This window comes from Odocoileus virginianus, chromosome 10 (genome assembly GCF_023699985.2).
Source record: "Odocoileus virginianus isolate 20LAN1187 ecotype Illinois chromosome 10, Ovbor_1.2, whole genome shotgun sequence".
In the NCBI taxonomy this organism is placed as follows: Eukaryota; Metazoa; Chordata; class Mammalia; order Artiodactyla; family Cervidae; genus Odocoileus; species Odocoileus virginianus.
Window position 1 is genome coordinate 16553541 of NC_069683.1, and position 144179 is coordinate 16697719.

General features: G+C 40.1%; 1 protein-coding gene across 2 annotated transcripts; it reads right to left on the bottom strand.

Annotated features, from left to right (window-relative positions):
* Positions 1-48749: 48749 nt before the first annotated feature.
* On the bottom strand, positions 48750-50288 carry LOC139037095 (pleckstrin homology domain-containing family A member 1-like). Of its 2 annotated transcripts, none has more exons than XM_070473148.1 (2): positions 49313-50288; positions 48750-49280 (listed from the first exon to the last, which is right to left on the bottom strand). In XM_070473148.1, the coding sequence occupies exons 1-2, from the start codon at positions 50219-50221 to the stop codon at positions 48966-48968; spliced, it is 1224 nt and encodes a 407-aa protein (XP_070329249.1). In that variant the 5' UTR covers positions 50222-50288; the 3' UTR covers positions 48750-48965. The 2 variants fall into 2 exon arrangements, with proteins under 2 accessions (XP_070329249.1, XP_070329250.1); XM_070473149.1 differs by having other exon boundaries at positions 49267-49413; positions 49478-50282.
* Between the last annotated feature and the right edge of the window lie 93891 nt (positions 50289-144179).

A 144179-nucleotide genomic window follows, 5' to 3' on the forward strand; every position in this document is an offset into this window, starting at 1 on the left:
TGTTAAGCTCCTATGGCCATGCCTCAGTTCTGAGAGGACTTCTGTGCTTTCCTCTTTATTACCTTTGTCCTAGGCCCTAGACAATCGTTCCAACTCCCCTGCTGCTCACTGTCTCATTAGTCTTCTCTTCTGCGAGCCTGCCTCTGATAGACTTACGTCACTGGGCCCCCAAAGTTAATCACACAAGCTCTTTCCCTTAAATGTTTTACCTCTGATCCTTGGAAGAAGGCAAGAGAAATACACATGACCAAGTAACATGGATTTAGGGATATCACAGAGTAGTACATAGATTCTTGACTTCTGGTTGATAGTCTCTGAATTCCTTCTTTTGTTGCCCAAATACCTTTCTGATTTGTTGTTTTATTCCTGCTTCTGGAATTTAGCCAATTAGATCTCTTGATGCTGAGGCCTGGAGATGTAATGGAGGCAGCCATCTATGTGAATTGATATGTTTTCTACCTATGCCTGGCGGGCCATACGCATTTCTGAGACCTGGGTGATACGCAGTAATGGGTGATTCTTAAGTTCCTCACCCTCCAGGTCATGCTGAAATGCTCACTTAGGTTTTTGCTATTTCCCCATTTGGGGAACTTCTTTTCATTTTTCCTTTCTGCAATTTGGAGGCAAAGCTTTCTTCAGTGTTCAAGCAAATACACCTATATCATAATGCTGGTCATGAGTTTATTTCAGCCTCCAGGTAAATATGACATACATCAGGCAGTATGCCTACCCTGATCACCCCTTTTACCACACCCCAGCCAAATTTCAGCTTCAGAATCCTTTAAGATTTAGCATTTGTCCATAATGGTTAATTTTTTTAGCAGTGAATAATTACATTGTTTAGTAGAGTACGTTTTCTTAAACTCTTTCATATCTATGAGTCTATTTTATCCCCTTAGTAACCTTATCAAACAGGGAAGTTATTTTTATTCTTATTTGATATATAAAGAAACCAATCCCAAAGGAATGTGCGTGTGTTTATGTATTTGTAGGGAGCTAGTAAATGACTTGGGTAAGATTCCATAGCTAGTCTGTGGTTTAGCTGGGACTAGAAGATTTCTTTTCTTCAAATCTGTGCTGTACCTATGAAATCATTCTACCTTCTTATACATATTGTGCCCTTTATGTTTTCATCTATGAATATTATTAGTTTCAAATTCCAGCCCCCCTCCCCCCCACACACCGGCAGGTAAGAGCTCTTATCAGTGATCTTTTAATTTGCAGTATAATTAATATAAGAAGTTTTATGTTTAACTAATGAAAAATAGGCTCAACATTAAATTGGTAGTGTCAGGACTGTGCATGCCTGATTATAGACAGTAAATAAATGTAAGATTCGTCATTGCACTCACGAAACACCAACTTTTCTGAAGCAGACAGAACTTATTGGAGCTGCGGTGGCGGTTCTTGTTATCTTGCCAGTTGATTAGAGACTGCAAATCAGGACAAACTGGCTGAAGCATTCTGAGGGTATGGGAGCTGCATCTGCACAAATTTTGAGATAAAACATGGAAATTTTTGCTGAAATACAGTGTTTCAGTGTGGGAGAGTGAAGAATTAAGAGTGCTAGAACCACAGGGTGAGACTAAGAACATCAGCCTGACGGAAGACCTGGCGTTTCCTCCCTCTGTGAGAGCTTAGCTGTCTATGCTGCTCAGACAGCAGTGCTGGGTGCATGCACTGTAAGGGCAGATTAAGGATTCTCCCTGTTAAATTGTGGTGAATATTTTGCAGTGTACACATATATCAAATCAAGTTGTTTATCTTAATATGTACTCATCTTTGGCTGTCAATTATAACTCAACAAGGCTGGGGGAATGAAAAGGAAAACAGTTCTCCCTTTTTGAGAAGAGGGAGGAGACTCACTCCCCCTCCCACTCCTTCCGTTTCCTTGAGGAAGTCTCTAAGTGAACATTCTTGTCCTGTCTCTTTGAAACATATGTAAACCTTTTTTAAAGTTAAATAAGTCTCTTGTTATCTTCTCAGCCCAGGAATGTCTTTCTCAAGGACCTGGGATCCATCTCTTTGAAATGGAAGCATCAAGAAGATAGGGCGCCCACCTCCCGGTTTCTGCAGGTGTGTGCCTGTGCACGCTCAGTCCTGTCTTTCTCTTTGCCACCCCATGGACTTTAGCCCTCCAGCTTCCTCTGACTGTGGGATTTTTCCCGGCTAGAATACTGGTGTTTCTGCAGGAGGGTACAAATCTAACTTGTGCAGGTACCTTGATGCAAGCTGCAAAACTGCACTTGTCGTAAACATATGGGAAGTGTATATTTCCTTTGGATAAAGCCAGTTAGGTAACACAGATGGTCACCTCAATTTCCAAGTGAATTCATGATAAACTACCTGTGCCAAATGGCACTGTTAAGTTCTCTTACATGAGATCTAGTTAAGGAGCCTGGCGGGCTACAGTCCATGGGGTCACAAAGATTTGGACATGACTGAGCAACTGAGCATGCGCACACACACACGTTTATCTTGAGAGCATGTATGTTATGGATTGTATCTGCATAGCTATATAAAAGAGTGACATTTCTTCCTATTTTTGCAAACTCTTAGTGAATTTCCTGTGATAACATTCTCATTTAAGCTTATTCAATAATAACATTGTTTTCTTCTTAGAAAGATGTAACAAATATCTTTTCCAATAATGTATACACCTTACATGAGCAAGAACTTGTGAGGAAATGATTTGCATTGCATGTCTCCAAACAAATGTTAGTTCCTTAAGAGCTGTGTCTTCTGGCTGTGTTTTCCTGTCACAAAGCACTGAAAGTATCATGATCTGGGATCCTTAGTTAAATCTTGCACGGTTACCTCTGTGGTGTGAGCAACTGAAGTAACCATCTGGATAAATATTTCATCTAATTTGTTATATGGGCAACTTTCTGTGTTACAATATTATATTAAAAGAATTTTGTTTAGTAGTGAATAGAAGCTAGTTGCTTCTATTGCTAGTATTCTTTTGGAGAAGGAAATGGCTTGCCACTCCAATATTCTTGCCTGGAGAATCCAATGGACAGAGGAGCCTGGTGGGCTACAGTCCATGGGGTCACACAGAGTTGTTTGGACATGACTGCAGCGACTTAGCACACACACACTAGAATGCTCGTGAGGACTGAAAAATAGAGGCATGAGGTTCCAGCCTCACCATTTCAACTTGAATTCATACAACTTGAAGATTATCTGGGTTCAATAATCCTCAGTGTTTTGAGACCTGTTCTGTAATCTCTGACATATCATCAGTTATACACTGAGTCTGGTTATACACTGAATCTGTATGCATATACATATCAGTTGTATTTTCTCTCAAGGGAAGTGGATAAACCAACCAACCAATTCCAGTTTTCTTTTTTCTGCTGTTGCCTTGTCATCATCTCCCATACACAAACATCACTGCTTCTTCTGTGGATATTTTTCTTGGCAGAGTGGCATCTTTGGTCTTCCTTAAGGCTTTAACTCATTAGTGAATCCACTCATCCATCTTCCATCATTTAATACAAAAGATGGTAGCAGGGAAAACTTAGGCCATGCATCCTTTTGAATTGTTGGCTGATTGTCTAGCAGGTATCAGAAAAACCTATCTGGGCAAGGCTATAACCACATCCAGACGTGAGAGTCAAGGCTAAAGCCCAGAAGCTCTGCTCTTAAGGATGTAGGACTTGCCTGAACTAGAGAAATGAGTCCTCTGCGGCATGGGAAGGATGAAGAAGATTGTCAACTGTGATTTCTCTGACTTAGCGTAAATAGTGTTAATAAACTAGGGGCTTTGAAAATGCCTTATATATTTACTCCATAATTTCTTCAGGCCATAAATGGTGGGTTCAGTAGAATTTCATAGCCAAGGAAGAAAAGGAAATCAGGCATATTAGAACACATTCAGGTCAGCACATTGCCTTCAGGACAACTGGGCTAATAGAGGGTCAAGTGTATTTGCACATGAGATGGCCCTGGAGAAATTTGGGCACAATAACACCCTGATTCGTGGGCACAGCTGCTGAGGATTCAGAATCACCCTGTGTCCGTCTCCATTTCAAACTTGCCATTGCCTTCTGAACATCTGGTGTCTCATCCCTGTGCTCCTCAGTCCTGCTACACATAGCAAGGGGGCAAATCTAACATTTATACATTCTGAAATAAGCAGCACAAAGTTTAGGATTTGTTTTGTTGTTAATGGCTCGAATATCTCATCAGTCATCTGATTATGCTCATTCGTCTTCTTATTTCTGCCTCTGCTGCTTTCTTGATGGTATCATGAGTTCCGAAATGAGTTCATAACAGGAGTAGTACCCCTCAGAAATATACAGAAGGTAGGACTATCAGAAAGTCTACTGGGCTTAGAATTAGGTCTGGCTCTAAATCCTTAATGCCTTCACAGCTGCTTGACTGTGTGAACCTAACTGAAGCTTTGCGTGCCAGTTTCCTTCCTAGTGATGCAGAGTCAATGGAGGTAATGTTCTGGCCAACAGGAATCACTGCACAACTGTTAGGCACATTTGATTCTGAAAAATGAAGTGTGGGGGATAAAAGCGAAAGTTTTCCAGATAGATTACGATTTGTATATTTCAGAGCAGTGGTCCTCAAGGGTCGAAATGCTTCCTGGAGATATATCAGAAATATAGAGAGAAGAGATACGTATTTTTCTTTAAATATCTTTACATTTTCTGTCATTAAAAAGTCAAAACATAAGGAGAAAAAGTTCCACAGCATCTTCTTAAGTATAGGAAGATACCCTGAAGATAAATTAAAAAGGCAAAGTTAGAAAGAAGGGAAAGAAGAAAAAGAACACCCATAGAAAAGGAAAACAAATAGAAAGTACAACGTAAGGTGATTGAAGTAAGTCTAAAGAGGATAATTGTAAATTGTCTGGACTTAGCAGTTACAGAGTGTGTTGCATTGAATTAAAACAAACAGTTTAAACAAATTAAAACAACAAATTAAAGCAATTCAGAAATTGCCTACTTAGAAGAGACAGACCCAAAATATTTTAAAATGGGAAAAAAAATTTGAAGTTAAAGGATGGGAAAACATATACCAAATATTAACCTAAAGAAAAAATATATTACAAAGACAAGGTTGAAAATTTTAAAAGAATTGTCAACAATAAAATAGAGCATACTGGACTTGAGAAAAATACTTAAAATTGAACCATAAATTAAGATACTGCACATCAGGTAACTAAATCAATAGAGTAGACTATCAATGATTATATAGGAGAAGAAGAAAGACTAGAAATTAATGGAATAAGTTTGCAACTCAGTATTAGAAAAACAGTAAGCTTATGGAATATAAAAGTGTAATAATATATGTAGAGGTATTAATGAATAATAAAAAGGTGCAATAGAATAACTCAAGATCAAAATCACATTTTTTGAATAGTCTAATTTTATTAGTGTTGACTGAAAAAATATGCAGAATCTAAAAGTTGAGAGTTAGGTTTTATTCAGTGGGATTGTTAGGACTTGAGCCCAGGAGACAGTCTGTCAAGAGAGCTGACTCCAAGGAGGTGGGGAGGAGCCAGGCTATATACAAGTTTGCAGCAAGGGGCAAGTGAAAGTGAAAGGTGCTCAGTCCTGTCCTACTCTTTGCAATCCCATTGACTATAGAGTCCATGGAATTCTCCAGGCCAGAATACTGGGGTGGGTAGCCTACCCCTTCTCCGGCAGACTTTCCTGACCTAGGAATCAAACTCAGGTCTCCTGCATTGCAGGCAGATTCTTTAACAACTGAGCTATCAGTTCAGTTCAGTTCAGCCACTCAGTCACGTCTGATTCTTTGTGACCCCATGGACTGCAGCATGCCAGGCTTCCTTGTCCATCACCAGCACCCAAAGCTTGCTCAAACTCATGTCCATCTAGTCAGTGATGCCATCCAAACATTTCATCCTTTCCAGCCCCCTTCCAAAGCCCAAAGGGGCAGGTAATCTGAATATTAAAAGATTGCTCTTAATTAAGAAAGAAAACTAATCTCTCACATGAAGAGATTTAGAGATCTTCTATGTATGGGAAGATGCAAGCATCCTAGCTTGCTGAAATCATTTCTTTCATATGGTAATTAGCTATCTGGGACCAATCCTACTTTGTTTATTCACATACTAATTCCTTGTTTACCATAAGAGATGGTGAATGTGGCTGATGGCTACATCTCATATTCTCCCAGGGCTTTAGTGCTTACCTGGGAGGAAGTAGCTGATGGCTTCCAAACAGCTGACTTTGTTTCACTGGGCTCAGAAATTTGCATTTGGAAAAGGCTTCTTTACTGGTGGAGATTAGAGCAGAAAATATTTCATTTCACATTACACATTTTTAAAGATATATTTTTGGTAAGATTGATCAAGAATAAAAAGGAGAAGATTCACAATGAAAATATTAGAAATTTTAAAAATGGAACATACATAAGTATAGCAGAAATTTAAAAATAATGTAATCTGTTAAGATATCTATGACAATAAATTTGAATGTAAGCAAATTGACAGAGTCCTAGAAAGCTATGCTTTATTGATATGCCAAAGAAAATAGAAAACTTGAATATATAATCTATAGAGCAAAGCTGGATTTAGAAAAGGCAGAGGAACCAGAGATCAAATTGCCAACATCAGCTGGATCATAGAAAAAGCATGAGAGTTCCAGAAAAACATCTACTTCTGCTTTATTGACTACTCCAAAGCCTTTGACTGCATGGATCACAACAAACTATGGAAAATTCTTAAAGAAATGGGAATACCAGACCAGGTGACTTGTCTCCTGAGAGATCTCTATGCAGGTCAAGAAGCAACAGTTAGAACTGGACATGGAACAACAGACTGGTTCCAAATCTGGAAAGGAGTACATCAAAGCATATATTGTCACCCTGCTTATTTAACTTCTATGCAGAGTACATCATGTTTTCACATGCTAGGCTGAATGAAGCACAAGCTGGAATCAAGATTGCTGGGAGAAATATCAATAACCTCAGATATGCAGATGACACCACCCTTATGGCAGAAAACTAAGAATAACTAAAGAGTCTCTTGATTAAAGTGAAAGAGGAGAGTGAAAAATTTGGCTTAAAAGTCAACATTCAGAAAACTAAGATCATGGCTTACAGTCCCATCACTTCAAGGCAAATAGATGGGGAAACAATAGAAACAGTGACAGACTTTATTTTTGGGGGGCCCAAAATCACTGCAGATGGTGACTGCAGCCATGAAATTCAAAGATGCTTGCACCTTGAAAGAAAAGTTATGACCAACCTAGACTGCATATTAAAAAGCAGAGACATTACTTTGCCAACAAAGGTCCATCTAGTCAATGCTATGGTTTTTCCAGCAGTCATGTATGAGTGTGAGAGTTGGACTGTAAAGAAAGCTGAGTGCAGAAGAATTGATGCTTTTGAACTGTGATGTTGGAGAAGACTCTTGAGAGTCCCTTGGACTGCAAGGAGATCCAACCAGTCCATCCTAAAGGAGATCAGTCCTGAATATTCATTGGAAGGAGTGATGCTGAAGCTGAAACTCCAATACTTTGGCCACCTGATGTGAAGAACTGACTCATTGGAAAAGACCCTGAAACTGGAAAAGACTGAAGGCAGGAGGAGAAGGGGACGACAGAGGATGAGATGGTTGGGTGGCATCACCAATCGTGATGGACAGGGAGGCCTGGTGTGCTGCAGTCCATGGAGTTGCAAAGAGTCGGACACGACTGAGCGACTGAACTGAACTGAAGGAAATTAGGGGCTTTCCATGTGGTTTAGTGGTAAAGAATCTGCCTGTCAATGCAGGACATGCAGGTTCTATCCCTGGGTTGGGAAGATCCTCTGGAGAAGGAAATGGCTACCCACTCCAGTATTCTTACCTGGCATATCCCATGGACAGAGGAGCTTGGTGGGCTATAGTCCATGGATTCACTAAGAGTCAGACATGACTGAATGACTGAGCACAAAGAGATTAAATGAGTGGTTAATATAAATCTGAAAGTTGAAAAAGTCAAAATCATATTGCCCAGATGACTTTTCATAGGCAAGTTCTAGCAAACACTAAAACAGAGCTAATTCCAAATTTATGCAAACTATACTAGAGGGCAGTAAAAGACAGTGCTTTTTAGTTCATTTTAACAGTCAAGTATAATCTGGATATTGAAATCAGAGCTGAGAAAGAAAAATTAGAGATCAATCTCACTAATAAATCAAGATTAAATAGTACTAACTTTTTTTAAAAAAAGCAAGCTGAACCCAGTTATGTTTAAGAAAAGAATACATTTTAAGCCATTTGTGTGATTTCAAGAATGTCTTAGAAAATCTATTAATGCAGTTTACCACATTAACAGCTGAAAAGAGACAAATCATGTTAAATATAGAAAAACAAACAACAATGACCCTAAGTCTCTTAGCAAGCTGGCAGTAATAACAGGAACTTCCTTAACCATGTGAAGGTACATAAGAGAAACAGAACATCTTTAATGTCCAATGGGAAAAATATCAGGAGGAGAAGGGGACGACAGAGGTTGAGATGTTTGGATGGCATCACCAACTCAATGGACATTGGTTCGGGTGGACTCCGGGAGTTGGTGATGGACAGGGAGGCCTGGCATGCTGCGGTTCATGGGGTCGCAAAGAGTTGGACACGACTGAGCAACTGAACTGAACTGAACTGAAAGACCAGGAGAAACCAAAGATGCACTTATCACGGCTTTCATTTTATATTGCATAGGATGCTCTAATGTGTTATAAGACACAAAAATATGTAAAAGGTTTAAAAATTCAAAAGAAAGAAGCAAAACTTTTGTTCCTTTCAGAGTCTACTATTGCCTACATAGAAAATCCAAGAGACCTTTTGGATGAACTAATAGAGCTGAGTTCAAAACAGTGACTGAATACAAGACCAACATATAAACATCTTTAATGCTTTTCTGTAACATCAGCCACAAATAGCAAATATAAAAAGATAATATTTAAAATATAAAAGTTAAAAATGTATAGTATTTTTATAGAGAAAATTTTAAATTTTTGTTAAAGATGTAATGGCTTTTAAAAATGTAAAGATGTGGATGGGATTATGGATGGGAAGTCTCAAATCATAAAGATCCTCATTCTCTAGAAATTAATTTTAGACTCACATCATTTGCAGTTAAAGTCCTAGTAGGATTTTCCATGGACCTTGGCAATCTCATTCTAAAGTTTATTTGGTAAAACAAGGAATCAAGAATGATTAGGGCAGTTTTGAAGAAGATCAAAAGAAGGGGACTAAACTTACAAATATCAGGAATCCTTACAATGTTTTATTCATTAAAACAATGTTCTATTAACTCAGAGATAGAAATATTGAACACAACAGGAAGCCTGTACAGAGTTTATACATAAAGAAACTTGATAAATAGCACAAATAATATTGTCGTCGGTGAGAAAGGAGAGACTATTCAAGAAATGAATCTAGGACAACTAGTTACCCTAATGAAAAAAGGGAAATAGAATGTGTTCTTTATAATGTATTCTAAAATCACTTCTGTTTGGATTAAAAATTTTCACGATAAGGAAAATTTATCAGTTTTTAGAACACAGTATTGAAAACATCAACAGAAGTATGGTATAGAGAATTTCTTTAGAAAATGGAACACAAAACTGTGAAGCCAAAGACTGATAAGATGAACTGTGGCAAACACTTAAATCTCTATATCAAAAGCTATGAAAAAACAGTGAGAAGGTATAAGGAGAGATGGAGAGATTTTTGAAACCAAAATAACATAAAGGACTATTGTGCAGCATATTTAGAGAACTCCTAGAACACAAAAAAGAGACAATTCAAGTTAATAATAGGCAAAGTCTATAAGATAGATTATCATATAAAAAAACGCAGAAGGCCAACAAATGAGAGCTGTGCGTTCTATCAGTAATGTTTAGGGAAATGCAAATTGGAACCAAAATAAAGTATCATCTAGTACCAATGAAACTGTCAAAACAGTGAACAATTTCAATTGTTATAAGAAAGTGGAACCTCAGTCATGCTCTTATACTACTGGGAAAAGTGGAAATTGATCCACTGACTTGAGAGAGCAACTAACAATACCTGGTAAAGGAGAACCAACCCTATGACCTCTGTATTAGAATGATCACTGAGGCATTGCTTGTAATGGTGAAAAAATTGGAGACAACATAAATGTCCATTAAAAGGAGAAAGGATAAATCAATTCTACTTTATTCATACAACTGAATCCTTTACGGTAGTTAAAATTAATGAAGTAGAGATAAATGTATCCGTATGAATAAATCACAAAAAAACATAATGCTAAGTGAAGAAAGCAAATTGGAAAAGAATGATGTTAGTTCAAGTGCTCTAAAATGCAGACACCAAGAGAAAATTAGACATGTGTATAATTTATTGGAGGAAACATCTGTGAGAGAGAAGGGGAAGGAGCTGGAGAAGGTAGGAATAATTTTCAGACTCTGATGCACCTCTAAGTTCTGTGGAGGAATTGTATGAACTTGGGCAACTTTCTTAAACTCTGTGTGTTTATTTTGAAAATGTAAAATCAGCATATTATTTAATTATGAAGGTAGTAAGTTAGGAAATATAAAATATTTACAACAGTCCCTGGCACATACTAAGAGCTATAAAGCATTTTTCTATTATTTCTGCCACAGTACATGACACCCTAGATTCATTACAATACCATGGGCTGGAATTTAGATGCCTAAACAATAGAATTTAGGAGCCAAAGTTGCCCATTAAAATAGGTCTGCATTTTTGCAGGGATGTATCTGATTAGTAATCCTCCTGTCCTCAGTTATTGGCTACAGTGGCATAGTTGTTGCGGCTTCCCTGGCAGCTCAGCTGGTAAAGAATCTGCCTGCAATGCAGGAGACCCTGGTCTGGCTCCTGGGTCAGGAAGATCCCCCGGAGAAGAGACAGGCTGCCCACTCCAGTATTCTTGGGCTCCCCTGGTGGCTCAGATGGTAAAAAATCTGCCCGCAATGCGCGAGACCTGGGTTCGATCTCTGGGTTGGCAAGATCCCCTGGAGCACGGCAGCCCCGTCCAGTATTCCTGCCTGGAGAATCCCCATGGACCGAGGAGCCCGGTGGGCCGCAGCCTGCAGGTTTGCAGAGTTGGACGTGACTGAACGACCAAGCACCGCACACCAGCACAGCTGTTTGGGGAAACACTGGCTGAGATCGCCCACCCTGGCCAGTCACCATGGTTACCACCTGCGTAAGTTATTTTAGGACAGGAGGTCCTAGTAAGAAACATGGAGCTAATAAGCCCTCACCCACTGCAAGAGTTGGGGGAGTGTCCAAAGGGGATGCCACCTGTCCTACCACCTCCCAGAATCCTCCTCTCTGGTGTCCATCTTGGTTGAGCAGTGCGTATGACACAGGGAAGGACCCTGAGTCAGAAGGATTGGTCAAAGACAACCAGAAAACTAATCCCATCACCATGAAACCCGAGACTGCAGGCCACAGGGGAGAGCAGTTCTCCTGGGTTCCCTTGCCCTCCTGCTTTCCACCCAGGCACCCCTTCCCAATAGTCACTTGCTGTGTTAGCCACATGTGTCTCTTCAGACCATTTGTATCCAAGTGTTAGACGAGGGTCCACTCTTGGGCCCTGGAAGGGGTCCCCCTTCCTGCAACATAGCGACTGAGTGGGCACGCACTCGTGAGCAGCAGGCAGGGGGGAACCCAGAAGGCAGCAGCTGTGGCCATCAGGAAACTGCTCTCCGCTTGAGCAAGGAGATGTGAGTGGCGCGTTGTCACCGCTACCCCATAGACATACAGCATGATTCTGATTATATAAAATTGAAATCTAGGATACAGTCCTACCTATTGTTTGTAGATACAGAGATATACAGGAATTCTGCCTTGGATTAGATTCTGAATTAGATTCTACCTTGGAACAAGGGTCAAATGCAGGGGAATGATTTACTCCAGAGACCGGGGAAAGAGGAAGATGGGAACAAGCAGAGGACTTCATTTCATAAATCTTTATTGTTAAAAATCTAGATACTGATTACACTGGTATTTACTGTATCAAACTCTCTATTGTTTTCATTATTCTAATGTGTTTTTTAATAATAATACACTAAAGCTAATTAAGAAGCAGCGTAGTGGCTGTGATTTATAAGAAGTGGCTGGGAAATCTTGTTTTGATGGAAAAGCAGAAGTCAGGGAGATATGCACAAAACTCATAAGTCTCCATTTGAGATCGCTGATGTGAATCACGTTACATGATGCAGGATAATCCCTGAATGAAGAACAATTTTACTGCAGATCAGCTTCTATTTCCATTTAGGAGCATTGCAGAGGAAGGGTTTTTTTTTTTGTTTTTGTTTTTAGCAGATAATAGAGTCACAGATTAGTCTGTATAACAATTGCAAATGCCCTAACGCAGAGAAGGGACTTTTTTTTGTCTTGAGGGGAGGGAAAGATAAAGTAATTGCTGTTATTTGTCTGTCACTGTTTTGCCATTTACATTTGGTCACTTGTGTGAGTGTTTGGGCGTCCCTGGTGGCTCAGATGGTAAAGAATCTGCCTGCAGTGTGGGAGACCCGGGTTCGATTCCCGCGTAGGGAGGTCCCCTGGAGCAGGGAATGGCTTCCCACTCCAGTATTCTTGCCTAGAGAATTCCATGGACAGAAAGGCCTGGTGGACTTCAGTTCATGGGATCTCGAAGAGTCAGACATGACTGAATGATTCACACACACACACACACACACACACACACACACACACACCATGAGTGTTTTAAGGAGATAGCTAAGGGTTTACATAGGTCCCACTGAGAATGGGAAATGAGTACTTAACTTTTAAGTCCTTTAGTGTAGGCATCTAAATTCCAGCCCATGATATCGAATGGATATAGGGTGTTAGGTGTTGTAGTGGAAACAGTAGAGCAAGTGCTTTATAGTTCTTATTATGTGCCAGGGACTGTTGTAAACATTTTACATTTCCTAACTCACTACTCCGTGAGTTCAATAATATACTGATTTTTACTGATTTTTGAAAATAAAGACACAAGACTTTAAGAAAGTTGACCACGTTTGTTCAACTAGCAGATTGCCTGCAACGGCTTCAAGGTTTTGCTCAATCCTGTTTCTCGCCTGCCGCAACCTCTTCCCCTGCACCTTCCTCCAGTATAATGCCGCATTGACATAGGTCTTTTTCAGTCACATAAACACATCAAGTTCTTTCATTCCTCAAGGCATCCACACACAGTGATTCTGACCTAGAATGTTATTTCTCCCACTGTTCCTTTGATGAAATATTTGTACAAAACTTTAGCCCAATTTTTATTTTTTCTTATTACTTGTATTACTTTTCTTATTTTTATGTTTTCTTATTACTCAGTTCTACGAATTTTTATATATTTTAGACACTAATCTTTTTCATTTTTGGAGCAGTGCCTTTTGAGGAACAATTTTTAATATCTATAAACATATGTCTGGGGCTTTCCCAGTGGCTTTTAGGTAAAGAATTCACCTGCAATGCAGGAGAAACATAGACATGGGTTCGACTCCAGGGTCAGGAAGATCCCTTGGAGGACGAAATGGCAACCTACTCCAGTATTCTTGCCTGGAAAATCCCATGGACAGAGGAGCCTAGCAGGCTACAGTTCATGGGGTCTCAAAGAGTTGGACACAACTGAATGACTAAACTTGGAAACATATCTGATGAAGGACTTGTATCTCGAATCCACCAAAGAAGATACACAGATGGCAAAAAAGTGATAAAAAAAGTTCAACATCATTAATGATTAGGGAAATGCAAACTAAAGCCCTGTGAAGACACTCCTGTGCTCCCATTAGGATGGAGAGATAAAAATTACTGCCATAGGAAATGCTGGTGAGGACTTAGAACAATTGGAACACTCATAATCTGCTGATAGGTATATAAAGTATACTTTTTTGAAATATGCTTTCCAAGTACACTGCAGAAAACAATTTGGTGGTTTCTTTAAAAAGTTAAACATACATCTACCATATGATTCAGCTGTTCTACTCCTAGATATTTATCCTATTGAAAAGAAATGAAATGTCTTAAAAAAAAATCTTACACAAATGCTCATAGCAACTTTATTTGCATTGGTCCCATACTAGGAACAACCCAAATGCTCATAAATAGGTGAACAGATTTTAAAAATTGGTGGTCTATTATATAGATGAATACATGCAGCAACATGGGTTGATCTCTGAATTTTTTTTACATTTCCCTTTTTTCCTCCAATTTTTGTGTCATTTATTTTAGTAGCTTTGATATAGAGTTCAGATAATTTTTTTATAGCTGAACATGTCATATGCAAATAATGACATTTTTACATATTTTCCAATCTGAATATTTTTACTTTCCTTGGCTTCCGTTAACTGTACTGGCCAGAATCTTCAATATGTTATTTCATAGAAGTGGTGAGGTTAACATGCTTGCCTTGTGCCTGATTTTAGTGGAAAACCACAGGAAGTTCATTTATATTCCTAGTTTACTAAGAATTTTTATTAGGAACAAGTGTTGGATTTTATTAACTCTTTTTTTCTGCATTTATTTAAATTACCATGTTTTTTCACTTTTTAGTTCATAATATAATGAATTACATTGATTGACTTTCTCATGTTAAATCAAACTGGCTGTCTTACACATTGTCCTTCTTGTGTATTGTTGTATTTGGATTTCATCAGGTGAAATTCAGTTAGGAAATTTTGCATCTATAGCAGAGGGATTTGATGTGTCATTCTCTTTGTTTTTGGTGTGAGCATATGGTAGTAGCTTTATTAGATAGGTTGGCAAGCATTCCCTCATCTTGTCTTTTTTTGGGAGAGTTTATGAGGAACTGGTATTTTTTTCTTCTTTAAATGTTTGATCAAGTTCCCCAGTGAAGTCATCTCTATCAGAGTTTTGTTTTTGAGAGATTTTTAATCGCAAGTTCAGTTTCTTTGGGGCGTGTAGCTGGTTGTTCAGGCTGTGTATTAGTCTGTTTGGGCTGCTGTAACTTTGCTGTAACAAAGTACTTTGGCCAGGTGGCTTATCAGGATTAGGGTACAAGCATAGTCAAGTTCTGGAGAGAATCCTCTTCTGGATCGCAGCTGTCCACTTCTTATTGGACCTTCACATTGCCAGACAATATACAGCCTTGAAGGACTGATGTTGAATCTGAAACTCCAATATTTTTGCCTCCTGATGCGAAGAGCTGACTCACTTGAAAAGACCCTGATGTTGGGAAAGATTGAAGGCAGGAGGAGAAGGGGATGACAGAGGACTCACCGACTCAATGGACTTGAGTTTGGGTAAACTCTTGGAGTTGGTGATGGACAGGGAGGCCTGGCCTGCTGCGGTTCATGGGGTCACAAAGAGTCGGACACAACTGAGTGACTGAACTGAACTGAACTGACATGTCAGACAGCAGGGAGGGAAAGACACTTTATTGTGACTCATATGGAACTCGCTGCATTTTTGAGGACCCTATTCTAGGACTATCTGATTCCTAATTACCTCCCAACCCATCTTCTAACACCGTCACATTTGGGATAGTGTTTCAACATGTGAAATTTTCAGGGACAAATATTTTCAATCTATACAATATTTTTTTATGAAGGAATTTGATAGTATGTATCTTTCAAGTAATTTGCATATTTCATTTCTGTTATTCAATTTATTGGCCTAAATTTTAAAAAAATATTCTATTTGGATTAAAAATTTCATGGTAAACAAAATTTAATAGTTTTGTATTTCTTTTGTTCTTATGATTATTATCAGTATAAAATATTAGTTGCTCAGTCATGTCCAGCTCTTTGCAACCCCATGGACAAATAGCTCCTCTGTCTATGGAGTTCTCCAGGCAAGAATACTAGAGTGGGTAGCCAGTCCCTTCTCCAGGGAATCTTGCTGACCCAGGGATCAAACCCGGGTCTCCACATTGCAGGCAGATTCTTTACCATCTGAGCTACCGGGAAAGTCACTTGCTTTTATTTTTCTAGTTTCCAAAGGTGGAAACTGAGGTCATTGTTTTAAAAGCTTAAAACAAATCTTCAATGTATGTTTTCAGTGGTCATGCACTTTACTTCTACTTTTTGCTATTTCCAGTGCTCTTCATATCTTTATGTTGATGCAGGTTTCTATCTGGTACCATTTTCCTTCTGCCCCAAGGACTTTTTAAAAACATTTTTGTGTAATACATGTCTGCTGGTGATGAATTCTTTCCACTTATATTTGTTTTCCTTCATTTGTGAAAGATTTCTTGCTGGGAATATAATTAACAGTTGATAGTTTTTCTCTCAATAATTTAAAAATGTTTTTCCATCTCATTATAAGTTGTATTTCCCTGCTTCTTTGTATGCCTTCTAATTTTTTTATCTGATGATAGCCATATGTAATTTTACCTTGTTAAGTACTGGATACTTTTGTATTTACATGACTGTTCTTGGCTGCAGTAACCATCTGAAGTGATTTTTTGAGCCCAAGAAGAGAAAATCTGTCACTGCTTCTTCTATCCTTTCTTCTTCTATTTACCATGAAGTGATGCCATGACTGCAGCCATGAAATTAGAAGATAATTGCTGCTTGGCAGGAAAGCTATGACAAACCTAGACAGTTAAAAAGCAAAGACATCACTTTGCTGACAAAAGTCCACAAGTCAAAGCTATGGTTTTTCCAGTAGTCATGTACAGATGTGAGCTGCTGCTGAGTTGCTTTAGTCATGTCCGACTCTGTGCGACCCCATAGACGGCAGCGCACCAGGCTCCCCCGTTCCAGGGATTTTCCAGGCAAGAACACTGGAGTGGGTTGCCATTTCCTTCTCCATTGCATGAAAGTGAAAAGTGAAAGTGAAGTTGCTCTGTTGTGTCTGACTCACAGCGACCCCAGGGACTGTGGCCTACCAGGCTCCTCCATCCGTGGGGGTTTCCAGGCAAGAGTACTGGAGTGGGTTGCCATTGCCTTCTCCAACAGATGTGAGAGTTGGGCCATAAAGAAGGCAGAGTGCCAAAGAATAGATGCTTTCAAACTGTAGTGCTGGAGAAGACTCTTGAGAGTCCCTTGGACAGCAAGGAGATCAAACCAGTTAATCTTAAAGGAAATTAACCCTGAGTATTTATTGGAAGAACTGATTTTGAAGCTGAAGCTCCAGTACTTTGGCCACCTGATGCAAAGAATCGGCTCATTGAAAAAGACCCTGATGCTGGAAAAGACTGAAGGCAGAGATTGTTGAATAGCATCGTCAGCTCAATGGAAATGACCTTGGGCAAACTCTGGGAGATGATGAAGGACAGGGAAGCCTGGCATGCTGCAGTCCATGTGGTCACAAAGAATCAGACACAACTTGGCGACTGAACAACATCAGCGACAATTATTCTTGAGTTTTGTTCTGGAGGTGTATTCAATTGATCTTAAAATAGTTTAGTCCCTTCAAAGTTTTCTGTTAAACTTCGTTAGGCACAGCCAAAACAGCCTTTATTTCCAGAACTGAATTTGTTTCATTAAAAGCCAATATCCTTTTGAATACCTTACATCATTCTGGTTGACTATGAAGTTTTTTGTTTCTGGCTTGTAGGAACAGAAATATTCCTGGTTCTCTGTGTTTTTTGAGGTTGGTTCCCTATTTCCTTTTAGGTGACTCTTTGTCTGGTGTTAAGTAGTTCCTCACCTCCATGTTCTTCTCAGGACTCAGATGAATCCTAGAGGGAAGCTTTTTACAAATCTCCAAGGTTCTCTGTCTCTCTGCAGATCCTTGTTGGCCGCTCCTAACTCCAAGGTTTCTTTCCTTATTTTGTCTTTTATGACCTAGCTTTGAGTTTGAGCAAGCTCTGGGAAATGGTGAAGGACAGGGAAGCCTGGCGTGTTGCAGTCCATAGGGTTGCAAACTGTTGGACAGGACTGAATCACTGAACAACAAAATGCATATAGAGGGGAGGGGAACATAGACTTCATTCCTCAACAGTGCTATGTCACAACACATTTTAAGAAGAACATGTGGGATAGTATATAGAGTGGTATGATCACCTTTAGAAAATGCAAACCTGCCACACCTTGTTTATATTTTTACCTTTTTCTTACTTTTATTGAATTGATAAAGTTTGCTTTGTTCTATTTTCCCTCACTACTGACTGCAAAGTTATACATCTTACTTTTGGTTTATCAGTGATGGCTTAAATTTTTTTTTGATAGGCATATGTAAACTTATATTGTTCTTAAGCTATAACTTTGACTTAACAAACTTGAAGTTAATTCATATCTAGTTCTATCAAACAAGGCAAAAAGTAGCACACGTACTCCCCTCTGCCTGCTTGTACTCTGCCATCAAACATGTTGTAATTGACTGGACTTTTATGTTTGTTATTAAAGTGCATTTAAAAAATCAGTGTTTACTTTATGTTCTGATTTCCTTTTGCTTGCTGAGAGGTGATAGAGTGAAATGCTTAGTTTCACTGAGGGATGATGCAAACTGGGCTTGTTAGAATCTTACTAGAAGTGTGACTGGGCAATTACCATCTGAGCATCAAGTATTTTGTCTTCAATATGGGAGAAGGGTCTAAAATATTACTTACCTAATAGGTAGAAAAGGCAAATGAGATGATGTACATAATGCACTTGGCACAATGCCTGACACTTAGTAAATTTTCAATATTGTTTGAAACATTTTCAAAGGTTTATAAATATTTAAATATAAAAGCTTCTTGTATTTTCCTTGGTATTAATATCTTTTACTGCTAAAGATCTTCAAACTTTTTTTAAAGTTAATCTTGTCTTCCTCCCCAGGGTTTACATGACAAGTACATTGGATACACAATTGGATTTCTTGTGCAAGCACTGGCATTGCTAAATATCCTAAATACTTGCATTACTTTTGTCAGTTAAATAAGACCATTATCAATGAAAATTGCAAGATACTTTTATAAAAATCACACGAGATTGATTCTGACATTGACAGTTTGAACCAGAATCCATCATATATCCTTGCTACAAGATTTAGAATATTTTGAATGGCATTTAGGCATGTGTCATAAATGGAATAATATATGTCAGGATGAGGGAATAGACTATAAATTGGTGATCCTTTTATTTCCCTGGAAAATTTTTTTCACCATCAGTTATTATCCAAGAACTTTGCCCCATTTTATTTCTATTTTAATCTCTTACCCTTTCTGGTATTTCTAATGACCACTCAATCTCTTACCTAGCTAAGACACCTTGGGTACAGTTGGGTAGCAATTATTAGAGGTTCAGGCTTAGAAGAATCAGAAATGCTGTAAGCTAAAGAGCTGATTCAAGGTCATCTTTGCAGCCCCATGTCCTGTAGCCTGCCAGGCCCTTCTGTCCATGGGATTCTCCAGGCAAAAATACTGGAGTGGATTGCTGTTCTCTTCTCCAGGGGATCTTCCCAACCCAGGGATCAAACCCAGCTCTCCCACCCTGCAAGCAGGTTCTTTACCATCTGAGCCACCAGGGAAGCCCATGGATAACAGCGCATGTTACCTATCAGGGATGACACTGGGAAGGCAAAAATTTGGGGGTACCGCAGTAGGTGGATGGGTATTGTGGTGGCAATTGTAGTATGGCTATACTGAGGCAAAAAGGCATCATGAGTCACCATTATATCTCTAAATCTGGAGGTTACAAAATAGCTTTGGTATTTTGTAAAATAACTTATGGGACAAGTCAAATTGCTCTGCCTAGACAGTGACTCCAGGCTAACTGGCTACCATGGGGAAGGAAGTTTGCAATCAGGAGGATAATTCCAGGAGAAATTCTGCTTGCATATAGACTTGGGATGGTTTGTACCTGTTCTGAGAAGATTGCATGGGTCATCTGGCGAGTCATCGGTCCTTTGAAGCACATGGGAAATAAGGAGCTTACTATACATCATATATATGAGCAGGCCTCTTTATTGGCACAAAACCCATTTCCTGTGACTCATGGATTCTGAAGAAATTACTGGATAAAGAGAAATCATAGAATAGGGGCCAAACAAATGAGTCCTTAAGACTGCCTTGGGGTGAAATCTAACTCTAAAACCTACTAGTTATGTTTGTGTAGGCAAGTTATTTAACTTTTCTCTGCCTCACTTTTCTCATCCATTTAATGGATTTAATATTCGTTAACTTATAAGGCTATTGTGAGCATTTAATGAGATAATACAGGCAAGATACTTATAACCGTGCTATTCACATCCTAGGCACTCAGTCAATATTACCAGTCATTCTCAACATTTCAGAGACTAAGGCTGGGGACATGGAGAGTAAGTGCAGAGTATTTGGAGTATGTTCTCATACCTGTGATGAGTTTTTAAATTTATTTGTATCTCAGACTGTCTTTAAGGATTGCTATTGGTGCACGGATTATCGGGGCTTCCCTGGTGGCTCAGAAGGGAAAGAGTCTGCCTGCAATGTGGGAGACCCAGGTTCAGTCCCTGGGTCAGGAAGATCCTCTGGAGAAAGGAATGGCTACCCACTCCAGTATTCTTGCTTGGAGAATTCCATGGACAGGGGAACCTGGTGGGCTACAGATTGGCAAAGGAGAGAGTCCAGTGCAAGTTTTAAAGAACACAGCTCAAGGCTTTTTGAGCTCTGGATATAGGCTTTGAGAAGTCACTGTAGTTTTTTATGCCTCAGTTTTTCCCTTTCTTCCTGATGAGAATATTAATCTCTGTTCTTACTACCTCACAGGCTTGTCAGAAGATGGAATGCTTTATAAATTATAAAGTGCTATAGCTGTCTCACATCCTTTTGGGGAGCAGCTGTGTATAAATTATAAATAAAAAGTACTATGCAAATATAAGGAATTATTACTGTTGTATATTCTGGATGTGCCATTCTGAGATATGCATCCATTTAACATCAGTGTGTGTGTCTGTGTTTGCTTATGTCAGAAGATTCCTATTTCTAAATAACTCTGCTTGCATGTGTGTGAATGACATGTTTATATGTTGAACAATGTAATACCTTATGACAACTTGATTGTCCTAGAAGGAAAAGGGAAAGAAAACTCTTAAGTTAAGCTAAAAAAATAAAATCATCTGACAGTCACATTCTACCAGAATGCCCAAGCACAGCTGGCTGAAAACACAGCAGCCATTCCTCACTCAGCCCTGGGAGACAGTGACCAATAGGAAGTGCAGGTTGCTTGGAAGATCAGCTCATTGAACGCAGAATGATCTTGGGAATATATTGTCAGGTTTACAGCTAATTGTCACTTAAACTAAAATGTTCTTCTCAGGCAAACAGAGGGTAGCCTTTTACGGTGCACCAAGTTTGACCCTTTGGGGACTCTGTTCTAGTTGTCTTCAGCTTTGCTTTAGGTTTAAGAGGTAAAGAAGCACTGATATATTATATTTGACTTGATCTGATGAGAGATGGTCTCATGAGGTGTCCATATTTCCTTAATGAAGTCTGTACTCTTATACTTGAAGAAAAAAGCCCGTACTGTTTGTTGCTGCTGCTGCTGCTGCTAAGTCACTTCAGTCGTGTCCGACCCTGTGCGTCCCCATAGACGGCAGCCCACCAGGCTCCCCCGTCCCTGGGATTCTCCAGGCAAGAACACTGGAGTGGGTTGCCATTTCCTTCTCCAACACATGAAAGTGAAAAGTGAAGTCGCTCAGTCGTGTCTGACTCTCTGAGACCCCATGGACTGCAGCCCACCAGGCTCCTCCGTCCATGGGGTTTTCCGGGCAAGAGCACTGGAGAGGGTGCCAGTGCCTTCTCTGCATACTGTTTGGTTCTTGCTTATTTCTCCAGTCTTACCTCTTCCTGCTCAGTGTTAGCAATTTGTACTCCAGCCTTCTGAACAATCTGGGGTTCCCTGAGCAGTGTTTTTCCTGCTTTGAACAGATTTTTCTTTTTGCCTGCAACATTCAAACCTTAAAACTTGTCTCTTCACTGTCCTCCAGCAAGTCTTCTCTAGCTCTACAAGATTAGATCATGCGTCCCTACTATATGTTCTCCCGAGGTGGCTGTTACGGTGACTGTGATCTGGACCATGATTTCTTCTTTACTTTTACCTCTCATAATAGACTGTAAGTAAGCTGAGGGTAGGTTATTGGATAAACTGAACTTCAGTTTTAGCTGCGTTATTGTCTTTGTAGCCTTCATCACGACTGCTTCTCTAAAGCTTATTTTCTTTACCTATAAAAATATTAGACTAATACCTACTCTTTTAACCTTGCAGAACATTATGAAGATGAAAAACAGACAAATGTGAAAGCAAATTGAAAGCAAAACCAACATAAATGTAAATTTTTTTTTGAAAAGTGCTATGGAATAGAGCATTTAAAATTGTTTTGTCTTTTTAATATAAAAATTAAACATTGGTGTTCTCCCTCAGAAGAAGATCTGACAGAGAGTTTGGGGGACTGGGTTACTATTGAAATAGAAGAGATTATCGATTCCTTACAGATTAGGAATAAAATCAGTTTTATGCTTCTGGATCTTGGGTTTAGCCAGCTAGAAATCAGTGCTGCTTTCATGGCAAATTGCCAAATAAATGTAGCAGACACTGAGTTACTCTGTTAACAAACTGTGAAGTCTGCTTTGGGGGAATCACTGTAATTAGGAACTTGGAAATGGTTTTGATACTGTGAGTGAGTGTGGTGATGAAGTCTTATTTATGAAAACACTGTTTTTTCACAGGTTTGAGAGGGCCCTCAAATAATAGCCCTCTTTCTATTTTAAGTATTGTATCCATCGAGAATTAAGACAAAAGAGGAAGGCAGACTAGACAGAAAAATGTCACCACTGCTATTCATAAAACTCATCATGGAAGTTGCGACTTCTAACTATATGTAAATGAGCTTATTAAGACCAAATCTGGAAAACCTGGTTTTCACTCAGTCACAGGTAGTACTGGACCCCTGTGAAACTATCAAAAGTGTAGAGGCATAGGGTGACACACACATTCTTTTAGGGAGGATTGGCACCTACTGGGATGAGAAGAAGGTGGTCTGTTATGTCCAGATACTTTTTCCCAACTCATAATCAGATGAAGCCATTTGCCTCTTCTGGAGAAGACTGAGTCAGAGCGTGGGATGAGTGCAGGAGTTTTATTCTGGTCAGACCTTCTCCTCATGTGAGCATGGCAAAACCAAACGTACCAAAAACCAAACACAGGAGTGGGAAAGAAGCAATACCTACTTAACATGAAGCTAACAGTTTGTTCCTCCTGGGGAGCACCATTTCTAAAGAGTCACTTGTTCACAGACTTCAGCTGAGTGATTGACTTGCCAGGGAGCTATTGATAGAATACCATCACCTATCTCAGACCTCACGTCTCTAAGGAAGGGGACCCTGACATAATAGGAATGAAAAGCCTCCTGCTACTATATTAGAAATCGAAGCTTTTCTATAATAGAAAACTAGGCTCACAATCATTAAAGCCATCTAATGATTCATAACTCTAAACACTGACTTTGTGCCATAAATTTTGCATCCCTCACAATGACCCAGAGATAGGTGGTATTATTGCCTTGTTTTGGATATGGGAACCAAGGCTCAGAAAGGTCACTTGCTCAAAATCATAAAGACAGCAAATGAGATTCACAATCAAGCTCGTCGAAATCTAAAGCTCATTCTGTTTCCTCTTTATTGTGAAAATGAAGCACAATATAATCAGAAAATGGAGAACTTTGGTTCTTTTTACAGCTGTTCTCTGACTTGGATGGGCATGGATGTGATTTCATATTAAAGCCAGGTCCATGTTAAAGCTTTATTTGTGGGCCCTGTATTGTTTCTCTGCCTCTTTGTTGATTTCTCCATCAGTCCGTGTGAGATGAGTAACAGTCAGGGCATTGGATGATGGTGATGGTGGGTTAGAATGGAAAAATGTTGGCAGCAAAAAGAATTTTTTTTACAGCTATAATTATGCCACGCTTGGCTGCTCAAATAATAATGAATGAAATGTGTTGTTTAGAAAGGGCTGGAGAGAACGCCAACCCAGTCACAGAGATCACTTAGGAAATGTGTCTCTGTATTCTGAAATTTCAGCGAGATTAATCAGAGTCACTGTGCAGATGTATCTCGTGTACATTTGTGTGTAAACTGTTGCTTTGTAGTTCACGCTAGGGCCCCCATATATCCTGACCCAAGTGGCATTTCCTCTCACATGATGCCTAGTATGCTGCTGCTGCTGCTAAGTCGCTTCAGTCGTGTCCAACTCTGTGCGACCCCATAGACGGCAGCCCACCAGGCTCCCCCGTCCCTGGGATTCTCCAGGCAAGAACACTGGAGTGGGTTGCCATTTCCTTCTCCAATGCGTGCAAGTGAAAAGTGAAAGTGAAGTCACTCAGTCATGTCCGACTCTTAGCGACCCCATGGACTGCAGCCTACCAGGCTCCTCCGTCCATGGGATTTTCCAGGCAAGAGTCCTGGAGTGGGGTGCCATTACCTTCTCCGGATGCTGAGTATACACAGCCATAAAAGAAAAACCTGCTGTTCTCCTCCTGTATGTTTCTCCTTTACTTTCACACTACTATCACACTTAACAGAGCTTCACTTCTGACACTTTTGTTCACCAAATATGTGGAGCTTTTCACCCACAGCAATCAGTTCTTGCTAGCACCAGCTGGGCGTCCTGCAGTTTAACTCACTTGTGACACTACTTACCTGGAAATGTTAAGCTTTGGAGAGGAGAAGTAGAATGTGGCTTTGGCGTGGATATTCTGAGTGATAAAATAATCATGACAAAAGTTGTCTCCTACTGTGCTGGATTTCTGCCTCTGTCCCTCCGGATACAGCCCTTTCCCCTTGGCACCTTGCTGTTTGTGCTGGGATCCTGACCTGTGTGAGTTACATAAACAAAGCGTCTGTAGCCCCTGGCGCCTGGTAGGGTGTAGGCAATGGGGTGAAGGAGAATGCATCTCTCTAGTTCATTTACTGTGAGGTCACCTGGGGCCGGCTGTGCTGGTGAAAGATCTTTGCTCTTCTCAGCATAGCCTGATCTTCATGTTTCTGTCCTGCTGGGTTCTTTACATAATCCCTCCTACCTTGCTCCTTTTCAGGCTTTTTGTAATCACAGTCATGATGCTGCGGGTTTCAGGTTCCTGAACTCTCTCTTGTGATTCCTAGGATCTCACACCTTTGCAATTAGTCCCTTGGTAAATCAACACCACTGGATTGTTTTAGTTTGGCTGTTCTGTTGTTTTCACTTGAGATGCCGAACAGATACACCTGTGCTGGACAATTAATTCATGAAAGGACGTGTTTGTGTTGAAACACTTTCGGCATCTCTGTCAAGTGCTTTAAAATGTATTTTCTTTTTCATTAGTTTCACAATAGCCTCATGAGGTAAGCAGGTCAGGTGCTGTTATTCCAATTTTGTACAGGAAACCAAACCTTTAATAAGACATGTCCTGGGTCACACTACAAACAAGCTACACTCGAACCTGGGTCTGCTGACTCTAATCGTTGTCTATTTATTCTCTCACACCTTGATTTATCAGAAGTAAACTGATTTGATTAAAGTGATTGCATTTTGCAATCTTTTTTTCTCTAAACCAATAGCTAGGTGTTATAGCAATAAGTGTAAGCAGATGTAGTTCTCCATTAAATAGATGCAACAGATATGTGGTAACATCTGAACAGAGAAAGAAAAATTGTATTAGTGGGCAAATAATTAATCTACATTCTGCATATGAAGAGCCACCTTAGATAGATTGCAAAAATGGGGGACAAGATGATTATAGATATGTTTGTACATCTTAAAACAACAAATGGTTCAGTATGATTTATGTAGTTGAGATAGGCTAAAACCTCACTAGTATAACAGCTGAGTCATTTGTCTTAGCAAGTATCTCGTTATTGGCAATCAATAATGCAGCCTAGATGACTGATGGCTTTGTTTTCTCGCGGTGCCTCAGCTAGTCTAAATTATTTATTTGACATATTGCCTCTTGGCAGATATAAGGAAACCACCAATAATATGTTTGTATTGCTTGGGTGTGTATATCTGAGAGGGAAAAAATGAGTCTTTTCTTCTGTCCCTGATCTTGGGGTATATTATATAGGTAGTGATGTGTTTCCTAGAATTGTCATGTCATCCACTACATGTACTGGGAAGAATGAGACCAAAGTACCATTTCTGGTTTTCTTAAAAATGGGATAAACTTCATTACTGTCAGGAACACAATTCATTGGCAGATATCTGACTTCTTCCCAGCCACGGTGAATATATATGAGCCCAGGGCTCTATGTACCATACTGCACTGTGATTTATGTGTTAAGATGTCTTTCTTTTCCAAGAGACAGGGAAGTCCTTGAGGACAAGAATTGTGTCTTATTTATCTTTATAATCCCAGTGCCTGGCACAGAGTCCGATATACAATAGTTACTCAGTAAATTGTTTGTTGATGAATGCAATTCAGGAGTGAATGAATCAGGTAAAGATTTCATAGCCTTTGCCATAGGTTTAGAAGTTATTAACCTCATTCAACAAAGTATTGCTTTGAAGAAAGGCATACATTAGAAATCAAATCTATTTTTTTTTTCTTTGAATTTCAGGGACAACAGGCAAATTATTTAACCACTTTAAGCTTCAGTCTTCTTTATGCAAAAACAAGAAGACAATATTTTCTTCATAGTATTATTATGGGAATTCAAATGTAATAATGAATTTGCAGACCTTGATAAACTCTAAATGGCCATATAAATAAGAAATTCATGTGAGAGTAGTGTTTTCCTGTTAAACTTTCTTTACCAAAATAATAGTAACAAAAAACCCAGCTCTGATTTGTAGCATTTGCCAATTTTTATGGCATAAATACTCCCACCATGGCTGATTTCAGACTAACAAAGATTTGAAAACCAGCTAACAAAATTACTGAATATTTGACAACTGGCTCTTGTGAGCTGGCATCTAGATACCAGTGGGTGAGAAGAAGGGATTTGGCTTATATGAGTAAGAAATGCGATGCCCTTAGTATTTGTTGGCATATGGAAGAGAGTTCTGTATTTTGAGAGGGGAAAAAGTGGCAGGGAATTTCTGGCAGGAATAGATGGAGACTTCAAATCTTTACTGAGTTGATTAATATGACACTGTTGTAGTGATTATCTTAGTGACAGAGTGGTATCCAGAAGTTCTTTCACCTTTAACAGAATTTGGGGGCACCAGAAATTGATTTATTTAACACATTTTATTTATCTTGATGGGCAGAGAGTTCCTGTTAGAAAAGTACTAAAATAGGGAATCAGGTGATTTGGGATCCAACCAATAGATTCACATTGGCCTTTTTCAGGTAAAGGGGGGTTTAATGTAAGGACGCCGTGGAACTTACCAGGAGACGTCAGAATCCAGGATAGTTCTACGATCTATCTCCTCTTGGTCCTCATGATTTCTCATGGAGTCCTGGTTTCTCTACTCATCCACTTCATCTCTTCCACACTTTAGTAATGTGACAGACATGCAAATGTGCTCGAGGCCACATTTTTGTCTGATGAGCTTAGCTACCCTAATCCATATTCATAGAGACATATCAAAAGTTTTTAGTGTGCCTAAATGAATGTGCAAGTCAGGAAGTGATTCTCAACTATTAGCGTGCATTAGAGTCACCTGGTCGGTAAACCTTGAGCGCTGGTGTTGGACAGGGAGGCCTGGCGTGCTGTGATTCATGGGGTCGCAAAGAGTCGGACACGACTGAGCGACTGAACTGAACTGAAAGTCACCTGGAGAGTTAGTGAAAATCAGATTTTGAGAATATAGCTAGAGTCACTATAATTCAGTCTCCTGGGGTGAGCCCAGGAAATTAAATAGTATAGATGATCTGATGCAGGTGGTTGGAAAAAGACACTTGGGGGGAAAACAAAAACAACTGCCAATTTTTAAGTACTGTACCTTTCATGGTTGGGCTTTATATTCTAGGTCAGTGGTTCTCAACTTTGGCTGCATACTGAAATCACCTGGGAGCTTTAAAAAATATACTGGCGTTTGACATTCAAAAATTTGAATTTAATTAATCTGGGATGTGGTCTAGCATCAGGATTTTTTATAAACTCCTCGAGTGACTCTGATGTGCAACCAAGTTTGAAAACCACTGTGCTATGGGGAGCTTCTGAAGGTTTTAAGCAGGTAAGGTGTTTAAAGAGTGAGGCAGTCAATTTGACATGTGAATTACTCTAACAGCCAAGTAAAGGAACTGACAGCTATAATACTGGTAGCCTCCAACAGTAATGAAAGGACAGGATGTTGTGACCAGAAAATGGGAATACTCAAATTTAAGATTTCTAAGGTAGGGAACAAATTCCAGGTGGATATAATAAGGTCTGGAGTGTGGTCATGGGCTTGAGAGGTTGTATTAGGAAACAAGAAAAGGTCACTGGTGTTAAGAAGGTCAGTGAACAGAGTTTGGTCTAGATGGTAACCATGAGAAGAGATGGAAGGGATAGAGTCTGTTTAAGAACAGCAAAGAAATATGGTTTTTACGCAAGGATGGAAGAAGAATAATCGTCTGGAGTGCGTGCCTGCTAAGTCGCTTCAGTCATTTCTGACTCTTTGCGACCCTTTGGACTGTAGCCTACCTGGCTCCTCTCTCCATGGGATTCTCCTGGCAAGAATACTGGAGTGGGTTGCCATGCCCTCCTCCAGGGACCTTCCCGACCTAGGGATCGAACCCATGTCTCCTGCAGCTCCTCCACTGCAGGCCAATTCTTTACCGCTGGTCTGGAGTAGGATATGATGAAACAAGAAGTATTCTGACCCTGTTTAGTGATTCTGGGAAGAGAAGGAGGTGACTGTGCGTGAGAGAGAAAGGAAAAAAGAAGAGGAAAGGGGTTACTGACCATGGTTATCTAAGAGAGAGACAGTAGTAGTTAAGTCATAGATAGAATATTCTAGGGTCAGGTATACCTTTTAACGATTGAAAGAGTTTTAGAGAGTGCATTAGGAATGGCAGAATGAAGACTGAGTTTGGGGTTGGGGTGGTCACTAGGGCTGCTCACAAATTTTACAGTTATCTCTCCTTCAGGGAACATGGCATAACTGTGTTACTGAGTCCAAGCTCGCTCTGCTTGCCGTACGACAGGCCAATGAATCCAAGAGACGAGGTGTTGAGGCAAGGAAAACGACTTTATTTGGAAAGCCAGCTGACCGAGTAGATGGCACGCTAGTGCCTCAAAATAACCATCTTATCTGGGTCTGGATGCCAGGTTCTTTTATAGATCAGAGATGGGAGGAGATGAGGAAGCAAAGTAAAAAGGCCTTTAATCTTGAAAATGTCGAATGGCAAACCTCAGGCAGGGGATATGTTAATTTCTTCCTTCCTGCCATCTCTACAGGGGGACAGGGTTCTGAACAGAGGCAGGTTATTTTAGCAGTCAGGCAGAGGGGCAGGGTCCTTTTCAGCAAGTCATTCTGTATGATTATAATAACAAAAAGCAACACAAAGCAAGTCAAAGAAATAGCAAAATGGAGTCAGAATTGGCTTCTCTGCACCATTGTACCTTTCGTCCTTCTGGAATTAAGGGTGCGCGCCTGATTTGCCTGCATCAGGGTGACAAGCAAACAGAAGTGATGTGCGTTACTTCTAGAGGAAAGATTTAAGAGCTCGTTCAGGGTGTACCCTGTCCATTCCCCTGTGCCTTGGCAGCTATGGACATTTAAATGCTGAAGCCACATCAGCTGGGGTTCCTGAAGACTGCTGCTGATCTACAATAGAGACAAGGCAGGAACTGGGACTGAACCCTTGAGTTTTTTCAAGACCACTGAAATTTTGAGTTTGTTGGTTATCTCAGCATAACCTAGCTTGTTCTGACTGATGTAGGAGTTAGAACCTTAAAATGGTGCTGCCATTAAAAAAATTAAATATAAATGGCATTTGCTTAGGGACTTAGTAGTAAAAAATAAGCTGCTTCAGACTAGAAAAGTGACAATCCATACTATTGTGTGCTAAAGCATTTGGTAACTGGCACTTGAGGTGACTTGGGAGGCAGATCACGTACCAATGAATGTAGGTCCATGGTAAAAGTTCAGAGAGCAAAACATTAGTATCATGTATTTGTTGTAGATGGCTATATTTAGGGGAAAGAGGGCAAATTTGCAAGCAGTTCAGTTCAGCCACTCAGTTGTGTCCTTTTCTTTGAGACCCCGTGGTCTGCAGCATGCCAGGCTTCCCTGTCCATCATCAACTCCCGGAGCTTGCTCAAACTCATGTCCATCATGTCAGTGATGCCATCCAGTCATCTCATCCTCTGTCGTCCCCTTCTCCTCCTGCCTTTAATCTTTCCAAGCATAAGAGTCTTTTCAAATGAGTCAGTTCTTTGCATCAGGTGGCCAAAGTGTTGGAGCTTCAGCTTCAGCATCAGTCCTTCCAATGAACATTCAGGACTGGTTTACTTTAGGATGGACTGGTTTGATAACCTTGCAGCCCAAGGGACTCTCAAGAGTCTTCTCTAACACCACAGTTCAAATATATTAATTCTTTGGTGCTCAACTTTCTTTATGGTCCACTTCCCACATCCATACATGACTACTGGAAAAACCATAGCTTTGACTAGATGGAGCTTTGTCGGCAAAGTAATATCTCTGCTCTTTCATATGCTCTCTAGGTTGGTCATAGCTTTTCTTCCAAGGAGCAAGCATCTTTTAATTTCATGGCTTCAGTCACCATCTGCAGTGATTTTGCGAAGGAGCAAATTTGCAAGCAGTAATGAAGGGAATTAAACTATATACTTTGGCTACCTCACGTGAAGGGTTGACTCATTGGAAAAGACCCTGATGCTGGGAGGGATTGGGGGCAGGAGGAGAAGGGGATGACAGAGGATGAGATGACTGGATGGAATCACCAAGTCAATGGACATGAGTTTGAGTAAACTCTGGGAGTTGGTGATGAACAGGGAGGCCTGGCGTGCTGCAATTCGTGGAGTCACAAAGAGTCGGACACGACTGAGTGATTGAACTGAACTGAACTAAACTGAAACTATATACACAAAAACGTACTTCACAGGAGAGTAAAAAATGAAAGTGTTAGTCACTCAATCATGTCTAACTTTTGTAATCCCTTGGACTCAAGCCCTCCAGCCTCCTCTGTTCATGGAATTCTCTAGGCAAGCATGCCCGAATGGGTAGCCATTCCCTTTTCCAGGGGATCTTCCCATCCCAGGGACTAAACCAGGGGCTCCTGCATTGCAGGCAGATTCTTCACTGTCTGAGCCGCCGGGGAAGCCCACAGAAGGGTAAACTAGTTTCCAGTTCCAAACAGAAAAAGGTATGATTGAGAGAACTTGGGAACAGAGCAAGTAAAACAGGATTAGAGCAAGCATCAAATTAAACGTATGCCTGTCACTCCCATTGTGGAATGGTTTACCTCAAAGTAAAGGTCCAACTAAGAATATCTTGTCCATTGTGGGGTATAATATGGTGCAGAGCTCTCTAACCACTGTCCTAGTTTTCTGGCAGTTTTAGTGCAAAAACGATTGTGAAAGACCAAGGCAAAATGGGAAGAGTCTGTGATGGACATTTTGCCTGAATGAGAAATAGGCGTTCGTGGTTTTAAGCTCGGGAAATTTTTGGCATGCCTTGTTCCTGCAACATAGACTAACTATTTTGACTGCTGCAGGAAGGGAGGAACCACAGTGTGGGAAGAGGTGTGGGGAGCTGACCAGAGTACTCTATTCTGACTCCTAATGATGTATGAGGAAGTGAGGCCAAGGGGATTAGCTCACCTCAGAGTTCTAAATGGAACTCTGGGTCAGAGTGCTGCCAGGTGATGCGGGAAGCATGTGAGCGCAGAAGGCAGATTTACTTTGACAACTTTTCATTTGTTTTTAAAGTGAATTCCATATGGACCCTTCGAATAATTTGATCCATCCCTTAAATTCACAGGCAAAGTTTCAGATGCACATCTATTGCCTGGTATGTGGTATTCTTATCCTGTGAATTTTGGGGGAGGTTTAGCACCTGTGGTCAGGCAGAGGTTTCTAGACCAGTTTCAACTGACTGGGGAGAGCATTTGTTGCATTTCTCTCCTCCCTTTGGAGGATAACCTTAGGCTCAGAATTATAGTGATCGAATGTGAATGAGATCTGGGACTTTTTATCTTTATTTACTTTTCTTGCTCAAATGAAATGAATATGCATTGTACTGGGAAGGCAGACAGGGCTATTACCAGGGCAGCTGAGAACAATTAGTTCCTATTTGCTTAACATCATTTCTTAATGTGCAATTGTAAAACTTTTCACAGGATGTTTTAAATGTAATCAATTTTTCTTTGCTGTTCCTAATAATTCAAAGAGCCTGACATTTGCAATCAAGCCCACTGTGGTCGATACCCATTTTCTCTTAGTTAAACAGGAATTTAACTCAGTGACACAAGTGGTGGCTTCTAGAAGGGATTCTTTGTATTTATTCTTTTCTGAGGGCTACACCAGATGCATGGGTTTGTAAGACAGACTGTCAGGATCACAGGACTTAGCGCCATCAACGCCCTCAGAGCCCACAGCCCGGCCCTCACTACGCCCAGAAGTGCGCACTTCGGTAACTAGCTTCTCTGCACCTCTGTTTCTTTCTTTCATAGAGTTGCATTGTTGGTCAGTTCTTTACTCGTGTCTAACTCTTTGTGACCCCATGGACTGAAGCACGCCAGGCTCCCCTGTCCTTCACTCTCTGTTGGAGTTTGCTCAGATTCCTGTCCAGTGAGTTGGTAACGCTATCCAACATCTCACTGTCTGTCGCTGCCTCTCTCCTTTTGCTTTCAGTTTTTCCCAGCATCGAGGTCTTTTCCAGTGAGTGGGCTGTTCGCATCAGGTGGCCAAAGGATTAGGAGTAAATCAATAATGCCCTGTTAATCAGTATCTATTGCTCACTGTTAGCTGCAAGTGACAAAAAGACAACCCAAATCAACAGAAACTAAAAGGGAATTTAGGGCCTTCAGGATATGTTATGGCCAAATGTGGCACCTCGGCATGTTGAATATTTTAAATTGACGGAATCTGAGAAACAGCACGAGCAGGAAGGACTTTCTGACATTCCCCTGAAGCAAGTCTTAAGACCCTTCTGTGAGAGGGGCCCACCCTTTACCTGGAGGAAAGAAGTGTCCTTATCTCCAAAGATGAAGGGGTACCACGAAGAACTGGAACAAACAGGCTTTGCTGAGTTTCCCCCGAGTTCACTGCTCTTAGCTCACACTTTTCGTCCCAGCACATTTTCCCATGACTTTCCACTCGTCATCAAAACGAGTATAAAACGCTCAGGTTTAATTGTTTCTTTGGCTCTTTATTTCCTTATGGAGGCTCTCGTTTTAGGTGAAACTTACAGTAAATAAATTTGCTTGTGCTTTTCCTGTCTTCTGTTTTAGGATCCAGCCGAGATGGATATAGGAAAGATATTTCCTTTCCTTCAAACTCAAAAGAAGCATATCTATAGTTTTGGTAATTTCAGTTGAATCGAGACACTCAAGCGATGCAGGGGTCCTCTTTCTGCTGTTTGTATCAATATGTGCTGGTCTCATTCTGTCCTTTTCAGATCCAGGTTCTAAATCTGGGGTACCAAACGGGTGTGAACCATGAGGAAGAAGAGTTTGGGGAGAATAAACAGAAAAAAAGTGGAAGTCAGTGGCTTTTTCAGTAGTTCTCCTGGTTTACCTTCACATTACTTCCTTAAACATCTGTTTAATGTGTTCTAAGCCAGGAATCCACAAGCTGCAGTCAGCCAGTGGAGCTGCATCTGGCCCGCTGCCTGTTTTTATAAGTGGACTGTCATCAGGATCCAGCCACACTTGCTCATCTCTGTACTGTCTATGGCTGCTTTTTACTACGATGGCATTGTCGATTAGCTGCGACAGAGACCGCATGGTAGGCAAAGCCCCAAATGTTTAGTATCTAGCTTTTTCCAGAAAAAGTTTCCTGGCTTATTTATCAGATAGTATACAAAGACACAACCCCTTGGGAAAACAGAAAAATATATTTCAGCTTGTACTTTTTCTCATTTTCTTTTTTAAAAGATATCTATTTACTTATTTTTGGCCATGTTGAGTCATTGTTGCTGCACGGGTGTTCTCTGGTTGTGGAGAGCAGAGTCTGCTCTCTAGGCGTGGTGCTCTGGTTTCTCCTTGAAGTGGCTTTTCTTGTTGCAGCGCACGGGCTCGAGGGCCCGGGGTCTTCGGCAGCTGCAGCGCGTGGGGTCGAGGGCGCGGGGTCTTCAGCAGCCGCAGCGCGCGGGCTCGAGGGCCCGGGGTCTTCGGCAGCTGCAGCGCGCGGGCTCGAGGGCCCGGGGTCTTCAGCAGCCGCAGCGCGCGGGCTCGAGGGCCCGGGGTCTTCAGCAGCCGCAGCGCGCGGGCTCGAGGGCGCGGGGTCTTCAGAAGCTGCAGCGCGCGGGCTCGAGGGCCCGGGGTCTTCAGCAGCCGCAGCGCGCGGGCTCGAGGGCCCGGGGTCTTCAGCAGCCGCAGCGCGCGGGCTCGAGGGCCCGGGGTCTTCAGCAGCCGCAGCGCGCGGGCTCGAGGGCCCGGGGTCTTCGGCAGCTGCAGCGCGTGGGGTCGAGGGCGCGGGGTCTTCAGCAGCTGCAGCGCGCGGGCTCGAGAGCGCAGGGGCTTAGTTGCCCCACGGCTTGTGGGATCTTCCCGGACCAGGGATTGAACCAGTTTCTCCTGCTTTGCGAGGTGGATTCTTAACGCCTGGACCACCAGGGAAGCCCTCATTTTCTTTTTCTTTTCAATTTCAGCTTTATTAAGGTATAACTGACATAAAATCAGGAGAGATTAAAACTTTACATTGTATTGATTTGATATATGTATATATTGTGAAGGAATCCAGTTAATCTTCATCACCTCACATGCTTATCTGTTACTATGAGAACGTTCAAAATCTTCACTTAGCAAATTTCAGTTATAAAACACAGTGTTATGAGCTATAGTCAACATTTATACATTCTATCCTCTGACCATATTCCTCTGACAGCTGAAAATTTGTGCTCTTTTAGCAATCTCTCCTCCCGACTTTCATCCTTTCATCAGTCTCTTACCCCCCGTTCATCTCCTGGCAACCACTGTTTCTAGGCATTAGATTTTTTTTTTTTAGATTCCACAGATAAATGTTACTATGAAGTATTTGTCTAACTGGCTTATTTCATTTCATATTTTGGCCTCCAGATTCATCCATGTTATTGCAAATGGCAGGATATCCTTCTTTTCTGTTGTTGAATAATATTCCATTGTATATGTATGTATATACCACACCGTTTTAATCTCATTTTCCTTCTAAAATATTTGAACAATAAACTTTTCTAATATTTACTATATATTTTGATAGTATTTAGTGAATATATATGACTAAACTATATATTTTATATAATATGTAATATTTATATGAGACTAACATTATATTAAATATATAGATATGTATATATTCATATTAAATGTAAATATATCTATAACATAATATCTAATTAAATATATAAATTATATTTATGGTATATTTGTTTAGTCACTAAGTCGTGTACAACCATTTTGTGACCTCCATGGACCTTAGTCTGCTGGTTCCTCTGTCCATGGGATTTTCCAGGCAACAATACTGGAGTGGGTTGCCATTTCCCTATGATGTATTAACTATATATAAATATATTATAAAACATATTAACAATATATAATAGTTATGTACTTTATATAAATATAAACTTATGTGTATAGTCTGTATTAGTGCATAAAGAACTCAAAATTCTGTATCACTTTAGAACCATATGCCTGTATTTAATTCTGCTTTCCTTCCCATCCCAGCTGGCTATATGTTTGTTTCCTGTATAGACCTGTGCGTCTCACCTCTGCTTGATGAGGCGGCATGCTAAATCTGATCATTTAGAGATAGATGTAAAGTTACAAAGATGTGGCAGAAGGAGGAGTGAAGGAGGCAGGCTGCGTCTCTGATTATTGAAGCCAGGCACATTGTGGAAGCATGAAAGGAATAAGCAATCAGATCTGTCTTATTTCTGAATTTTAAATGAGAATGGTATTTCTAGGCATTCTATCTGTCTTGCCTGGGATTTGAACAATTACAGGATTTCTGGCAGCAATTATTGATTTTTCAATATTTATAGAAAATGACACATGTTCTGCCAAAAGTGATATTTAGGAAGTGAGGTGAGTTCTATAAATCCAGGGGATTGGTGACTGTGCTTCCAGGACAATTTGTAAAATGTATTAAAGCTGATTAGTAAGAAATAGAAATGTCAATGAGTTTGTTAAAGTGAAAGAATAAGGGGTGGAACCAAGTGGAATACCTGAGGCCCGATTCTACAAGGACTGGCTGAACTCAGCGCATGGAAGCCTGCATCAGCCTTTCATCCTCCTCAGAAGATCTGGTCACGGGACAAAGAAACCTTGGCTGGGGGAGCAGTAGGTGTGTTCAAGGAGGGGGTCTGTTTCCCGATGTTCATTCTGTCAATCTGGCCCTCTTTTTGTAGGATTTGCTGCTTGGATCTCTTGGATTTTTTCCCCTCACTTGAAACATACATATGTGCATGAGAGAGAAAGACTATTGTCATGTGGTGAAGATTCCTTTAGATATATGGGTCCACTTGCATAAGGGGTTGGAAGAAACGATGGAGATCCTAAATCTTCATTCTAACATGTGAGGCTCCTGGAACCTCTTAAAGTGGGTGGACCAGGTTAGCTCCAGCCAATGCCAAAGCAGACACTGGCCCCAAGGCTTCTGCTATAAAATTTTCACTGCAGAGAGGACCAGGAGCCAGAAAACTGGTGCCTGCGCTGAATCTGCTGAAAGGAGCTGGGGGCTGGGGAAAGAAGAGTTAAGTTTGTGTCTTTGGCAAAATGATGGTTCAAGTCCTTCCCTATCCTTTTGCACCTCCCTATGGCAAATTTGTGTCCTGGGGGAATGGAGAGAGAAATGTGTTCCAGAGTTGGGATACTGGAAACCTGGGTCAATTTGGGGTGTCAGATTTGCCTGAGTATTACAAGTGAGGAAGCATTCTTCTCTCATAATCTGAAGAACATTTACGTTCTTGGCAAGGAGCTGTGTGAGGGAAAAGAGCTCAGCCTCCTTGCTTCAAATGAGATAGGCCGCCCGGAGCAATTTGCCAAGCAGTTTCCCATAGTTGTTGTGGGATATGTCAGTCACAAGGGGGCATCACTGGGCTGTGACTCCTGTGTTGAGACAAAGAAATTAGCTTTTTTGAGATGGGGGGTTCTGAGAGGAGCAGGGGAAAGAAGAACTATACAGGGAAAAGCTAGGTTTCTTCCTTATATGGGTAGGTGGGGGGCCTGAGTTGAAGGTATTGTTCCCACCCCGTTAGTAAGGTGGGAGGGACACTGTAGTCATACTTCAGTGTGCTGTGCTGAGCTGTGCTCGCTTTGGAGGTCTTAGGTGTGAATTAGACCTGTGATGTCTGTGATGATTGGCTCGCTCAAGTGGGCAGTGAGAACACGTGAGATGACTATGATCTTGGGGCATAATCCCCCCAAATTTCTTGGAATAGAATGTTGAAACTGATTGTTAGCAAGAGGTGAGGGACCTGGGGTTGTGTCTATGCAGAAAGCCCACTTGTGAGAAAGAACAGGAGTATCCTAAAGCAGTGTGAATCAGTGAGAGCGATTTGGTATGACCGAAATTTGGGGAGAGGGCTGGCTCCGTGGGAGACAGCACCTAGTTGGAGTTCTTACAAGGTAGAAAACCTGCAGGTCATCAGATGGAAGGCCTTGAATGTTGAGTTAAGAAGTTTGGATGTTAGACAAAAATGCCATGAAGAACCATTAAAAGATTTTGGAAAGGGGCAATATGATTGCATTTTTGTTTCATCGGGTTTATTTTGTTATGGGTCAAGATATACTGAAGGTCTGGAGGCGAGGTGATGTGGGTGAGAATTGCAGTAATCAGGATTTGTTACTAAACCTTATGCATTCCCTCTGTAGCACTCGCCATGTGATCTGGAATTTGGACAAATGATACATTTGCCTTTGCAGATAAAGTCCTGATAAAGTGTTCCCATATCAGACCAGATGATTGAGATGACTCAGGTTGCATCTACCTACCTGCTGCAGGAAATTCTCTCTACCGGGGTTTTCTGCATCTCTCCCCGCCTCTCTCCTTGCACAGGGAAGAAGGTGAGGTGGATGGTGTGAAACGTGTGCCTGCAGGGCCTCCCCACGGTGGTTCCAGTACTCTCCTCTGAGACGGATGAGCACAAGGTGCTTTCCTGTCCTGCCACACCATTTCCTGCAGGTTCTGCATCATTCAGTCCTGATCACTCAGGATGGGATTCAGTCCAGGAATCCACACATGGGTGCCCTAATAGCTTCCTCTCCATCTTAACCTCCCCTTGTTGCAAACACTGCTGAGGCTATCCTTCGCCCTGATGGAGAGACTGACGCTTCACTTTACTTTCAAGCTCAGGTTGATTATCTTTCATGAGACATCGGGGAGTCATCTCATGGCCTTCTCCAGTCTCACTGTGGTAGATCCTCAACATCTGGACTCCCTGACTTGGAGATCTGAAGTCTTATCACAAGGATGCCCTCTAACGGAGCTGCTGCAAGGACATATCTGGAAGGGCGGCCCCAGCCCGTGGCTGCAAAGGAGGCCAGGGGGCAGTAAGCAGCAGTTTTAGTCCTTCTGGTGTGGAGCCATGGTAGACAAATATCCTGGCCCAGACCTCTTCTCACGCTGTGAGGGGAGCTCAGCCTTGCTTTCGATGCTAGATTGGCCCCTGCTTTGGTGGAGATCATTTCTGAAATGAAACACTAGCCCTGGCTGCTGATGGGAACAGAAGTGTCCCCTGAGGGGACTAGAAGACCAGCGGAGCCAGAGCTGGCTCCTGGAGTTTCTCACCGCTCACTCCTCCTCCCACCCTGCACTGGGAGTCTGGGAAACTCCGCGCTAAAGGCAGAAACCCTGAGTGCAGGCATGCAGGCAGCAAAGAGAGTGAAAGCACTGGTTTGTTTAATGAGTTTTTCCTCTTCTCTTTGTGGGTTTGTTGGTTTTGTTTTCTTTTGATTTTGTCATGGGCTCCCCTTTGGGAGCATAAAGCTTTCATCTAGCCAGGAAAACCTTTGGCTTCAGTGATGTGGTTATATCATTAGCTCCGGTTCAGGGAAGTCCTCGTTGCTGCCTCTGCCCCTGCACATGTGAGCCGTTTACTCTGGACTCAGCCCTGTCCTGTGGAGGTCCAGGAACCCAGGTGAGTTCCTGATGAAAGTGAGGACTGGTGCAGATAGATATTCAGGGTAGGAATTTGGCAGCATTTAATGAAGTATATATATGTGCATGTGGCTTATGATCCAGCAAGTCATTGCCTGAATACACTTTTCAAACAAATCCTTACATGGACCTGTAAGGGGACATTATTAGGATATTTATTGTAGCTGTGTTTGTGATGAGTTGGAAGTAGTCTGGGTGATTTAGATAGCCATCCCGGGAGAAGTAAATAGGTACAATGTAACAGGCTCCACCAAGGGGCACCAAATAACATTTAGAAGTGAAATGAACACATGGTGACATGTGTAAATATAAAATGCAATACTAGATTTTTTAAAAAGACACAAACTGAGATTTATAGCATAACACTATAAAAATGCATTCAGAGAAAACAATGATACATGTTTTTTTTTTAAGAAGCCATACAAATAAAAGAGTAAATATCAAATATATTAAAATGTTTAGGGTAAAAGAGACTAATACAGGAAAGAAGTCTTATGCAAATGAGGGATGATGGTGTCATAAGAAATGAAGAATGTATTGACCCTCTAAAAATCAGTTAAACAAAACCTGGTCAAATCAGTTAATAAAGTTGTTGTTCCTGCCTTTCACCAATTTACCACCAAACCTGATTGTTTTGAGCGCTGATTTGCTCGAAATTCTTTAAAGTCAAACCGATTCCTTGAAAACACCTGGGACGACTATATGATTTGGTTCAGAACATTTCTCAATTTTTTTATGGATCGTTCCAGACACATTCTAGTCTTCTGTGGCAGCAGGTTCCCAGCCGTCTTCACCTCTTCCTTCTCTTTATGCTTTTCAAGACAGATGGTTCTTCTCCACGCGCCACTGCTCATCCCACCAGCTCGGGTCAGGCTCCCTCTCAGGACTGTTCAGGATCCCTTTGGACATTATTGTATTACTCACACTTCCGTCACTCCTGTCTTTGCCTTCCAGTCTTCATATTACAGGACAGCATTTCTTCCCTCACCTAATAATTTTATTAGTTGTATTTGATGCAAGCCCCTGGGTCTGGTGTTAGGGGGGAAAATGTGGTTGAGTCTGTTTCCTATTGCTGCTGCAGGAGGCTTCCCAGGTGGCTCAGTGGTGAAAAGTCTACCTGCCAAGCAGGAAACGGGGGTTCCATCCCTGGGTCGGGACGATCCCCCAGAGGAGGTAATGGCAACCCAGTCCAGTGTTCTTGTCTGGAAAATCCCACGGACTCTGGAGCCTGGTGGGCTGCAGTCAATGCAGTCACAGACAGCTGGACGTGAGTTAGTGACTAAACCAAAACAACTGCAAGAAATTACCGTAAACAGGTAGGTAAAAACAGCAGAAGTGTATTGTTTGACAGTTTTGGAGGTCAGAGGTCCAAAGCCAGTTTCACTGGGGTAACATCAAGGCAGCAATGGGCCTGTGATTATTCTGGAGCTCAGGGATAGAATCTGTTAATCTTGTCTTCTTCAACTTCTAGAGGCTGCCTGCATGGGCTTCCGTGATAGCCCAGTTGGTAGAGAATCCACCTGCAATGCGGGAGACCTGGGTTTGATCCTTGGGTTGGGAAGATCCTCTGGGGAAGGGAACGGCTACCCACGCCAGTATTCTGGCGAATTCCGTGGACTCTATAGTCAATGGGATCATAAAGAGTTGCACATGACGGGGCGACTTTCACTTTCACTTTTCAGGGGCTACCTGCTTTCTTTGTCTCATTCCCTCTTCTTTCATCTTCAAAGCCAGATGCTCAGCAGCTACTTTTGTCTCTGACCTTTGACATTTTCCATCATTACAGCTTCACTGACTCTGATGCCCCTGCCACCCTCTTATAACTACTGTTATGATTACAATGGGCTCACCAGACATTAGAGCAGTATTTGCCAAAATGAAGATCCTTGGTCACATCGGAAGTTCCTTTTACTATGTAAAAATCACATGTATTTATACTGGGAATTAGGACATGGGCATCTTTTGGAGGGTAGTTATTTGGCCTACAACGGGATCCTTGCTGTTGAAACTATTCATAGTCTAGTGCGGGACACCAACCAGACAAACAGTTACAGTGGAGAGTGGTGAATGTCATGAGCAGGGAAGCTTAGGATAAAAGAAAAAAGCTTAATCTGATCTAGGATTCAACCTGACTCCCCAGGGTTATGTTCAAGAGCCATAAAGCTACTAGGCTGTGGCTATGTGAAGGGATGAGTGGGTGAACACCATGTGCAAAGGCCTGGAGGTGAGAGAGGATGAGCAGAATCAAAGCTGACCTGCTTCCTGCCTCTGTACACATCCCCTCAGTTCCACCTCGCTGCCTTTGCTTATCTTCTTCCTTTTGTTTGTGATGCCTCTCTCACCACTTCACCTATCCCTCAATATTCCTTCAGGAAGTCTACATCCATATTCCATCAGCAGCTCGGTCACTTCAATGAATTCCTGTAGCTTTTCATCTGTACCCTTCTTATATTTGCTTTTACTTTGGTGTATAGGATACAGGCTCTGAAACACTTGATGAAAGTGTTTTTATGTATCTCTTTTTTTCTCTTCTCAACTTGAGACTGGAATCAGTAGGTGACTGTAAGTTCCCCCTCCCGACCACCCCCTCCACCCCCTTCCCTTCCAAAGCTCTTTACTACAGCAGCAAGAACATTCTAGCCTACCAGCAAGGACTAAATGATTCAACAAAGAACAGCACGTCTGAATTCAATTATATATCAGCTTCTCTGGCTCCAGCCACACTGGGCATACCTGAGAAACGCACGTTTCTTATACTGAGGAGGTTTTTAATTTGATTTTCTAAGATACAGTGAGAACACGTTGAGCCAAATTATTCATCTATTTACTTAAAAGTGACCATTAAAGTATATAGTTGGAGCCAAAACAGTGTTTTGGCTTTATTGATAATGATTAATTTTGACTCAATATTAACCTGAGGCACTGGTGGTGATATGAGTATATTCACTGTTTTGGTGGGTTTGTATAGAGGGGACATAGATGGTGAAGAATCAGATTGAGATAACTTCTTACTACATTTTTCCCCAAGTTTTTGTTGTTTGCAGTGGGTATAATAAACATGTTCTCAGAAGTATCTTGTGGGTCTGGCTCTTGGAGCCTTTGAGACTAGATCCTCCACTGGGAACTTTGCATCACCTGCTTGTCCTCTGAGAGGGTCCTCAGCCTGTCCTACCGCCAATCTGAGATTCAACTCCAGGTTTCCTTATCTCCTGATCTGGGGAGTCAGCTGAACCTCCTCTGCTCAACTACCTACAAAAGTTCACTTTCACCTCAGGTGGTTCTTGCTTGTTTCTTATTCACTCTGACAACGTTGGGATTTCACATTCTGCCAGAGGTCCCATAATTAGTAGCCAAATATTTGGGGCCATGGTTCCTTTTTTGCATGAGACTCTCAGGCTGAATCCCATCATGACTGTCTTCCCTCTTAATCTTAAGCATCATCACATGATCATAGCTTTCAGACAATCTGTCACCTAAACAATTGGAATTGAGGCTAAGAACCTGATAAGCTTCAAAAAATGGGAAAAAAAATGGGGGAGGGGTAGCTACCTCTGATTTATGGAGTATGCATTTTTAATCCCATTGCACAGATATCTCTAGTTGACTTCTTTTGGATATTTTAAAGGTCCACCAAACTTAAAATACTCACAATCAAACTATGTCCTCCCCTCAAAGCTTGGCTCTGTACCTTTTCATTTAGTAAATAGCACCAATATCTATTCAGTTGCACAGTCCAGAAATCTGGGGTGAATCCTTATCCTCTCCTTCTGTCTATTCCCCTCATCCAATACAGCACCACCTCATGTTGATTTTATCTCCTAAATATGTCTTGAGTTCATCATCTTCACTAGCTGCCCATCACCTCTGAACCTTCCTGTTTGTGAAAGAAGTGATTATGTCCCTCTTCTCAGCTAATGGAATAGTTTCCTAAAGTTCCATCCTTTATTCAGTCCCTTTTCTAATCCATTCATTGATATTTATTCAGAGTGGTCTTTAAACTATATAAATCTGATAATGCTAGCATCCTTTGAAAAAAATGTCCTGTGACTTTGGACTGTTTTTAGGATTAAATAGAATGCTAGCATAATTTGTACTAATTTGAGTGGTTTGGTCACTTCCTACGTCTTGTTCAACATCCTCATTCTGCCCACCTCCACCGTTACCTGGCTGTAGCCACATGCTTCTTAATTCTATTTACTGTTATTTCCCTTCTAACTCCCAACCAGATTATATTACATTTTTTTATATTCTCTTCAAGCAGTATCCTTCCCTCCTCATTTGACCGATTTTATTATCCTTACACTTTTATCACCCAGGGAAATCTCTGAGTTTTAGAGTGGGTCAGACTTTGCTATATGGACTGGCAGAATATAGAGAATTTCTTCTTACTCCTTGTCACAGATGAAATTTTACATTTACTTGCTTAAATATGTAATTCATGTCAGTTTTTCCTACCAGATTGTAAGTTACATGAGAGTAGGGCCATGTCTTATCATTGTTTTCCCCAGAGTTTGGAAAAGAGTGAGAACTTAATAAATATGTATATCTAGGGTGAAACAGATCACCAGCCCAGGTTGGATGCATGAGACAAGTTCTCAGGCCTGGTGCACTGGGAAGACCCAGAGGGATGGGGTGGAGAGGGAGGTGGGAGGGGGGACCGGGATGGGGAATACATGTAAATCCATGGCTAATTCATTTCAATGTATGACAAAAACTACTGCAATGCTGTAAAGTAATTAGCCTCCAACTAATAAAAATAAATGGAAAAGAAAAAAAAAAAGATAATCTTTAAAAAAAAAAATATTTGTTGGATGAATGAATGAAAGTCTCTTACCTACAGCAAACTCTGCATGGACCCTGTCTGAAATAAAATAGGATTAACTCCTGAAAGTAGCCAACGATAGTCCCTATATATTTTGAAATGCATAGTGATATATAACTATAGAAATGGGGAGAAAAAGAGAAGCTAAAGAGTTAATTCAAAGTGCATTTCTAAAGATAGCTTGCAACAATCTGGTTTGGTCAGGAAGACAGAGCCACTACCAGAAACGTACTGTAGATATAAAGGCTTTAAATCAGGAACTAGTAGGCATGAGGGTGTGGGAGGAGCTGAGAAGTGAAGAAACTCACCAAGTGCTTCAGAGCATCGGCTTGGGTAGAATCATGGAAGCTTTTGAGGAAGTTTGAGAAACCAGTGAGTCTTGCTATGGATTACAAAGAGGGAACCCATGGCAGGTCCTGCTGAACTGTTGTGATTGTGGAGTGGGGAGCCTCTGGGGAGGTCTGGAAAACTGCCAAGTCAAGGTAGACACCTTGCCTGACTCATGACTTCTTATTATTAATGACCTCAGTTTTATATGTACTTTCCAGATGCCCTGGAAACTCCTCTCATTGACGATCTCTAACTTAAAACCACATAGGAAAAGGATTTCTGGGGAGCAACACAGGTGGTGGTGGTTGGTGCTGGCGATTTGCCAACAGGCCACACAGTCCAGGAAGACTTGCTTGATTCCTTTCTGGGGCTTTCTCTGGACACCTCATTTTGAACTGGACCTGCTAAACTCAGTCCTGACGTCCACTCCAGAATTTGACTTTTTTTTGAGGTCTCATGATTGTAGATAAAAATGAAGCTAAGTTTTAACAGGTACTGTTAACTGTTAACTATTAACGTGTAATCTTCTGGTGGAATCCAGATTTTCTGGTCTTTAGGATAATTAAAAAAAAAAGATAATACATGTATCATCTAATTCTAAAGGATCATTAGACAGTGTATGAGTCTGACTGGTCTTGTAAGTATATGCAACCATTTCTCCTGTTTGGTCTGGAAGATTCCCATCCACCAAAGAAATGAAAGCCCCCTCTACTATGGTACAGCAATGGTAATAATCACTATAATGCCTGTTTATGGAACACTTATCATGTATCATGTTTATGACTTATATACATTAGCTCTTATCCATGCAGTTACCCAGGAAGAATGAAGGTGCAGAAGCAGGAATGCATATGTGGGTTGTTATGAATTTTGAATGAGACTATCTGTTATGCACCTTGAATGTTGACCAAATACAGAATTCACATTCAAGTGACCAGTCCTACTGACAGTAAATGACAATGAAGAGATTTAACACTTTGTTTGTCATAGATTTTTTAAAGGTAGACATCATTATTATATAATCCTCATAAATATGAGTAATTAATTATTAAATTACAAATGCTTTGTTTGGTGTTTTGGTTCTCATCTGTTCTTGGCATTCATTCATCTATCACTGATGTCTCCATACACGAGTTAATGAAGAATCATAAGGACAGAATACTACCCTAAACTTTGTGATTAATTTTCACTTTTCAGAGTATTTTCACATGTGTAACATTTTAATCTCCTCAATAACCCTTTAAGATAGACTATCCAATGATCATTAACTTCAATTTATAGGTGTGGAAACTAAAACTCTCGACTGGTTAATGAAGAAAGAAGAAATTATATTATTGGGTTCTTATATTGTACAGTGAATTTTTAGCTTCTATTACAGTCATATGAATTTTCCCCTTCAAAGATACAAAATAGAGACTAATAATTTAAAAGCATAAATAAAGGTCTATAATTGGTGAAGACAGCCTAGTCTGATAATTTAAATCCAGGGCTCTTTGGCTTCAGAGCTGTTATTCTTTCCATTATATCTTGGTATTTGAAGCCTATAACACTCAAGGACATAGCCTAAGCTAGAACCTTGAACCTTGGTGGGGGGTGGGGGTGGATGGGTTTGTCCCTTCAGTCATGTCTGACTCTTTGTGACCCCATGGACTGTAGCCCATCAGGCTCCTCTGTCCATGGGATTCTCCAGGCAAGACTCTGGAGTGGGTTGCCATTGCCTTCTCCAGGGGATCTTCCTGACCCAGGGATCAAACCCAGGTCTCTTACGTCTCCTGCATTGGCAGGCAGGTTCTTTACCACTAGCACCACCTGGGAAGCCCCCTTGAACATCAGATCCTTTTCCAAACTGGTAATCTGATCAATACTGTATTCTTCTGCAAAAATTCTAGCTATAGTAAGTATTATGAAAGTGTTAGGAAAAGATTTGAAACTGTACTTTGCTGGTGTTTTATTCAGCTGTGTTGTAGAAAGGATGCTATTCAAATGATTAGGCATATTTCTTTGTCTTCAAGGACAATACTAATAATATAATTTTCAGTACTTTATGTTTGCTTTTACTCATTTACTATTTCTGTTTCTTCTTAACAATGTTCTGTTGTTTGTATGTTTTATGTATGTGCACACACACATGTATACATCACACATTAGTGCATGCTTGGTTGTGTCTAACTTTTTGCGACCCCATGGCCTGTAGCCTCCCAGGCTCCTCTGTCCATGGAATTTTCCAGGCAAGAATACTGGAGTGGGTAGTTGTTTTCTACTCCAGGGGATCTCCTTGACCCAGGGATCTAACCCACGTCTCCTGCATCTCCTGCATTGGCATGTGGATTCCTTACCACTATGCCACCTGGGAAGCCCTGACATCACACATATGCACATCTAATTGGTCTCTACCTAAACAAAGATGTCCATTTTGTATGCTGAGAGTTCTAGCTACAATAGATTACAAGGGATTAAGATGGTGATTACCTCTGCCTTCCATCTGGGAACTGAGATCATTAAATCTTTTTTTTTTTTTTAATGAAACATATTTTGTATTTATTTTATTTCTTTGTTTACACAAGAGCTGAATCATTCCTGAGAAATAAGTTAGAATTAATTCTGAGTTTATTTTGAAGCATTACAGTGTTTAACCAGTTTGATGTATAAAGATACCAGACATAAAAGTAAACATCAGGAAGCACACATATATTCCCATTCTGAGAGAAGACATGTTATATATACAGAAAAAAATGCAGCAAATATTAAGGTATTCAAAGTAATTCTTTGACAATTCGGATGTGGACATATTTATAAGAAAAGTATATGTTTTAAAATAATTAAATAATTTTCATAGTATTATAAAAGTATTGAGATAAATATTAGAAGACCCTGACAATCACAAGAACATTTTCCTATGCTATTGAATGCAAGGGTAGTTCTATAAAAAGTCCCAAAATAGAGCTAATATTTTGCCACTATGAAATATATCAAATTACCAATACCAAAATATTAAAATGAACATGCAGTGTGGAAGCTGTACCAAAGAAAACAGCATTAGGCTCCTGAATATTCAGCTCCTGAGTATCACCAACTGTCTGCACAAGATTTCTTAGGTGTGCTCATGAGAAAAGAGCTTTCTAAAAGAGCCGACGAAATGGATGCATCCGCAGAGAAAATAACAACTTAAAACCTTTTCATTCTATCATTTTCAAATGTAGCTGCAAAAAAGAAGAAAAATCTAAATAAAAGTTTCAAAAGTAATAGCTTATGAATAAAAATGTTGAGTGGTGCATTCTTTATGCATTTGGATTTTTAAACTGATGCTATGATAATTCTAGTGTAACAGATAGTAACCTCTGGACTCCACTCTGATTTAAGAAATCCACTCCCACTTTCTCGCTCTCTAACAAAAAGTCATCTGAGAAAATGAAAAGGAGAAACAGTGACATGTATGAATTCAAAACAAAACAGTACTGTAATATGGCAAAATATCATAAAAAATAGCAGCATATGAAATTCAAGACTATTTTCTTAAAGCGAATGTTTAAGACTGAACCGTAGAAACAGTACTTGGTCAAACTGGTCTATTATTCAACACCTGAAACTAACGACATTTTTGAGAGAAACTTGTATTTTTGACATCCCCATGATTAAATGTATACTCCAATTTGTGCTTAAAACATGTATTGCACAGATAGTAGAATAACAACATTCTGGTATCTCTAACACAAAATGGTATGCTACTTAACACATTAACTTATGCTACTAAAAATTAATTTTATCCCAATTGTTTAAAACCAATCACATAGGACTTTTGAGCACATTAATCTCAACACATTCCTAAACAAGATGAACACTTGGATACAGGTTACTAGTGACAAAAAGCAGAGGCTACAACCACATGACTAAGGGCAGTATCTTTACATATAAACGAGGTCTTCCACTGATTCAAATATAGAACTATTTACAAGATTTTGACAAGAAAATCAGACCTCCAAGAAATTTCATACCAAATAATTTTCACTGAATAAAAGCAATGACTGTGCTGCACATCTTGACTAAGATTTTACAAACAAATGTCCAAGATATACCTGTCTGAATTCTAATTGTCCCCTTTTCTCCAACAGTACAACCCACAACCCTCACTAACAGTTCAATAATACCCTCTAATCAAAATGCACTGCTCACCTTGAGATCCAGAGCATCAAAAATGGTTATCGTTTCAAAACTGTCCACACTGTAGTATAAATTTTACAGCACCACAGACGTCATGAGTTTAGACATCTTTGTCTGACAATATTTCAATCAATAATATTAACCAGTAAGAATGTGTAGAGACTGAACATCTAATAGGAAGTCACAGTAGCATTTTTAAAACAACCAAAGTAATTAATAAGCATTTTTCATGTTTTAAATTGTGAAGCGGTTAAATTGTCAAATTCACTAGGAAAAAGTGTCTGTCTCTCACATACACACACACACACACACACACACACACACAGACACACACACACATGTTTTTATCATCCCAATGAGAACAAAGCTTCAGACAGTTGATACTAACAGGGCTTTTTTCTTTCTTTTAAAGAAATTACATTTAGTTTGGCCACTTGCTAGCTCCTTGGCTTACCAGCTTATAAAGAGGACAGCGACGAGGCAGGATACTCTACGCGTTAAAACCCACTTCCCCTTTATCATCTTTGGCGAAAAGCCTTGTAAAAAGGACACCGCGGGCTGATGAGGCGGGTCAGGCTCCACGAGCTTCCACCTCACACGTCACTGACTGGAAGGCTTGCGTCATCCAAGTCCACGGGGTCACAATCTTTTTCCTGAGGGCCATTTTTACTTCGAGGTTTTAGCAGAGCTTGTTCAGTCACTTTGGAAGCTGGTTCTCTTGGAGAGACAGTCTGGACCTTGAAGTTCCCTGGCTTGACCTTGGCAAGAGATTCGTAAAATCCTCGCTTCTCCATGGGAAAGCTTGAGACCAAAGAGTTGCTGCGAGAGGCTGCGGAATGTGGGGTGGCTGCTGCGGCACTGGCAGAGCGGAGAGTGTGTTTGGGCTCGGAAGGACTGTTGGAATGCTCCTCTGTATACAAGGGTTCGACAGCCTTCTGGCCTGCCGCATAGAAGACGCTGATCTGCCGGGTCCCCGCTGTGCTACAATGGCACCCGAGACTGCTTTAATCCAACTGTGCATCTCTTCAGGGCTATCAGCCTGCACATAGAAAGTTCGAGACGATGTTGCAATTTCAAAGAGGTTGTCTCTCATCATTATGTCACTTTGCTTACATTCCTGGACTTTATGAACCTCCTTAAGTGGTATTACACGGAGAGGTTCCTTTTCCAGTTCAGATTTGAAGTAGCCTATTGTGTTTTCATCCAATTGAAAATATCTTCTCTTCCAGTTTTTCATCACTGCTCCTTGTTTTACACAATATCCAGCTTTGATAACTGCGCTATCTGAAGGTGGTTTAGGAGTGAAGTAAGGAAGATGGCTTTGTGACCGCTTCAAATTATTTCTGTCAATAGTTTCACCACATTCATTTACTTCTTCTTTCTGAGTTGGGATAATGATGGGCACACCACCAACAATGTCAGTTCTGTAAGAGACCTGCTTCTTTCCACATTCGCCCTGGCGACTTGGGTTATCAGGATGAGGCTGTGAGTCTAACGGCTTTGGGACTGTAATTTTAATAGCTTTGTTCAACACATTCACCCATTCTACTAGGTCCTGCTGATCATTGGCTTGTAGGAAATATTTCCTCATCCCTGCATTCATAACAAAACAGAACTCAGCCTTTGGCCTTAGTTTAGTTGCATCGCTAACCTTTGAAATGTAGGTAAGTTTAATGGCGCCAACACGTGATGATCCAGAAGGTAGGTTCTGTGGATTATCCATGTACCATACAAAACTATCTTCTCTGGTATCCAGTATGAAGTACCTCCGAAGAAATTTCCCACTGTTTTCATTTTCTTCAATGTCTAGAAAACCACAAATGCGATTCTGACGATCCACATAAGGCATTGCTGAGCTTGAACATTACACAGCGCCCGCCGGCCCCTCGAGCCTCCTAGCTCGCTTCAGTAGGCGCCGCGCTCCGGGAGCCCGGCCCCGCTCACCCCTGCCCCGGCGCCGCTCCTCACACTCCTCACGCTGAACTTCAACGGCGGCCCGCGGCCCCCGGACGGCCCGCCCGAGATCATTAAATCTTAGTCTCTGGAATGGGCTTCACAATTTCTCCTTATCTGAAAGGTTACTCCTTTCTCCCTTTGAACTTGCTGAGCAATTTACCTCAATAATACCCCTTGATTCAGAGCTCCATAGGTTAATTTTACATTATGTAAAGATCACTTTCCTTTGATCTAAACACTGTCATAGTTTTATATGATGGGACAAGGTTAATCATATTACACCATTAGTTTTTTTTAAAATATTATTATCATTTCATATATCTTTATCTCATCTCCTTTTATTATTACTCTTTTCAGAATCTCTTAAATCACATGCCACATGCAGAATATATTTTAAAAGTTTTTTAAAAAGCTAAATTGCTGGGAGTTTAGAATTTGGCATAAACTCTATTAATAACAGCTTCTCCATGCTATAAAGAAGTCTGCCTTAAATACGAGCACAAGCACAATGAAACAAGCTTAAAGTCACAGCATTACAGCTAGAAATGATCTTAGAAGATGGTTTTCTGTGGGAGTGGGTTCAAAAAATAATTTTGCATTTGGAAATTAGCATGTTATTGATGTCCAGGAGAGAGCAAATTTTCTGTGGAGTGGTGGAACTGAAGGCAGATTCCTGTATACTGAAGAGCAGCAGTGGAAGTGAAATAGAGCTGGATAGTGGACTATACTTCCAAAGTGTTTAATAGAGAAGATGTGGCAGCATTCAGAGGAGTTAGGGTTGACAGACGGACCTTGAATGAATTAGAAAATCTGTATGATAACCCTTGAACGATGCTTTTGAACTGTGGTGTTGGAGAAGACTCTTGAGAGTCCCTTGGACAGCAAGGCAGTCCAACCAGTCCATCCTAAAAGAGATCAGTCCTGAATATTCATCAGAAGGACTGATGCTGAAGCTGAAACGCCAATACTTTGGCCACCTGATGCAAAGAACTGATTCACTGGAAAAGATCCTGATGCTGGGAAAGATTGAACATGGGAGGAGAAAGGGGACGACAGAGGATGAGATGGTTGGATGGCATCACTGACTCGATGGACATGAGTTTGAGTAAGCTCAGGGAATTGATGATTGACAGGGAAGTCTGGCATGCTGCAGTCCATGGGGTCACAAAGAGTTGGACGTGACTGAGCGACTGAACTGAACAGATTGGCATTATTTCATGAATGAAATGTTTCCAGTATGTTTATTTGGTCATTTGTTGATGCACCTAAATAGACTCCTGAATACGTTTAAATATCCCATGCCTGTAGTATCCCTCTTCCCTCCCTCCCTTGATGCCTTCCTTCCTCCCTTCTTTCTGCCCCTCCTTCCTTTTTCCCTTCTTTCTCTCCCTCCCCTTCTCTCATTAGCAATAGTTACTAAGCGCCCGTAATACCCCAGCAGAGCATTAGTGTCTCATGGTATATGATGAGGACATATTTTATGTCCTCATGAGTAGACACACTGCAACACTGCCATTATCTACTGACCGAAAAGTGAAAGTGAAAGTCGCTCAGTCATGTCTGACTCTTTGCAACCCCATGGACTATGCATTCCATGGAATTCTCCAGACCGAAAACCACCTGCCTAAAGAAGAGAAGAGGGAAGGGAACCGTAAGTTGTTTTTTGTTAGTTGACTCCAGGTGCTCACTAGCCTTTTCAAAATGCTTCAAGTCATATATGTAATAGCCTGTTCCAAAGTGTTTCAGGTGATAAGTATCAGGCTTACAGGTTTGTAGTGTCTAAAACCACAGTGAAGTGGGAGAGAGGATTTCCCCAACTGTAATTGGCATTTCTCCAGTTCCGTATGAATTTTCAGAGATTTCAAACCACGACCCTGCAAATATATCTGAGTTTCAGCATTCTGTTGTCTAGTTCATGCTGGCAGAGAGACTTTTCCTATGTTTTCATCTATCTTAGCCTCTATTTTTCAATTAAAAATGGTTCTTGGGGCCCAACCTGGTGTTCTGTGATGACCAAGAGGGGTAGGATGAGGGGAGATGAAGGGGGCTTAAGAGGAAGGAGATTTGTATATGATTATGGCTGATTTGTGTTGTTGTAGGGCAGAAACAAACACAACATTATAAAGCAATTTTCCTGCAGTTAAAAATTAAAGACCATTCATTTTACAAACCCCAAAACTGAAAGAAAATAAAATTACAAAAGCACAATAATTTGGTTATTTTTCTCTTTCTTTTAAAATGCTTTTATGCTTCAGAAAGTTTGCAAAAATAGTTCCAAGAAAATTTTCTGAATCATTTGAGAGGCAGTTGTACTAATGATGAGTCAACACCCTTGAGTATTTTAGTGTATAATCCCTACAAACAAGGGCATTCTCTTATAACTTTAATGCAACTATCAAAATATGGAAAGTAAGTTGGTTCAGTTCAGTTGCTCAGTTGTAACCGACTCTTTGTGACCCCATGGACTCCTGCACGCCAGGCTTCCCTGTCTGTCACCAACTCCCAGATCTTACTCAAACTCATGTCCATTGACATCCAACCATCTCATCCTCTGTTGTCCCCTTCTCCTCCCACCTTTCGTCTTTCCCAGCATCAGAGTCTTTTCCAATGAGTCAGTTCTTCACATCAGGTGGCCAAAGTATTGGAGTTTCAGCTTTAGCTTCAGTCCTTCCAATGAATATTCAGGGAAAGTAAAATAGATGATTATTTCTACTTAATCCACAGAACTTTTCAGGCTTTGCAAGTTGTCCCAATTATATTCTTTAGGATCCAATCCAACATCATGTGTTTCATTTATTTGTCATAGTTATTTTAATCATCTTTTTTAGCTTGGAAAAATTTCTTTAGTTTTTTCCCTTGGCTTTTAAAATCTTGATACTTTTAAACATTACAAGCCAGTTATTTTGTATTTTCTCAGTTTGAGTTTTTATGATGCTTCCTCATGATTACTTTGAGGTAGTGAAATTTGGACATGATATCAATGTGGTCTTTTCATTCACTGAATCCTAATTTCAGTTTCTCTAGTTGTTAGCCAAGTTAACATTGATCACTTCTACCACTTTAGAGTGACTCTTTTACTTCTATATTAATAAGTGCTTTTGGAAAGTACTCTAAGACTATGTAAATATCCCACCTGTATCCAAATTTCACCTAGAAGTCATAACATATATTGGTGAAGTGGTGTTAGTTGCACACTTGTGTGCGACTCTTTGTGACCTGTGCACTGTAGCCCACCAGGCTCCTCTGTCCATGGGATTTTCCAGGCAAGAACACTGGAGTGTGTTGCCATGTTCTCATCTCCAGGGGATCTTCCTGACCCAGGGATCGAACCCAGGTCTCCTGCATTGCAGGCAGATTCTTTACCATCTAAGCCACCATTGTTGAGTTTTGACAGAATTATTGTCATGATGGTTCTTATGTGATGATTTTCTAATATTATTCCTTCAGTACTTCTTAGGTGCTATTCCATTGTAGATACAAATTTCCCCTCTCATTGCTTAAGTCACTTATTTATTTATATCAGTTTGACCCATGGATTTCCACTTTGTTTAACTGGTTATCATCTGTGATTATTATTACCAAAAGCCTTCTTCAGTTGTTCTCTTTCCCTGACACCCCATAACTAAGTCCTTCATTAAGACCTGGTGAATGTACCTTCAAATCACATTGACATCTTTGACATCACATGGAATCTATTGACATCTTTCACCTTTTGCTATTACCAAGATAGTTTAAGCTATCTTTATCCTTCTTTTAATTTGCCCTAGTGACCTCTTGACTAGTCTTCTTGCCCCACCCTCCTTGCCTGTCTCTGGAAGAACTCATTTTTCACAGAGCATCTGAGTGATCTCCTACAATGCAAATCATACCATGTCACTCACTTCTTTGCTTAAAGTAAACTTGTGACTTCCTGTTGCCCTCAGGGTAAAATCCAAATTCTTTCCCCTAGACAATTCTAAACAGGCTATCACTGCCTAACTCTCTGACTTTATTTCATTCATTTATATGCTTTACTTACCATATTTCAGCTATCTGTGGCATTAAAACTCCTTCGGATACATGCCCAGTTTATTACTTTCCTAGGTTTTGGACTTGCTGATCACATTTCTTCATTTGATTTGCTTCTCTTTCCTTTCAGGAGGAAGTTTAAAACTTAACTCATCAGAAAAGACTGCTTTGACCACACAAATTAAAATAGCTCTGCTTGCTAAAATGTAACACACTGCAAATGTTCTGTCTGCCCTGTTGCTGTATCCCTAGGGCTGAGCAAAGTGTCTGGCACAACTGCAGGTGTACAATGAGCATTTGTTGGATTTTAAATTTTTTATGTTATCTGATACTACTACACCACCTTCTTGGAGTAGATGGGTAGTTCTTTCTTATTTTGTTTATGTAAATATAAATATAGTGAATGCACATGTGAAATAAACAATAAGTTAAAATGGGCTTCCCTGGTTGCTCAGTGGTTAAGAAGCCGTCTGCCAACGCAGGAGATGCAGGAGACTCAGCTTTGATCCCTGGGTTGGTAAGATCCCCTGTAGGGGAAAATGGCAACCCACTCCAGTATTCTTGCCTGGAGAATCCCAGGGACAAAGGAACCTGGTCAGCTACAGTCCATAGGGTTACAGAGTTGGACATGACTTGAGCATACATGCACATAAAATACTGTCCATTGTTATCAGCATTTTTAATAGATTTAGATTTTTAATAGATTCAGACTTTGAAAGCTATGTATAAAGATGACAGGATGATCCTGTTAGCATGATGTCAAAAAGACTGGTATAAAACTGTAAAAATACATGGACAGTCGAAGTAAACTACATGCTATGGTGAGGAAAATAAAAGATTCAAGGAAAATTCTTAGTCTTTTTTATACAAGGGACATTTATTTGGATCATTACCAGAATTACTATTTATCTAGTTGTGAGATTATCAGAAAGTTCCTTGTATACCCATAAACACTACGCATAGCTATATGTTCACTTTAAGTATTCATCTTTTATGAGTAACTTTTCTCTTGAGAGTTTCTGACCCTAGCTTCATATATTTTTCCTTTGAAATTTTAGAAATCTGCCTTCCTAAATTCTAGACTAAAGAGCTGATAATCTCATATCTTTTATTTGTTTGTTGATTGGATAATTTCCCTTAAAAAATCCTGTGGTGACTCCAATAACTCTGAAAATTATTGTGGTTTACATATCACTAATGATAGGTGGAAGTGGAGAATAGTGAACAGTTTTAAGATATGCTTTCTAGTTGCTACCAATTGGACCTTGCTAATGGGTTGAATGTAGGTGCTGAGGAAAAAAGGGGACATGCTAGATAAATTATTAAAAGTTATTTGCAAAGAAAAATAGATACATTTTTTCCTCTGCATGTTATTCTAAGTTGAAATGCCAGTTTACTCATTTTATTTAGGCAGGTGATAAAGTATGATAAAGCTTGCTTCTGGAAGAAAAGCTATGACAAACCTAGACAGCATATTAAAAAGTAGAGACGTTACTTTACTGACAAAGATCCATATAGTCAAAGATATGGTTTTTCCAGTAGTCATATATGGATGTGAGAGTTGAACCATGAAGAAAGCTGAGCTCTGAAGAATTGATGCTTTTGAACTGTGGTGTTGGAGAAGACTCTTGAGAGTCCCTTGGACTGCAAGGAGATCCAACCAGTCCATCCTAAAGGAAATCAGTCCTGACTATTCATTGGAAAGACTGATGCTGAAGCTGAAGCTCCAATCCTTTGACCGTCTGATGCAAAGAGCCACCTCATAGGAAAAGATCCTTGCTGGGAAAGATTGAAGGCAGGAGGAGAAGGGGACGACAGAGGATGAGATAGTTGGATGGCATCACCGACTCAGTGGACATGAGTTTGAGTACAAACTCCGGGAATTGGTGATGGACAGGTAGGCCTGGCATGCTGCAGTCATGGGGTCACAAAGAGTTGGACACGACAGAGCAACTGAACTGAAATGAACTGATGATAAAGTAAGTATACTTAATAACCATGTCTTCTTGTGTAATTTGGAGGTCAGTGAATTCTCTAAAACCATATGCAAAATTTTAAATTTATTCATATGCTTTAGGAAGAGAGCCCATAGATTTCCTCATATCCTCTAAGAAGTTTTTGAACAAAAACAGAGAAAAAGCTTCTGTTAGTCCATTATCCCATAAAATGCTATATAACAAATCATTCCAAACCTCAGCAACTTAAATCACCATCATTTGTTCTTACTCACGTGCTTATGCACCAGCCAGAATTACTCTGCAGATACTGGTTGGGCCTGGCTGGACCCTGCTCAGGTCATGGAGCTACTCCTGCATCATTCATCCTTCTTGGTCCACTGAGCTGCTTGGGATGAGTTGTTTTCATGATGGAAGAAGTACAAGAGTGAAAGCCTGGTCCCAAAAGCACATTTCAAGCCTCTGCTTGAGTCGTGTCTGCTGGCATTCCATTGGTCAAAGTAAATCTCATGACAAATTCCCAAGACAAGGAATGGGGAAGTTCTCTGCATCTCTACATGTGAGGGGCTGTAAAGTCACATAGTAAAGGGATATCCAAACTTAAAAGGCAAGATAATATCTTGTTTATTTCTGAATTTTATTTCCCTTTGTCAACTTGTGCCAGAAAAAGTCAAATTGGCATTTTATGGAGTGTGAATATACCAGTTTCTCTCATTCTTGCAGAACCTCTCTGGTCTTTGTATTTGAGATCTTCTTCAACTGAAGTTCTGGTCTTTGGATGTGGCTTGATGGAGTATAATGTGAGATTCTGGAGGTTTATCTTTCTAAATGAGCTTAACTCGATATCCAGCCCTAGGCCTTGTGTAGGTGAAAGGTTTTTGCCCTGCTTGACTTTATGCTTCCTTCTGACAGTTTGTAGTCTGATCTCAAAGAAATAAAAATCCAGTAAAACCAACATACAGATGCACAGAGCCAGACACAAACACACCTGCCTGCACTATCTATAAAGAAGTATTTCTATTCCTTGCAATGCCATTTCAATTTTTCCAGCATCAAGGTATTCCTGGAGTTGGGTGGGGGTGTGTTTAGTCACTAAGTTGTATCCAACTCTTGCTACCCCATGGACTGTAGCCAGCCAGACTCCTCTGTCCATGGGATTCTTCAGGCAAGAATACTGGAATGGGTTGCCATTCCCTTCTCCAGGGGATCTTCCCGACTCATGAATTGAACCCAGTCACCTGGTATTCCTAGAGCATTTAAATAGGGCTTCCCAGGTGGTGCTAGTGGTAAAGAATCTGCCGGCCAGTGCAGGAGATGTGAGAGATGTGGGTTCAGTCCCTAGACTGGGAACACACCCTGGAGGAGGGTTTGACAACCCACTCCAATATTCTTGCCTGGAGAATCTCATGGACAGAGGCGCCTGGTGGGCTGCAGTCCGTCGTGTCGCAAAGAGTCGGATACGAGTGAGCAACTGAGCACCACAGACTCAGAATATCTTCTCTTTTCCTCCAACTTCAGCTCATTCCAAGAAGGAAGTACTTTGCATCTTTTAAATAAAAATGCAAGCAGTGAGATGATCTACTTACAAAATCAGCTAGCAGAAGCATGCTGCTCTCTACCTTAACTGACGGGATTAAAACTCATCTGTGGACTCAGGAGCTCCCCGCAATCATTCCCAGCCAGATTTCAATCAGAACTCAGACATGTAAAAGCCGCTAGGTTTCACATGTTTTTTTTTTTTTTTAAAAAACATTTCTTTTCATTCTCTAGATGTTTGCTGAAGAATAAACTTTGCATTTTCTTGAAAGCATCTCCTCTGGTGTGCACATGCAGTTTTTAATCTTTTCCTCTCACCAGGGTACAGATTTAAGCGATCTGTAATTAATGACTTGAAAAATATTAAGCTGGATTTAAAGAAAGAGACCCAAACAGTAAAAAGCTCCACATAAGCACGTTTCTTCCTTTAATTGAGAGAATGCTAGAGAATTCTGCAAAATTTGCTAAGATTCTGAGGCAGTTCCACATTAACCCATACAAGGGATATGGAGGCCTGCCTATTCCTATGTTAGTGGCTCTCCTGACACTGGTTAGAGTCAAGATTGATCTAAAGATGGTCAGTTATTAATTCTGAATACTTAATGCGTGTTTATATTTGGTGGCAGGGGACTTACGTAGAGGACCTCTTCCCATCCCTGCCAATTTAGACCAAACCAAGTTGACTTTGTTAAGTAGGATTCTCTTTTTCCCTCAAAGCTATCTGTGTTTAGGGAGAAAGCATATAAGTCTATCTCTGCCTATCGATTGCTCTCTTCATAGAATATGTGGAGGATAAACATCTCGCCAGATCTTTCTCCGGCATAGGATTAAGTGGACACTCTAATCTTAAAGGCATCAAATTATCAGGAAATGTGTGTGGCGCTCTGGAGTCAGAATGGCTTGCCTCTGGATCCTGACACCCTGACTTGCTGACTCTGTGACCTTGAGTTAGTGGGTAGCCTGGTTTACTCTGTTTCCGTCAAAGGTTTTTGTAGGCATTGTGGTCTGTTCTCATCCAATTTATGATGAAAAGTAAGCATTTTAAGTGAAAGTGAAGATGTTAGTCACTTAGTCATGTCTGACTCCTTGTGACCCCATGGACTATATCCTCTGTCCATGGAATTCTCCAGGCAAGAATACTGGAGTGGGTTACCATGCCTTTTTCCAGGGGAATCTTCCAACCCAGGTCTCCCACATTGAGGGCAGATTCTTTACCATCTGAGCCATCAGGGAAGCATTTTAAAACATTATTTAATAATAAGCTGCTCTATCCACTGCCTTTGTTTAAATATTTAGAAGTAAGTGGTGGTGTGGGCTATGAAAATGAGTGAAATGTTAGATTAATTTATTGAACAAAACTAGCATTTGAATGTACTATGTACAAAGGCTGGTTCTACCTTCTAGGTGACATAGAACATTCTTCTTAAATGGCTGTCCAATGAAATGACATCCTCAAAGCAACTTGTCAATGAGTGCTTGTCACCAAGGTCTAATCAAAGTATGAGAACAGAGGTCAGATAGCCAGCAGGTCATCAGTGGGTTGGATTAGTCTTAAAAGAGTTCCTCGAGGCCGACAATTTAGAACCAGATTTTAAATAGAAAGAAATAAGCCTTCACTCTCTCAGTGACTTGTAGTTCATTTACCCTTTATGTCCTAGGCCCTATCCTCTGTGAAATGAGGGAATCAGAGGTGAAAGTACAAGTCCCTGAGCAAGCGGAAATGCGTGCTTATGCTAGAACTTAGTACTTTGCAGAGAATGCCTGGAAATCTCCTCCTTCCTGGTGGTGGTGGGTCTGACTGGGGGAGTAAGAAACCATGCTGATGATCTGGGTGGAAGCATTGGGGAAATATTTCAGAGGCCATCCTGAGAAAGCTGAGCAAAAAATGGCAGGAAAAATAAGAGAAAATCCTAATAGGTTCTTGATATTTGTATAGGAAGAAGTGGAATGATCTAAGTGGTATTGCAGAATGCTGTCTTTGGCAGCTCTAAGTGCAGTTGATTCGATAAGGGAGAGAATGGGGTTAACTGGGTTATACACATAAGCACATATAGGGCTTCCCTAGTGATTCAGACAGTAAAAAATCTGCCTGCAGTGTGGGAGAACCAGGTTCGATCCCTGGGTCAGGAAGATTCCCTGGAGAAGGGAATAGCAATCCACTCCAGTAGTTTTGCCCAGAGAATTCCATGAACAGAGGAGCCTGGCAGGCTATATGTATATCTATTCTCTAGAGAACAGAATTATTCAATTATTTTCTTTCTTTGTGGAATGTGAGAGAGTAATTATAGTAGTGAATAAAACCTAGAGAAACCACCAAATCACCTAGTAGGACACTATAGAAGCTAGTTTTACGAATCTTATTTCCATTTTACCAATATCTGAACTTATCACTTAGTATCTCTCTGTTTTTCAAATCTTAGTTCATTGGCAAGACTTTAAAAAATGAACTGATTAGAATCCCACCTCCAGTGGGAAGATGCCTAGTCAACTTACTTACTTCTAAGGTGGTTCAGAGTTAGAGAAACTGATACTCAAGTATGTTAGAAACTAAAAGTGATATTTACTTTGCAGAAAAGGAGATAGGGTGGGGACAAAAATGCTTTACTGTTGTTCAGAGACAAACTAGATATGATGTTTAATATTTCCTTGTGAATTTCTTGAAAGGTACATAAGGTGTTTTTTTTTTTTTTAATCATTAAGTAGTAGTTATTATATCAGATGGTGTTTATAATACCTCTCTTATGAACTGAATTGTGCATCCTTTTCAGTTCTTATGTTGAAGCCCTAATCCCCAATGTAAATGTACTTGGTGATGGGGCCTTTAAAGAGGTAGTTAAGTATGTGTGAAAGTCGCTCAGTCATGTCCATCTCTTTGTGACCCCATGGACTATAGAGTCCGTGGAATTCTCCAGGCCAGAATACTGGAGTGGGTAGCCAGGCCCTGACCTAATTAAAACTAGTGGCCTTATGAGAATTTACAGACATCACATACACAGAGAATGAAAATACAGAGAGAAAAGAGTCATGTGCAAAAAGGGCCATCTGCAAGCCAAAGAGAGAGGTTTCAAGAGAACCCAAACTTGCTAGCACCTTGATTTTGAACTTCAAACCTCAAAAACTGTAAGAAAATAGGTTTCTGTTGTTTAAACCATTCAGGCTGTTGTATTTTGTTATGAGACACTAATAGACTAATACAACCTCTCTATATAAAACATAAATATGAAATTTAAACAAAGTATTATAATGTCCCTCACATTTTTAAGGCAAACACCCTCTATTGAGCAGGTTCTGGGCAGTTTCTATGTCCATTAACTTGTCACAGTTTTGCTATGTGGTAGTTGTTCCTGTTTCTTGAGATCAGTTAGCTGGAAAGTAGCAAATCCTATTCCAATTCAATCCCAAATCTCAGTTTACAAGTATAACTGTTTTTCCATAATTCTATGCTAGTGTTACTGAATGGAATCCAAAACTCAGTGCATTTTAACTCATCACCATTATTGCGTGGCCTCTCGAGGTAGAATTATCATCCTGTCCCTTTAATTCTTTCTCAAATTCAGACATATACTCCTACCTCACAGCAACATTGATCAACTGGAAACAGAGAGCATCTGGTTTTGCTGCAGGCAGCAAGCACATCGCTTTCTATGAACACACGTATTATGAACTCATGGTTAGGAAAACCTTGCATCGTGTTTCAATTTAATGGCTATTACTTCTTGTTCAAAGGTCTTGCTGTGTGTTCAATTTTCCCTCCAAATGTCAGAGGGGAATGGGAAACTGAAGTGCCATAAAACACTTGGAGCCTTCATTTATTTCAGATTAATTAGAGAATCAAAGGGGAGGAAAGAACAGGTCTTCTATTTCCAAACCATGGGGAACTAGAGTGTGACAGAATAAACCCCATAGACGCTAGGGATTAAGATTTTTTTCATGTGCAGAAGAAGAAGGTTCATAGGAGCAGGACTGATGTAAAAGCTATCATGTCATGAATGATGTCGATTAGGATGATATGAAGACAGGGATTTGTTCACTAAATGCTAACCCCCTAGAATTAGGACTTCTATGAAACTCTTCAGATGATATGCAGCCAGTTTAGAAGTTTAATCTAAAAGATACTTCTCATTTCCAGATAATTAACATTCTAATTGACCCAGTCATTGACTCCAAGGTTGAGACCTTCTCCCTTATACTGTTCCAATTCTTCTCTCTTTCCCTCCGCCTACCCCACACAACAAAGACAGTGTATATGTGACAAGAAGTATAGAGAGAGTAGGAGAGAAGGTTATTTTTTTTTCTCAGCCCCAGGATCATAATTAAAATCTAGGGGCCCATTTCTAAGGGAAGAGACCACATGCATTATGGGTGAAATTGCTTCTGAACCACTGAACTTTTCACACAATTATCAATGCACTGATGACTTCCTAATGAACTTGGAACTTCTTAACTTCTTGTTTATTTGGAAAACTCAGCCTATTGTGCATGAGGAATCGGAATTAGAGACTCCCAAACACTGTTTCTTTGGCTCCATTAGGGAAACGTTTGGAGAGATGGCAGAAGGGGTGTCTGTGATGTTGGGGAATGTGCCAGAAAGAATGAATTACAAAATCCTCTAGGTCTATCATTTTTTCCTTGTGTTGTTCCCATTGTGAGATTAGGTGGGCATGCCAGTGACTCATTTTCAGTTCATACAGTGTCTGGTTTTTTTCCTTTTATTTGTCTCTCATGCTCTTATCTCCATAGTTGTGATAGTTGGAAATTTGACACATGGTTGCTTTGGATTTATGAAAGAAAATTCTGTCCAAATGTGGGCCAAGAAGCAGTCTATAAAGGATAGTGGATTAGGTTTGGGGATGATTTGTTGGAAAGGTAAATAGCATTTTCATTTCTGATGAGATGGATCAGTCATAGCCCTAGGAGATACGTGTGTGTGTGTGTGTGTGTGTGTGAGAGAGAGAGAGAGAGAGAGAGAATCCATACTTGTAAAAGGCTTCTGATCAATATATGGTTTCTATAGGAAAAGAAGTCTGTACTTTATGTGGTATTTTCCATGTAGATTATGTCATTTTATTCTCATAACATCCCTATAGTATAGATACTGTGCTAGGTTGAGAAATAAGGAGGCTGAAATATAAGTGGCTTTGCTCCACTGGTAGGAGGCATAAATATGACTTGAATCTATTTTCAGGCAAACATTATGCTCCAATAATGGTGCTCCACTGACCTAAGCCATAGAAAAACAGTACCGCTACTTATAGAAATTTAGTATAAAAAATAAATACAGTTAAATTTTTACCCCTATAATTAAGATTGTGCCTAATGGTTTTGTTAAACCAGTGGTTACTGTGAAAGTTCTCTTCCCCCTTTTCTTTTAACATGGTTTTCTGATTATAAAAGAAATATACAGATACTGATTTCAGTGCCAACATGGAAACAGCTGGCAAACCGTCACTCTTGTATTTTCAACATCATAAAACTTAACAAACAGAAAATTAATGACACTTATTGGACCTATCCAGGAATTGAAATAGAGGACAAGCCCTCACCCTGGAATCTGGAGACTGGTGAATACCAGGAGCCATACATGGTCAGAATACTTCATTGATAATTTTGGTAAGTTGCTACAGGCCGATTCTACTCTAAGGTGAAATGAGAAACTCTTGTGAGACAGTTGTGGTGAGGGTTGCACACTTCTGTGGGTTTTACCTCCAGGAACTCCACCAGAATTTAACAGTTAGATCTGAGAAATATCCCCTTAAGGCTTTGAGAGGGGAAGTAATGAAATAACCATTGTGAAATTTGTTCAGGAAAACAACGGACTGCTCTCCAGAAGAAAAGTCTTTAAAACAGCCTCATCACACCTGGAGAAAGGTCATTCCTCCTACTTTAGCACCCTTTAACCTTGTCTTACCTGAGATGGTGAGAAGGGGGATTCCATTCTACTGGATCAACACCTGTGAAGGTCACAACCCAGGAAGTCAGACCCATGGAGTTTAGGATTTGATCATAGGAATATAGAATTCTTTTCTCCATTACCTTAGGCCTACAGTGGGCCTCCCTGGTGCTCAGATGGTAAAGAATATGGCTGCAATGTGGGAGACCCAGGACCGATCCCTGGGTCGAGAAGATCCCCTGGAGAAGGGCATGGCAACCCACTCCAGTACTCTTGCCTGGAGAATCCCGTGGACAGAGGAGCCTGGCAGGCTACAGTCCATGGGGTCGCAAAGAGTTGGACGTGATGGAGCGACTAACACTTTCAATTTTGCTTGTTTTATGCCTACAATGGGGGCTCCAGTATGATAACAGCATGTTGCGGCTGAAAGAGCTATAAGATACACTGCCTCTGAGGAGGACTGCTTTAGGGTGGCCCAAAGTCAAGAGGTGAGACAAAAACAGGGACATTTGAGGAAGCTGAAGCTTCTGACACTTTACAGTTCCTAAAAAATTAAATCCTAGCCAGATTTATGTCAATCCTCACAGTCAAGTCCTGTTTACATAATTCTTTTATTACCTAATATAACATGTATAGTTTTTAAGAAAAAATTATAAGGCAAGGGGAAAAATAAAACAGTCTTAGGAAACAAAGCAAACGTCAGAACCAGACTCAGATATGATGATGATGTTAGATATATTAAACAGGAAATTTACAGTAACTGTCATGAATATGTTAAGGACTAGAATAGAAAAGCAGGTAGCATACAAGACTGGAAGGCAATATAGACACAGAGGTAAAAGAAATAATCAAAGGAAATGCTAGAAATGAAAAACTATAACAGAAATGAGAGCCTTTGATATACTCATCAGTAGAGCAGACAAAGCTGAGAGAACAATTGATGAGCTTGAAGATGTCAATAGAAACTAGAAACTGAAATTAAAAAAAAAAAAAAACTGAAACATCCAAGAACTGTTGTTCAGTCGCTTAGTTGTGTCAGATTCTTTGCCACCTCATGGACTGTAGCATGCAAGGCTTCCCCGTCCTTCACTATCTCCTGGAGTCTGTTCAAACTCGTGTCCATTGAGTCAGTGATGCCATCCAATGATCTCATCATCTGCCAGCCCCTTCTCCTCCTGCCCTCAGTCTTTCCCAGCATCAGGGCCTTTTCCAGTGAGTTGGCTCTTTGCATCAGGTGGCCAAAGTATTGAAGCTTCAGCTTCAGCATTAGTCCTTCCAATGAATATTCAGGGTTAATTTCCTTTAGGATTGACTGGTTTGATCTACTTGCAGTCCAAGGGACTCTCAATGTATTCTCCAGTACCACAGTGGGAAAGCATCAGTTCTTTGGTGCTCAGCCTTCTTTTTGGTCCAACTCTCACATCCATACATAGCTACAGGAAAAACCATAGTTTTGACTATACAGACCTTTGTTGGCAAAGTAACATCTCTGCTTTTGAATATGCTGTCTAGGTTTGTCATAGTTTTTCTTCCGAGGAGCAAGCATCATTTAATTTCAGGGCTGGAGTACATCATTTGCAGTGACTTTGGAGCCCAAGAAAATAATCTCTGTTACTGTTTCCTTTGTTTCCCCATATATTTGCCATGAAGTGATGGGACCAAAAGCCATGATCTTAGTTTTTGCAATGTTGAGTTTTAAGCCAGCTTTTTCACTCTCCTCTTTCACCTTCATCAGGTGACTCTTTATTTCCTCTTTGCTTTCTGCCGTAGGGGTGGTGTCATCTGCATATCTGAAGTTATTGGTATTTCTCCCAGCAATCTTGATTCTAGCTTGAGCTTTATCCAGCCTAGCATTTCACATGACATACTCTGCATATCAGTTAAATAAGCAGGGCGACAATATACAGCCTTGACGTACTCCTTTCCCAATTTGGAACAAGTCTTTTGTTCCATGTCCAGTTCTAACTGTTGCTTCTTGACCTGTGTACAGGTTTCTCAGGAGGCAGGTAAGGTGGTTTGGTAGTCCCATCTCTTTAAGAATTTTCCACAGCTTGTTGTGATCCACACAGTCAAAGGCTTTAGTATAGTCATTGAAGAAGAAGTAGATGTTTTTCTTGAACTTTCTTGGTTTTACTATGATCCAATGGAAGTTGGCAGTTTGATTTCTAGCTCCTCTGCCTTTTCTAAATCCAGATTGTACATCTGTAGTTCTCTTTCCCCATACTATTGAAGCCTAGCCTGAAGGATGTAAATGAGTGTAACTGCTCTAAAATATAAAGCAAAATACCCAAGTTGATGTAATATATCAAATGGACACAAGAGCCAACTGAGGTACTCCTCATGGCTAGAGCTAAAATAAATTAAGCAATAAAATAGTGTTGAATTCCATCTAAAGTATGAAATAAATATCCATGAGTGCATACCAATATAAGTAAATGAGTAAATAAATACATGGTGGAAAATAGACACATTTCTCATGCAGAATTCCAAATCATTTATACGGATTCTCTGGCCTCAAGATGGTAAGACATAACTCCCCACTCTCTAAGGGTAAGCTGCTCACAGTGACTTCCTTCCAAAGAGCACAATATGGAAAGCGTGGGGTGGAAAAGAGTAACTTAACAGTGGAAAAGTCTGACAAATGCCCCCTCAAAATCAACAATGAAAAGTCATGATGACAGTATGTACTGTAGATATTTTGTGATGGAAACACCACTTTTTATCAGTGCTGTTTCTCCCCAAAACACATAATGCCAATCCAACCATGAAAGAACATCAGACAGATTTCTACTGAGGAACATCCTGCCAAATACTTAAATGATACTTAAAACCACTAAGCTCATCAAAAACAGGGGGAGTATGAAAGACTGTCATAGTCAAGAGGCATCCAGAGACACATTATCACTAAATATAATGTAATTCCTGGATGGAATCCTAAAACAAACAAAGTTTAAGTTAAAACTGAATAAATCCAATTAATATATGAATGTCAGGGAATAAAAAGATAATATATAATTATTTTATAGTTATAGAGAACACTGAAAGTATGAAGAGGAACAAAATTTTCCTACAAAATAAACATTTTGGTGTATTTCCTGCCACTCTTACCTGCCTGAATATGTATATATCTAAATGTATACCATGAGAGAGATATTTTCCCTGAAATAATGTCAGATGAATGTCAGAAAAAAATTACTACATACATGGAATCATAGTTTTTAAAATTTTGCATATGCTGCTTTTCACTTATTTATCATAATACTACCCCAAACCCCATGTTAATTAGGTGTTCCTAAAGAAGTGGTTTTTAGTTCTCTTAACTTGATTATGCTTGATCTGATCATACTTGACTGATCATACTTTGCTTGGTCAGGCCACTCTCTTTTGCTTGCTCCTCCTGTGTTTGTTTTGGGTGAGCAGCTTACAGTACCAGGCTTCATGTCCTTCACACACAGTACCTCCTAGGGCTCATGTGGATCATGCTAGATGATGGCCCTGCAGTCTGTGAGATCTGGGTTCTCATCTCCACTCCTAATTGTTGTCTATTCTTAGGAAAGACTCTTTAACTTTTCTGAGTGGCAATAACCTCCTTCAGAGTTGTTGTAAGAATGAGACAGTGAGCCTGGGAGTTCTCACGGCAGTGTCTGGTGTGTAGAAGGTGTTTAATGAATGAAGGTTTTTTACCCACTTCTTATTTTGACTGAAAAGCCCTCTGCTGTTTCCCAGCTGACCTAGCTTCAGTAGATTCCTGGTACCTGGGCTTATGCTTCCTTAACATAGTAATTACTTGGAATGTCATTGGGAAGGTGCTGAAATATACCAGTTAGTGACTATGTGCCAGTCAGCATGCTAAGCCCTCGATATTCAAATATACCCCTGAACTGTCCAAGGGATCATTACACCTTGCCTAGATAATATTGCTCCTATATTCATCTGCTCAGGCTGCCATAGCAAGATACTACAGCTGAGTGTCTTAAGTAACAGACACATATTTTCTTACAGTTCTGAAGGCTGGAAGTCCAAGATCAAGGTGCCAGCAGGGTTGAGTTCTGAAAATGTCTCTTCCTGGGTTGCAAATGGCCATCAACTCTCTGTGTCCTCACATGGCCTTTCTTCTCTACGCATGTGAAGAGAGATCTCTAGCACATCTTCCTTTTCTTATAATGACACTGGTCCTGTCAGATTACAACCCTACTCTTATTACCTCCCTCATAGCTCAGTTTAAAGAATCCACCTGCAGCGCAGGAGACCCCGGTTCAGATTCCTGGGTCGGGAAGATCCTCTGGAGAAGGGATAGGCTACCCACTCCAGTATTCTTGGGCTTCCCTTGTGGCTCAGCTGGTAAAGAATCTGCCTGTAATGCGGGAGACCTGGGTTCCATCTCTGTGTTGGGAAGATCCCCTGGAGAAGGGAAAGGTCACCCACTCCAATATTGTGGCCTGGAGAATTCCATGGACTGTATATTCCATGGGGTCGCAAAGAGTCGGACATGACTGAGTAACTTTCACTTTCACTTATTACCTCATTTAACCTTAATTATCTCCTAAAAGTTTCTGTCTCTAAATTCAGTCACACTGGGGGTTAGGTCTTCAACATATACATTTGAAGGGAACACAATTCCATCCATAACAGCTCCTAAGTGGCAGAGTTGGGACCTAAACACAAGTTCATGTACGATTTTAAAGCCACATCTGTCAACTGGCATTTGCTTGTAATAAGAAGGAAAACATGTTATTCGGCAGCATTGTGGGTTGTCATTATCATCCTCATCATCGTTATTCAAAACTTATGAACTGCTCTGTATGACAGCCATCATTCTTTTGAAAGCCTCTTTCTTCAGGCTGTGATTAGATCCCTTTCCTGCAATGATGTCAAATGAATGTCAGAAGGAGCTAATGAATTGTGACAACAGCCTGAAAAGGGCTGCCTGATAGGGGGAGGAGGGTTTTGTCAGCTTCAGCTGTGCAAAACTCTCCTAACAATACCAGACCTTTGATCCCGGGAACTTCCATGCAGTCTGTTGGGATTCATGAATTCAGTCTTCTGAATGGTTGGGGTCATTTTGGGGCTCTTCTGAAGACTGAATTTTATTCCTTCTTATCTTTGTATGCCCTTTGGCCACTCAGCGTCTCTGTCTGCTCTTCCCTTGGTTTTGCATCATAATCCCCTCCCTGTCTTTTTTTGGTATCAGGTGCAATTTGTAGTCTTGTCTGAAGCCACCAGCTCACTTCACAGATGGCGAATTGCAGTTGAGAGTAATGGGCCTATTCAGTTCAGCCCAGAGAGTATATTAGCGTCTGAGAGCCTCTAACTGCTGAACATCAGACGTCATTCACAGTGCTCCAAGGTCATCTGCAGGGCTGCCTCCCCCTCCCCTTTCTCACTCTCCATTCCTCTCTCGGCCTCCATCAGATAGGAATTCCACCAAAATCGCGAGGCCATTAGAAGTAATCGTGAGGCCATTAGAAGTTAGTTCTGGCACTATGGAGTGATGAGTCTTTGTTACTGATCTGGCTCAGTTTTACTCCAACTAATTGAGAAGACAGCATTGGAACAGTAAGCCAGATTTAACTGCTATGAAGACATGGGTCATCTCTTAGAGGAAGTATCAGCCCTGTGCTCTAGGAGGGATCATTTCAAATAAAAAACCTGAAATCGCACAACTGGTGGAGTGGGTTCATGGACTGTTTGAAATATCAGTTACTGTATGTACAACAGGGTGCTGGCAATTCTGATTCTACACACGAGCTTTAATCTTAATTAAATGAAGCAAATTATGTGACTGTACCCAGCTTAAATACTTGAAAGTGTAATAGTGTAAATATTCCTTCCTTCCCTCCCTCTGTCCCTTCCACCTTCCCTTCTTCCTTCCCTTCCTTCTTTCCTTCTTCCCTCTCTCTCTTTCCTTCTCTTTTTCTCTTCTTTCCTCTTATGTTCTTTGCTTCCTGAGCCTTCACATTTACTAGAAAACTCTGAGTAGCTGAGGAGAGACTTCATAGTCTGAGCCGTTATTTGATATGTAGTTGGATATATTCAAATGTGTCTTTTTCCTTGATTTTAGAACTTTTGAAATAACTTCCCAGGAAACATTGAGAACCTTTTTGGAAATATTTTTGTAATTTTACTTATTAAGATGGCCATAGTATGACAACTTTGAAACTATGGGAATGCCCAAGCTCAACTCCATTACGGAAGATTACATTCCATTTCCCTGAGAGGTTTTTACCAGTGTTAAAGGGAAAGGATGAAGACAGAATAAGGAAATTTACCAGTCAAAAGCTAGAAGTGATGGGCAAGGGGCCCCTGGGTGGGAAACTTGTCTACCTAGATTTTGAGTACTAGTAGAAAAAGGAGGAAAGGAGAATCTGGTAATTATCAAAATTAATAAAGAAGTCAAATGGCAGCTAACCTTGGGATCAGGAGATATTGGAGCTCAACAAGACACATTGAAATCATCTAGCTCAGAGATGGTGATAAATTTACTGCATTTGTTCTCATTCACTCTAGGTAGGGGAAGAATTGATGAAGGCAACACTGAGTTTGTTTAAAACTTTAAAACTTGAGTTTTCTGGCTCCTGGTCTAGAGGTTTTTTTTTTTTTTTTTTTTTTTAAAAGAAATACTCCAATACTCCACATGAACTCTGTTGAGATGCCACTGTGGCTATGGTTCCAAATTTTTCCAAACATTTTCTTTTACCCTCCCCTACCAACTCAGAATCAATATTCTGTATTAATGATAGATTTTGAAGGGGCTGGATAAAAAGTAATTTTCTTTCCCACCTGAATATTAAGCCATCTGAGAGATAAGAAGAAGGAGGAGGCAGATGGAGACCACTATCAATTTGATCATAATAGAGCTGACATTGAAGAATGAGGTTCAGTGTGAAGCAACCTGGACCTTTCCAGTACTGAACCCCCAGCTCTAGAAATCTCTCCAAGCCTGTCTGTCTATCTCTAAGGAAGAGCAAAGGAATTGAAAAAGAAGCTGCCAGAATTTGGGAAAAATTATTCTCATGAAAACCAGAAGATTGAGGAATAATTATCTGCCTACATACTCCCCTATCCTTTCCCAGCACATAAGATGGCAATCAAACCCCTAAGTCAGAACCCATTGTCCAGTAATAGAATGTGATAGTTAAATCCTGGCCAAAACTTACAAATTCCAAGTAGCTGCTATGTTTTCCTTTGAACAGTTCCTGGTTCTTATACAAATCCTAGAGCAGATTCTGTTCTTTATAAAATGACAGTAAATTAATATGATAAATTTAGTGGCTACTGATCAAACTGGAAATGATTAAGAGAGAAATTGAGGGCTTATTACTCCCTTTGAATAACTTTAACAAAATAATAGTTTTCTGGAAATACTATCTCTGCTTTTAGCTGTCTGTCTCAAAGAGTCCTCATAATATATTATGGATGACTCCAATTGGAATTGGTAAGGTATTTGGACTCAGATAGAAGTAGCCTGAATTCCAATTTAATATTTCTGTCTCGGGTTCTTTAGATATCTATATTTCTTTATTAAATAGAGTCATTGATGGAAAACTCTGGTACCTTTCATCATAGAATATTTTGTCTTACTTTTCCTTTGGTTGATTTGTAGCATCTGCTTTTTCATTCTTGGCTTTTTGATGTTGATCCCTGGGGATGTTTGCAAGCAAGAAGATGGAAAGATGAATGGCCCAGGACATTGAGAGCTGGTCACAAAGAGAATGTGGGAGGATATCTCCCAACACAACATCTACAAATTAGGGTGGAGCTCAGAGGGGCAAGGTGTGGGAAGGAAGATTTTATTTTTAAAAACAAGATTTGTCCAGAATGTCCATTTCAGAGGTGAATGAGGCAGTGTGCTATCCATTCATTGCTCTGTTAATCACACTGATATTTGTATTTATTGTTTGATTAAGTTAATAGAGAATTAAGCATTTATTATGTCAGCACATAAAAGAGCCACAGGAAAAAGAGTTTACAGAAAAGGAAAACTTCATATTAATAACAAAATGTTGATAATTTTGGATCAGGTCAGAGGAAAGATCAGTGGAGTGACAAGGCATTGGTCAGATCTTGTTTGAGCAGAGGCAGGAGTATGCACAGAGAGAAAGCTATAAGCTGCATCTTAGGGACATCTGTCTTCACAAATGTCAAGTCCTGCTGGAGTCTAAAACCCAGTTGGAGTCATGAATTCCTTAGTCCCTGAGATTTTGTGATCTTCTCAGCAACTTGTTCCTAAATCTCACCAGTCTACCAAGTGGTTGGTAGACCAGAACTCAGGGGCTCTGCACCTTTTTTTATTTTTATTTTTAAAGATTTTTTGATGTGGACCATTTTTAAAGTCTTAACAATAGTGTTTCTGTTTTATCATTTGGTTTTTTTGGCCCCGAGGCATGTGGGATCTTAACTCCCCCACCGGAGATCAAACCCACAACCCTCTGCATTGGAAGGTGAGGTCTCAACCACTAGACCGCTAGGGAAGTCCCATCGGTGGCTCAGCTTCTTTAGCCATTTGCTTATTTCATTCTGCCTTGCTTTCCATTTCTAACAGCCAGCTTCCTGTGTTGAGGCAAGCTCCCTCATGGTATAGCAGCTTGTCCTTTTTTCTTTTTCCTGTTCTGCCACGGCTCAGTCACGGGGCTTACCTAGGAATCCAGGCCGCTCATGGCCGAGGCAATCAGTTGCTCCTTCGTTTCTCTCAGGGCTTGAAATCTTGCTGTGAAAGGCAGTCTTGTCTTTCCGTCTACTCCTCTCTTATCTGCTGAACTTGAGGCCTCTCATGAACCCGCACTTTGTTGCCATTTCTCCTCATTGTGCTTGTCCGCCCACTTTCTTAAGAGTTCAGCTGTTGGCTACTGACTCACATACTTGGCTTTACATGTCTCTGGAGACAGTAAGGTCACAGACCGAGTTTTCCAGAGCATACTCTCATTTGGAGATTGTGTGCAAGAAGTTGCGTAGAGAAGTCCGTGTTGGGGCATGCGGGGAGTAGGATGAGACAGAGGCCAACGGTGGTCCATTCTCAACAAAGTCCTCATTCTACAGGAGCTCTGAAGCTGGGGTGCTCTTTAGAGTTCTGCTGAAAGAAAGTAGGGGGCAGTGGGGGGAACTTTGTCAGTCATTGGACAGAGTCTGTCCCCAGGGAGGATGTTTGATCTTGGGGAGGAGGCTCTCTTCAGATGGCAAACGCCCCTGATTGCTGTCAGCTGCCAAGATTGAGCAGCTGGAGATTGAATCCTGAAGGAAGGTGCTGCAGGTGCAGGGTAGCACCAAGCCCTGAAAATAGATGAGGGAGACCCACTGCATGCATTTCAAGCACTTTTCTTAGGTTATTTCACTCTGTATTTGCAATGATCCTGTAAAGGAGGTTTTGTTTTTATTATTTTAATTTTATTTCATTGTGATAAGAACACTGAACATGAGATATACCCTCAAAACAAATTTTAAAGTGTACATTTTTGTTGACTATAGATAGAACCTTTAGCAGATCTCTGGAACTTATTTATCTTGCCTAAGTGAAAATTTATGCTCATTGACTAATAACTCCCCATTTCCCACTCCCCCAAGTCCCTGATAACTATCATCCATCATTCCACTCTTTAATTCCATGAACTTGACTATTTTAGATACCTTATAGAAGTAGAATTATCTTTCTTTCCTTCCTTTCTTCCTCCCTCCCTCCCTACCTCTCTATCTCCTTTCTTTTTCTCTCTCTCTTTCTTTATTTCTTCAGAGACCTCAAGTTGCTTGAGCTATAAGCTGCATGGAATTGATAGAGACATTTAAATAGTAAAAAGGTCTGCGAAGAAATTGCCTCCTGACACTACCTGTCAGCTGAATATGGCAGGTAACCATGTAAAACTCCCTCTATTTATATGAGAAGGGAGGGGAGGGTCATTATTTCACTCATTAAGGTTTTGCCCGATCAGCTTTAATTAAGCTGAAGTTGGAACAAGTCTATTTCATTTGTGTGTGTAAGTTCAGACCTCTCTGAAAGGCTGGCCTTCACCGGGCCTGACAGTAAGGGTCATGTGCTCGGCTTCCTGCTACTCTGTTGACGTTTTGTAATTCTTCGTGATATTTGAACAAAGGGCCCCCCGTTTTCAGTTCATTCAGGCCCTGCAAATGATGTAGCTGTTTTAGTAACTCTTCCTCATTCATTTGGGTCTTCCCAGGTGGCTCAGTGAAGAATGCACCTGCCCATGCAGGAGACACAGGAGATGTGGGTTTAGTTCCTGAGTTGGGAAGACCCTTTGGAGGAGGAAATGGCAACCTAGTCCAGTAGTCTTGCCAGAAGAATCCCATGGACCGAGGAGCCTGGTGGTTTAGAGTCCATGGGGCGGCAAAGAGACAGCCCAACTTAGCGACTTGAGTATGCATGCACGTAGGCAATCTTTTATTCACCCAAGATTCAGAGTTTTTTGCATGTAGTTTGACATCCTAGGGATATAACCCTGTCCTTGAAAATATGATAGTTTTTTTCCCTTCCAACTTTATTGAAATATAATTAACATGTAACATGTAAGTTTAAGGTGTACAATGATGATTTGATACCTATATGCATTGTGAAATGTTTACAACAGCAGGATTATTTGTGCAGGCTTCCCCTCTCATAATTCAGTCAGTTCAGTCACTCAGTTGTGTCTGACTCTTTGTGACCCCATGGATTGCAGCACACCAGGCCTACCTGTCTATCACCAGCTCTCAAAGTTTACTCAAACTCATGTCCATCGAGTAGGTGAGGCCATCCAACCATCTCATCCTCTGTCATCCCCTTCTCCTCCCACCTTGAATCTTTCCCAGCATCAAGGTCTTTTCCAACAAGTCAGTTCTTCGCATCAGGTGGCCAAAGTATTGGAGTTTCAGCTTCAGCATCACTCCTTCCAATGAATATTCAGGACTGGTCTCCTTTAGGATGGACTGGTTAGATCTCCTTGCTGTCCAAGGGGTTCTCAAGAGTCTTCTCCAACACCACAGTTCAAAAGCATCAATTCTTTGGCGCTCAGGTTTCTTTATAGTCCAACTCTCACATCCATACATGACTACTGGAAAAACCATAGCTTTGACTAGATGGACTTTTGTTGCAAAATAATGTCTCTGCTTTTTAATAGAAGGCAATGGCACCCCACTCCAGTACTCTTGCCTGGAAAATTCCATGCATAGGAGGAGCCTGGTAGGCTGCAGTCCATGGGGTCGTGATGAGTCAGACACGACTGAGCGACTTCACTTTCACTTTTCCCTTTCATGCATTGGAGAAGGAAATGGCAACCCACTCCAGTGTTCTTGCCTGGAGAATCCCAGGGATGGCGGAGCCTGGTGGGCTGCCGTCTATGGGGTTGCACAGAGTTGGACATGACTGAAGTGACTTAGCAGCAGCAGCAGCAGCAGCATCAGCTTTTTAACATGCTGTCTAGTTTGGTCATAGATTTTCTTCCGAGGAGCAAGTGTCTTTTAATTTCATGGCTGCAGTCACCATCTGCAGTGATGTTGGAGCCCCTAGAAATAAAGTTTGTCACTGTTTCCAATGCTTCCCCATCTATTTGCCATGAAGTGATGGGACCAGATGCTATGATCTTAATTTTCTGAATATTGAGTTTTAAGCCAAATTTTTCACTCCCCTCTTTCACTTTCATCAAGAGGCTCTTTAGTTCTTCTTGGCTTTCTGCCATAAAGGTAGTATCATCTGCATATCTGAGGTTATTGATACTTCTCCCAGCAGTCTTGATTCCAGCTTGTACTTCATCCAGTCTGACATTTCTCATGATGTACTCTGCATATAAGTTAATTAAGTAAGCGTACTCCTTTCCCAATTTGGAATCAGTCTGTTGTTCCTTGTCCAGTTCTAACTGTTGCTTCTTGACCTGCATACCAGACCACCTTACCTGCCTCCTGAGAAATCTGTATGCAGGTCTGTATGCTCTCATAATTACCTTTGTTGTTGTTGTTGTTGTTATTATGAGAATATTTACTATTTACTCTTATAGCAGCTTTCAAATATACAAGATAGTATTGTTAAGTCTAGTCACCATGCTGTACATTGCTACCCCAAAATTTATTCATTCCTCTTATAACTGGAAGTTGGAACTCTTTAATCAACATTTCCTCATTTCCCCCGCTTCCAAGACCCTGACAGCCACCAATTCACTCTCTGTTTCTGTGTGTTTGGCTTTTTTAGATTCTACACATACTTGAGGTGGCATGGTATTTGTCTTTCTCTATCTGATTTATTTCAGTAAATATAGGCCCTCAGGGTCCATCCGTGTTGTGCCAAATGGCAGGATTTCCTGCTTTCTCATGGTCAAGTAGTTTTCCACTGTATGTATGCAACATTTGCAGCATCTGTTCATCCACTGATGTACACTTAGGTTGTTTCTGTTTCTCGGCTATAGTCAGCAATGCTGCCATAAACACGAGTGCAGATATCTCATTGGAAGAGTGGTTTCACTTTCTCTGGACATATACCCAGAAATGGGATTGCTGGATCATATGGTAGTTTCATTTGTAATTGTTTGAGGAACCTCCCTAATGTTTTCCATAGTAGCTCTGTCAAGTTACATTTCTACCAACAGCGCACAAGGATTCCCTTTTCTCCATGGTCTCTCCAGCATTTTTTAATCTCTTACCTTTTCAATAATAGCCATTCTAACAGGTGAGAGGTGGTATCTCATTGCGGTTCTGATTTGTATTTCCCTGGTGATTAGTGATGTTGAGCATCTTTTCATATACTTCTCAGCTATTTGTATGATTTTTTGGAAAATGTCTATTCAGCTTGCTTGCTTGTTTTATCAATTAAATTATTATGTGTATATTTTGCTATTGAGTTGTACGAATTCCTTGTGTACTTTGGATGTTAACCTCTTATAGGATATCTGGTTTGCAAATGTTTTCTCTCAAACCATAGGTTACATTTTCATTTTGTTGACTTTTGTCAGTGTACAACTTTTAAAATTTGATATAATCCCACTTGTTTTTGCTTTTGTTACTTGTGCTTTTGGTATCATATTAAAAAAAATCATTGCTAAGAATGATGTCAAGGAGCTTTTCTCCTATGTTTTCTTCCAGGAGATTTAAAGTTTCAGCTCTTACATTTATTATTTAATCCATTTCTGTTTAGTTTTTGTGTGTATGTATAAGTTAGGGATCCAGTTTCATTCTTTTCCATGTGAGTATTCAATTTTCCCAACATCATTTAATAAAGGATCAATTCTTTCCCCACTGTGTGTTCATGACTCCTTTGTCAAACATTAATTAACAATATATGTGTAGGTTTACTTCTGTGCTCTAAATTCTATTCCATATATGTATGGTTTTATGCCAGTACCATACTGTTTTTATTACTATAGCTTTGTAATGTAGTTTGAAATCAGAAAATGTGCTTACAGCTTTTTTCTTCCAAATGATTGCTCTGAAAAAAATCCAATTGATCATGGTGAATAATCCTTTTAATATGCCATTGAATTTGTTTTGCTAATATTTTGTTGAGGATTTTCACATCTCTATTCATCAAGGATATTAATTTATAGTTTTGTTTCTTATAGTATCTTTATCTGACTTTGGTGTCAGGGTAATATTGCCCTCATAAATAAGTTTGGGAGTATTTTCTCCTCTTCCTTCTCTTTAATTTTTTTGGGAAGTGTTTGAGAATGAGTGGCATTCATTCTTTAAATGTTTGGTGTAATTTACCAGTGAAGTCATATGATCTGGGGCTTTTCTTTGGGAGGTTTCTGATTACTGATTCAATCTCCTAATCTGTTATTGGTCTCTTCAGATTTTCTATATATTCATGATTCAGTCTTGATACTTTGTATGTTTCTAGGCATTTAGCCCTTTCTTCTAGTTTGTACACTTTGTTTTGGGTAACATTGCTTATGGTAGTCTGTTATAAATCTTTGTCTTTCTTTGGTATTAGTTTCAATGTCTCCTCTTTCATTTGTAATTTTATGTATTTGAGTCCTCTCTTTTTTTCCTTGATAAGTTACTGGGAACTATGATTTCTCCCATTCATAGTATCACTAGTGGCTATTACTAGTTGTCCTTGCCCTTCTTCCTCCTTCTTAACTATCTCTGTACACCTCAACTTTGCTGAACTCTGGGTGGGATGAATCTGAAGTGGGTTCTTGTTCAAGGCCCTGAAAGGCCAAGGAAGCTAGTCTCCCACTCCTTCCTCCCTTTCCAATGACGGGTGCTCTTTGTAGCTGGAGAGTTTACTCTTAGCACTGAAGTGCTCACCTGCGGGATGAGATGATGCAGGCAAAATGAAGCCATTCTTTCTTCAGTTTTTGTGCAGTTATCCTAAGGATTTTTTTTGTCCTAGTGTGTTCCAGAAGTTTATTAAATGGGCTCCTGAATTCTCTCAGAGCTGCTCGTGTTTGTAGATCACTGTCATATGGTTGATCTTTGTGACACTCTGGAAACTGGAGTCTTCTACCCCCCTATCTTAGTGACATGAGCCCGAACATAGGATATTGATTTCCAGTTGCTGTGTGGAAGATGGCAAGGAAAAAGATTCTAGGATTTGACTGGAATTTTTGTGGCAAAACAACCTGAAGGAAAGTTGTGGGTAAAATTATGAAAGGACACTAATGTTTGTTGACACTGTACTATGTACCTGCATTTTACAGCTGGCAAATATTTCACAGATGAGGGTCAGTGAGGCTAAGTAGCTGACCTGCCATCATATAACAAACAAATGTCAGAGCCTGATGTTAATCTTAGATCACTTTGGTCAAAATGTGGGCAAATACATTATCTTCTGAATATATCTGGTTATTTAAAAAGTCTATTTAGGGTTAGGTTTAAGAGAGGTAAAATGATTAGATGAAAAACCTTTGTAAAGAACTGGAGAAAGGGCGTGATTTTAGAATATCAATTTTGAGAGAAAGCTAAGAGGTCAGACCTAGAACTGAAAACTGGATGTGGCACTTTGTTAAAATGAAAGTGTTACACAAATGCTGAGATGCAGAGGACACCATATTCAAAGCGAAGGGCAGAGAGCAGATGTATGTTTAAAAGATTTAATTTAAAAAAACCATTATATTAAAATTTATAAAACCTGTCAGAAAGGGTGAAAATGGAGATTCGCTTTGTAAATAGAAAATCTGAAGAAAACTTTTGGTGTGTTGTGAATGTCAGCACTCAAACCAGGTGAGATGGAAAAGGTCCCTGCCTTGCATCTCGAACCTAATGACTAGCTTCAATCATCAGTAGGTGTCCTCTTTAATTTGGAGAACAGAGTACCTTTTTCTAAAATTGGCTTGAGAAATTTAAATAGCAAGAGTCTGATCAGTCACCTGATTTGAGGTGAAGCAAAGGAGTGTTATTGTAGCATAGGGATATCTTACATTCCCAGGGTTTGGGGGAAAGAAAGAGGGACTGTTTCCCATGGGCCAGATGTAGGGGAGAGAGCTGGAATTTGATTCAACTTAGAGTTAAATAGGGGCTTCCCTGGTAGCTCAGATGGTCAAGAATCCATTTGCAATGCAGGAGACATAGGCTCAATCCTTGGGTCAGGAAGTTCCCCTGGAGAAGGAAATGGCAGCCCACTCCACTATCTTGCCTGGCCTAGAAAATTCCATGAGCTAGAGACAACTGGTGAGCTACAGTCCATGAGGCCACAAAGAGTCGGACATGCCCAAGTGACTTGAGCATAGAGCTATCTCAAAGGCTGAGCATTTTTCAGGCAACAGAAACTGATGTTATCACCAGATTCCTAGGGACTGACAAAGGTGTAAGTGACTAGCTGGAACAAGATTTATTTGTCAAGATCAAGAATACTGCAGACAAGAGCATTTCAGTGGTGAATGATATGTGTTTGAAAAACCTGTGAAAGTACCTCCCAGAGGAAGAGTTGGCTCTTGTGTGCACTCAGCCCAGCAAGTACAGAGATCCATAATAGAGCCAGCCAAGTAAGAATACTCCTCCCTCACCTTCTTACCTCTTCTCCATCCTCAGATAAACCTGGGAAGAGAAACCAACCACATTTCCATTCCCCAGATTTAGGGAGCTAGACCAAGGAAGGGGAGGGTGTTGAACTTTAGAGCAAGTTTGTGATTTTGACTGTTGGGTTAGATATTTTAATTGCTAGTCTTCCCAAAAAGAGTGAGAAAAACCACTGAGTTCATCTGAGTTTAAACTCAGAAACAATTGAAAAGTTCTCTCCACTGAGTACATTTGAAAGGAAGAGGGCTACAAGTAAAATTGCTCCTGTTACCTCCTGTGACTCACATTTGTGCACCATACTGGCTGAGGAGACATGCTCGCTGATTGTGACAGGTGCTGAAGACAGTTGACACCAGGCGGTACCCAACAACAGACAACAGGTGATGTTTGGGAAGATGGTGAGGGTCACCTGGGTCAGTCTAGGCAAGAAGCCAGCAGGAGAGCTGATTCCTTGACTTCTGGGTAGAGTACAGTGATAGGTATCTTGGAACTCACGTTTTCTGCAATAAACTCTTTTGGTGACCCCTCTAGATAACCTTTACCACACTGGTGCATCCATCCCACACTTACCTTCATTTCCTAAAGATTTTCCTTGGATGACATGAGCCTCTTCACATGCAAGTGTTTGGGAGATTGTGCCTCCTAGAGTGGTTGTTTGCCAATGCCTGACAAATATGGAGGTTCAAAAGTCTGACCACCTTCCTTAAAATGGGACAACTCTGTAGATCTCTGTATGTTCTAGAGTTCTCTGAGCTATCAATCTAATGATATATTTCAGCGAAATCAGATCTTTGCTTAACTTTTTGTTTTTCTCTATCCTGCTTTTCGATTATCTTTTTACAATTTTCTTTTGAGAAATTCTCTCAATAAATCACTGGTACAAAAATCCTGTCTCAGACTCTGCTTTTAGGGAATCTGACAGAAGACCAGGAGTGACCTTAGAAAGCTGGATGTAAAGAGTGGGATTCCGAGTTGGGCTGTCTGCTGGCTGAATGTCAATGAGGACCTCACTACTGGTGGTAAAGTATTAATGATTCTTGGCTTAGTATTGCAGCTATGAAATCACTTAGGTTTTAACCTGCGAGGAACTGGTACAGGAAATCAGTGGGAGGGGACATATTAACTTTTGCAATTGGTCTGTAATTTTATTGGAATAATAGTGATAGGTCTTGTGAAACTGGATGATGGTACAAAGCACCATTTCATGCACTGAGGAGAGAAAATTACAAGTTTCCATCTATTAATCATGAATTTGAAGCAATGTGAAATTCAGAGGGCCTCCTTGGCTACTTCTAAAGAGATATAATCTCCTGAAACTTGGAGGGCAGTCTGAGCTGATGACTAAGATTCTTTAGGTTTTAGAAGAGCATGCTTTCTGCAAATGTGAATACTGCTTTCATCCATTTATTGGGTGATGTCAAAGGCTACTTATTGTGAGTGAGGCTCAGAGCAAGAAAATCCTTTGTCACAGATCCAGGCTGTTGCTTTGCCACTTGAGCCATATGGCTCAGCTGATCTCATGTCACTGAGGTATTTGTACTGAACAAAGATGCCATGTGGTGTCTCTGCTAAGCCCCAGTAGGAAAGTTACAGTACAGGCCCCTAAGATTCTGGAGAAAGGCCATGCCCTCTGCAGAAAAACTATACATTATTCAAAAAGTAGCTGCCAGAATGATACTGGGCCCTGGTAGAAACTGGTTATGTGACCATGGGGTATCCAGTTAGTGTGCAGCCAGCAGTATTCATCACATAACTACATGTGGTTAAATGGTTAAACCCACCAAGTCTGAGTTTGGTGAACGCAGCAGCAGTCCATTGCAAGATGGTATAGTAATTCTGTGATTAGGTTCAGAAGTTGCAGATTAACCATATGAATAAGTAGCCCTGGCTTCCACATCACTCAGTATTGTTGCTCTGATGACGGTCCCTCAGTTCACACCTGTGGCCTCGTGGAAAATTCCTTATGATCAGCTGATAAGAGAAGAGAAAAACTGTGCTTGGTTTATGCAGAGGTCAGTTCTAATATAGTATTGTTCAGTCGCTCACTCGTGGCCTACTCTTTGCAACCCCTGTGGACTACCGCACTCCAGGTTTCCCTATCCTTCACCATCTCCTGGAGTCTGCTCAAACTCATGTCCATTGAGTTGGTGATGCCATCCAACCATCCTCTGTTTTGCCCTTCTCTCCCTGACTTCAATCTTTCCCAACATCAGGGTCTTTTCCAATTAGTTGGCTCTTTGCATCAGATGGTCAAAGTATTGAAACTTCAGCTTCAGGCTCAGGCCTTCCAATGAATGTTCAGGGTTAATTTCCTCCAGGATTGACTGGTTTGATCTCCTTGCAGCCCAAGGGACTCTCAAGAGTCTTCTCCAAGACCACAGTTCAAAAAAGCATCAATTCTTTGGTGCTAAGCTTTTTTTATGGTCCAACTCTCACACCCATATATGACTACTGGAAAAACCGTAGCTTTGACTAGAAGGACCTTTGTCAGAAAAATAATGTCTCTCTCTGCTTTTTAATATGCTGTCTATGTTTATTGTAGCTTTTCTTCCAAGGAACAAGCTTCTTTTAATTTCATGGCTGCAGTCACCATCTGCAGTGATTTTGGAGCCCAAAATAATAAAGACTCTCACTGTTTCCATTGTTTCCCTATCTATTTGCCTTGAAGTGATGGGACCAGATGCCATGCTCCTAATTTTTTGAATGTTGAACTTTAAGCCAACTTTTTCACTCTTCTCTTTCACTTTCATCAAGAGGCTCTTTAGTTATTCTTTGCCTTCTGCCATAAGGGTGGTGTCCTCTGCATATCTGAAGTTATTGGTATTTCTCCCGGCCATCTTGATTCTAGCTTGTACTTCATCCAGCCTAGCATTTTGCATGATGTACTCTGCGTATCAGTTAAATAAGCAGGGTGACAATATGCAGCCTTGACATACTCCTTTCCCAATTTGGATCCAGTCCATTGTTCCATGTCTGTTCCATAGCTGTTGCTTCTTGAACTGCATACAGATTTCTCAGGAGGCAGGTAATGTGGTCTGGTCTTCCCATCTCTAAAAATTTTTCACAGTTTGTTGTGATCCACACAGTCAAAGGCTTTAGCATAGTCAGTGAAGCAGAATTAGATGTTTTTCTGGAATTCTCTTGCTTTTTCTATGATCCACTGGTTGTTGGCAACTTGATCTCTGGTTGCTCTACCTTCTCTAAATCCCGCTTGTACCTCTGGAAGTTCTCGGTTCACATACTGTTGAAGCCTAGCTTGAAGGATTTTGAGCTTACCTTACTAGCATGTGAAACGAGTGCAGTTCTGCAGTAGTTTGAGCATTCTTTGGCATTGCCCTTCTGTGGGATTGGAATGAAAATTTACCTTTTCCAATATATTGATACAAACTAAAAATAGAAGGTGGTTTCAGGACAATCCTACTCATGAGTGGCCTTCGAAAATAGTGGTGAGTTGAAATTGTCCAAGTGGGAAGGAGTAGATGGATGAGCTTTAGCTGATTTTATTTGTCATCTATTTTGTGTGAAAACTAAGTGGTTTGAGTTGTACAAATTCACATGCAGTGATGAATTGCTTTACTGGTTTAATTAGGAGGCTGAAAGGAGAAAATCATTGGAAGATCCATGACAGGAAGGCCTGGGGGAGAGTCATGTTGATGAATTTATGGGAATAGATATGAAGTATGCAGGTTTTTGTATCATGTACTAATACTTACCACAGAGTATCTATTGGAGAAGAACTTTAAGAAATGACTATATAGGATGACTTGACCAGTAAATGTTACCCATCCTTTGCCTTCAGTCACTCTTAATTGAACAGTGGACTAAAAGAAACAGTTACAGTGGTGGAGGGTGTGCATGGGTGTTAGCCTCAGCTTCCTCTTACCAAGACTCCTCTAGTTATTGCAGTTGCTGAATGTCAGCATTACTTTCCAATAACAGAGTCCACCACTGTCTTCAATAAGTTGCCTTCTCTGGGACATTTGTGTAAAATTAATCGCATCAGACCCCTTACCATTCTAGGAAAGGTAGCAACTCACCCAGATTTGAGCTGAAACCTATTCCAGGGATGGTTTGCCTTTTCTGGCTGCGGTGCTTAGCCAACATCGCTGCCTGAGATCATTCCAACGTGGACTCTGCATGGCTTCTAGCTGAACAGAGGGACCTCCCGGACAGCAGCGAGAGTACAGCATTAGGCATATGACCACGAATCCAGAACCACGGGACCCTTGTCGTGCCACACCATAATATTATTAATATTGGCTTCGTGGAGCAGTGGCATGAGGCTACAGCTGTGATGCCAGCTTGGAAAGAGCAGAGTGTGTCTATGAGGCACTATCGTTCAATATGTAATATATCTCTGCAAGCCAACAGCCATTGTGTCGGGGTGTCCACAAGAGCTAGAATACTGAGTCTGGGAACCAAGACATAGAAGTACGAATGTCCTATTTACTCTCACTCCTGTGACCCACTGGGGAAATTCGTTTTTCCATTTTTATAACTTCAGGCTCTATGGGTCTAGAGTACCTATTTCTAGTGAGGAGATGCTTCCCACAGGAAACTTACTGAGAGTCTCGCTACAGCTCCAGTTAGAGCTGTGGTCTGGTCACTTTGGGCTTCCCATGTCAATAGATAAGGCAGCACAGAGCAGAGCTACTACATTTGAAGAAGTAATTGACCCTGATCATCATGAAGCAATCAGGCTGCTGCTATGTCATGGGAGCAGGGGGCAGATATCTGACATATTTTGGGCACCACCATGCCAAGTGTTATCCACTTGTCTGATAAGAGGGTGATAAAACAGGGGTTCAGATCCCTGAGGGATGAGGTTCTGGGTCTACGATTCAGGCAAACTACCAGTGGAGAGGAGGGATATCTCTGGGTGGGGTAGAAGATGGTGAATATTAGTTACACCTCGGGACCAACTTCAGTGACTGGGGCTGGAGTTCGTCCCGCTAACCCTCCATTTATACGTTTACCCAGAAATTATGGCCAACTAGAATCCTAGAGAATGTGTGTCTGGATGGAATAAACAATTTAAGACAAGGAAGATATTACATATAGTAGAGTATACAAAATTCTTCGCACTGGTCTTTACATAATAAGAATTAACTAAATGATTGTTTTTGTTCAGTTGCTAAGTCATGTCCAACACTTTGCGACTCCCTGGACTGCAGCATCCCAGGCTTCCCTGTCCTTCGCTCTCTCCTGGAGTTTGCTCAAACTCACCTCCATTGAGTTGGACAGCTTTATACTTGTTAGAAATAATTTTGAAAACATAGCATATGCACACATACACAGAGTCAAACTTTCTATGACTCTTCTTTGATTTAAACACAATCACAATTAATAGGCAATGTTGAGCAATTGTAGGACTTTCTGAGTACTAGAAATTATGCATACCAAGGAGCAGACTCTTCTAAATCCCTTGTATTATTTTACTGTCTTTCTTGAACTATGTCATAAAGTAATATGATTTTCTGCTTCTTTTCTGTGGGCTAGTGATGCCTTCTAATTTGGATGTTTGAAAGCTAGAAACATATCTCTTATATCGGCTGTATGTTTAGCCTAGTGCCTGTCGTTGAGTGTGTAGTCAATAAAAGCTTACAGAATAAGTAAGTAATGTAACAATACTAAATCAATTCTTGCTGCTACTCATCAGGGAGTTATCTAACATAGGTTTGTCTATGTGAGAAGTAAATCACAAATCACTGCCTATAATCTAGAGCATTTATACTAGCTTTGAATTAGTATTTAAAACTAATCTCTATTTTTTCTAACCCTAGCAATATCTCCCCTTTTCTCTAATCTATCTATCACAACTTTTTTTCTCCAGTCTTCAGTCACAGTGACATTTTTCTGTGCTTTTATGTCAGTTGCCATGGAAAATAAATGACTATCCCATTTGAACTATCCCCATGTGATTTTATGTGAGCCTATATATATATATCAGACTATTCTAAACAAACCATTGGTGGCATGGAAATTGGGCAGAAATCAGTCTGTAGACATTTGAAATTTCTTAAAGGCAAAATACAATGAATAATATGATACAGAAAGGAATATTTGGACAGGGTGGTAAAAGGGTTGTTGGGGAACTCAGGGAAGTTACCTTTAGTCAGATTTGGTGACAGATTGAATGTGAGGAATAAAGGAGACAGAACAGTTAGGAGTGATAATTCAGGTAACTTGGTGATGGTGCCATTTACGGAGATAACACAGGGTGGGAACATGGAATTTGAATACAAAACACTGAAAATACTTTCAAACACATTAGTGTTTGTACAGTTATAATTTGTTGATCTGGAGCTCAAGAGAGAAAGATCTGGGAGATACATGGGAGGAATATATGTCTTAGTGGAATCTAAGGCAGAGTGTGTAGAGAAGGGAAGAGCAGAGTGCTGAGGTCAGGACCCTTGGGAACCCCAAATGTGAAGCAGAGAAAGAGGCACTAACAAGGTGACATGGAAAATGAAAATAAAGCAGTTTTAAATGAGCTGTGCATGAGTGCATGCTAGGTCACGTCCAGCTCTTTTTGACCCCATGGACAACAGCCCAGCAGGCTCCTCTCTCCATTGAGTTTTCTAGGCAAGAATACTGGAGTGGGTTGCCATTCCCTGATCCAGGGGGTCTTCCCGACCCCATGATCAAACCCACGTTTCTGGCTTCTCCTGCATTGGCAGATGGACTCTTATCTCCTGTGCCACCTGGGAAACCAACTGTGTCACCAAAGCTCAAGAAGTGGGGCAAATTCTATGTCACTTCTCAAGTATCCTGTCCTACATGTGTGACATTCTCTCTGCCTTCTCTGCTCTTCTGTGTGTCATTCCTTGTAAACGGTTCCTTCTGAAAGCAGGCCACCTCTTTCGGTAAGTTCCCCTTGAGTCCCTCAGGCAGACTTTTTGTAGCACACTGCTTACAGTTCTGTTTGTTTGGATTCTGTGCATCACGTTACACTTAAATTATCAGTCGACAAACCTGTCTCCTTGTCAGACTGTGGCTCTTGGTTTTGTATTCCCAGCACCACTACATTTCGATCTTGGCTGAATCCCTAGTGCCAGAGTAGTAATTTTATGGAAGACACTCAAAAGTTATTTTTTGAATGAATAAAAAGCTACTCCAAAAGCTAAGGGGATCTAAATTGCTAATGATGGAAAAAGAAAAAAACCCCCAAAGTTTCAGGGTATATTTTCCTTCGGGATTGTGCCACAAACTAGCTTAGATAACTTGCTGCATTTTCGAGGGAATTAGGTTCCTCTTTAGGAAAATCAGGATGTTGGTTAGTGACAATATTCTATGGCTGGTTTTTTTTTTTTAAGCAATTATTGTATTTCTGGACTTAAATAAATGTTTTGGTTGGAAAGTAATCTTTCTCTTTCTGCCTGTCTTAGTTCTTCCTCTGGTTTGTAAATGGGTGTGGTCTGAGTTGAGAAGGTATTGAATCTCAATCTCCCATGGGCCATTGTAACTTTTATTTTCCATGAGAATTACTGAGGACAGTTTGGTTAAGACTTAGAAACCCAGCAATGTCCTAACTACATGTCAGCAAGTTTCGAAAGGCTGTGGATGAGAAAGTGCCATCACTTCCTGGGTGGTTGGAATGAGGAGGCGGACACAGCGCCCAGGGATCTGTCAAAGGATTGACCTGTCTCCTCTCCTGTGGAGAGTGATGGGCTCACCTCTCACTCACGGCACTGCTTGTCACCACATGATCGGGGTAACACAGTTTCTAGCACACTTGCCCAGGGTCCCTAACCGAATAGCTAAAAACAAAGATGTGAAGACAGGACGTGGAGATTGATCTATTCATAGCACGCACTTCAAAGTTCCTGGGGGGTATTGCAAGTTGTGGAAATAAATACCAATCCATGTGTCTAGTGGCTCATTAAACTTTAGGTAGATACAGGAGATTAGATGGTAAGCCTAAAAGTCATGCTTCTCAAATCATATCCCTTTTCTTTTTATGATTTTCATGGTAATTCATGACTTGGGAAACCCTGAGGATAATTTCTTGTATGGTATTGGTGAAACAGGGTTATCCATATAGCCGAATGGAATATATGCTCTAATTCCTGGCATAGAACCTGACACTATGAAAATAGAATCAAGACCTTATACTAGTAGGTATTAATACATAAATGCTGAGTTATTTAAAAGGAGGGTTTGTCTGTGTTGGTGAGAAAATGAACATTTTGTGAACTGAGTATTCATTTTTGCATCATAATGAATTGAAGACAGCATGTCAAGCCTATAATTAAAAATGTATTTAAAATATATACATAAGACAATGTTCAGTACAGAATTATTTATTTCAAGCTGTTTCAATAAGTGGTTGTCACTTTTTAGAAGGTATAATATGACTACTAAGTGAAGGTATTGCATGTACATGGCAATTATAACCATATAACTATATGCATATGAAGAAAAGTCCATAAAGGTAATTGTATGAGGATAGTGAACTTTGGATAAATATTTTTCTTATATCTAATTTCCAAATTTAGGGATTAAATATTTAATCTCACATACTTAAAATGACTTAAGATTTGTAATAACCTCAGACATTGACATTTCACAGAGGAAATGCCTATAACTAATCTTTAGTGGGTGGGATCCAGGAAAATCAGAGGATCCTAAGCAAAAGCAACGTTTTGAAATTTGAAAGATAAATAGTAATGATAGTTTTATGTGGTAATTGTGTTTCTATTCGTAGAGGAGTAGACTTAAATGCTAACGTGGATCTCTGGAGACGTTACATAACTTCTCTGAGCCTTGGTTCCCGTCTCTGTGACCTGTGGATAATGTTGCCTCTTTCACAGTTTTTTTTGTAAAGAATGAAGTGGAATAGTATGTGTTATTAATAAATACTTAGCATGGTATTTTCTAGTAAGTAATTGGAAAATTATACTTATTCATGCTGTTTAATATACTGCATTCCTTGGCTCTTCCGGTGCTCTTGTGGGATGGAAAGGGTAACCATTCATTATGTTTCTTTCTAAGTGGGGACATGGAATCCCTAGGCTTGGATGCCCTAGTTCAAAGCCAGGTAAAAAAACACTGAAAACATGAATACAGTTGATCCTTGACAACACAGATTTGAACTGCTTGGGTTCATTTATATGAGCATTTTTTTTCACTAAATGCCTGTTCCAGTCCCACAGGACCCGTGGTTGGCTGAATCCTCAGATGTGACACTGCAGATATAAAGGGCTGACTATAAGGTTACATGAGGATTTCCTCTGCAAGGAGTGTTGGCACGCTTAATCTCTGTGTTGTTCATGGGTCAGCTGTATACAGCTCTAGCTTCTCTATATATCTCAACCAGGACAGGGACTAGGATACATTCAAAAGCCAACTGACTTATTTTTCTTATATTAGGGAAGTATATGGAACCAGGGTATTCCTTCTTAAACTTTGTAATAAGAATACTATTTCAGAGTAGCATCTCAAACACAAAACTTGAAACCCACACACTCAGTTAGCATGAAGCTTAGTTTCTTTCTGTGGATTCGGAAGGGAATGGCAACCTACTCCTGTCCTCTTGCCTAGAGAGTTCCATGGACAAAGGAGCCTGGTGGGCAACGGTCCATCGGGTTGCAAAGAGTCAGACACGACCGAGCAGCTAACACACACACGCTACCAAAAGAACCTTTCAGAGGCTCATTCGTGTGCAAGAGCCATTATTGCGCCTCCATCTCTGAAATAATCATGAGGCTGGAGAACTTTCCAGCTAGGATGTGAAGTTGGTACCTCAAGAATAATGTGCCACCCTTATTTCTGGGTAAGAAGCCTGCACTGGGTAAGAAAACTGGGTAAAGAAAACTGGGTAAGAAGCCTGCACATAGCAACAGTAGACATGCTTCTTCTTGATTTTGTCACCTGACAGTGTCTGAAGGAAAACACTGAGCCTCCTTTTCCAGCCACTTTTAATACCGCGCAAGCCTCATTGGTAATTTAAAGCACAAGAGAAAGTCCTCATCTTGTCCCACTTAGCCAGTGAGCCCCATCCAAAATTACGTTGGATTCTCAATGATAGAGCTGATATTACGAACTAGTATGATCATCCCTAGAGTGAGAAAGCTGATGACTAGGATGGCTGCCTCTGAACGGGTTCTGGTGTCTGAGCCCTCGTGAAGCCAGACTACCATTATCTTCTGGGTTTTAATACTGATCTGCCCATAGTGCCATATTCCTCCTTCATTCTGATTTTGTACTGAGACTGATGGGCCGTTCTGTGTCTCTGGGTCTACATCATGACCAAGCCAATACACCTGGATAAGTTTTAGTGACTTGGAACGTTGGGGAGAATAACTGAGGATCTTAATCTTTTACCCTGGAAAGGTACCTTGGTTTACTTACCAAGTTTATTTACAAATTGTCTTCCTAAGAAATAAAACTTTTCATGTTTACAAGTTTCCTCATGCAAAAAAAAAAAAAAATATATATATATATATTTATTTCCAAACCTCAATCTCAAATGAGACACTGCCAAATATAAACTTTGAATAAAGGCTCTACTTCATTCAGAGTCTTTTTTTTAACCCATCATGTTTATTATTCTTTTAACTTAGTCTTTAATATTTATCGGAATAACTTGGTTACATAATTTAAAAAAGGCAAATAGTAATTATAAAAGTTAATATTTATTATTTATTATGAGCCAAATCTTGTTCTGAGTATTTTACATTTATTACCTCATTTAATCCTCACAATTACCCTTGCAAAATAGGCCTCTTGCTATTCTCACTACAAAGATGAAGAAACTGAGGAAGAGAGTGGTTAAATAACTCACCCAGGTCATGTGGCTACTAGGGCTCAGAATGATAAGTCCAAGCAGTGTGATGCCAGACACCATGTTCTTAATCCCAACAATACCCAGCCTACAAGACTTTCATAAAAGAAAAATAGAAATCCTTTACTCCCCTACTTCTTTTCCCATAAGGGACAATCTCTTCAATTGCTTCAGTTATAAGTAATATTCTTATTGTAAGTAATAGTCTTTGTTTTACAATTTTAGATGTTATATATTTTGTTTCAGCTGTGGAGGGTGATAGTGCCATAGCCACTGTCCCCAGTGTTTTCCTCCTAGTACAGTTTTATCACCTGTTGCAGAAATAATGACTCATTGTTTCCAGCAGAAGTGGAGCAGGTGTAATAATAACAGTAAAATGCACAATATATGTAATGCATTTAAACCATCTTGAAACCGCTCCCTCTACCCTAGTCCCTGGAAAAATTGTCTTCCATGAAGCCAGTCCCTGGTGCCAAAAAGGTTGGGGAATCCCTGGTTTACAATATTATTATTCCTAAATAAGTATTTTTCACTGACTTCACTCCCTTTTTGTGCAGCTATTCATTTGCTGTTGTTATTGTCCGTTCGCTCAGTCATGTCCAGCTCTTTGCAGCTCCATGAACTGCAGCACGCCAGGCTCTCTGTCCTCCACTACCTTCCAGAGTTTGCTCAGATTCATGTCCATTGAGTCCATGATGCTATCTAATAGTCTCATCCTCTGCCACCCTCTTCTCCTCCTGCTTCAACCTTTCCCAAATCAGAGTCTTCTCCAATGAGTTGGCTCTTTGCATCAGGTGGCCAAAGTATCGTAACTTCAGCTTCAGCTTCTGTCTTTGCAATGAATATTCAGGGATGATTTCCATTAGGCTGGATTGTTTTTTTTTTGTTTTTAGGTTTTTTTTAAAAAATTTTTTTCCCGTTTATTTTTATTAGTTGGAGGCTAATTACTTTACAATATTGTAGTGGTTTTTGCCATACATTGACATGAATCAGCCATGGATTTACATGTATTCCCCATCCCGATCCCCCCTCCCGCCTCCCTCCCCACCGCATCCCTCTGGGTCTTCCCAGTGCACCAGGCCTGAGCACTTGTCTCATGCACCCAACCTGGGCTGGTGATCTGTTTCACCCTTGATAATACAGATGTTTCGATGCTGTTCTCTCAAAACATCCCACCCTCGCCTTCTCCCACAGAGTCCAAAAGTCTGTTCTGTACATCTGTGTCTCTTTTTCTGTTTTGCATTTAGGGTTATTGTTACCATCTTTCTAAATTCCATATATATACGTTAGGATTGATTGTTTTGATCTCCTTGGATTCGAAGAGACTCTCAAGAGTCTTCTCCAGCACTGCAATTCAAAAGCATCAATGCCTCAGCTTTCTTCTTGGTTCATAAATTTTGTGCTCCATGGGTATCATTTAGGGCTTGCATCACCTGTATTGACAGAGTGTACATTTCTTCTTATATCTGCACCCAATGACCTTAAATTAGTAATTTGAAATTGACCATGGTGTATTTGCTTCATGATAATCAGCAAACAGTATAAATCAGTATTTTTGTTTGTTTGATTGATTCATTTTCCTGGAAAGCCAGTTGCTAAGCATTTACCAGTATGCCAGTGCTGGGACCTGTTACTCATGAGCCTTTCAGGTGGGGGGTTGGGTGGTGGAGATTTACAGTGAAAACTGCTGAATCAACTGATTTCTGGTCAGCATTCTTCTCTGCCAACACTGGCTAATTGGCTTTCTCCTATCTGCTTACTTTTTCAATGTCTTCCTTTTTTATAGAAGTTTGTGATTTCTTCATCATACATCTTTATCTTTCAATTCTTGATTAAGACAGGTTTGAAGAGAGGCAAGCAGCAAATGTATTTTAAAATTCCACCATACATATCCAAAATTCCCAAATCTAAATAGAAGAAAACTCCCTCAGTTCATTGCTGAGGACAGCAGCCCAGATAAGAGATGGTGTTGCCTTGGATCAGAGAAGTGGCAAAGTAGAGATGGAGAGAAGTAGATTCACTTGTGAGATTTATGAGAATATGAATGAAGTTTCAAGAATGTCTCCCAGGTGCTTAAATGGATGGGTTCACAAAGTGCCATTTGTCATTTAATGAGAAGATGAAATCCGAAGTAGGAGCAGAGCAGGCGGGGAAGATGAAAAATTTGTATTTGGCTGTGTTAAGTGTGACATGCCTTTGGGACATACAAGTAAAGATGTCAAGTTGGCAGTTGGTTATATGAAGCTGGAGCACAATAGAGAGGCTTATTGCATTTCCGACTCGACTCTCCAACCATGATTTGTTTTCCTTCTAGATAAGCTGTTGGTTGGCTGTAGTTGTATGCATATATATTCTCGTGATCAAATGTGGGGAAGGGTCAGAAGATCCATGTGTAACTTATTATTATGCTGTCATGAGGGTCCTTTGTAAATCCCATGGAGATGAAGTTTTAGTCCATATGATCATTGGCATCCTAATGGCATCCAGTATTGAGGCATCCTGCTGATGAAGCAAAAAGTCTTTATTATTATGGCATTGTCAGAGTGTGTACCTCCCTCTTGCCTCCATCTCTGGCTGGCATAGCAGATAATCTAAACCTTGGCAATACCTTTCATCTCATGCATGGACAGAGCTATGACCCTTTAACTTCCATTATAAGTAGTCTCATGCCAGGGACTGCTTCTCTAAGGATTTCTCTAAGGTAGTCCTGTGACAGGCCCTAGACTATTGACTCAGCTACATTTAGCTTCCTCCATTGAGTCAATAAGAGTTTCCGTATCCATATCCATATCCATGAATGATGCCATCCATATCCATGGATGATGAGGGAGACTCTAGTGACATTACCTTTGATTCTTTCTCTTAGTGTGTGTGTGTATCTATGTGTGTGTTGATCACTCAGTTGTGTCCAACTCTTTGTGAGCCCATGGACTGTGGCCCATTAGGCTCTTTTGTCCATGGAATTCTCTAGGCAAGGATGCTGGCTGCTGCTGCTGCTGCTGCTGCTGAATCACTTCAGTCGTGTCCGACTCTGTGCGACCCCATAGACGGCAGCCCACCAGGCTCCCCTGTCCCTGGGATTCTCCAGGCAAGGATGCTGGAGTGGGTTGCTATTCCCTTCTCCAGGGGATCTTTTCAAAGGAAACTGAATCTTCCCTAATATATGGCCAGAGAAGTAAGAAAACAAGCTCTATTTTCTCTTAGCCCAAATTTTATGGTTATTTTAACAGCTTTATCTATCCATGGTATTGACTCAGAATGGAGAGTGGGGACGTGTATCTTTCACTGCTTTACCCTCCCTCCTATCCGGTACCTGCTAGACTGGCTTTTGTCTTCTATTTCCTATCAGGTGGGGGCATAACTCGCTCACATAGTATCCTTCATCTCTAATCCATGATTCCTAGCAAGACTCCACTTTAAGACCACGAGAAGCTTTGTTTTCCATAGAGGTAGTTTCTAGAATTTGAAAATTCAATTTCTTTCTTGACCAATTCTGTCCTTCAATACTAATGTGTGTTTGTAATACTCAAAATGTCATCCTTGAGAATTGATACAAGCAGTATTTTCTTTATCTGGATTTTTTGGCTTTAACAGTAGGCATCCTTTCCAAAGCAATGTCTAACTTTAAAACAAGGAAGAAAATGCCATAATGTAAAAGAGAAACAGAAATGTACAACCATCTGTCTTTATCATCTATCTGTCTATCTAAATAGTAATTGAAGTAGTGGGGTGTTTGTGTGTACATTCAAAAACACTTAAGAAGCTTAATAGAAAGAAATCAGTACCTCATAGGGGGCAATGTAGACTGAACAAATTAATAGTTTATTTTTTAAAAATAGGAAATAGTAGAGCATGTTTATTTGCTAATGGGAGTGGGTGATTCAGTAGAGGGGGAGACTTAAGAGATAAAGAGAGAATAATATAAGAACTGAGATTACGGAGGAGTCAAGGAAGAAGGGGACCTAAGGCTTCTGATTGGAAGTTTAGGGACTTCCCTTGTTAAAAACAAAAGGAAAGATGAAGATACTGACATGTTTGTAGATTCTGTAGTGAGACCTGTGGGAGTTCATGGTTAACAGCTCCTCTTTCTCATGAAATGTGAGGTGAGGTCATTAATGTGGAAGAGAGGATAGATGAAAGTGGAAAATGTGAAGAAAATTTAGAAAAAGTGAAATCGTAACTGCAGATTTAAGAGCAAGAGAAGCATCAGCTGCAATGTCTGGATTTGGTGATCCTTAGGGTCTTGTTGAGTTTCACTGTTGTTGTCTGTCATTGTTTAGTCTTGTTGTTGTTCAGTCACTAAGTCATGTCCAACTGTTTGCCACCCCACGGACTGCAGTGTGCCTGTCTTTCACTGCCTTCCAGAGTTTTCTCAAACTCATGTCTGTTGAGTCAGTGATGCTATCCGATCATCTCCTTTGTCACCCCTTTTCCTCCTTCCTTCAGTCTTTCTCATCACCAGGGTCTTTCCCAGTGAGTCAGCTCTTCACATCAGGTGGTCAAAGTATTGGGACCTCAGTTCCACATCAGTCCTTCTAATGAGTATTCAGGATTGATTTCCTTTAGGATTAAGTGGTTTGATCTCCTTGCATTCCAAGGGACTCTCAAGAGTCTTCTCTAGCACCAAGAACTTGCAGATGTATAAGCTGGATTTAGAAAAGGCAGAGGAACCAGAGATCAAGCTGTCAACATTCATTGGATCATAGAGAAAGCAAGGGAATTCCAGAAAAATATCTACTTCTGCTTCATTGACTACATTAAAGCCTTTGACTATGTGGGTCAAAACAACTGTAAAATTCTTAAACAGACGGGAACACCAGACCACCTTACCTGTCTTCTGAGAAACTTGTATGCAGGTCATGAAGTTGCATAGTCTTAGACCTTTATAATGATTTTACTGGCCCAACAGACTTGTGAGTGTTTCTTGGTTAACAAGAGCTGAAGCAAGCATCTTCAGACTTCCCTAACCCCATAACCTCATGTCCTTTGCACATTCTAAAGTCCTGTTGTTAGAGGCCAGGAGTCCCTCCGCCTCTGGTTTCCTGACTTAGGAGAGAGGGGAAATGAGTTGCTCTCTAAGACCTCATCAGTGCACGTCACTACTCTGTTCTTCTGCTCTGACTCCTGTGTCCTTTTCAAATGTACCTGTTCCCCTCTTGTTTCCTAATATTCAAATTGATGCCGTAGCTCAGGACTTACTCTGAAGCTCAGGTGGTACTTGCAGGAAATCTTTTCTTTGCAATCATGCAGTGGAAGCTCTGTTCAGGCTCCAGAAGAGGCATATTTGGGCTAGCTTGCCTCTTCCCTTGCACTGACGCATTGTTCGTTTAATTTTCTCAGTCTACTACTCCATTAGCTTTATCCTATGCTGGGGCTGGCCCATTTATTCCTGCTTAAAATTTAATCAGACATTTCACTGCTCATCAACATTTTAACGGGGCCGTTTAGAGCACTGAAACTCCACACATCTCTCCTAATTACTGCTAGCCGACAGATGTCACTTTCACTGTCCTGTCTTCCCTGTCTGTTCCAGTTGCACAGACCTGAAGGAGACACTCATTCTTTAAATAAACCTAAAAGCAGAAAACACAATCAGAGATTAATGGAGAGACGCCAACCCATGTTTCTGCCTGATTGGAATCTAGTCATTTAGGGAAGTTAAAGACTGAGTCTGGAACCTCATCAGGACTTGAAGCCTACTCTCAATGTTTTTTTGGTGGTTGTTGTTATTGTACAGAGTGCAAGGGTCATGGGAAGTAGAAGGGATGCAGAATCAACAACTAGACTCCCTGATCTGCCATGCTTGTCATGCCTTTCTTGGGCTACTATCTGCTCAGGCTTGTTCCTTATTCAACTGTGAAATTGGAATCGCAAGAGAAATGTTGCATTTTCATTGCCAAGACTCCTCTCATGATGGAGCACAAGGAAGGGGGGACAGTGTTTGGAGCCAGAGAAAAACATGGCAGGTGACAAGCACTTCTGGCATGTAACAGTAGGCCAAATTTATTTGGTATTATCAAATCCTGGTTCTCTCCAACCACATATTCCCTCCTCCTCCCACACACATATAAATAATGTTTTCAAGGACACTGTAAATATTATTGCAGGAAGCATCTGAATAGGAAAAATTCATTAAAATGAGAAAAAAATTCATATACAGTGAGATGATGATAGCTCATGCCCTTTTCTCTGAGACAGTTGCAGAAAGAGGAGGGCCATGTTTTATGCTTTGAGATTATGGAAGAATTTCAGATAACTAATTGGTATTCTTGGATTGAACAAAATGGGTTTTACACAGGCTGATTCTAATCTACCATATCAGCTTTTTAGTGCCAGAACAATGCTGCATAATAAACAGTTGAAAATTTCAGTGGCATAGAGCAATAAATGTATTTGCAAGCTACAGCTGCTCTGACCAGGCTTAGGTAATCTCAGATAGCCTTTTCCATGACCCTACAGTCAGCAGCTGGTCAACTGGGTGGTGTGACTGGGGCTGGGCTTGCTCATGTGTCTGGGGGTCTCTAGGTGATAGGGTTCATCTGCAGTAGACTTGGCTAGGATGATTGAGTCAACTTGACTCTGGACCACCTATCTTTTATTTCTGGGAGGCTAGCTCAGACATGTTTTTGTTGAGATCAGTTCAGTTGCTCAGTCGTGTCCGACTCTTTGTGACCCCATGGACTACAGCACACCAGCCTTCCCTGTCCATCACCAACTCCCAGAGCTTGCTCAAACTCATCTCCATTGAATCGGTGATGCCATCCAACCATCTCATCCGCTGTCATCCCCTTCTCCTCCTGCCTTCAATTTTTCCCAGCATCAGAGTCTTTTCAAATGAGTCAGCTCTTCGCATCATGGGGCCAAAGTATTGGAGTTTTAGCTTCAGCATCAGTCCTTCCAATGAATATTCAGAACTGATTTCCTTTAGGATTGACTGTTTTGGTCTCCTTGAACTCCAAGGGGCTCTCAAGAGTCTTCTCCAAAACCACAGTTCAAAAGCATCAATTCTATGGTGCTCAACTTTTTTTATAGTCCAACTCTTACATCCATACATGACTACTGGAACAACCATAGCCTTGATGGACCTTTGTTGGCAAAGTAGTATTTATGCTTTTTAATATGCTGTCTAGGTTGGTCATAACTTTTCTTCCAAGGAACAAGTGTCTTTTAATTTCATGGCTGCAGTCACTGTCTGTGGTGATTTTGGAGCCCCTTAAAATAAAGTCTGTCACTATTTCCATTGTTTCCGTAGCTATTTGCCATGAAGTGATGGGACCGGATGCCATGATCTTAGTTTTCTGAATGTTAAGTTTTAAGCCAACTTTTTCACTTTTTCCTCTTTCACTTTCATCAAGAGGCTCTTAGTTCTTCTCATTTATTGAAATAAGAGAAGGCAAGAGAGTAGGTAGAAATATAGAAGAACTTTTTCCAACCTCGTCTTGAATCATATTTATTTAAACTCTGTTGACCAAGGTAAGTCTCATAGCCAAGTCTGGAGTCAAAACAGTAACGTACTATAAGATTATATTGAAAAGGTTGGAGATGAAAAAAAAAAAAGGGAAAAATCTTAGTCAGAATGCATCATTGGTTTTCTGAGGGTAAGGGTAGATATTGTCTACAAAGTGATATAAGGGAATTTGGAGAGTCATAGAAGTGTTCCAAACTTGACTGTAGTGATGGCTCTATTATTGTGGATATTTATCCATATCTATCAAACCATATACTTAAAATTGGTGAATTATATGGCTTATATGCCAATAAACCCAAATAATATTTTTAAATTGATAAAATTATTTATGCCATGGGACTAAAGGATCCAAAGTCCTTCATAGATCGGTGTACCAGAAAATATTGCTATTATGATATCCTTGTTCCTGAACTTATGAAAGGGGGACCTAATGAGGTTAATGACCATCCCTGTGGTCCTGTGTGCTTTTCAGGTAGCTAGATGGCAACCCACTCCAGTGTTCCTGCCTGGAGAATCCCAGGGACAGGGGAGCCTGGTGGGCTGCCGTCTATGGGGTCGCACAGAGTCGGACACGACTGAAGCGACTTAGCAGCAGCAGCAGCAACAGTGATAAAGAATCCACCTGCCAATTCAGGAGATGTAAGAGACACGGGTTCGATCCCTGAGTGGAGAAGACCCCCGGAGAAGGAAATGGCAACCCACTCCAGTGTTCTTGCCTGGAGAATCCCATGGGCAGAGGGGCCTGGTGGGCTATAGAGTTGCAATGAGTTGGACATGACTGAAGTGACTTAGCATTCATTCATTCCATGGTCATGTGAGCATGCAAACCGCTTCTTCCCCCAAGAGATCTATGTTTTTCAGGACATTCTACATCTTTCTCATGGCTTGTGGTTGGGCCACATATTTCTTATAAGAATATTCATCAGAATGGACCACAATCCTCTGTGTGCCTGCTCAGTCGCTCAGTCATGTCTGACTCTTTGTGGCCCTATGAATTGCAGCCCACCAGGCTCTGCTGTACATGGGGTTTTCCAGGAAGGAATACCGGAGTGGGTTGCCATTTCTTCTTCCTGACCCAGGAATCAAACCTGTGTCTCCTGCATTTCATTCAGATTCTTTACCACTGACCACCTGGAAAGCCCAATGCCAAACAAAATCATAGTGCTTATGAATGGGACTCTCAGAACACCAAAGAGGCCAGGGCTGATGCTAGCCAGGACTGTAGGAAAAATGATATATTCTTGACTTGCTTTACCTTACCTTTCCAATCCTTTTCTTTTCTTCTGTGTTAAGGATAAATTTTTGTTGTTCAGTTGCTCAGTTGTGTCCAACTCTTTGTAACCCCAGGGACTGTAGCATGCCAGGCTTCCCTGTCCTTCACCATCTCCCAGAGCTTGGTCAAACTCATGCCCTTTGAGTTGGTGATGCCATCCAACCATCTCATCCGCTGTTGTCCCCTTCTCCTCCTGCCTTTCTCAGCATCAATCTTTCTCAGCATCAGGGTCTTTTCCAATGAGTTGGCTCTTCACATCAGGTGGCCAAAGTACTGGAGTTTCAGCTTTAGCATCAGTCCTTCCAGTGAATATTCAGGAATGATTTCCTTTAGGATTGACTGGTTTGATCTTGCTGTCCAAGGGACTCTTAAGAGACTTCTTGAGCACCACAGTTCAAAAGGATAAATATACTTATCTATTGATAAGATTGTCTCTCTCCATTGGGTTTTTAGCACCAAATCTACTTTGTACTTGTCTGCTTACCTGGAGTTTGGCAGTGCTGATCACACTAGAATCTGTACTTTTAGATTCAGGGTAGTGACTGCATCCTAACACTGATGCTGTGAACAGGAAGAAAGGAGAAATCTGTTGATTTTTGCCAAAGATCTGACTGTTTCATCTAGCAGTTGGGGATTAACCCATTACTAACTGCTCATTTGATTGAATTTAAATGTCTGTTTTTAAAGTCATATTTTACCACAATTAAAGCTGTGGGTTTTTGAAGAGGTGTTGCACAATTGATATATTTTGTTTTGGAAAATGTCCACTAAATATCATGCACAACAATATCTAAAATATGTGGATTTTCACCACAGTGGATGTGGTATTCAGAAGGCAGGTTGGTACTTAGTGGTTTATATTGATTTGTAATTACAGATTCAACTAATAGTGAACCTAAATAAAAGACTTTTGGAAGTCATTTAATCCAAACTTTTATTATATACATTAGGAAAATAAGGCACAGAAAAAATAATTTATCCAAGATAACAAAGTGATCGACCTGGGGCTAAAACTGATGTTTTCTCTTATTTTATATTCCTGCAACAATACATGATATATATATTTCAAGGCTAATGAAAATTCAAATATCAGACTCAGGAGACTTTCTCTAAGCAAGCGTGATGCTAAGGTGCTATATTCTAATGTCATGTGTTGATTGTGACCAATATCTGTGGTATTCAAAGACTCATGTCTGCAGGCTCACAGAACTGAGTTGGTAAAAGGCAAAAAGTAAGTGGGTGGGGATTTTAATAGCTCCTGGCAGTAAAAAGAGTGGCAGCCTCACAGCGTGTGATTCAGTTTTCAACATTTTATAACAAGTTCACTTTACTCCCACTGAGTGGTGGTTCATGTGGTTCCAGGATGAATTTCTTCTATAAAGGTTCTTACTCTTTAAGAAATATAGACATGGCCATAAAGACAATTCAGTCTTTTACCACATTGCCTCCTTTTTCAACTGGTAATAAATTGCTGGCTGAGGCTAGATAGGCACATAATAGGCAGTGGGAAAACCCTCCGTCAGTGTAGAGATTTATCTCTGAATAGTCTGAGAACCATTCCTTATGCAATAAATACTAGAGGTGGGAGATATGGGCCAATGAGGAATGAACAGACTATAAGGAGGCATTTATCAGGATGATGGTAAATATCAAACTTCTCAAAGAGGAGAATTCTATAAACCACAGTCACTACTTAATTGGTGTGCTACTTTTGACAGGATCTGCCTTAAGCATTATCTCTTTAAACAAATTTATTCTAGACTTCCATAGAGATTCTACTCACCACTCTCCTCTGTGTCTTATGTTGAAAACTGATTGCTGTGTAACATTTACTATATATATAGTATTTATTTTTTATATATTTTTACTCTATATAGTAAATGTTACATGCTTTTTTTTTTTTAAACTAATTTGATTGTTTTTAGAGTTCAGAAGAGTTTAGTTTATTCCATTTCTTATACCTGGTACCTGTTCAGATAGTTACCCTCATGGGCAGAGTTTCTCAGATAATCTTTTAGAAAATGCTAATGCCTAAAAGGTACTCAGTAGTTAACTACTGATTGCTTTTTGGAACAAGCTGTTCTCCACCCTCAAGAACTCTTATTTCTTCATAAGATGATTTTTAAGATGTTAATGATTTTCTATGAGGTCTTTAGTGTAAATTTGTGTGATTCTCTCTCCTCTTGGAGCTGTCCTTCTTTTTAGGGTTTCTTACGTCATGGAGGAGACCTCTGGTGGGCAAGCACCCTGTGCAGTTTGTATTAATTACATCCCTAAAGATCTTCTCATTTTACTGTAAGTGTAAGGACCAAAGCTGGGTCTAAATAATGGAAGATGCAGTTTCATTACCAAGAACTATATTCTGATTCCTTGTCTAAGGTGTATTTTCTTTAACCAGGAACTGAAATTGTGGACTAGCAATGGATTTGCAGATAGCTGTTGATCATCATCTTAACTTTGTATTAGTAGAAATATGGTTGACACCTTAATAACACAGGGGTTAGGGTGCTAACCCTTAGTATAATTGAAACTCTGCTTATACCTTATAGCCAGCCCCTGTATCCATGGTTCCTTCATATCTGAGGTTCGACATCCATAAGTTTAAGCAACTGTGGATGGCATAGTGCTCTAGTGCATTTTATTGAAAAAATATTCATATATAAGTGGACCCATGCATTCAAAGTATTTTAATTTTGGTGTTAATGTGAGAATTTGGATTTCAATACCCAAGTTATGCACTTATCCCCCCACCTACGACTTCCCAGCTTAGGTTGAGAACCCGCAACTGAATATCTGATGTTACACTGACTGATTACATTGAGGGTGGAATATTTGGACTGGCTTTAGTCAACAAACATGTATTGAGATCCTTCTATGTTTTTAATCTGATAACATAAATGAGGCAAGATCAGCATATATCTAGAGCTAAAGTTTACTGAACGCTTACTAGGTTCCTGACAATATGATTAGCACCTCGCCTGCAATATTTCATTTAATACAAAAATTGTGAGGCGGGTGTTGCTGGTATCTGTACATTGTAGATAGGAGAACTGAGACTCAAATAGGTTTGGTAATTTGCCTGAGGTCACTCACTTATAGCAAAACTGGGACTTGAACTCACACGTGTGTGATTCTAGAGTCCCTGGTCTGAACCTAAATGCCGTAGAACATCACGGCTGAAGTTTGCTTCCCCTTCGAACCCAATCTCCCTCTGCAGTTTCATCCAGATTTTGGCATTAGGGTACCTGGATTTTATTCTCTTTTTGTTCCCTACCTGGCATTTAGTTTGTGTTCAGTGAATCTTTGCTGAATGAATGTGTGTAGGGTGCTCCTCCTCACTCACCTTGAATGGCTCTTCATTTCATTTGTTAAAACACAGATGACAATGCAGAGGCACTAAGAAGGAGAAAGGTGTTCAAATAACAAAGCAAAAATGTTGTATCCCAGACACTAGTAACACAGCATTGTAATGAAGGTACTGAACACAACAGATCTTTTCCCCTCCTCCAAAGAGTCCAGTTATTCATGAAGTGAAGGACAAAGACATTTTAGTAGTGTTTTTAAGAGAGAAACATATCAGTGGGTGTAATGAAACTTTTGGTAATGGAGTTTTGCTTTTCTTCACAAATGTCTCGCTCGCAACATTCATTCTTAATGGAAGAAAAGATCAACAAGCTACAAACAAATCTTTTCTGTGAAAGATAAAGCAATTAGGAAATACAAAAAAGGAAAGAAAAAAGCTCCAACAAACTGAACAATTACAGACATTATAAGAAAATCAATAAAATCAAACCTACTCTTAAGGCAACAAGTCTATTTAAACATTGTTACAGACTGTCGGATCATTACTAAGAAATCTCAGCTTGGAAGATTACAATAGAATTAAACAAAACCAAACGTTAGGACCAAGCAGAGCATGAGTGCTTTTATGCTCTACAAAGATGTCACCTCACGAAATATGTCATTGTGCGGAAGGAGATCTGCAGAGGTCCTCAAATGAATGGAATCACAGGTGAAAAGGTAAAGGGTTGGGATTCACTTCCTTTCAGCTTGTTTGTTAGCTAGCCGTTTTAGTGTTATTTATGTCACTAACATTGAGTTACAATTGGAAGCATAGAACTGTGCTAGATAATGTGGGGAAAACTCATTTTCAGGTGGTCTGTCCTCCCAGTTTGTTTCAAAAACTCTTACTCATCGTTTAAGAGTCATAGCAATTGCTACCTCCTCTGTGACATTGTCCCTGATTCCTTTAGGCAGAGTGAATCACTTCCTTCCCTGGGCTTGGCAGCAATTTATTTAGTCCTGAAATGGCCCCTGCATATCTCTTACAGCCCTTAGTCATTGCATTATTATGATTTACTTATGGCTGTTCCTCAGATTAAGACTCATTTTATTGACAGAGTCAGCATAGAGTGGGTCATCAAAATATGTTCCCTGTGGAATGAATAAAAGAACAAATCTAGAAAACAGAACAATTATCTTAGCCTAGTGCCCTTTATTCTTTTGCTGTAAAAGGAATTTACTGGGACTCCTGGCTTATATGGGATCTGAGGATTAGATGGTAGTAATATATTAGTGGTCATACCGTGATGTTGATGATTTTACTTTGGTAATATGAGAGAATGTTCTTGTAAAGAGTCTTTTGGGCAGGAGGAAAATACTACCAGATGGAAATCTGGGTCTACATAGAGAAATGCAGAGCACTGGAAATGATGTATATTAGCACACATACGCCACCCACCCCACTTTCCCATAGATTCATGGAAACATTTCTAATTTCAGTAACTTCAGTGACTTGATATAGCTGATGGAGAGAAGAGTTGGCTTTTTTTTCCTTTGGAGAACTTTATACTCTTTCAACATCCAAAAAAAATCATTATGTGTGTTGGAACACACCACTGGTGAGAGTTTTTCAAGGATAAAAACTCTTAGAGAGCCAGAGTGTTTCTCTGAACATCACAGCTTCTCCAGATTCTCAGGGACCCAAATCCAGCACAGAGTTTGACCTTGTTCTAAAGAAGGTTGGGGCCCATTGCTCCTAGGAAGGATCATCACATCACCATCTGTCTGGTCATGGGTAGGAAGGTGGGTTTTTCATAGTTTTATCTTTAAACATAACTTTAAATATATATATATATATACACACACACACACACACATATATATATAATATGAAGAAAAATTGAATACTACCTATAATTACACAATTCAGAGATAACCACTTTAATGTCTTATTATAGTCCTGTTATCGTACATATGTAATATGTATGAATTTTGCCCTCCAAATATACTGGCAAGAAGCATGATATATTTTTATTTCTCTAAATTGAATTAAATGTCTTTGAATCCTTTTTGCTATGCTATCCTCTGTTCCTAGGATTTCTCGAGAAATCAGAGATTTATGTGTGCTAAGTCACTTTAATTGTGTCTGACTTTTTGCAACCCCATGGACTGTAGCCAGCCAGACTTCTCTGTCCATGGCATTTTCCAGGCAAGAATACTTGAGTGGGTCGTCATTTCCTCCTCCAGTGGATCTTCCCAACCCAGGGATCGAACCAGTGTCTCTTAGTTCTCCTGCACTGGCAGGCAGGTTCTTTACCACTAGCGCCACCTGAGAAGCCCCTAGAGGTTTATATGGAACCCCAGAAGTGAAGAGCTCCTAGTCTTTAATCCATTACAGTCCCACCTGAGATGTTCACTGACCAGGCTCTCTTGATCCGTCTTTTCCATCCCACAGTACTGGGAAGCTTTATGTAAGGTTTTGAAAGCTATAGCTCTCAAATACCATGGCTCTCGGCATTGAGGTTTCCAGCATCTACAAGCTACCTGGTCCAAGGTTCTGTCTCCTGGGCATCCTCCACTTATACATCTTCCACCAAACACCCAACTCTGTTCACTTTCCTTAGGACATTCCCTTTCAGCTGTTTTTTTCTAGTCCCACATCTCAGGGGTGTATCCTCCACCGTATGCATAGACTTTAGCTCTTTGCCTCTGTAAGCCTTGATTTTTGACTAAAGTTTCTTGTGAAGATCTCTGGATTTCATGATCCAAAGACTTCCGTTTTCTCCCTGGGGATGGATATTATGTATCTATTTCTTTCTGATTCTTCTGCAGTAGGGAAAATATATCATGTATTATTAAATTATCCTGCCACACATTTCATAATTTTGTATTTTATAGTGTGTAACTCTTTCAGATCAGTTGAATAAATATTTGTTGAGATCTACTATGTAAGACGATGATGAAGACATTTTCTGCAGTGAAAAACTCACAGTTTGGTGAGGAGCATAGGCCCTCAAATGGCTATTTATTCTGACTGTGAGTGATGGTCTACGTGATTACTTCTGAGAATGGGCCTCTCCTTTACCCTTGTTGCTCCTGTTTCTCCATCTTTTATCCCCCTCTCTTTTTCACACATTAGCACAGGTGCAAGTTACTAACATCTGTGCTGCCTTTAAGGAAGCAGTTCAGCCATTCTTCAGGCTTAGTAATGCCAAGAACCATGGGTGTTTCTGATACCTTGCTTTTTAGTTGATTTCAACTCTTTACCTGCCTCTCGTATAGTAGGAATGGGAGTCGTTGGTGCCCACAGACACCTGCTGGGTGCTGAGAGTAACTCCAGATGCTGCTATAATGTGTAGTCACCCAAGCAGAAATAGCCCTTCATTAAGGCAAAATTCTGCCAGCAGAAGTGCTTACCTGGCTCTTCCTACTGTGTGGTACCAGAATATTGACTGTGATTTTTTCATTGAGTCCACCCAACCCTAACACTGTAACATCCCAGGAGCGGTTGTTTAATTGGGCCTTTATGAAAACAACAAAATAATTTGTTTAAAGTGCCAGAATTCAGAATGAAAATTCTATCAATATAGGAACTTAAATATAATGCAAATAGATGACTTTTATTGAACTTATTACCTGCAGGTACTGTGCTAAGTGTTTTATGTTGAATTAGCACATTTAATTTTCATCACTTTATAAGGTAAGTATTATCATCTTTGATTTTATTTATAAGGAAAGCAAACTTTGAGTGTTTATGCCCAAGGTCAACAGAATGAACAACTGAGAGAGCTAATGCTCTTAACCATTCTGCCTCAGAATATGTGCAAAATGTGTAAATGATATTCAGTACACTTCTGATTTCAAACTCTTAGATCCTTTTCACTTTCAGAGAAAGGGCCCATATTCTTGCCTTTACATAGTGTGCATCCAAATGACTGGTACCTCTTTTAGGGTACTCTTTAGAGTTTACAAAAACTCTAATTGCTGCTGTAACAAACCACCATGAACTTAGTGACTTAAATACACAAGTTTATTGCTTACAGAGGTAGAGATGAATCCACTTTCTTGCCTTTTTTAGGTTCTTGGGCCTCCCACATTCTTGGCTCGTGACCCCTCCTATCTGGAACCAGCGGTGATGGGCCAAGCCTTCCTCACGTGGCATCACTCTGGCACTAACTCTTCCGTTTCCTTCTCCTGTTTTTAAAGACTCTGGTGATTACAGTGGGCCCATCTGGATTAGCCAGGATAATCTCTTTGTCTTAAAGTTAGCTGATTAACAATTCTTAATTCCATCTGTAACCTTAATCTTCACTCTGAAATCTAACATTTTCACAGGTTCTGGGGATTAGGACAGGAATACCTGTGGGGACTTATTACTGTGTGTGTCACATGGAGGGGTAGTTTTGTCTCTCTCTGGGGCTTCTGCCTGCTTATCTCTGCATTCTGGTTCCAAACTTTCTCCCTGTCTTCAATCTCTGTTGTTCTCTGATAATCTGCCAGAGTGTCTATACCTTTTATAAGGGGGAAGAGATCCTTTTTGGTTAGGAGTGAGTTGACGTTAAAATTCGTGGTGGGGAGAACTCTGGCACTCATAGCACTTCCTCTGTAACCCTAATACATTCTTCTTTGCTAGAGGAAAGAGTCGTTCTTATTTCACTGATATCCATACAGTGTGACCTGGTTTAAATTATTCAGGGTTCTGGGGGTGGGGGTTTAACTAGATAGTAGCTAGGGCCTAGGGCTATAGGATTGGATCAGCTCAGTTCAGTTCAGTTCAGTCACTCAGTTGTGTCCAACTCTTTGCGACCCCATGAATTGCAGCACGCCAGGCCTCCCTGTCCATCACCAGCTCCCGGAGTTTACTCAAACTCATGCCCATCGAGTCGGTGATGCCATCCAGCCATCTCATCCTCTGTCGTCCCCTTCTCCTCCTGCCCCCAATCCCTCCCAGCATCAGGGTCTTTTCCAATGAGTCAACTCTTCGCATGACGTAGCCAAAGTACTGGAGTTTCAGCGTCAGCATCAGTCCTTCCAGTGAACACCCAGGACTGATCTCCTCTAGGATGGACTGGTTGGATCTCCTTGCAGTCCAAGGGACTCTCAAGAGTCTTCTCCAACACCACAGTTCAAAAGCATCAATTGTTCGGTGCTCAGCTTTCTTCACAGTCCAACTCTCATATCCATACATGACCACTGGAAAAACCATAGCCTTGACCAGATGGACCTTTGTTGGCAAAGTAATATCTCTGCTTTTTAATATGCTATCTATGTTGGTCATAACTTTCCTTCCAAGGAGTAAGCGTCTTTTAATTTCATGGCTGCAGTCACCATCTGCAGTGATTTTGGAGCCCCCAAAAATAAAGTCTGACACTGTTTCCACTGTCTCCCCATCTATCTACCGTGAGGTGATGGGACCAGATGCCATGATCTTAGTTTTCTGAATGTTCAGTTTTAAGCCAACTTTTTCACTCTCCTCTTTCACTTTCATCAAGAGACTTTTTAGTTCCTCTTCAGGTTATTGATATTTCTGAGGTTATTGATATTTCTCCCGGCAATCTTGATTCCAGCTTCTGCTTCTTCCAGCCCAGCGTTTCTCATGATATACTCTGCATATAAGTTAAATAAGCAGGGTGACCATATACAGCCTTGACGTACTCCTTTTCCTATTTGGAACCAGTCTGTTGTTCCGTGCCCAGTTCTAACTGTTGCTTCCTGACCTGCATACAGGTTTCTCAAGAGGCAGGTCAGGTGGTCTAGTATTCTCATCTCTTTCAGAATTTTCCGCAGTTTATTGTGATTCACACAGTCGAAGGCTTTGGCGTAGTCAATAAAGCAGAAATAGATGTTTTTCTGGAACTCTCTTGCTTTTTCAATGATCCAGCGGATATTGGCAACTTGATCTCTGGTTCCTCTGCCTTTTCTAAAACCAGCTTGAACATCTGGAAGTTCTCGGTTCACGTATTGCTGAAGCCTGGCTTGGAGAATTTTGAGCATTACTTTACTAGCATGTGAGATGAGTGCAATTGTGCGGTAGTTTGAGCATTCTTTGGGATGCCTTTCTTAGGGATTGGAATGAAAACTGACCTTTTCCAGTCCTGTGGCCACTGCTGAGTTTTCCAAATTTGCTGGCATATGAGTGCAGCACTTTCACAGCATCATCTTTCAGGATTTGAAATAGCCCAACTGGAATTCTATCACATCCACTAGCTTTGCTCAGAGTGATGCTTTCTAAGGATATTCTAAAATCCAGTGTTCCCTGAAGATAGAGCCATTCTTACAAAAGCATTATTTTTAATCATTGGTATTATGAGTTTATGGAGCTTTACATAATCTGGCATGATCCACTCCTTTTTCAGATAAGGAAATCAAATTCCAGAAGGATGAAATGACTCATCTAAGGTTCTACTTCTAATAAATTTCAAGATTAGAAGTTGGGCTAAAATCACTGTTTTTTCTGTTTAACCACATTTCCTTCCATTAAGTAGTGACCCCTTTTATACCGGCTCCAGTGCGTTCAGTGACTTGCCAAGTGCCACCAAGCTCTAAGATATAGAAGACTGTCACCAGTGACTCCAGTCTCCTGTCCTCTAGTTTAGAAAGATGGATCTTGGTATAAGGTATTCGTGGGCTTTGTTCTAGCTCTGGGTGAGATGTTTCTTGTGTGTTAGAGGAATAATGAGATTGGGTAACGAAAGGCCAGGGGGTAAGGTTGCTGACAGGGGTCTTGGGGAGTAACAGCTGCTGGTTTTGAACGCTTCCGCCATGACAGGCCAGGTACTTCACTGACTGTGTTGTCAGCATTTTACCTCTTACTCCTCACAACAGCCCTGTGGTTCCCTGCTCCCGAGGTTTGTCAGTACCATATTGTTTATTTTTTTACAGCACAAAGAGAATTGTACTTTTCAGTGCCATGGCGGGAAGGGGTTAGACGCCAGTTCATGAGTCTGACACGTGAGTAGAATGGACACACTTCAGTTCCAAGCTGAGGCTGGGTGAAGCCCTAAGCAGTCCTTCAGGCTATTTCCGCCTCTTCCCTTCAACGAGGACAGAGACCCTCGTCTTCCTGGCTGCCCCTATAGGGAGTGGTTGTGGGTGGCGGAGCCCCCTGTTGACTGATGCTAGACATGCAGCTTCAGTGGCAAATAAACATGGGTGGGTGTAGCCCCTGGTCCTGTGGGGTTGCTGACTGAACCTAGCCCATGCTGCTGTAAGCAGGGCATAGTATCTCCAACTTTAGCTGATGGAACTGAGAGGCAGACTAGTTAAGTGGCTGCTAGTCACTGACGGAGCAGGGATGCAACAGGTCCCTGCCCACGTGACATCAGAGCCGGTCCCGTGATCCACCTCACACGCTCACTGTCTTCCGAAGCAGAAGACAGGCCCAGGCTGGCAGCCTGAAGGATGCGGTGTTTTTGAGGAAGGATCTGGACATGTGTACAGTAAAGTCTGGTGTCTTTGGGGTCTTTTTCACTCTGAATGTTTGTAACTTCCCCTTTTCCTTTACCTCGTTTCCTTCTTTATAATGAGCCTGTGATGTCACATAACATCAAACTCTTAAAAAATTTAGGCACAATTTTAGTTTTCCCTCCGTACTTCAAGGCATTTTGCGCATGCCCATGAATGATTCTCAACTTTACTTTTTACGTTTAATTTAAATTGGTTAATTAGCATTATCATTTTGGCTCTGCGGGCCTTCACTGCTGTGCAGGCTTCTCCGGCTGGGGCGTGCCGGCTCCTCATTGTGGGGCTTCTCTGGGGCAGAGCCCTGCTTCTGGGTGCCTGGGCTTCAGTAGCTGCAGCTCGCGGGCTCCAGACCACAGGCTCAGTAGTTGCGGTGCAAGGGTGTAGTTGCCCCCTGGATGTGGGGTCCTCCCGACCGGGGTCCGGCCTGTGTCTCCGGCACTGGCAGATGGATCCTTTCACACTGAGCCACCAGGGCAGTCCCTGGGTTTCAACTTTAAATAAGTCCTCCTTCACTCTCTCTCTCTGTGGTCCCTGAGAAATGTGCCTGCTTCCATCCCTTTCACGGAAGAAACCACTTTGTTCTAAACACCAGAGAGCAGAGTGAGCGAGCTTTGGAAAGGCAGGGCACAGAGCCGAGACAGGAAGTAGGGTCGACCCGTCAGTCTCGCTGGAGTGCTGCGGAGGGGCGGGAGCAACATGTCCCTGGTGACCGGATCGTCTCAGACTCGCTGTTCCTGAGGTGCCCACTTAGGCCGCGTCTTCACCCTTTAGGGCGGGGAAGGTATGGGCAGAAGGAAACCGTTCCGCCTTTGATTTCTCCTCAGAACATGGCTATGGTTGAGGGAAGTTAATTGTTGGGAAACAGGCTTGGCTCTGTTCCCATGTAGTCAGGCCCTTCTGGTTTCAGCGTCAGACCCAGCTGCTTTGCCTAAGGCTTAGGGCTCAGAGCCATGAGACAGCAAGAAGCTGCTTCAGTGATTTATCTTAATTTATTTATTTGTGTTTTTGGAGGGAGACGGGTTTTGGCCGTAAGCGGAACAAGCCACAAAGTGAGAGGAGGGAGAGGCGAGAGATGAACTAGAGGAATTTTTAATCTCCATTCTCCCCTGGAAAGAGGAGTCTTAAACTGGCTTTGAATTCTCCAAAAACTAACATACAGCGTTGGGAAAAACGTTTTGTATGGCCCAGAGAGGCAGGAGTTACTTCTGTGAGAGGGAGTTACAGGACTAGGTTTCTGGGAAGAAAATGTAAAAAACTGTTTCTAACAGACTTATAATAAAGGAAAGTTATTTCAATGGTGTTAACCTTCGTATAGATGCAGTGAGTTTAAACAAAGTGAGGGAACTTGATACGAGGGACTCAGACATCTGGTAGACAAAATGTCCTCAACTGTTCCCTGTAGTGGTTACCGCCCTTCAGAATCCACTAAAGGGCCTGTTAAAAATGTCTCTTTCCGGGCTTCACCTCAGACTCAGCATTTGAAAATGCCTTTGGGGGCTGGAATCTGAGTTCCCTCAGAGAATCTTTTACAGCTTAAGGGCCACTCTTAGACGGTTATGCTAGGATGATATTCAGAGATACTTTTTAATTCTGGGAATTTGTGGCTTAGGTTCTGGACTGCTTTTGCTGTTGACAAGATATGCATCTTTCAACAAATCATTTAATTCTTCAATTCCCTTATCTGTTCAGATGCATTTGGGGACTGAAAAATTAATATGTATTTCTGGCTTCTACCCCTGATGATTCAGAGTTTTAAGTCTAGGGTAATTTGTATGGTCAGCCAGATTTGGGAACCAGTGAACTAAATTATCTCCAAGGATTTTCTATCATCAAAATTTCATGAGTCTACATTATCCAAAGTTATTAAAAATGTGTTATGCCTCATATTATCCATATCTTCTCCAGGGAGGATATTTGAGGAACTGGCTCTCTTTCTGGACCAAATTTTGATTATTTGTTTCTTAAAATCACAGTGAGATAGATATTAGCCAGGGACATGCTTCTCCCCCACCCCACTTTGGTGACTATAGACTCAAACTACTATAATACCAAAAGGTGTCCAGTATCACCTCCAATGTGCCTACCTTTTTCTGGAGATGGAAGTGAAAGTGAAAATTGCTCTGTCATGTCCAACTCTTTGCAATCCCTTGCACTGCAGACCACCAGGCTCTTCTGGTGAGTTTCCTCCAGAGGAAACTCCTCCATGAGTTTCTCCAGGTGAGAGTACTGGAGTGGGTTGCCGTTCCCTTCTCCAGGGGATCTTCCCGACCCAGGGATGGAACCCCAGTCTCCCTCATTGTGGACAGATTCTTTACCACCTGAGCGACTGGGGAAGCCTTGTGTGGAGACTGGGTCCCAGACGTCTTTGGTTTCCTGGTGATAATCCAAGGTTCCCTGCTCTTTGTATCACCCTCTGTGGGCTACACTGAGGGACTATAATGGAATCAAGAGGTCTTCTGAGGCCTTTAAATTTTCTCTCCCAGAGGAGACACTTTGGGTCAAAATGTATTCTAATCACAACATTCTCTACCTTACTTACGATAGACACCATGAGGCAAAAATTCACCCAATTTTTTACAGAAGCATGTAAGTCAGGCATATAGGGCTTCTTAACAAAGGAAAACTCTTAAGGGAGGAGTTTTAGATCACATGTCTTTTTCTAAGTATTGTAGATATGCAGCTTATACTTTAATAGGAGCTCTGAGAATATAGTATATGTTATCTAGAAAAAATAATTACAGTCATTCAATACATCTGTTCTTAGGAGGAAGAAAAATAATTATCTGGGAATTCCAGGGATCTCATAAAGGAATTTCCCAAGTTTCCATCCACACAGAGTTTGAGGGCTTCAGTTGGGATAGTCTCAGCAACATCTAAGTGAGCCATTAAGTATAAACCTATATGCTGGTGGCTCTGTCCACACAAGGGGGCAGGGGGCAGATGTCCAAAGCTAACCCCTGTGTCCTGAATCTCTCGTTTAAACTGAGATTCTTTGATTGTCCTGAAAACATTTTTGGAAGGGATTTCCAGGTCTGATGTTGGGACATTAAATGGCTTCCAACTTTAGCTCTTGTGTAGAATGTTTCTTTGTAATGCCCCAAATAATCTTTCTTTTAAGAACTTGCCTCTTTTAGGATAAGCAGCAGGTGCTTTTTAACAATTAACTTTATATCTGCTCTCATAGTGAGTCCTTTGAAATTAGGGTGATGCCTTTCTTCCCCCTGTTCCTCAAGTCAAAGAAATTCATAGCAATCCCCATTTTTAATGAGCACAAAATTCACCTGGGGATAATTGGGAAAAAAGGAGAAAAAGAATTTCTGATATCACCAGAGATCTGACTCCATGATGTAAGTCTGAGATATGGCTAAGAAGTCAGAATTATAACACCAATCCATGTTTCACTTTGGGGGATGTAGTCCTAATTTTCTCTTGGCAACGAGTATGGCATGTGGGTTAGAATGGGGCAGAGTTTTCTCTAGACACACTGGTTGTCTACGTACCTGGTTGTCTTGATTTGAAAAGCCATGGACATGTATCCTACAAATAAAATGTTACTGGCATAAGAAAAATCATTTGACTCTTAAAGGATAAAAATGGGAGTCAAGAGAAGGGAGTTGGAGAATGTTACTTGAGTTTTGAACAGATGCAAACAAAAAAATAAACTTCATACAGAGGTACCACTTTGGAGACTTAAAAGTATTAGTTATTTTAAATAAGGACAAGGAAAGTAGAAACAGAATCAAGCAGAAATATGATAAGTGGGAGCTGACAAAATGTTATTTATACAATGATCTTAAATACTAATTAGATGATATTTGTTCTTTCATTTGATTTTTCATTCCTCTATTTATTCATTAAGTATTTATTAATAATATGCTATATCTATAGTCCTATCCCAGGCACTGTTAGTAAGTTTAAAAGAGCATCATGCATAGTCAGTACTTTTTTTAGAAGCTTATAATGTAGTGGGAGATTCAGGACAAGTTCACATGAAAAGCTATATCACAACACAAGACATGAAATAAACAATGTCATCAGGCAGTAGTATATGTTTTTGTGCCAAGTAAGTGGGACTGAGGTGTTTCAGAATGTACCTGTCTCTCTTCCGCTTGATGCCTCCTACCAGCCAGTTCTGTTCTATTCTGTTCTGTCTGCCCTTGGTCATAATAGAAAATATCTTGTTAGTCAGAAGCTGCTTTGAGAATCAAGGTTCCTTTTTCTGGCCCTTTAAGCTTACTCACCTGCCCACTTTGCTTGAAATTTCTGATGCTTGTGCATTGATCCATGTTGGCAACATGTGTGGTGTTTTTTTCCCATGGACTTACCTTGGATATTGGTCAGGGATGGTTTAGTTGCTGGAAATAAAATCTGACTTAGATATGGATGAATTCAGAGTTCAAATTGTATCAGCGTTCATTCATTCTTACTCTCTGTTTCTCAGCTCTTTTTCTTTTCCTTCATTGGTTTGAAGCTTTGGTAAGATTTTGTCTCAAGGTAGCAAAGAAAGCTCATGGCAGCATCAGGCTTACGTTTTGCAATGCTATCATTTTAATAGCAGAGTGCTTGTTTTACTCATAGGACCAGCCAATATCATGAGGGGGAAGGTAGTAACCAAATCTCAACTAACAACTGTGATTTAAGTGATTGGTTTTGTTTTCACTTCCAGAGCTGGAGGGTGCTAGAAACTCAAAGGCCTGGTGGGCAGGTTAAAATTATTACAGGGTCCCTGCACCTTGTCCTTCAGAGTATGATAAAAGAAGTATAATTTTATAAGTATACTAGTGATCAATGCAAGGAAACAGAGGAGAACAATAGAATGGGAAAGTCAAGATATCGCTTCAAGAAAATTAGAGATACCAAGGGAACTTTTCATGCAAAGATGGGCACAATAAAGGATAGAAATGGTAGGGACCTAACAGAAGCAGAAGATATTGAGAAGAGGTGGCAAAAATACACAGAACTATACAAAAAAGATCTTCATGATCCAGATATCATGATGGTGTGATCATCAGCCTAGAGCCAGGCATTCTGAAAGGTGAAGTCACGTGGCTTTAGGAGACATCACTATGAACAAAGCTAGTGGAGGTGATGGAATTCCAGTTGAGCTATTTCAAATTCTAAATGAAAATGCTGTGAAAGTGCTACACTCAATATGCCAGCAAATCTGGAAAACTCAGCAGTGGCCTCAGGACTAGAAAAGGTCAGTTTTCCTTCCAATCCCAAAGAAAGGCAATGCCAAAGAATGCTCAAACTACTACACAATTGCATTCATCTCACATGCTAGTAAAGTAATGCTCAAAATTCTCCAAGCCAGGCTTCAACAGTACGTGTACTGTGAACTTCCAGATGTTCAAGCTGGATTTAGAAAAGGCAGAGGAACCAGAGGTCAAAGTGCCAACATCCATTGGATCATCAAAAAAACAAGAGAGTTCCAGAAAAACATCTATTTCTGCTTTATTGACTATGTCAAAGCCTTTGACTATGCGGACCACAACAAACTCTGGAAAATTCTGAAACAGATGGTAATATCAGACCACCTGACCTGCCTCTTGAGAGATCTGTATCCAGGTCAAGAAGCAAAAGTTAGAACTGGATATGGAACAATAGACTGGTTCCAAATAGGAAAAGAAGTATGTTAAGGCTGTATATTGTCACCCTGCTTATTTAACTTATATGCAGAGTACATCATGAGAAACGCTGGGCTGGATGAAGCACAAGCTGGAATCGAAATTGCTGGGAGAAATATCAATAACCTCAGATATGCAGATGACACCACCCTTATGGCAGAAAGTGAAGAAGAACTAAAGAGCTTCTTGAGGAAAGTGAAAGAGGAGAGTGAAAAAGTTGGCTTAAAAGTCAACATTCAGAAAACTAAGATCATGGCACATGGTCCCATCAGTTCAATTCAGTTCAGTTGCTCAGTCGTGTCCGACTCTTTGTGACCCCATGGACTGTAGCACGCCAGGTCTCCCTGTCCATCACCAACTCCCAGAGTTTACTCAGACTCATGTCCACTGAGTCGGTGATATCTCTGTCATCCCCTTCTCCTCCCGCCTTCAATCTTTCCCAGCGTCAAGGTCTTTTCCAGTGAGTCAGCTCTTTGCATCAGGTGGCCAAAGTATTGGAGTTTCAGCTTCAGCATCAGTCCTTTCAATGATTATTCAGGACTCATTTCCTTTGGGATGGACTGGTTGGATGTCCTTGCCGTCCAAGGAACTCTCAAGAGCCTTCTCCAACACCACAGTTCAAAAGCATCAATTATTCGGTGCTCAGCTTTCTTTCTAGTCTAACTCTTGCATCCATATGTGACTACTGGAAAAACCATAGCTTTAACTAGATGGTCCTTTGTTGGCAAAGTAATATCTCTGCTTTTTAATATGTTGTCTAGGTTGGTCATACCTTCTCTTTCAAGGCGCAAGCGTCTTTTAATTTCATGGCTGCAATTACCATCTGCAGTGATTTTGGAGCCCATGTGGCAAATAGATGGAGAAACAGTGGCGGACTTTATTTTTGGGGACTCCAATACTTTGACCACCTGATGCGAAGAGCTGACTCATTGGAAAAGACCCTGATGATACGAAAGATTTCAGGTGGGAGGAGAAGGGGACAACAGAGGTTGAGATGGCTGGATAGCATCACCGATGCGATGAACATGAGTTTGAGTAAAGAGTCGGACACGACTGAGAGACCGAACTGAACTGAGCTTTTATTGCTGTGTGCTTTCAGTCTTCTTGAAAACACACATGTATTTTAATCAATACATATCTGGAAGCATACGATACTGCTCAAATAAAATTCTTGTTCCAAAATGTAGGAAGATAAATGATACTGTCAAACTAACAGATGAGAACCTGAACACTCCAAGTTCCTGTGATTGTTAGGACAAGTATCTGCCTTCCTTCTTTCTTTTACATTAGAACAAACCACCTTAACTGTATTTTACAATGGGAAACTTGTATTTTTATTATTATTTACAGTTGACAATGATTATTTACTGCATGGAAAAGTAAAATGCTATCAAAGGAATCCTATAATTATTAGTTTCAAAAGTGTATGTGCACATGAATGGGAAGGAAGCAATTATAAGTAAATTTGCAGGTTGTCATCCAATAAATTTGCTTTAGGGTAAATATGTTTATTTTAAAAATTCCACTGGAAATATATCAAATATATATTTTCTCTTGTTATTGAGTTTACCAACTCAATTGATTGAAAGAGATTGAAAGAGAATCAGTGATCTGATAGGTCAAGAATAACTGAAAACACTCTTCATCTGTTTTGTTGGCTCCTAATGGGACGTTCTTCAGATACCTTCTATGAAATGGTCGCATGAGATATGAGAAAAAACCATTCTGTATTTAGGAAGCTCAAATTTAGGAAGCAAAAGTTCAGATCCTGCTTTTACCACCAACTTGCCAAGGAACTGTGGCAAAGTCTTAAGTTTTCTTATTTATGTAATAGAATTCAAATAAATATTTCCTGGTATCAAAAAGAACATCCTTTGAGACAATGTTTGTAAAGTGCTTTCTAAAGCACTAGCGGAACATAAATACTCAGTATCAGTTCCCTCTGCTTAACTTCTGGAAGCACCAAAGCAAACCTGAGGCACTAACAGAGATTTAGATTTCTGTAGTATGTTATCTATCTTCTTCTCTGAAGTGCTTCCTTTCTTCGATGTGCTTAATGGTCATTGGGCTTACCAGCAGGGAACTCCTCAGGAAAAGAGTATTATTTCCAGATGATTTGGGCACAACTCTTGCTTGTTCTTGCAGGTGAGGAACACAGAAACTCTCAACCACTTCTCTTCTGGAAGGAAGCTGTGACTGTAGGACCCTAATCAAAAGCAAATTTAAGTTTTACAAAAGCAGAAAGATAATTCAATGGAGAAAGTAAAATATTTTCAACACACTGGCTGAAACCACTGGATAGCCATTTAGAAAAACAAAACAAAACATTAAACTCAATTCTTTTCTCACATCATATACAAAAATTTATTTGAGATGAGTAATATACCTAAAGGAAAACATCGTTCACAGTGTTGAGGTAGGCAAACATTTCTTAGAACTCAAAAAGCACCAAATAAAAACAGAAAAATATGATATGTTTGATCTCCTTAGAATAAAAATTTACAAATCTCTGCTTATCATGACACCATTAAAAAAAATGGCAAGCCACAGTCTAGGGAAAAATATTTGCAATGCATATTTCTGGCAAATAGTTTGTAGCCAGAACACAAAGAAACAAAAACCCAAATTCAGTTCATCAAACAATCAAATCAAAGTAGAATGGACATTTCACAGAAGAAAATATGCAAATGGAGAAGAGCAGATATCTTCATTATCATAAGATATCACTGTGTGCTTAGTAGAGTGGCTAAAATTAAGAAGACTGACAATATGAAATGTTTGTGAAGATGTAGAGTAAGGAATTTTTAAAGAATAATATCTTTAGTTTAAATTTATTTTTATTGCGGTAGCATTGGTTGATAACATTGGGTATGTTTCATGTGTACAACATTATATTTTTACTTCTGTGTGTGCTAACACATGCTCATCACCAAAAATGCAGTTTCCATCCATCACCATACAGTTGAAAGGAGTTCTACCCGAAACACAAAGGCAAAAGTACACAAAACTCTGAGTAAGGTGATAAATAGACAGAATCAGAAAATTGCAACTGGATTTTGTTTTTACATTTCTGGTAGGACTATAAAATTGTATTATCTCTTTGGAAAATAACTTGGCAATTTCCTAAAAAGTTCAAACTCCACCTACACTGAAGTAAAGTCACTCAGTCATGTCCAACTCTTTGTGACCCCATGGACTGTAGCCAGCCAGGCTCCTCTGTCCATGGGATTCTCCGGGCAACAATACTGGGGTAGGTTGCCACTTCCTTCTCCAGGAGATCTTCCAGACCCAGGGATCAAATCCTGGTCTCCTGCATTGTAGGCAGACTCTCTACCGGCTGAGCCACAGACAGCATAGTCTACCTACACTATTGCACAGCAATTTCATTTCTAAATATTTACTGAAAAGAAAGGAAGCCATATGTCCACAAAAGGACATGTACAAAATTCTCATAGCAGTGTTTTTTATATATTAGTTTACACTGGGAAGTATCCAAATAGCCACCAACAGATGGACAAGTTGTACACTCCAGTAATGTAATACTTGTTTTTGTTCAGTCGCTACGTTGTGTCCAACTATTTGCAACCCATGAACTGCAGCACACCAAGCTTCCTTGTCTTTCATTATCTCCTGGAGTTTGCCCAGACTCATTTTCATTGAGTCACTGATGCCATCCAACCATGTCATCCTCTTTCACCACCTTCTCATCTTGCCCTCAGTCTTTCCCAGCATCAGCGTCTTTTCCAATGTGTCAGCTCTTTGTAGCAGGTAACCAAGTAAGTATTGGAGCTTCAGCTTCAGCATCAGTCCTTCCAATTAATATTCAGGGTTGATTTCCTTTAGGATGGACTGGTTTGATCTCTTTGCTGTCCAAGGGACTCTCAAGAGTCTTCTCTAATACCACAGTTTGAAAGCATCAGTTCTCCAGTGCTCAGCCTTCTTTATAGTCCAACTTTCATATCCATACATGACTACTGGAAAAACCATAGCTTTGGCTATTTGGATCTTTGTCAGCAGAGTAATGTAATATTAGTCAGCAATAAAAAGGAGAACTAACTATTAGTAATATAAGCAACAAGATGGATAAATCCCACAGAAATGCTGAGCAAGAAGATCTAGTCAAGGAAAGAGTACTTACCGTGCATTTACATTCATACAAAGATCTTTAACAGATAGAAATAAACTGGATGATGGATGCTAACTCCAGTGGTGTCCTAGGGGAACAATGGATTGTCTGAAAGGAATACAAAGAAACTTTCTGGGTGATGGAAATGCCCTCTGTCCTGATTGAGGTGATGGTTGCTCAAGTATATGCATTTGTCAGAAGTCATTAAAATGTTAACGGATGCATTTTATTGTTTGTAAATTGTGCTTTAAAGGTAGAGGAAAATGGAATGCAGAGAGGTATGTGTTAATTATACAGTTATCAGGCAATCCCTTAAGAAAATAATACTCAGTTTATTTAGAGTGGTCTGAGATAGCCTTTAGCTCCAAAAGCACAAAGTTCCTACCATCCACATTTGTATATGCTTGACAAAGGGGTAAACAAAGAGAAGGGTTCATAGCTAGGACCCATTGGGTATCATGGTGATACTTGGGCTCAAGACAGATTATACCCAAATATGCCACAATGGCATCTTGATTATTTTGGATCAAAGTCATATAAGAAATGGCAAGTACAAGAGGAACATTCTGACTCTCTTCTGTCTTCCTGAAAGCAGGAAATAAATCTGTGATGTGAAAGGCGCAGTCCCTACATCCAAAGCTAGAAGGACACTTATGAACAACAGAGATAGGGAATCTGGGCAATAAGGCTTTGTACAAACCTCGTGATTTCAATTGACTCCGCTAAGCTCAAACTCTGATTAGATTCTTCGTGACTGAGTACCCCAAACCTAAGTTTCTTTGTCCTGTCAATTCCTTATGAATGTGTTATTTCTCTGTCTAAAAAGTATAAAAGCTGCTTGCTTTGCCCGCCTCAATGTGACATCTGTGAGCACAAATTAAAATTTGTTTCTTTTTCTCCTGTTAATCTATCTTGTATCAGTTCTATTATTAGTTCAGCCAGGGAGAACTCCAGAGGGGCTGAGGGGAAGATTGTCCCCTCAGGACAGACAGAAGGTGATTTCCTCCTCCTCCTGCCTGCCCCCCTTCCCCCCTCCTCCTCGTTCTCTTCTCCCATCCCACTTTTACCCCATTTCTCTTTCCCCTTTTCCTTTTGCCTCCTCCTGTTTTTCTAACCGTCCTCCCTTTTACAATATACTGTAGCAATTTTAGAAAACATGAATATACACATGAAACGCAGCAGGGAAACATTCACTTATATTTCACCATTCATAATCTAGAAATTTCCAGTATTCAGTTAGTTTCTCTCCTACTTCAGTTAATTTATTTCCTATTTAAGATGATGCTGATTGTACAGCTTTGAAACCTGCTTCTCCCTATTAACTTTTAAGCATGTATCTACTAAACCTTGCACTGAAGGTGATTTCGTTAGTAGCACATTCCATTATATAGCAAATAGTAATTTAGCTATTCATTTTGTGAATGTGGGTATTAGCGTTAATGTTTATAAACAACTCTGTGATGAGCATCTTTGTGTGTTAATCTTTTGTGTTTATTTTAAAAATTTAAACAAAGTTATATATACATATACTTTGAAGAATCGGGTACTTGTACAACCGTATTTAAAAAAAAAAAAAACACTGTTCTATACCGTTCTTTCTCATAACCACAAGTTTTCTATCCCTAGAGGCAACCACTTTCTATTATTGTAGCTATTCTTCTTGATATTTACTTCTGTATTTCTAATTAATGTGTTTGTGTTGGCACATGTTAATTTTAAATTTCAGCACGGTCTGTTGAACCTACATTGTGGAAAATGAGATTGAATTATCTTTTGTGCCACTTCTCATCTTGCACCACACATACCCATCTATGCACCATCTCAGTAGAGTTTTGAAGGGCCATTTTCCATCAAATGTTACTTTAACTTTCTTTGAAAAGGTAGTTGTGGCTAAGTGTAGGATGCGAGCGTCTCTTGTTCCTCTGATGAAATACCATTATCACATTATCGTGATGACACCTCAGTCTCATATGGCTTTTGACACAGATGGACATATTTAAAGCTATTACATATTAGCAGACAAATTTGCTTTTTATGGTCTTGGATGACCTCAGGTTCTGTGAAAAAAGCACTATGGAGGTTTCTTACTCTGTAAGCTTCATGTTGATAATAACACACATCAGCTAGGCTTTAATCAGAGAAGTAGAACCATGAGCAGAACCACGAGCATGTATTTATATGTGTGTGTATACCTTGTAAATATATATATACACATACACACAGACTTTGGTCTCTTGGATCTCTAGTTTGCTGACTGCAGATCGGCAGATCTAGGGACTTTTTAGTCTCCACAATCACTTGAACCTATTCCTTATCTTTTTATTTGTTACAAAGAATAATTATGCATTTATTAATTTACTGTAAATAATATCCTTGTCTTTCTTTCTGAGCACCCTGTTCATCTTTATGAGATACTCTGGCTTCTTCATTTGCTCCAAGATCACTTGCTGGGTTTGGCAGCCACATACATGCTCAGTGTTAAGTTTCTCAAAATGAGCTGTACGTGGCTTCACCCTCCAGCACATCACTATCTTTCTCTAAGCTCTACATTTACAAAATCAAAAGATCTGTGGCCCATAATAGTAAGGCTTGCTGCCTCAGAAATGACAGGCTAATAAAACACTTCCAGAAATTCTCTTGAAACTCATTTAACACGTGATAACATGCCATTGTACTTTGCTAATTAAAACTTTTTAGAGACCCTAATTTCAAGTTAACCTTTGTTGAGAACTTATTATATGTCAGCTACTGTGCAAGGCAATTGTATGTATAATATCATTCAACCTTCAAAACACATGAGAGATAGGTGGTATTAATCACATTTAAAAATGAATTAATTGAGGCCTGCCATGGCTAAAAGCCATCCATAAGGTCTACATCCAATAAGTGTTTATAACCAAGATTTAAACTAAGTGTACTAGATTTTGCTTCCTGGGATATGAGTAGATCTTTTGTCCATGTGAATAAACTGATAAACCTTTTAATAATTTAATAAAAAAGGAATTTATTTCATTATGTAATTTTTCAAAATTGCTTTGTAAGATCATTAATTTAGACAACTCCAGTAGCAAGGACTTTTAAAGGATCACATGTAACTATTTTTGGTTTTGAACCAGAAGATAATATACGTTTGCATCAACAGTTTCAATGAGTTCAAATTTTGTAATATCTTGAACAGTGTCGGAAACTGAAATAGAGACTGCTGTTGAATGTTTCATAACATTTGTTTTCTTATGTTTATACCCAGATGCATGATTTTAAATGAACAGTTGCAGTCATTTGTGTTCTTGCAATGAATAGGGAGGAGCCTTGACCTTACAACCCCCAGGATGTTAAAACACTCATTATCTGGATCTTTCTGTGATGTTGTTCTTCGTGGTGGCCACCATCAGTGCCACCAAGGAGATTCCATCCCTGAATAGGCTGAGACTTGAGGGAGGCAGTGTAGGGTAAAGGCTAAGATCTTGGGTTCTGGAGTTGGGCAGATCTCAGATCCTAACCCAGGTCTGTTACTAATTAGCTCTATAACCTCTCACGTTGCTTAATCTTGCTAAGTATCAAGTTCATGTCAAAAAAAAAGATTAATAATAGTAGTTACAGAATAGATTTTTTTTGTGGGAATTAGGTGAGATAATGCAATGAGAAATTCTGAGTACAATAGCTGATGAATAGTAAACACTTAAATAAATAAATAGTAAATAAATAATAAATATTTTCTAATTTTTAAAAAATATTTTATTTATTTATTTAAATAGTAAATAAATAGTAAACACTAAAAATTTTCATTAGTGCTATGACATCATCATTGTCATCGTCATCATCATTATTGGCACAAGTATCAGGAAAACTTTTGAAGGAAGTGGGAGATCCCTGTAACCCTGATGTGGCTATAGGTTTTGAAACCGTCCTGAAGGGTCAGCCCGTGTGGACCCATTCAAGGGAAACACCCAGGGGTGTAAAGGAAGACATTTTGGACAAGATGATTTTGAAGATGTTATTTAGAGCTATAGTTATTTTATCCTCAGTCATTAAGTAAATATGTCTGCTATTAAATATGAAGGGGTTAAGTATGAAAGGAATTCATTCATGCATTCAAAATCTATTTATTAGGTGCCTATTTTGGATCTGACAATTATCGTTTTAGAAACTGGGACACAGCCTTGAATTAAAAAGATAAAACCTAACTTCATGGAATTTGCATACCTGGGAGGACACAGACAATGTATCAAAAAAGATAAAATATATGATGTGCCAGATAGTGAAACATGTTAGGGAGAAAAATGAAAAACAAAACATAGACGAGTGATAGTTGATTCTGGGTGGGAGTAGCAATTTAAAATAGGATGGTCAGAGAAGGTCTCACGGAGAAGGTAATGTTTTCATCAAAGAACCAAAGGAGATGAGGGATGAAGGAAAGAACATTCTGGGCACGGGAGAAAGCAAGTGCAAAGTTTTGAAACTGAACCTTTGCACTTAGCAAAGAGCAAGAAGGGGCCACTGGGCCAGAGTGGAGGGAGCAAGAGACAATCCCAGGGACCAGATCTGAGCGGTGGGCTGGGAGGGGACACATTATTGAAAGCCTTCTCAGCCATTTGAGGACTTTGGGTTTTACTCTGAGAGAGAAGACCCTTAGTAGCTTTTGAAAAGAAGAATAACATGATTTAACTTACTTTGAAAAAGTATCGATTTGCTTGAGTTGAGACTAGAATATAGGGAAACAAGGCCCAAAATGTGTTAGGATAATGCAGGTGAGCAGGTTAGTTACTTGGATCAGGGTGGCAGTGGTGGGTGTGGAAAAAAGTGATAAGCTTCTGGATATATTTTAAAGGGCAAGCCATCGATATTTGTTGCTGAGTTGGATTTGTATCATAAGAGAAAGTGATGAAACTAGGGTGATTCCAAGGTTTTTGCTATGAGCTAAAGAGGGTGGATTGTCATTTATTGTGATAGGGATATAAAGAGGAATAGATTAAGAGTAGATGATCAGATGTTTGTAGATACAGATAGTAGGTATAGAGAAATGGTATAAAATTTAACGCATGCTGAGTGCTAAGTCATTTCTGTCGTATCTGACTCTTTGCGACCCTGTGGATGGTAGCCCGCCAGGCTCCTCTGTCCATGGGATTCTCCAGGTGAGAATACTGGAGTGGGTTGCCATGCCCTTCTCCAGGGGAACTTCCTGATCCAGGGATCAAACCTACATCTCCTGCTGTTCTTGCATTCTTTACCCCTGAGCCAATGGGGAAGCCCTATTTTTTTTTTTTTTAAATACTTACTAAATTTCAGCACACATGCATGCTAAGTCACTTCAGTCATGTCCAGCTCTTTGTGACCCTATGGACTGTAGCCCACCAGGCTCCTCTGTCTGTGGAATTCTCCAGGCAAGTTTACTGGAGTGGGTTGCCGTGCCCTCCTCCAGGGGATCTTCTTGACCTGGGGATCAAACCCATGTCTCTTACGTCTCCTGCATTGGCAGGAGGCTTCTTTACCACTAGTGCCACTTGGGAAGCTCATTGAATATCAGATGCCATCGAAATAAAGATGTTAAGTAGTCAGAAGGCTCATTGAGTTTGGAGCTCAGGAATTAGAAGATCAGGACTGGAAAAGTACATTTATGAGTGTATTGAAATGGCATTTGAAACTACAAGATTAGGTAAGGTCAACAATGGAGTGAATGCAGATAGAAAAGATGCAAAGCTCAATACGTGAGACCTAAAACACTGCAAAATTTAGAATGAAGATTGGCAAGGAGAAATCAGTGAAGAATTCTGGGAGACAGAGAAGTCTGGGGAAAAACAAGGGAGTTTGGGATCCTAAGTGTCAAGTGGAAAAAAATGTGTTTTTAGGACCAGGAACTGTCCATTAGATTTAAAAACATGAAGGTCATTGGTGACCTTGACACTGAATGAATGGAAAGCTGATATGATTTAGAAATTAAGCTGAGCTTGCCTCTATTCATTAACAGAACTCCAGGTGGACAAACTGAACTAAAGGCTTGAACACAGACAGAAATAGGACATGGTGTCTGAAGAAGCACCAGCCGTATTGGGTAAAGTAATGAGAAATTTGCCCAGGGGAGCTCACTGGTGAACAGGAGCTAGGAGAACTGCAGAGCTCATATTGCATTCATGTCACCACCTGGTGAGTCAGTGGCACCTAAAAATAAGTCCACTGCCCACTTGACTGATACTGCGGCATTAAAAAAAATTAACTATTCATGTATTTTTATTTAAAGGTATGGCCTATATGTGTGATTCTATATAGAATGCTTTTGCATCTCACTTAAGGTCTTTAGATTTCCCTTATATCTCCTCAAAACTGTTCCTTTTAGTACTCATAGCATAAAACTACCATCTTGGTAATTATGTTTATTAAATGAATTAGGGAGTGGGGAAAAAAAAACAACTGTAGTCATTTAATTTTCCTCTGGGGCAATCTTAAACTTCAGTTTATTCTGCTTATTCAACTTCATTCAGTTATACAACTTGGGATTTTTCAACAAAGCTGATTTGATCTTTTAAGTCTTCCTGTGATATTCTCTAAATTGCTGGAAGATGCCTATAGAAAGGGGGTCAGCCCTCTTACTGTCTGGATTCTACCTGAGACACAGCTTCTTCCATTTCCTTCTGTGGAAAATGTCTGTGCTTAGTAATTACCTAAGGCCATTAAAATATCTCTTCTTAGCCTACCCCAGGGTCCCTGGCAATTTGCAGCTATGATGTATGGCTTTCATTATTAGTAAAACTAGAGATAGGCATTCACCTTGAGTGTTCTCTGGAATTGGGTTATCCATGGGGGTATTTCTGGGATCAGACAGCAAGGCAGAAGCATGTAATCAGATTATTAACAAAGGGATGGGAAGTCCACGGCATTAGTGGAGCTGCAAAAAGCTTCTGATGATAAAATGCAGGCTGATCAGAAGTTTTCTAAACAGCACTGTGTCCTTTCCCTTCAGTCAATAGTTATCTCAGTAAAAAATAAAATAATTAAAAATACTTATTTTGCATCAACTGTGAACAACATTACCTTGCTACCTACAGAGGCATCACTACACAGTTTTTGTTAATGGTGCTTCTACTGTTCATCAGAGGCAATGTATTAACTAAGAAAAATATCACAAGTGAAGGTGAAGATGTGAGGTTTTTTTCTGCCATTACTAGCAGTGTGAGTCTAAGTTAGATATTTATTCTTTCAGAGACTCAGGTTACTTATAAAATAGAAATAGCATTTACCTCCCATGATGTAGACTAATAGTGCTTTTGATGCAATGGACTCATTTTAATAAATGGTATGACTTCCCCATAAAATATTTTATTTACTCTAAATCCTACCTGAAGTACCAGACTCAACTGTAAATCATAATCAATATTTTCAGTAAAATTAAATCCTTTTTTAAAGGATTTATCTTATAAGCAATCATATTAAAATGTACCATGAGCACCTAATGTGTATAACACTCTGTGTGTGTGTGTGTGTGTGACAGAGAATCTACTTAGTGGACAAGGTTGTTGACTGCAGTCTTTTCAAATGTAGGTGTTGAAGTTTCCCCCTTTGACCCTACCTTTTCCATAGCGCCTCTCTTAGAATACTCTTTAGTCTTAAAATTGCCCTTGGGGCACTGCAGGAAAGCATCCTCAAGGGGTATCGGGGTGGCAGTCACCTTGCTCTTGCTCACAGTGATGTATTGGAATGGACAGAGGGACGTTGCTGCCCTTGCAAAGTCTGGACACTGGTCCTTATGCGATGGGCCATCAAGGACTTTAAGTGGTGCTGAGGAACTCACAACAAGCCTCTCATGTCCACTCATCATATTCATGTCAGATTTTCCCCTCTTGGATGTCTTTTCCCAGTCAGAAAATAAGTGAAACTTTCATATCGTGATGTGTTTACTGTGACACATAGGCTTCCCTGGGCTCAGACAGTAAAGGATCCACCTGCAATGCGGGAGACCTGGGTTCGATCCCTGAGTTGGGAAGATCCCCTGGAGGAGGGCATGGCAACCCCTCCAGTATCCTTGCCTGGAGAATCCCCATGAACAGAGGAGCCTGGTGGACTGCAGTCCATGGGTCAAAAAAGGAGTCGGACACAGGGGAGTGACTAAATGACAGCAATTCTTAAGCCTCATCCTTATCGGCAGAATAAGACAGTTAAGGATATTGTTTCTCTATTAGGTGAATAACTCCTGGAAGGAAAATATTTCCCCACTGAGAAACACCACCGTGTCTTCAGATTTCTGAAACAAATGTAAGATAATGTAAGGGAGAAAATGGTCCATTGTCTTGTCCTGGAGGTTTGTCATGAGTGACTCACGCTTGAATTCTTTGTTTTTTCCCCACAGCTTTATTCAGATATTCACATGGCATACAGTTTAGTGACTTTTAGGATATTCACAGAATTATGCAGGCACCACCACTGTCAACTTTAAAACATTTTCTTCACCTTAAAAGGAAACCTCTTAGCCATTAATGTCACTTCTCTTTTCCTCCCTTTCCCAAAACCTAGGCAACCACTAATTATAGATTTGCCTACTTTGGGCATTTCATATAATATAAATGGAATCATACAATATACGATGCCTGCCTTCATTCTTTTTGGAACTGTTTGCAAGGTTTATCCAAGTTGTGACCTGTACTAATGCTTCTCATTTTTTATTGCTAAGTAATATATTTTTGTGTGCATATCCCATGTCTCATTTACCCATTCTTAAGTTTCTCATTTTTGGCTATGGTGAATAATGCTGCTGTGGACATCTCCGCACAAGTTTTAGTGTGGACATGTATTTGCATTTACGTTAATACTTAGGAGTTGAGTTGATGGATCATGTGGCAGCTCTTATGTTTAATCTTTTGAGGAACTGCTAGACTTTTCCAAAGTAGCTGCACCATTTCATGGTACCAGTGTATGAATGTTCAAATTTCTCTGCAGCCTCATTAGCACTTGCTACTATTTTTCTTTTTGATTATAGGCATCCTCATGGGTTTGAACAGATATGTCTTTTTATTTACATTTCCTCAATAGTTCATGATTCTGGGCATCTTTTCACGTGTTTGTCGACAATTCATGTATCTTCTTTTCATAAATGTTCATTTAGATATTGTATGCATTTTAAAATTAGGTTGTTTGTCTTTATTGTTGAATTATCAGAGTTCCTTATATGTTATACAGTTGCTTAGCAGATGTATGATTTGCAAATATTTTATCACATTCTCTATATTATCTTTATATTCTTACTTTTATGCATTTATTAGAAGTATCCTTTAAAGTGCAGAGGTTCTTATTTTGATAGAGTCCGATCTATAGTACTTACTTTTCTTTCATATTCATAATTTTAGTGTCATCTCTATGAAGACCAGGTCACGAAAATTTACTCCTATATTTATTTCCTTTTGAGAGTTTTATAGTTTTAGCTCTGCCTGGTAGTGTTCTCATCTGTTTTGAGTTAACTTTTGTGAAAATTGAGGTCTAGCTTTTTTTCTTTTTCATATGGATATGTAGTTGTACTGGCACCATTTCTTGAAAAGACTCATTTTTTCAACCATTGAATTGTCTTGGCACTTTGGTCAAAAATCAATTGATGATCATTGCAGTTGTTTGATTCTAGACTCTCAGTTATATTCCACTGATCTGAAATGTCCACACTTAGGCTAGTATCAAGTTGTCTTGATTGCCATACACTTCTAATATGTTTTGACATTGGGAATTATGAGACTCAATATTGTTTTTCCAAATTGTTTTGAGTACTCTAGGTCTTTTGTATTTCTATAGATTTGAGTATCAGTTTGTCAGTTTCTGAGAAATGTCAGCTAAGTTTTGGTAGATTGAATTGAATCAGTAAATAAGCATGAATATTGCCATCTTGACATTAAGTCGTTGGATTTCGGAATGTAGGCATCTTCATATTTACTTAGATCTTTAATTTCTTTTAGCAGTGTTTTGGAGTTTTCACAATATGAATTTTGTACTTCTTTTGTTTATTTTTAACCATTTTATTCTTTTTGATCCTGTTGTAAATGAAATTGTTTCTTTAGTTTCATTTTGAGATTGTTCATTGATAGTATATAGATATATAATTGATTTTTATGTATTGATCCTGTTCCCTGCCACCTTGCAGCATTTTTTAATTAGTTCTAATAGATTTTTAGTAGATTTCTTAGGATTCTCTATATGCAGAATCATGTTGTTGGCAAGTAGGATTACTTCTTCTTTTCCAGTGTGTATGTCTTTTATTTCATTGTCTTTCCTGGATTGTCCTAACTGAACCTCTAGTACTATGTTGACTAGAATAAGAACAGGCCTCTTTGTCTTGGTCCTGATCTTAGGGAGAAATTATCCAACATTAAAAGATGTTTGTTCCTTGGAAGAAAAACTATGACAAACCGAGACAGCATATTAAAAAGCAAGGACAGTACTTTGCCAACAGAGGTCCGTCTAGTCAAAGCTATGGTTTTTGCAGTGGTCATGTATGGATGTGAGAGCTGGGCCGTAAAGAAAGCTGAGCGCCGAAGAGCTGAGCAACTGGGTGACTGAACAACAACAATCAAACATTTCATCATCAAATGTGACGCTAATTGTGGCTTCTCCTTAGGTGCTCTTTATTCAGTTGTAGGAGTGTTCTCTATTTCTAGATTTGTGGTTGTTCAGTCACTAAGTTGTGTCCGACTCTGCAACCCCATGGAATGCACCACACCAGGCTTCCCTGTCCTTCACCATCTCCCAGAGTTTGCTCAAACTCATGTCCATTGATTCACTGATACCATCCAACCATCTCATCCTCTGTCATCCCCTTCTCCTCCTGCCTTCAATCTTTCCCAGCAGATTATGGTCTTTTCCAATGAGTCAGCTCTTTGTATCAGGTGGCCAAAGTATTGGAGTTTCAGCATCAGTCCGTCCAGTGAATATTCAGGGTTGATTTCCTTTAGGATTGACTGGTTTGATCTCCTTGCCGTCCAAGTGGCTCTCAAAAGTCTTCTCCAACACCACAGTTTAAAAGCATCAATTCATTAAGAATTGATGAATAGGTGTGGAATTTTGCAAATGCTATTTTTTTTTTACATTTATCAAGATGTCTGTGCATTTTGCCCTATATTCTAATACAGTATTTTTTTAATTGTTAAAACAACCTTGAATTCTGGTCTAAGCCTCACTTGGTCACTTAGCAATCATTTTTGTGTGTTCCTGTACTTAGCTTACTTATATTTTATTGAGAACTGCTTAAAGTTATCACAAAAAAAATATGGAGAAAATAATTCATCTTTCAATACTTTTCTCATCTTTTTCTCCAGGAAGAAAGATAGATGAACACACACACTCACATGTAATGTACTAGCAAAATGCATCCTTGGTGTTTTTATTCCATTTGATGAAAATTTTTCTTTCCTGTTTGGTGGTTTTGGCCCCATTATCAATGGAGGATGTTTATGATTTTATTACGTTCTTCTCTCAGGCCATAGTGGTGTGAAGTAAGTGAACAGAATTGGTTCCAGGATCCAGAAATTGCCAAGAGAATGAAATACTGAATCCAAGCAAACTTTCAAAAACAAGAATAAAGTAAAAATTAATGGGTGAGTATCTTCAATGATTCCTACTTCCATTGGACTTTACATTTACCTTTACATTTACATTTACATTTATATTTACCTTAGTATTTATTTGATCCAATGACACCAGATCATGGGAAGGAATGGAAGAAGGATGCTGAAACATTGTAAAGAGGAAATAGAGCTGAGAGTAAAGGGTGGGTTTGTTTTGGGTCTCATTTTACCCATCTCCTTAGTGTTAACAGCTGTGGGCTCAGCAACTCCCTTTTATGTTACAGAATCAAGCATTAGCCACATTGAAAATCTTAGTAAAAATCTGGTGCAATAAATCACTCCTGTCCTATGTTCAGGTTTTCCTATCCATAAAATAAAATTGCTATGCTAACTTTCCTAACAAATCCTGGTGTCTTGAATACCTTACCTATAATTACCTATTCAGAACTATAGGTAAGGTTCACATGTTTTAATTAATACTAACCACATTTAATTCTTGACAACATGGTTAGGTTTCTTATGAGATGGGATATCGTTATCCCCATTTTATAGATGGGGAAACTGAAGCCTAGCATGCACTTTGCTTGGAATCATCCAGGTAATAAGGCAGAATCTGAACCTTTCTGACTCCAGAGGTAGTGTTCTTACTATTATGCTGTCAGAGATCTGATTCCTTTGTGTCTGGAAAGTAGTATATGAAAAATAGATGATACCTAGATTAGTTTAATAAATTAATTGCATTGTGCAGAGCTGGTAAGGTTGTGTTGATTTTTCTTCTCAAACCAAACCACATTTCATCTTGAACCCACTAATCAGAGAGAATATGGTAACTGCAGTCTCTTTTTAAATAATATCTTACATGGAAATAAGTCTTATTTCTTGAATGGCACTCTTTCATCCTCTGGTGAAATTTATCTATATTCCCCTTTGGGTCCACCACATGTCATGGTGAGGGGGAAAAAAAAACACAACAAACAATTCTTAGCTCTCATAAAATCCAGCGTTGATGACTTCAAGTTGATGTATTGACACTGGCGAAGGAGGGAGAGGGGTAGAAAATGCAATTTACAATCTTAGATGATTTGTTCTGGTGTGAACAGAGCCTGATAAATAAGGTTCCGATGTCCACACACTCAAGTTTAGGATTTGTCATACCATCGTTCAGTCAGTTCATTATAAGGAACTGTTTATTTACTGTTTATTATCACAGGTTCTAAAACCACATCACATATTAGTATCCTCTGGCGCATGTTATGAGTCTGATGTTGGCTGCTGTGTTTGTGTTTGCAGTGACTCTGGTCTGCCCTTTGCCCCCTCTCATCCAATATAAAAAGTGACCCACCATTATGCAGCAAAATGTGCTCTAATATCAGTTGGAAGTTGGTATTAAAAAACTGTGGCATGGTAATGCTTTGCTGTTTAAAAATTAAGTGAGGTTAAGAATGATTATAGAGAAGGTCACCCGGTATAGTGGAAGTTACTCTGGACCTGAAGCCAGGAGCTACAGGATGCCCAATATCACAGCCCGACCTGGGTCTGAGAAATTACAAAATGTGGGGGTAGGTCAGGGAGCAGGGGGTGACCCCTCGGAATAGAAGACCCGTGCTGATAGTAGGACTTCCACCAAAGGGGGTACCCAAAGTTCAAATAATACTTTAGAAAGAAATATGGCAAACTCACATTCATTAAAAATTAATAATATTTAGTTCTAGTGAGTATTCATGGAAATGGACCCTCACGTATTTCTGACATGAGTAACAATATTTTCCCAGAGTGTAATTTGGCAGTATTGTTCAAGAGCTGCTATATTTTCATTGGCATATTCATCTGTAATTTTTTCATGGGCGTATTCATGTGTCATCTTGTTTGCTAAGTTATCATTTCTAATGGCCACATTATATTCTGTTATGTGAATGCACCACACGGTTTCTTAAAATCACATACTGAATTATTGTACTATTAGATTGTTTCCAGTTTTCTACTATCATAAGTGAGTCTGTTAGTAAGAGTTGGTAAAACATATTTTGACATCAGAAGATGATAATTGTTAAACCCAGAAGTTAGGTACATTGATATTTATTACAGGAGTATTCTACTTTTGCGTGTGCTTGAAATTTTTTCCAGTAGTTGAAATCAGTTAAGGTATTTTGGGCTGCACCAGGTCTCTGGCTGCTTTGCCTGGACTTTCTCTAGTGGCGGCGAGCGGAGGCTACTCTTCATCGTGGTGCATGGGCGCTTATTGTGGTGGTTTACTCTTGCGAGCACAGGCGCTGGAGTGCAGGCTCAGTAGTTGTGGCGCTTGGGCTTAGTTTACTCCAAGGCCTGTGACTGAGTCCATCTGACCAAGGATTGAACCCGTGTCACCTGCATTGGCAGGCACATTCCTATCCACAGTACCACCAGGGAAGTCCAATAATTTTTAAATAATCAGACTCGATTAGTAGTTAGGTTATATACATTGGGGAGGGAGGGAGTGAACTCTGGTTGTGGGGTTCAGAATCAAAAGTAGAAATATTCAAGGTTAGGTGTGCTGGTGCCTGGTGGTGGGAACAACTGCACTTCTTTACTTTGAGAGGCTTTGAGAATTAAGAGCCTTTGAGAGCCTTTGAGAGGCTTTGAGAATTAGCCTCTTAGCATCCCAGGACTCAGAAGAAACTGACTTCGTACACATACCTTGGAAAGACGATTGACCCTGATATAAAATGTGTCCTGGCATAGAATGTCGTATTCTTTTTTTTTTCATTTATTTTTATTAGTTGGAGGCTAATTACTTTACAATATTGTAGTGGTTTTTGTCATACATAGACATGAATTAGCCATGGATTTACATGTATTCCCCATCCTGATCCCCCCTCCCACCTCCCTCTCTTGACTAAGCCAGTCTGGGTCTTGTGTCTGTTGCTATTCCTAAAACTTCTGGTCTACCATGAGATCTTAGCACTGAGTCACTTAATTTCCCGACTTCCAGTTCTTGCACTTGCTACTCTCCTCCTTTGTCTTAAAGTGGAAATTCTGGGACTCTCTTTCAGGGAAGTGCTGAGTCATCTCATGGGCTGGGCTCACACCGAGGAAATCAAAGCATGTTAGGGATTAAACTACTTGAAAACAAGCCTCTGAGGTCTTCGCAAATTAACATAACTCCTTGACCGGCACAGGTGGCCTCTCTTTGTATGACAGGTGGTCCCTCTGAAATCGTGTGCTAATGGGACTTATAGAAATCTAATGATGTATTAATAGTTCTTTGGAAGAAATTTAAAGTTAGCCATCTTCTAACACATTTCTATCACAGTGAATCACCTCACCCTCCTTTCATTTCTTGGTAAATCTGGATGTGGGTTTAGTATATCAAGAGGGTATAGATGGAGCTGTACAACCATCATCACAATCTAAGTAGAACATTTCTACCAACCTATAAAGAAACCTCCTGCCCACTCTCCCTTTCTACCCACAGACCTAGACAACCACTGTTTCAGTCTCTATAGATTTTCCATTTCTGGATGTTCTGTATACATGGATCATATAACATGTGCATTTTTATATCTTTTTTCACTGAGCATGATGTATTTGAAGCTCATCATATTTTAGTATGTATCAGTATTTATGTTGCTTTTTATTGCAAAATAGTTTTCCATTGTATGGATATATATTTTGCTTGTTTATTCACCAATTGATAGAAATTTGGATTCTTTACACTTTAGGGTTATTGTGAATAATGCTGCTATGAACATTTGTGAACAATCTTTGTATAGACATATATTTTTACTTATCCTGGGTAAATACTTAGGAGTGGAATTCTTGTATCACATGATAACTGTGTGTTTAACTTTTAAAGAAACTGCTAAAAGTTTTCTGAAGTTGTGGCATCATTTTACATTCTCAACAGCAATATATGATGGTGTTTCTTTATGCCACTACTGACTTTAGTATTGTCTGGTTCATAGACATTTCAGTGGATAATGGTGGGGTGGGCATTTCTACAAAGGCTGTGATCTAAACTAAGATATAGATGGGTCTTAGCATCATGTTTTCCTTTTAACCTTTTTCCTGCTTAGGATATTGGAGGGTTCAAGATCCATCTGGACCAATCACACTTTGAAGCAAAATTCCAATAATGTACTTATGTCTACACATGCCTGTATCCATGGTAAATGCGCTTCCAATGGGAGGACACTGTTTTTCCTTCTTTGCTTTTATAAAATATTTAGTTGAATTCTTTAGTATGTTCAAGTAAAACATTAACTTTAGCTTATGGAGGTTAATTTCATAGCTCTTGATACCTTGCTTGGGCTTCCCTGGTGGCTCAGCTGGTAAAGAATCTGCTTGCAATGCGGGAGACCAGGGTTCTATCCCTGGATTGGGATGATCCCCTGAAGACGGGAACGGCAACCCATTCCAATATTCTGGCCTGAAGAATTCCATGAATTGTACAGTCCATGGGGTTGCCAAGAGTCAGACATGACTGAGCGACTTTCACTTTCACTTCATACCTTGCTTAGATATTCACTAGTAAAGAGACTTGACATCAATGGAGGAAAAAAAGTCTTAGATTGTGCAACACTCATTTATAAGAACTGAAGAGAAGAATGGGATTTTTGAATCAACTGGTGACTCTTCCAGCAGGAAATGAGTCATACTTTGAGAGTCATTTTGTCTTTCATCTAACATAACTTTACCAAAAAGCGTTAAATTTTTTAAGATTTTAAATTTTTAACATTTAACATTTAAAATTTTTTTCCAGCAAGAATTGCAAATTGAATGACCTTGTTTCCCTCTTTATATTGTATGCACACATGCCACACAAACTTGGCCTCTTAACCACAGGGATTCTTATAATACTACTATCAATTCATCAAAGTGGCTCAGTGCCCTGTGCTGTGGAGCACAGAAGAGAAATGAAAGTTATGGTCTTACCCTTCAAGCATGAACACCTTAGGTGGGAAGACACAAGTTAGGGCAGTAAACCACAGTGCTTTAAAATAAATTGCCAACCTGAATATATTCTAGGAATACAAAGGTGGACTCCAAGGTGTGGTGGTGAGAACTCTGAGGGACAGTTTCATGGTCTAAATTGGAGATAATGCAGAATAAAAAAATTTCTAGAATTCCTACTATTATAGAATTGGAAGGAACCTAAATTATCCTGATATCTGGCTGAGCAAATATCATATTTTCTGTCATAAGTTTAAAAATTGGATATATCGCAACAATGGTAGGAAATGAAATTTGGATAGCAGAAGTAGATGGGTATGATTGTCTTTATCTCTGTCTCTATTATTATTATGCCTGTCTTCTTAAAAAGTTTTTATATTATATTGGAGAACAGTTGATTAACAGTGTTGTGTTAGTTTCAGATGTACAGCAAAGTGATTCAGTTATACCTATACACGTATCTGTTCTTTTTCACGTTCTTTTCCCATTTAGGTTATTATAGAATATTGAGCAGACTGTGCTACAGAATAGGTCCTTGTTGATTATCTATTTTAAATATAGCGGTGTGGACATGTCAATCCCAAATTCTCAGTCTCTCCCCTAGCCTATCCTTCCCACCTGGTAACTGTAAGCTCATTCTTTAAGTCTATGAGTCTATTTCTGTTTTGTAAACAAATTCATTTGTATCATTTTCTAAAAATTCCACATAAAGTGATATATGATATGTGTATTTCTCTGACTTACTTTACTTCGCATGATAATCTCCAGGTCTATCCATGTTGCTGCAAATGGCGTTATTTCATTCTTTTTAATGGCTGAATAATACTGCATTGTGTATATGTGCCACTGTCTTAAGTAAGAGAAAGAAAAGGGAGGAAGAGGTCTCAATCTAGGACACCTTCAGTTATGAGTTGCTTCTCTCTGTGACTGAACGTTGTCCCTTAAATGCGTAGTTTAGCATACTTCTCCAGTTACTTTTAACCAGCCTCTACTTCATCTAAACCAAGGGCATGTATATCTGGGGACTAAGACACAGGTTGGAAAAATAATGAAAATTAAATCAATTAATAGCAAAACCAATCAAGAGACAAACAAACATGAAAATTCAATCTTTTGCTTCTGTAATTTGAAATCTCTTGCAGGTTCAAAAATTCACAAAGACATTATTTTCATTTTTTTTTTAAAGGTGTGATTACTGATTGGTTTCAGTTTAGTTATACCTGAAAATATTTTTTAGGAGAGAATGAAAAATCCTCCAGTAGATAAATTTGACATATTCTATGGTATCATTTTGTTTTCAATATAAAGTCATTTAAGATATACTTATTTTTCTTCTTGGCTCCTTCGTTCAAAGCATACACCTTAATATTCTGTCTATAGAAATGTCATTAAGTCCACCATAAAATTAGATGCAGACATTTATCAATTTTATAAAATAACAAAAGCTTGTATTCTTTTAGACATTGGTAATAACTAGATCATACATAGAACCTTAACTAAATTTGAAGATGAGAAAACTGAATCTTAAAGAAGTAAAATCTCCCAAGATCACACAGCTAGTTAGAGTCAGAGGCTAGATTCAAAATGAAATCTGTCTGCCCCAAATGATAAAATTTTGTTTCATTTATTCCAAAGTTAAAATACCTATCTCGTAATCTAAAAATCTGATCATGCTCCTATGTTAGCACCTAATAAAATATCAAATTAGCAGTAAGCATTTTCTAAATATTGCTTATAACATTTTCTCATAGAAAGTTCATCATTTGTAGTTGCTTTATACTCTTTTAGGTTTAACTTTATCTAGATCATTGTTGTTCAAAATAAAGCAAAGAATTATATAAAAAATACTAAAATTGGTTATTTATAGCCAGTAGGGTTATGGGTTTAAAAAAAATTCCTTTTTTTTTCCATTTCCCAAATTTCTGCATTTTTAAAATAGCTGCTGTTATTTAGTTGCCTATTGTAAATTAGTATATTATATACCTTTTCACTGCTATGCTGTCAGTGCCTGGAATAGAGTTAGTACCCAGTAAATACATGTTGACAAAATGAATGGATGAAAATGATGAATGAACTGTGCTAACTTTCTTACATAAATTGTTTCTTTTTTAAGTCATCTTTTAACATGAAGACGCTTTTATTATTATCATCCTTTAACAGGAAGCAACTGCAGGTCAGAATGGTTAAGTAACTGGTGTGAAATCGACCAGCTAGTAAGTAAGGAGCTGACATTTAAAAGCATTCTTTCCTGTTGCTGTGATGGTGGAGATTTTTATTTTTACGTTTGGAAACTCAGTAATTCTGAAAGCTTAGCATGAACTCTTCCGGAAGGTGGGTAAAACTGAACGGAATCAACTTGTTTCTAAGACAAGTGTTTGACAAACTCAGATGGGTAGTTTGGATTTTTCCTCCAGCAAACACCCAGAGCCAGACCTCTCTCACCCCCTACTATGGGAGCAACACCTCAGATGGAACGAGGGGGTTCTGGAAACTGTCTGCTGTCACGCTGGGAAATGTGTACCTGGGTGAATCCTAAATTCTCTGCTTACTTTCCTAGCTACCAACATGTATCCAGTTTTTAAAATTAGAAAAGGAAGAAGAAACTAAGGAAGCCTTTCCCTCCTTCAGACCAGTGTTTTTCTGTATCAGTAAAAGGCTGACAGAACCAGCAGGCCTCCAACTAATGGACTGTGTTGTGTTCTGGGCTCTTGCTGGCTTTTTCACGAAGGCGTAAGAACAAGCCCCAGATGGTTTCTCTAAACCTAACCTCTGTGCTCCAGGCCCTGGCCAGTCCATCTGGCTTTTCATGCCTATTAATAGATTTTTCACCTAAGCCCAAGAAGTCAGGACTGGAAATGTGCTTGTTTCATTGGTCCCTGTGTGGTCAAGAGCTAAATCATTGAAGACCATTGGAAAGATTTAAGCTAAGCCGTGTCTCTTCCCAAAGATAGCAGCAGTTCCTGACTGTGTAGCCTTGTGTTAGCTCCTTTGTCTTGCTGGGCGAAGCAGCACTCTTAGAGAGATTCATTAGACCATATTTAAAGTTCCTTCATTCTATTCTACATACAGGCGTTTCTGATTTTCCTCTACTACTTCCGCCTTTCCCAACCTTTTTTAATGATGATAATGATCATGTTAAATCTTCTGAATTATTTGCCCTTCAGTGGACAGATGTTACAGGCAATAAATGTTATGTTATAATATTCATGATAATAGTTTCCATTTATCTAGTGCCACCAATCCTGTTAAGGTATGTATAAAGTATCTACATTTTACAGATGACCGTGTCTAAGAAAGAGTAACGAACTTGCCCACTTAGCACACAGCCATGTTAAAGGCAGATCCAGAATAGGAACTTTCTTCTGTTATCAAACCCATGTTTATTTAAAACTATACCACATTCTCTAGTACTAAAGTTTATAGTCATGGCTTTACTCTAGCTGCTTGGTGTTTTTTTCCTCTTCTGAAGCTGACTGTGGTTTGCAGCAAGGAGGTTCACATGGTGTCCTAGAAAGAGCAGGCTAAGGGGATGTTGTGGGTGTGTGCATTTTGAGCCTTCCTTATCTCCATTAAAAATGCCAGTAGGATAAAAGGTATGAGAAAAAATAAAACTAGTGTCAACATGGGAGTCACCGAAGGATTACATTCAAAACAAAAACAAACATATGCCAGCGAACCAACCAGAGGACACGTGTTCCAGCCAAATAAAATAATTTGGAAATTTGCCACACTTTTATGCTCTGAAACAAATCATATAAGAATTATTTCTTATGTCTATATGAAGAGTATGTGATGTGATTAAAATGTCCCTGGTGGCTCAGATGGTAAAGAATTTTCCTGCAATACAGGAGACCTGGGTTTGATCCCTGGGTCGGGAAGATCCCCTGGAGAAGGGAATGGCTACCCGCTCCACTGTTCTTGCCTGGAGAATTCCATGGACAGAGGAGCCTGGCGGGCTACAATCCATGGAGTTGTAAAAGAGTGGGACATGACTGAGCAATTGACACTTTCACTTTTCACTCATGTTCTAAAACATATCACATAAGAATTATTTCCTATCTCTATATGAAGAGTATATGTGATGTTATTAAAATGTCATAGTGGAGAAAACATTTAATATTTTATATATTCCAGTTCTGATGAAAAATGATCATTTCCCTAGTCTTTAGGTTTGATTTTAGTGGCTATCTCAGGACATTATTCTTCTTATTAAATTACTCTTTTGAATGGCATTTATGTCAACTGTTCCTTATCATTGCCACTAGTCACTAATGTGCTTTTGCAAATAAGAAAGCAATAAATGCCTCATGGTCTAAAAAAAAAGAACTATTTCTTGAAAATTTGGGCCTTTTCTCATTGTATTAGGTAAAGAATTTTGTACTATTAACTCAGCAGTCTCTAAACGTTTTGGTCATACATTTATAATAAAGAATTTTGGAAAATTTATCCCAATATATTATTATGTTATGGTTGTTCAGTCACCAAGTTGTGTCTGTCTCTTCGCCACCCCATGGACTGCAGCATGCCTGGCTTCCCTGTCCCTCACAAACTCCCAGAGTTTGCCTGAGTTCTTGTCCATTGCATCAGTGATACCATCCAACAATCATGTCCTCTGTCACCCTGTTCTGCCTTCGGTCTTTCCCAGCATCTGGGTCTTTTCTAATGAATTGGCTGTTTGTCTAAGTATTGGAGCTTCAGCTTCAGCATTAGTCTTTCCAATGAGTATTCAGGGTTGATTTCCTTTAGGATTGACTGGTTGGATCTCCTTGCAGTCCAAGGGTCTCTCAAGAGTCTTCTCCAACACCACAGTTCAAAAGCATCAATTCTTCGGCACTCTGCCTTCTTTATGGTCCAGCTCTCACAACCGTATGTGACTACTGGAAAAAACATAGCCTTGATGATAAGAACCTTTGTCGACAAAGTGATGTCTTTGCTTTTTAGCACACTGTTTTAGGTTTGTCATGGCTTTCATGCCAAGAAGCAATCATCTTCTAATTTCATGGCTGCAGTGTATGAATTTTGGATTGAGTCCTCTCCTGCATTGACCTGCTAGTAGTAAGAGCACTCCCATTGAGTATACACTAAATGTTAGTAAACATACTTTTTCCTCTATTATTTTACATACAGATAAATGTAATGGTAGATGTAATATTTTCTTTTCACATCCTACTGATTCACTTTGTGCATCCTTTTATTTTTACACTAATACTACCATTGTTGTTGTTGTTCAGTGGCTAAGTTGTGTCCAATTATTTGAGATCCCATGTACTGCAGCATGCCAGGCTTCCCTGCCCTTCACTATGCCCTGGAGTTTGCCCAAGTTCATGTCCATTGAGTTGGTGATGCTAACTACTTATCTCACCCTCCACCTCCCCCTTTTCCTTTTGCCTTCAATCTCTCCCAGCATCAGCCGTCCCTTAGGCTTCAGGAGTCTGATATTTTGCTCCCTCATTACCATATCCCTGCTGAGTTGTTTGCCAGATCAAAGCTGTTGTGAAGCCATCCTCTGAGGGTCCAGATGTATACAGAGGGTGTGATGGAGGGAAATGACTTATGGGGAATGACCTTAGCTTTTTCCTAATACCTAGGGCTTCCCCTCTGCCTTCCAAGGGCCAGGTATTAAAGCCTTTTTCTTTTTCTCTGTTACTTAAGGCTAAACAGAAACCACTGATTTGAAAACTAGTCATCCAGTCTACTAGTTTTTCTCAGAAATTTGTTGTAAATGATGCAATGAATAAACACACTAAAGAAAAGCATGGCATTTTTTTGTAGTTTCACATAGCAGACCATAAAAAATATATATACTTGGCTGGCAGTAAAATCTATCAAAGTTTTTCAACAGCCCCATATTTTTTACATTCCTTTGCTGCCACCAGCAGCTGCCTCTACATATGTTCCTTGATTTTATGGGTGCATTACAACAGCATCAAAGCTGTTGTAACATTGCAGGCACGTTTTTATGGGGAGTGATTTCAGCACCATGCCATCCGGCTGGCCCACCCCGGCCTTCTGTTGCTGGAATGAATGGCAAAGGCATTTGATGAAAGGGAGAACGCATAAGATAGGGAGTGGGTGGCCTAAGATGCATACTGCCTTTCCGCCCTGCCAGGGGAAGGGGCTTGGCATTTACTTCCTTCAGCAACTCATCAAGGTAACCGACTTCCCTAGAGATGACCAGGAGGACAAAGCATCGGAGCAGTCTCATCTCTTTGGGGAAACAGTCTGTGAAGAAGCAAGTTATGACCTTCATAATGACAATATGATATGTGTATATGGCTGAAGGACAGTGTTTGTGTTCCAGTATGGTGGTCAAATCACTGTATCCTTATTGTCATCACATGTAATAATTATGTAATGGTGTCAGTAATATTGAATATTTAGGCTGTATACACGGGTTTCCCAGGTGGCACTAGTGTAAAATAACCTGCCTGCCAATTCAGGACATGTAAAGAGACATGGGTTCAATACCTGGGTTGGGAAGATCCCCTGGAGGAGGACATAGCAACCCCCTCCAGTATTCTTGCCTGGAGAATCCCCATGGAGAGAGGAGCCTGGCGTGCTACGGTCCATAGGGTCGCACAGTCGGGCACAGCTGAAGGGACTGAGCACGTGCTCATGCAAGCACAGGCTGTATCTCCAGGAGGGATGCATGTCTGAGGATATTGCATCTGGGCGGCTCCGTTTTTCTCCAGATAGCAAATGAACAGACGGTGTGTAGGTGGCCTTGTATTCAAGTCCTTAAGGCCCCCAGACACCAAATCCTTCCCCCAGATTTACCACTGCTTTCTGTACTGGACACAGACTTGAACCTGTCCAGCCTCTGCCTCGTGATGAAAAGTGCCAGGGATGGAGACTAAGGAGGAAGGATGAAGGGATGTGTGTAAACGAGGAGACGGAGACTTCCTTCTTGGCTTAGAGGACATGAGCTCATGTCGCCACCTTTAAGACCGAGCAAAGACTCTTTTGAAGGAAGTGAGGAGACCCACTTATGTTCTTGCTGAAATCATGGTTTAGTGCAAGAATTTCTAGATCGGAATGTCAGACAGTACTGGTTCCAGTGTAGTAAAAGCCTGTATCCTGCAAGTCATCTTAGGTTTCAATTAACCAGATGTTATCTAACCACTTTGAGCATTCCCTAGATGTTCATTGATTGATTTTAATTTTGAAACAGTACACATTCAAGTGTATATTCTCGTTCAGCTTCTACCATTCCAGGCTCTACACTGAAAGCTGCCTGGAAATTTGCTGGTTTCTTGATGCTAATCAATCTTGAATACTTTCGACAGAAAAGAAACAGCATTTGTTGTGCTGAAAGGGAGCCCAGAAATTGGCCAGTGCACCCTCAGTCCACCTTACATCTTACACAGAGGTGCAGAGAGAGGAAAAAGTGGTTTCTTCAGGGTCCAAAGCAGACTGAAGAAGTGGTCAGAAGTGAAATCGTTGGACACCTTTTCCACTGAATGTTTTCAAAGTTGCTTTTAAATTTAGACTTGGAAGTCAAAGTGTCCTTACCCTAATAGGTTGTTACTTCTGATTTGCCTTTCATGCACTCAGACAGTCCTTATCAAAAGTAATGAGTGTTTGGGGCATATTTTTCCAGGAGCAGTGATGGATTGGCATCAAGCCCATAATAATCATCTTTCTCTTACATCTGTTGGGCAGGGGCACAGCTTTCGAATAGATACACAGCCTGTATAGAGGTTCCAAGTGCTCTTTCTGCCTTTTCTTTGCACCATCCTGAATATTTAACATTCTTCCCAGTGGTCCAAAAATGATCTGGCTTCATCCCTGTGAATTCCTCTCCTGATATTTTAAACTTAAACACACACACACACACACACACACACACACACACACACAGACTCACTAGTATCCTGTTGTATCACAGATGTAACTCTCTTGGTCTCTTTTTTAATATAAATATGTAAAAAATCAAAATGTATGCTGTCTTGACATTATTGTTTTAAGTACTTCTCATGAACTTTTTACTTTTTAGGGGAATCTTCTGGATTTTTTTTTATGTTTGGCATCTCTTTTTTTCATAAT

What these genes read in the sequence shown, in the direction of transcription:
- LOC139037095 (XM_070473148.1), bottom strand. Translation starts at nt 50,221, where the DNA reads ATGCCTTATGTGGATCGTCAGAATCGCATTTGTGGTTTTCTAGACATT. An exon ending in CAGCGTCTTCTATGCGGCAG is followed by an intron (nt 49,281 to 49,312) that starts GCCAGAAGGCTG and finishes TTGTATACAGAG; the next exon opens with GAGCATTCCAACAGTCCTTC.